At 37.5% G+C, this 117,246-nt stretch overlaps 3 protein-coding genes across 5 annotated transcripts; 2 read left to right on the top strand and 1 right to left on the bottom strand.

The window, feature by feature from the left end:
- The first annotated feature begins 377 nt into the window (after positions 1-377).
- cacnb2b (calcium channel, voltage-dependent, beta 2b) lies at positions 378-45,549 on the top strand. Its single transcript, XM_067362381.1, has 13 exons — positions 378-425; positions 26,483-26,560; positions 27,772-27,894; positions 30,321-30,460; positions 30,733-30,794; positions 31,033-31,055; positions 31,169-31,249; positions 31,586-31,644; positions 31,760-31,869; positions 35,131-35,282; positions 37,225-37,320; positions 37,804-37,977; positions 42,637-45,549. The coding sequence occupies exons 1-13, from the start codon at positions 378-380 to the stop codon at positions 43,354-43,356; spliced, it is 1,866 nt and encodes a 621-aa protein (XP_067218482.1). The 3' UTR covers positions 43,357-45,549.
- Positions 45,550-45,953: 404 nt separating this feature from the next.
- Positions 45,954-70,873, bottom strand: mrc1b (mannose receptor, C type 1b). 2 transcript variants are annotated; one of them, XM_067362143.1, is made up of 31 exons: positions 70,515-70,872; positions 69,967-70,350; positions 69,376-69,552; positions 69,053-69,205; positions 68,821-68,934; positions 68,477-68,614; positions 66,226-66,405; positions 65,951-66,108; positions 65,753-65,869; positions 65,530-65,645; positions 64,938-65,086; positions 64,632-64,831; positions 64,395-64,516; positions 63,604-63,676; positions 63,360-63,513; positions 63,239-63,274; positions 62,971-63,137; positions 62,751-62,812; positions 62,571-62,671; positions 62,315-62,457; positions 61,262-61,364; positions 60,910-61,052; positions 60,742-60,786; positions 60,564-60,660; positions 60,238-60,467; positions 56,634-56,799; positions 55,005-55,160; positions 54,798-54,911; positions 54,452-54,643; positions 47,400-47,432; positions 45,960-47,171 (listed from the first exon to the last, which is right to left on the bottom strand). In XM_067362143.1, the coding sequence occupies exons 1-31, from the start codon at positions 70,576-70,578 to the stop codon at positions 46,957-46,959; spliced, it is 4,302 nt and encodes a 1,433-aa protein (XP_067218244.1). In that variant the 5' UTR covers positions 70,579-70,872; the 3' UTR covers positions 45,960-46,956. The 2 variants fall into 2 exon arrangements, with proteins under 2 accessions (XP_067218245.1, XP_067218244.1); XM_067362144.1 differs by lacking the exon at positions 54,452-54,643 and having other exon boundaries at positions 45,954-47,171; positions 70,515-70,873.
- Positions 70,874-77,182: 6,309 nt separating this feature from the next.
- si:ch211-106h4.4 (MAM and LDL-receptor class A domain-containing protein 1) lies at positions 77,183-113,402 on the top strand. 2 transcript variants are annotated; one of them, XM_067363187.1, is made up of 51 exons: positions 77,183-77,283; positions 78,955-79,083; positions 79,218-79,352; positions 79,420-79,519; positions 79,700-79,862; positions 79,986-80,229; positions 81,650-81,772; positions 82,240-82,367; positions 82,441-82,666; positions 82,753-83,021; positions 83,665-83,755; positions 83,923-84,063; positions 84,443-84,568; positions 86,746-86,873; positions 86,954-87,128; positions 87,467-87,586; positions 87,672-87,829; positions 90,263-90,358; positions 90,454-90,544; positions 90,620-90,742; positions 92,040-92,142; positions 92,231-92,381; positions 95,052-95,277; positions 95,427-95,553; positions 95,652-95,781; positions 95,879-95,957; positions 96,079-96,243; positions 97,914-98,039; positions 98,118-98,333; positions 98,465-98,584; positions 100,066-100,218; positions 100,509-100,582; positions 100,667-100,837; positions 100,929-101,129; positions 101,334-101,442; positions 101,546-101,668; positions 101,753-101,849; positions 102,001-102,157; positions 102,299-102,386; positions 103,720-103,863; positions 103,948-104,135; positions 104,225-104,390; positions 105,058-105,279; positions 105,381-105,559; positions 105,781-106,009; positions 110,067-110,226; positions 110,302-110,416; positions 110,522-110,642; positions 112,742-112,832; positions 112,909-112,978; positions 113,067-113,402. In XM_067363187.1, exons 1-51 carry the CDS (start codon positions 77,256-77,258, stop codon positions 113,154-113,156), a joined length of 7,185 nt encoding a protein of 2,394 aa, XP_067219288.1. In that variant the 5' UTR covers positions 77,183-77,255; the 3' UTR covers positions 113,157-113,402. The 2 variants fall into 2 exon arrangements, with proteins under 2 accessions (XP_067219288.1, XP_067219289.1); XM_067363188.1 differs by having other exon boundaries at positions 110,067-110,181.
- Positions 113,403-117,246: the final 3,844 nt, after the last annotated feature.

A 117,246-nucleotide genomic window follows, 5' to 3' on the forward strand; every position in this document is an offset into this window, starting at 1 on the left:
AATAAATAAAGCGAGGAACTCAACGGGGGAAGAGCGGAACAAACAGATCGCACACACCTGGAGCCAGCAGACTGTGAGCCTGTTGGTCTCAAGCATCAGGAGGATGTGAATCACTCACTTTGACTGACTGCATCGCATTCATCACTGTTTGTGGAGGAATGTTCGCTTTTTATCCGCTCTGTAAACCTATGGGCTGGACCAGAGGCTGTGTGGAACGGAGACAGTTACCTGCTGCTGCTGCTGCTGTGTCTCTCATCAGACTGATGTGATGGCTGTCCCTTACAGAAAGGGAACCAGAGGCTGTGTGTCACAGAAAGAGTGATTTAGACTCTCTTCTTGGCTGCACCATCATCTGGACCCCCCTGGATGTTCTCTTGATGTATTGCTGTGGTCTGGGACACTGGCGGAGAGAACAGTCCACCTATGTGAGTAACTGCAGCATGCTCAATGTTATCTTCCTTTGTCAGGATGCTCTTGGTTGAAAACCAGGGCTGCACATGAAAATATAACCTGTAAATATACAATTTTGAGTAATTATCACAGAATGCACTTTATGTAGAACTTGAAAGTGTGAAATAAGGGTAGCCTATATTGTCATTCTAAGCCTCCTTAAAGTTTTCAATTAGTGTTTTTGTGTATATTACACTTTATAATGCTAAAAACAGGGGTGAAGTTCATGTCATTGTAATGTCCTGACTGTTTTTTGGCATTCTGGACTTTTAAGATTTCAAAATGGCAACCTGTTCCCTCAGTAGCATTGAATGAAGAGGTCAGAACTGAACCTTCCACCTACTACTACTACTACCAACACCACCGCCACAGTATCTCTCTGAGCTCGTCATCATCATTCATAACATTTGACGTACGCACGAGCACGTATTTTCAGCGGGAACTAGTAGGTCTAAAAATACCCTTGCTGTTATTTTAAGCCAAGTTTTTTTCTGTCACCTGAGCTGCCGCATGGGGAGAAAGTGAATGAGAGTGTGTGTAAAAGAACAGAATGGAGACGCGTGAGTCACTACTGTGTGTGTCATGATGAATCAATGCCTTACCTAAATCCCCCAGAGCAGGCGGAAGGGGATCACAGTCACACAGAAGCACACTGAGCTCCAAAGCTGTCAAAGCAAACAGGTAGTAAATAGGCTTATCGTGCCTCAGACCGTATGCAGTGTCAGGCGCAGAACTCAAAGTGCAAAAAAAAAAGGAATTATAAAAATGAAAGCGCCGTCTTTTACTGTAACCGCTGCGTCAGATGTTTCCAAATCCTTAAAAATGTGCCGTTCGTATTTTCGGCACAGGACTATCAATGTCCTATGCTACAGTTAAACTAACTGCTAGATATTAGTGTGATTTGTAAGTAAAATATATTCCAGCACTGCATGCGATATTAACACTGGTTTTCAAAGAAATTGCCTTCATAATTTCTCGAGTACCTTGTGTGGAGTCAACATGAAATTAACATCATAACCTTGTGCTGACGTCAGTTAGGCCGTTGGCTGTTGTATATTGTTAATAACATTATTATTTGTTACAGGTCATCTGTGTTTACAGGTGCTGGTCATATAATTAGAATATCATCAAAAAGTTGACTTATTTCACTAATTCCATTCAAAAAGTGAAACTTGTAGGCTATATTATATTCATTCATTAGTAATATATTTCAAATGTTTATTTCTTTTAATTTTGATTATAACTGACAACTAAGGAAAATCCCAAATTCAGTATCTCAGAAAATTTGAATATTACTTAAGACCAATTCAAAGAAAGGATTTTTAGAAATCTTGGCCAACTGAAAAGTATGAACATGAAAAGTATGAGCATGTACAGCACTCAATACTTCCTTTTGCCTGAATAACTGCAGCAATGCGGTGTGGCATGGAGTCGATCAGTCTGTGGCACTGCTCAGGTGTTATGAGAGCCCATATTGCTCTGATAGTGGCCTTCAGCTCTTCTGCATTGTTGGGTCTGGCATATCGCATCTTCCTCTTCACAATACCCCATAGATTTTCTATGGGGTTAAGGTCAGGCGAGTTTGCTGGCCAATTAAGAACAGGGATACCATGGTCCTTAAACCAGGTACTGGTAGCTTTGGCACTGTGTGCAAGTGCCAAGTCCTGTTGGAAAATGAAATCTGCATCTCCATAAAATTGGTCAGCAGCAGGAAGCATGAAGTGCTCTAAAACTTCCTGGTATACGGCTGCGTTGACCTTGGACCTCAGAAAACACAGTGGACCAACACCAGCAGACGACATGGCACCCCAAACCATCACTAACTGTGGAAACTTTACACTGGACCTCAAGCAATGTGGATTGTGTGCCTCTCCTCTCTTCCTCCAGACTCTGGGACCCTGATTTCCAAAGGAAATGCAAAATGTACTTTTATCAGAGAACATAACTTTGGACCACTCAGCAGCAGTCCAGTCCTTTTTGTCGAGACACTTCTGACGCTGTCTGTTGTTCAAGAGTGGCTTGACACAAGGAATGCAACAGCTGAAACCCATGTCTTGCATACGTCTGTGCGTAGTGGTTCTTGAAGCACTGACTCCAGCTGCAGTCCACTCTTTGTGAATCTCTCCCACATTTTTGAATGGGTTTTGTTTCACAATCCTCTCCGGGGTGTGGTTATCCCTATTGCTTGTACACTTTTTTCTACCACATCTTTTTCTTCCCTTCGCCTCTCTATTAATGTCCTTGGACACAGAGCTCTGTGAACAGCCAGCCTCTTTTGCAATGACCTTTTGTGTCAATGGTCGTCTTTTGGACAACTGTCAAGTCAGCAATCTCCCTCATGATTGTGTAGCCTACAGAACTAGACTGAGAGACCATTTAAAGGCCTATGCAGGTGTTTTGAGTTAATTAGCTGATTCGAGTGTGGCACCAGGTGTCTTCAATATTGAACCTTTTCACAATATTCTAATTTTCTAAGATACTAAATTTGGGATTTTCCTTAGTTGTCAGTTATAATCATCAAAATTAAAAGAAATAAACATTTGAAATATATCAGTATGTGTGTAATGAATGAATATAATATACAAGTTTCACTTTTTGAATGGAATTAGTGAAATAAATCAAATTTTTGATGATATTCTAATTATATGACCAGCACCTGTATGTCTCTTTTGGGTGGGTTTTAGTTGTGTTTCTTAGTTTCCAGTTTGTTTCTATGGTTTTATTTTCAGTGATTTGATTATCAGTTTTTGCATCTGTTGTTCATTTCGTTGATTAGTTTATTTTGGTATTTAAAGCTGCAGTCCATAACTTTTTTTGGTTAAAAATGATCAATTTTTGAGCTTGTACATCCCAGGTGAAAGAAAAAAGTACATTTCTATAATATACTTAAAGTGCTCTATTTCGTGCACTAATTTTGTACTTTATATTCTAAAAATTCTTCTTTAGTACTTCTTAAGATAATCTTAAGAACATCTAAGTGTACTCAACTGTGCTATTTTGAGACAGCATGAAATATGAACTAAAATGTGCTTTTAATATACTATCTCTGTATTTTAAAAATTTATTTAGATACCACTTATAATACATTTGAACCCATAGTGTACTACAAGTGGTATCTAAATACATTTTTTAAATACAGAGATAGTAATTTTATAGTACATTTAAGTTCATATTTAATGCTGTCTCAAAATAGCACAGTTGAGTACACTTCGATGTTCTTAAGTTTATCTTAAGAAGTACTAAAGAAGAATTTTTAGTATATTAAGTACAAAATTACCTTAGCCCAATTCACAACGCTAAGCTTGTAATAATGTTTTCTATTTCGGGTGGTTCTGGTAGGTTTCCAAGGGAAATTTGAGGATGTTCAGATAAAGAAGGAGTCCCAGCTAGTTGGCTATATCATGTGAGGATGCTGCAGGCAGTGGATCATTTATAGTTTTTTTTTCTCACAACAGCTGGAATAATTAAACTTATCATTTTGATTTGAACAAAGTATAACAATAATGATTTGCACGGTTTGATGTGATCCAAGCTAAGCGATCGTTAGATTTAATCAACATTGGTTGCATGATTTATTGTAATTCTTTTTATTCTCAGTTGGTCAGAACAAAAGTGGCAGATTTGTTACATACTTGTTCAGATGACATTTTCGGGTGAAAATTCTCATTTTGGTCATACTTCCAAGACTACAATCTGTGATTCTGAAGTACAGTATCCACACTGGTTTGGTGACTGACAGCAAACATTAGATTCATCCGCGCTGAGGAGCCGTGCCGATGCACAACCCTCGTAAAGATGATAATTCCAAAAATAACTGCAATTGCAGGTTTCAAACAGAGATGGCAACAAAGAGACAAAACTTACGGACTGCAGCTTTAAGCTCTGTGTTTCTTTTTAGTTCGTTGTCTGCTCTCATCAGGTTTATACAGTTCTATTCATTGTTTTCTAGTTCTGAGTATTTCTAGTTTTTGTTTCGAGTCAGTTTAATCAAATGATTACTGCTGCATTTAGATCAGTTTCTCATTTTTATTTGCAACAGCCACCGACTTAATAATAATAATAATAATAATAAAATTATAAAATATTATAAATAGTCAAATATTTAGGTTTCGTTTTAGCAAACTCAGGATATGTTCAGAATGTAATGCTAGTATGCAACTTACTGAATATTGTGCTGTATACATAGCCTACATACTGCAAACTTTAAACATTTCATAATAAACGATTCAAACATCTTCATTTTATCACGATTATTACTACATGACCTCATCAGCACGTGGAGTCAAGCTAGCAAAAAAGTAAATTTTTATTTTAAATCCAGTTTTGTGCAAAAAGTATCCTAAATTTGGAAAGTCTGATCATACTTAAAAGTGAAGTACATTGCATTATAGGATGAAGTAATATTACACAGTAACCTCTGTCGTATAATATTGTACTATGCATACAGAAAATTTGCACACTCTGTACTGTATACTGTAGCAATAAATGTATGGTAGTAGTATGCGATTACAAATCACTCTGACAGACATCACATTATATGGACAACAGGTTGCAAGTGCATTTTCATGTTTGCATTTTCATGAAATGATTTTAGATATTTTTATTAGAAAACAAGACTAAATGGATTATGAGGTGGTTTTTCTACCAAACTCTATTTTTGTCTTCAGTATAGAGCAGGACAGTGTAGGAGCTTTGTGTGATATACTGATGTGTTGAATAGATTGAACTTTCATGTTAAGCCTCTGAAGTGCACTTGGGAGGTGCTGCCTGTTCCAATTCCCTGCCGTGTGTTCTTGGTTTCTGTTGTGTATCTAATCCCCTAACATGGATTATATGGCAAGTATTTGTGTCTAAAAGACACAATTTAGATTTCATCCAGGCTTACATGCATCTCTTGCAGACACATTTACCACTTCTCTTGACAAAAAAACTCTCTGACTGATCAAAGGTTATGCCTTCTGGGAAGTGGTTTTAATTTATTTATTTTTTTATGTGCTTTTTTTATATGTGGTTCACGTAAGTGTGATATTGTGAGGAAGAAACTGACTTAATCGGTTATAGTTTCATGAAGAAATCATTAAATGCAAATGCTATCACTTGGCAGCTTAACTTGAGAAGGTGAAGTATTAAAGGATTAGTCCACCCAAAAATTTAATTTCTGTCATTAAGTACTCACCCTTATGTCATTCCAGACACATAAGACCTTCATTCATCTTGGGAACACAAATTAAGATATTTTTGATGAAATCTGAGCGCTCTTTGACCTAGACAGCAATTGAATTACCACTTTCAAGGCCCAGAAAGAAAAACATTGTTTAAATAGTCCATGTGATTATAGTGGTTCAACAGACTTCCAGGTTCTATGTAGGTCTTACGCTGTAGGTCTTACGGGTTTGGAACGACATGAGGGTGAGTAATTAATGACAGAATTTTCATTTTTGGGCGAACTAAACCTTTAAGACTTTAATAAGTGGAAGGGTTGGTAATACAGCCTGGTTCGGCTTTTACTTTAATGTTCTTTCAATACGATATTCAACTCTTTTCTTTGGCAGATACTGATCTTGAGTGAACTTGAATTATTTTAAGTGTTTATCTGGCTATTGGCAGTGGCTAATGGAAGAGAACCCATCTCTGTCATATTCTGCCAGAATACTGGAGACAGGATGGCAGCGGATGAAGGACATGCTTCTGTTAATGCCAATTTCTGGCATTCACATACACCACATTATTTAAATGAAAAGGTTGAGCAAACCCATTCTATTTTGATTGATAAGCCAGCTTTCCTCATTCTGAGAGTATTTTTTTTAACAGTTTGTACTGTAGAGTCGACGGACACCCCCCAAAATGTTTGATTAATGTACACATATGACACTTTAGCAATGGGCTCATGCATTTCATAACCCTTTGGAACGCTGAGTATTTTATTGTTTTATGTGAAGAATCATGTATCACATGAATTAAGGAAATTAATGTAGACACCAGTACAAAGTTTTAAGCTTCAGCAAGATCGTAGATTTCGTTTGAACATTAAGAGTTGAAGAGTAAACCATTTTAGTGGGGTGTCCTTGTTAGAATTATTGAGTTATTTGCAAAATGTTGGTTTGCATATCATCTACACATTCAAAGTTGGTTGATAACAACTATTGCAGTTGTTATCAACCAACTTTGTATGTGTAGATGATATGTAAAACAACATTTTGCAAATAAAAAAATAATTCTAACAAGGAGCAAGTAAGTGCATGCAATTAATTTTCTTACACTGAAAATGGTTATTTATTCATTTTATGGTCAAAATTGACCACAGTAACTATTACTACAATAAAACGTAATAAATTCTAGGGTGGTCAAAAAAAAAAAGAAAGCCTTCTAATTAATTTTGATGCAAGATGTTTTCTCTTTTTCTCTTCAGTCTTTTTAGATTATGCGACTGTTTGATGTTTCTATATAGCATTATAAAGTAGTAAATTCTCAATAGTAATCAGATAGCTTACATATTTGATCATAGGCATTGTGAAAGCGGCTTGTGCAAATGTTGTCACACTTTTGGAAACTCATGCAAAAGTAAATTACCAGGCCTCAGTTACGTTGATATTTGATCATAGTTGCCCATTTTGGATGGGAACTTAATAATTCTACATATTTTCGTTAACTGTGGTATAAATATTGGAGCTGTACTTTTTGGTTATTATATTTTACCTGTATATTATCTTAAAGGAACACTCCACTTTTTTTGAAAATAGGCTCATTGTCCAACTCCCCTAGAGTTAAACAGTTGAGTTTTACCGTTTTCGAATCCATTCAGCCGATCTCCGGTTCTGGCGGTACCACTTTTAGCATAGCTTAGCATAGTTCATTGAATCTAATTAGACCGTTAGCATCGCGCTTAAAAATGACCAAAGAGTTTTGATATTTTTCCTATTTAAAACTTGACTCTTCTGTAGTTAAATCGTGTACTAAGATCGACAGAAAATGAAAAGTTGTGATTTTCTAGGCTGATATGGCTAGGAACTATACTCTCATTCAGGCGTAATAATCAAGGAACTTTGCTGCCGTATCATGGCTGCAGCAGTGCAATGATATTACGCAGCGTCTCTCACAAACGTCTTCATGGTTGCAAGGCACGTTCCCTGTGCAAGCAGGGGCTCACGGGCGCTGCGTAATATCATTGCACTGCTGCAGCCATGATACGGCAGCAAGGTTCCTTGATTATTACGCCTGAATGAGAGTATAGTTCCTAGCCATATCAGCCTAGAAAATCACAACTTTTCATTTTCCGTTGGTCTTAGTACACGATTTAACTACAGAAGAGTCAAGTTTTAAATAGGAAAAATATCAAAACTCTTTGGTCATTTTTAAGCGCGATGCTAACGGTCTAATCAGATTCAATGAACTATGCTAAGTTATGCTAAAAGTGGTACCGCCAGAACCGGAGATCGGCTGAATGGATTTGAAAACGGTAAAACTCAACTGTTTAACTCTAGGGGAGTTGGAAAATGAGCCTATTTTCAAAAAAAGTGGAGTGTTCCTTTAAGGATTCTGCGATAAAAATAGTCCATTGCAATGCACAAAACAATTGGCCTAGCAAAACGAATACAGTGGCGAAGCCAGAGGGGTGCGCCACATTGTTCATGTATATTAACGTTGCGTATTAAAGGGTTAAGTTAACCCAAAAATGAAAATTCTGTCATTAATTACTCACCCTCGTGTCGTTCCAAACTCGTAAGACCTTTGTTCATTTTCGGAACACAAATTAAGATATTTTTGATCCCTTTGCTTCCGTGTTCTACGTCAGAACGCTAACTCATTATTGGCCGGCTCCTGCGTCAGCATCACATGTATGCGTCGGCCAATACTGAGCCAGCGTTCGGACATAAACACAGAAGCGCTGCACTGTGCTTACTACGTAACGGAAGAGAAAAGATTGTTAAATAAAGTCGGTATTTTTGTTTTGTTTTTGCAAAACTTTATACTCATCCATAGACAGCAATATAATCAACACTTTCAAGGTCCAGAAAGATACTAAAGACATCGTTACAGTAGTCCATGTGACTGCAGTAGTTCAACCTTAATGTTATGAAGCGACGAGAATACTTTTTGTGCAAAAGTATTCTCGTCGCTTCATAACATTAAGGTTGAACTACTGCAGTCACATGGACTATTGTAACGATGTCTTTAGTATCTTTCTGGACCTTGAAAGTGTTGATTATATTGCTATCTATGGATGAGTCATATACCTCTTGGATTTCATCAAAAAATATCTTAATTTGTGTTCCGAAGATGAATGAAGGTCTTACGGGTTTGGATCGACATGAAAGTGAGTAATTAATGACAGAATTTAATTAACATTAGTTGCAAGATACATAAAATTAAGCAAAAAGGATGTCGCACCCTGTAATAGAAGCACAGAGCTGTTCAAAAATCCTGGCGCGCCACAGAGCGCCATTCATACTTTTCAATTAAATTACATTATAGTATTTTCACAAAAAAAAAAAATGTTCAGTCTTGGCCAGATCTGTTTCCTCTGTTGTTACTATCAAAGTCATTATATACAGAATGGGTCTATCATAGTAACAGAGAGAAGGCTGGTGTTAGTTGATGGTTATGAAAAGCATACTATGCTGTTTTGCAGTACTCAATGCTTTGACCTAGGCAGGACAGAGAGTGTTTGAACAGTGCCGGAGGATTATATGCATTGCTCATCCTGTTTTAGAGAGACATACAATCTGTCTGACAACACTGGGCAGGACGTGCCCTGTGCTCCACCTTATTCTTTCTATCATTTTAAATCTCCTCTCCCAGCTGTTGGGTGGGCTGGATTGGCCGCTCATGAGTTCCTGCCTCCAGCATTATGGGGCGGAGCATCATCCAGATGTTACGTTGCATATTCATACAGTATTTTAATGCATTGCCAGTCAGAGGGGCTGAGGAGCGAGAAAATGATAGAGACAAGAAGACCAAACTTTGTGTTTTTCGTTATGTCCTGGTCATGTCAGTTGCTGTACACATCATGTAGGTGGTGGCCGATGGCCACAGTGTATCATATCAAAGCCTAAATTCAGTGGGATCAGACATCAGCGCAAATGGGCCACAGATCTCAGAGGTGAACTTGGAACTTGAGGGCATCAGTCGCCGGTTCTCCTTCTCCTCTTTGCAGAAATGCCTAGAACTCTTAAGAATAAAAACGTCTCCTGGGTGAGTAAACCCTGAGGTACATTTTATGTGTGTCTAGCTAAATTGACATTCAAGGCACATGGATTTCGTTGGGACATTTGGCTCTAGATGAACTCTTTATTGATATCTGTAGTGTGTGACTGCCAGTTTGTGGTTAGAATGATATGACTGTCAAATTTTGTTTTTAAAACAAGATCCTCATTAGCATATAAAGGGAGCAGCCCATCATAAGCCACAACATTAGCCTTTATGCTTAACATAATTTATCTTGACATTATTAGCACAATGATCTTGTGAAAGTGGTTTGAGGTTTGAAAATGCACAAAACATTGCTTTGTGAAACTAAAAATTGCTCCATGGTCCCTGAAGACCCTACAAGTTTGATTTATAATGCCATATTCAAACAGATGTGCAGGGAAAGATGCTTTCATGCCAGGACGCATTTCAAACAGGCATAATGAGTGACCTGAATGCTGTTAAGAACAAGGATTACTGAGGGGGAAAAAAAAAAAAATCCTCCCAGAAACACAAATTAAGCTCTTCTGGAGTATTGTAAGCAGACAATCAGACATTTTAGGTACAAAAAAAGAGGCTGATACTTTGATACTTATCATTAAAGTCAGCAATAACCAAACTGAATCCGTCAGAAGGTTCATATGAACCAACCATATGCTTTTTAAAGGGATAGTTCACCTAGTCCTGAATGACACAAAATGTTTTTTTTTTTTTTTTTAAAGAAGGAAGATATTCAAACAAGTTTGAGATGACATGAGGGTGAGTAAATGATGGCATAATTGTTATTTTTGGATGAACTGTCACTTGTCACCAAGAACTAGTGGGTTAGGGTTAGATTTGGGGTTAGGGGTTTGCAGTCTCCCATCAAAAGGCTGATAATTTCTGGTGTGATTGTAAGGTTAGACAGATGTTTGTCTTCCAGCTGGATGTGTTTGTGTGTGTGAGGCTGAATGGACCAGAGCAGTGAGGTGCTGAGGCTGGAACTCCAGCAGTGCGTGTCTGCCTAGCTGTGCCCTTCTGAGCAGTGTATTACTGAGCGTGGCTTTACACTGCACACACCCTCTTTAAGAGGCTTATACTCTAGATTCTCTCTCTCTCTCTCTTTCTCTGTGTGTGTATGAAAAGCGTAATCCAACTGCATGTGCCTTCACATGCATATCAATGTATGTTCATTCTCATTAATATATAATGTTTCTGTGTAATATTTATGTCTAAATGTGCAGGTCTATAGAATAATTTTATAAACAGGCAAAGAGCTGTGTTCCTATTTGGATTGTAGGCTAATGCAATCTATACTTAGACAATGTAGCAGACATTTTTATGGTCAACGTAGGCTCCACAGAAATCCTATTCAGTTAGTGTGGCTGACGTAAAGTGTCTCACGCTAAGATCTGTCACCTAGTAATTTAGTAAGTGCATCTGTGTACTCATGGAATGATCGTGACTGTGTGTGCGTGTGTGTATGTGTGTGGGTTGATGACATTTAAAAGTGAGAAATATATTTTAAAAATGATAGTTGTGCATACTTTTGGCTTTTAAAAAAATTCTGTAAGAATCTAAAGAAATGAAAAGAATTCTCATTTCCAGTTAGTGTAGTAGAATCAAGTGTTTGAATTAAAAATTGGTTAATTATTATTAATTATTCATGGGTTAGTTCGACCAAAAATGAAATTTTTGTCATTTAAGTACTCACCCTTATGTCATCCCAAACCCGTAAGACCTTTGTTCATTTTCAGAACACAAATTAAGATATTTTTTATTAAATCCGAAGGTTTCTGTTCCACACATAGGCAGCAATGTTACTGCACCTTTTGAGGTCCAGAAATGTAGTAAAGACATTGTTAAAATAGTGACTACAGTGGTCCAACCTTAATGTTATGAAGCGACAAGAATACTTTTTGTGTACCAAAACAAAACAAAAATAAAAACTTTATTTCACAATTTGAACTGTTGTCATACGCAGTTGATGTAGAGAACGCAGTGCAGGCTTCCGTGTTTACGTCCAAACATAGTTTGTATACACCATATTTTAAAGGTGCCATCGAACGTTTTTTTACAAGATGATATATATGTCTAAGGTGTCCCCTGAATGAGTCTGTGAAGTTGCAGCTCAAAATACCCCATAGATTTTTTTAAATAATTTTTTTAACTGCCTATTTTGAGGCATAATTAGAAATGCGCCGATTCAGGCTGCGGCCCCTTTAATTGCTTGCGCTCTCCGCCCCCTCCCGAGCTCTGGACTTTATCACTGCATAAACAAAGTTCACACAGCTAATATAACCCTCAAAATGGATCTTTACAAAGTGTTTGTCATGCAGCTTGTCTGATCGCGTAAGTATGATATTTATTTGGATGTTTACATTTGATTCTGAATGAGTTTGATAGTATGCTCCATGGCTAATGGCTAATGCTACACTGTTGGAGAGATTTATAAAGAATGAAGTTGTGTATATGCATTATACAGACTGCAAGTGTTTAAAAATGAAAATAGCAACTGCTCTTGTCTCTGTGAATACAGTAAGAAACGATGGTAACTTTAACCACATTTAACAGTACATTAGCAACATGCTAACGAAACATTTAGAAAGACAATTTACAAATATCACTAAAAATATCATGTTATCATGGATCATGTCAGTTATTATTGCTCCATCTGCCATTTTTCGCTGTTGTTCTTGCTTGGTTACCTAGTCTGATGATTCAGCTGTGCACATCCAGACGTTAATACTGGCTTGTCTAATGCCTTGAACATGGGCTGGCATATGCAAATATTGGGGGCGTACATATTAATGATCCCGGCTGTTACGTAACAGTTGGTGTAATGTTGAGATTCGCCTGTTCTTCGGAGGTGTTTTAAACAAATGAGATTTATATAAGAAGGAGGAAACAATGGAGTTTGAGACTCACTGTATGTCATTTCCACGTACTGAACTCTTGTTATTCAACTATGCCGAGGTAAATTCAATTTTCAATTCGATGGCACCTTTAATATTTTAAACTCAAAATGTATCATTTAAAAATCCACTAATTTAAATTCAAGCAAATTCTACTCTTATGTAATTTTGGTTCACTGGGCACCAAAAAACAAAGCTCTAATTTATGGGCCCTAATAGAAACACTCTTTTCATCTGTATGTACAGATAGTGGGTTCATGTAAACATGCTATTTATAGTTTTTCCTTACTTTTATCAAAACAAGTTTACAAGAAACATGCAAACACTGAAGAGAAATAGACATCCTAAAAGAGTCTCTCTCTCTCTCTCACACACACACACACACACACACACACACACACACACACACACACACACACAGGATCACCATCGCTCACTCAGAGTTGTACACCTTTAATACTCTGTCATCTGATTAGTGCCATATATAGGTCATCTAGAAAGATGTAGTGGTCTTTAGTGGGCTACAGTGTTAGTCTATAGTAATTATAATTTATTGTATATAAAAACAATAGTGTCTACAGCATTTCCAAATGCTGTGTGTCCAATCAGACTGCAGTATTTTGGTGAAAATACACCTGTCACTTGGTATAATAGCTAATGCTAATGTAATTTTTGGCCCAGTGTTTGCGCCATGTGTTAGGCTGGTGAATCATACTCCTGCTGTTGTTTATGCATTTAAAATGTCCAATTTTCTGTCATGTTATGTTGTGTGAATAATTTGGATGATATTGGGCCGCTAATTATGGTCATTTAAACAGTATCGATTTTAAGAACATTTTGATACTTTTGTACAATAAACATTACATACAACATACAATAAACGTCTTACACAGCTGTTAGATCCGATCAAATGGCCAAGAGGCATTCAAAAAAGTACTGATATTACAGTCCTTTTCACTGTTTACCATTGTTTCCAGACAGACTGGGAATTATTTTTATTTTTTTATTTATTTATTTATTTATTTTGGTGGATATAAAGAGCTACATGATTCTAGATAAATTGAGGATCACGATTTTTTGTTTCAAACAGAGATCATAATTATGAACAGACAACTAAACAAAATAACATGAATTTTACAAGAGCATCTGACAAAATATTAATCGCTGCAGCCGACTTAAAAATGTTTAGTTAATTTGAATGAATTGATTTTAAAAACGGTTATGAATTATACATAAATATTTAAATTGTTTCATTACTAGATAATCGTTTTTGAACAAATCTTTTGAATGAATGATTCAGTTACATACATTTTTAACAGTTACTTATTGCCACCTTGTGGTGTAACAGTGTAATCGATACTATTATTTGAAGCGTCAAGTTACTTTCAAAAAGGTGATTTTCTCTATTTTGATCACTAGATATCGGTGTTTATATCCAAACTATAAACTCATTCCGGTACTTCTGTGATCATTTGAATATTTGCATATAATACAGAAATAATGATACTGTGTGGCTCTACTACCCACTAATGAATGCAATTTTCATGCACAATTTCAGTGTTGTTAAGTTGTGGATATTTTCAGCAGTTTACTTCATACATTCTGGTTAACAGCACTAAAAAGGCAAATGTTATTATTCAACTGAAAGATGTATATGCATTTTAAATAAATTATGCTCTTCATCCATTCAAGAAAAGCATGTCCCTGAATGAGCGTGTTTTTTTTTTTTACAGCGCATTTAATTCAACAGCTCAGGTAAAGTTAATGGTATGACCCATTTCAGGGGTGGCCAAAATTACAATTTTAAATCAGTCAGAGCTAGAAATGTATTTTCATATTTATAGGTACAGCTTCATATTATGGGAAGAAATAGTCAAAGTAGTGTTCTAGTATTCCATTTCGAATGCAGCCTTATGTCTTCATAAATGAGTCATTGAATCATTTACTCAACCTGATTCGTTCAGGAACTCCTGTACCGCAGCGTCTGCAAAGCATTTAATGTCCTCGCTAATATAGTAAAACATGATGAAAACCAACTTGGGATGACATCAAATGCTATTTGAAAGACTCATAAATCTGATATATATGAAGATATTAGTTAATTGGACCAATTAACCCGAAGTCATCCTCTATTTTAAATCTACTGATATCAACAGGCCTGTGAGATATAAGTTTAGTTGTAAAGTTACAATTTGGGGTTGTCAAATATCATTATCTCCGTGTAAAAAAAAAAATAAATCCATTATGTCACGAGATGTCCTCACGAATACCTTACACAGAATATCAGTTTTACTAATCGCGGGGGTTTGCAGCTCGTGCTTGGAGCAACAGATGCCACGATGTGGAATAAAGCCCTTCAGAGCGGGGGAGGGTGGAGGAGTAGTGTGGCAAACTCCACTCACAGCGAGAGACGCTCACACTGCTTGTGTATCCACTCATGGAGAGACTTTCGGTCCTTATCGTTTGCGACAACTATCAGATAAACCCGAGGCTCGCGACGTTATGAATTTCACCGCGCGCAAAACATGCCGTAAAACCTGCTTAGGGTTCATCTGACAAAGTTGGCTGGCTGTCCTGGGACGGAACAGATTAAAGGGGATAGTACATGGATATTTCTCAGTCGTTGGTCAATCTCGGCTGAGAGCACAGAATTGACCACTACTTAAGCTGTTAATCGTGGAGAAACGAAAAGAAAAACGAGCAAGTGGGCATGCCACCCAAGAAAAAGGTAAAACATCTTCTGTGTTAGTGCATTCGTATGTGAGGGAGTGATGATGAGGTAGACATGAGAGTGCCATTCGAGGAGAGTGCCATCTGTTGCTTTCAGCTGTAATCCATGTGAGCTTGAGCTGCTCTGCATCATTGCTTTTATGTACTATGGAGAATATACTGCCTGTGCACCAGGACTGGGGTGAAGAGTGCTCTACCTATGCTGGGTGTTTTGCGTCAAAAGTAAAATAGTCCTGAAATGTAACCTCCACATGACAGGTTGCACAATCATTGCAATGCTGAAAGTGATGGAATTGTGCTGAGCAGTGTTATGAACATAATCCTTTTCCAATTGTCAGGATTACAAAACTCAGCTGTTTCTCAAATGATATCTAAATATAGAACAGGTGTGGTGTTTGTGTGTTTTTGTTTTTTGTAGTTTATATTTTTAGGGGGAAATACCTGGATAACTGCAAAGGGGCATTACACTAGTTCCCTTGATGGTTTCTAATGGATTTATATACATACAGTACTGTGCAAAAGTCATAGGCCACCATTATGTTGTTTTTAGCAATGGTATAATGACTATATATAATTATTTCTCAGACTGTTTATTAGAATATAAACAAAATACAGTAAATATTTATGCAGTATTAAAAAATAGAAAGAAAAAAACAGCTTTTATAGGCTAAAGCGACAAGTATTTATTGACCTCCCCTTACACTTGAGCAATAGCAGGAAGCTGGCTCTCTTAAACCCATATGGAACGGAAAAGGACTGGGAGGCCAAGAAAACTTTCAAAATCTGATGAGAAGTTTCTCAGAGTTTCTTTTTTTTTTTTTTTGAGAAAATGGAAGAAGTCCAAGAGGTCACACTTAATACTGATTTTTGCTTAAAGAAACATTTTTTTTTTTACATTTTGTGTACATATTTCCTGTATTTTCTGTTTGTATCGTAATAAAGAGACTGAAAAATAAATATGAATGGTCATTAAAACATTGCTAAAACAATAAAACTGGTGGTGGCCTAAGACTTTTGCACAGTACTGTATATATATATATATATATATGTGTGTGTGTGTTAGATTTCATGTTGAATTAAGTGTAATGTTCTTAATCCATTGGCAACAAATAAGGATATTTTTTTCTGAAACCAGTTCCTAAAGTCTAATTTAAATTTGCTTGTCATGTAATCTCATTTTATGCCTAGACATTTTTATAGAAAACAAGATCGATTAGAAAAATTGAAGATAAGTAACTTTTGTCTGGCAGAAAAATTAAAAATTTAGTTGCAGAGTCCATGTTTAGTAGCTGCAGGTCTGTGAGGACGTGTGAAACTGTCTCTGTCTGCAGTGTTGTCCGCTGGACAGGACGAGTTTGTATTTGTCTCTTTCTCTCCAAATCCTGGATTGACGCATGCCATCTTAATCTCCTTACAGAGAAGCAATCATGACCAGGAGCAACAGCCAGAAAGAGAGACGTCCTGTGCATGAGTGTAGCTTGGCCTAACATCTCCCCCATAGTTCTCTGTTGTGTTTTAGTAGGTCTAAAGAACAGGCCGTATCTGTACTTGCTTTACATTGCCCTAACTAGTGTTAAAATTATATAAAAATCATTAGAGTAAGAAATTATCCTGTCAAAAAAGCCCCTATTGAGTTCCTATTTAATTAAACATTTGGTATGTCTTTGAATACTTTGGGAAAATGCAGTGTTTTTTACAGAATTTTATAAGACATTCTTCTGCAGCGTACTATATTGTATGTTTATCTATCTATTTCTAGATGTTGGCATCACTTACTTACAAATTACAAGTATAAATTGTAAAAAATCTATATAGTCATTACTTTATAGTGTACAAACAGTAACATTTGGCATAGCCATGAATACAGAGCAGTTGAATACCTGGGCGACCTGCCAGAGCTCATTTAGCAACAGTCAGGAAATCTTAATCTTATAGTCTTAATTAGATTAGGAGGCAGTTTCGAATAAGAAAGTGTGCTGCTCCAACATCCACAGATTTGTCCCCTGTTTTGTCTACTCAGAGCTCAGGAAAACCTCACCCATACGTTCACCTGAGGCTGAACTAGCCTTGAATCTAGTTAATAAAACTCTCAACTTTCGAATTACACTGTACACTCTAAAAAATGCTGGGTTAAAAACAACCCAAGTTGGGTTGAAAATGGACAAACCCAGCAATTGGGTTGTTTTAACCCAGTGGTTGGGTTAAATGTTTGCCCAACGTGCTGGGTATTTTTATTTAACTCAACTGTTGTATAAAAATTACTGTATTGCTTAATTAAAATGAACCCAAAGTATTATTAAAGTATGCTGGAAATTAATAATATGTTTAATAAATGAGCATTTATTAATAAGATAATGAATAATAAACAATACAAATTTATTAAATTGCTTATTAATAAATGTACACCTTTTGATTATTATTGTTGCCTCTAGGAATTTTGTGTCTGATTTTTAATTTCTCACCTATTTTGGATTCATTTTAAGCCATTCATTTTAATTAATTTTTAATCAGTAGTTGGGATAAATAAAACTACCCAGCAGGTTGGGCAAACATTTAACCCAATTGCTGGGTTTGTCCATTTTCAACCCAACTTGGGTTGTTTTTAACCAAACATTTTTTAGAGTGTATAAAAGCATGTAGTGTTACTGTCTGAAGTCATTTTTCAGAGAGAATATTTTTCACTAAACTTCTGGCTCCCGCAGTACTCCCAGTGTGGAAGTGAAAGGTGCTGACTCACTAAATGGATCTGACCCAAATCTTATGACATGTTCTGTGGTGCGGTAGCAGGAGTCACACAGGTTGCAGTAGGTGGATGTTGGAGTTCAGCCCAGGACTCAAACTATTATAGCACTAGACTAAAAAACCCCACTAGTGTGATACTGTGGCGTACTTGTGTCTATTAATCACAGTCTTTTAACTATCCTAATTATTAAAAAACAGAACACAATAAGTTGTTGTTTTTATGAATGAAAAACCCCTTTCATTACTACTCATTTTAATGATTAATACAAAATATTGTATTTTAATGGAAAATCTAGATTTTTAAAAGTCATACAACTCATAAGAAATTTACTGCATAGCCAGCACATTTCCTTTTCTTGAGGTTTCCATAGCAACGTCTGTTCTTCTCTGTCCCTTACAGCTTTTAATGCAGACACACACACAGTTTTCTGTTGTATTGATAAAATATTCATAACATAACTTTTCCTCATTTGTATTTCATAGTATCATCAATCTGAATTGTTTATAGTAAATGTTTGTAATGTAATGTTTCATCTAATTGAATTATTTGTTGCTTTAACAAAAAAAAAAAGTTAATAATATTCATATAAAACCAGTGCTGGCAATAACTGGTAATCTCTCCTTTAATGTATATTTTCACAGCAGTGTGGTTGGACTCATTTTTTGCTGTGTTTGAGTATGTGGAATATCACTGAATTTACTTTAAGATATAATGCAATGACTGACTGGTTTAGAAAACCAATTATTTATTTGCAATACAGTAATGCAAACACGGCTGTCAAGTCTGTTCGATCAGTTCAATCAGTCCAGTATTATAAATGTAGGACTTTACATAAGACCACTTTTGTTATCTATCCACCCGATATCTGTTTTCTAATTAAAAAAGTGCAACATTTTGCAGCACATTTTAAAGACCATTTGGGAGCAGCAGACGTCACAGTTACGTCACTTGCAGCTGTGCGCGCATAATGGTGGCAGAAAAAGGAAAATGGGCAAAATCCACAAAATGTTTTGTTGTGCCTTTGGATGTCAGAATCAGAATGGAAAAATATAGTCTTCATTGTTATAGAAAAGCTTTGAAGCTAAACGCAGACGTTTATGTTGCAAGTCACATGAAACCTGCAATGATTAGTCTACTATTAAAGCATGAGCAATTCTACATAATATTGACATATGCAGTTCATAGGGGACATACATACACTGTGTACAGAATTATTGCCTATAGGCAAGTTGATTTTCTGATCATATTTTTTTTCCAAGCACATTTTAGCAATTCCAATCCACATCAATCTTAATAACTACTATTAATATTGTTTTTATAAGTGTGGGAGTTTACTTTTAGCCCATCTCTTATCCTGAAATGTCCGTCTTGCAGAGATGGACTAAAAATGATCTTCCAAAACTTCTTCAATTAGTGGTACAAGAGGATCCTTCAAGAGTCACTCTCAAGCTGTCTGTCTATAAGGCCTATAAAAACCCAGTCTTCATGTATTTTATAACACTTCAGCTTGTGATTCTTATTAAAAGCGGGTCATTTTTTAGGATTCTTTAGCTAACTTAAGTCTCTGAGATCCTGACACCTTGCACTTCTGGAGACTCCAGGTAGGTTGCAGTACTGGAAAATGGTGGCGCTGGAGACTAAAGGGTTCCTGATGGTTTCACACTTAATTCTTCACCTTAATTCTTAATTATTTTGCAGTTAACATGTGTCTTTTCTTTTCCACCTGTTTTTGTATGACCCCATCTAACCCAATGAGCATTTCACTGTCCAATGGTCATGCTTTAACTTTGCAATTTCTAGTATTGCATTAGCATTGCGTCCTTCTCATGAGCATTTAATAATTTTTGACTTTTCAGTCTGAGTTAAATCTCTTTTTTGGCTCATTTTGCCTGTAAAAGAAAACCTGCCTAATAATTCTGCACACCTGAATATAAGGCATTTTTCATTTCCAGCCTTCATGAACAATTATATATCACTTGTAAATTATTAAAAACAATATTAATAGTAGTTATTAAGATTGATGTGGATTGGAATTGGTAAAATGTGCTTGGAAAAAAAATATGATCAGAAAATCAACTTGCCTAATAATTCTGCACACAGTGTACATAGCCATGCAATTACAGCGTAAAATAATATTTAAACCTATAACATTTTACGTATTAACATTTAGATCTTTTTTTCTCATATAACATTTTAAGCCTTTTTTCTTGCATTTGTGTGTTTATATCTCCCAGTTCGTACTTTATAACTTTCAATCGTGAGTTTATATCACAGAGAAAAAAGTCAGAATTGCGGGATACTGTCATTTTCTGCCACCAGGTAGGCTCTGCCCACAAAAACACCGTCGCTGTTTGGTTTGCAACAGACATTTTATTGATGTTACCCCAAAACTACTGACATACTCTGTATTGCAATCTGTGAATATTTATTAAGAAATTATACATTTTCATTCTGGTCGGAACTTTTTTTAAAATACCTTTTCTTTATATTAGAGTGGTGTGGAAAAAGAAGTTCACTGATTTCGTTTTCAGTGTAGGTTTTTCCCCAAAGAATGGTTCAATAACATCAAACACAATTTTATATTAGACAATGGAAACCTGAGAAAATACAAATCAGAGTTTCTAAATTATTATTATAATTATTTTAATTACCCATATTGGCCCTGTGAAAACAAAGTATGGATTTTTTTGGAGAATGCAGGTCTTCCTGATGTAAAGTGAGTGCATCATTCCATTGTGTCAGTATCATATTGGTGGCAGATTGATTTGTTTTGCTGCATTAGGAAACTGGATAAGTTGCAACATGCCAGACACTTCTTAAAGAGATTGTCTAACCATCTGTGCATGAGCTGAAGCTAGTGCCTAATTTGGTGATGCAGCAGGACAATGATCCAAAACACAAAATCATCTAAACTGCTCAGAAGAATCAAAATGAATGCTTTGGAGTGGCCTAGTAGTCAAAGTTCTGACTTGCTGTTGAAGACTTTCCTAGTTAAAACAGTGTGGCTAAGATATTATATAAATAATGCATTACGATAAAACATTAAAATTGTAGCGTGTGTTCTCTTTCTGCAATATTACATTTTGTTTCATTCGTTTATTGGCAACCATTCGTTCGCCAAAGAGGAATATCATGGAATGATCAGGGAATTTCAAATTTGACTAGCTGTCGCTCACTTTGTTGTTTGTTAATTTGGGTTTGCACTAGTAAGTCAATCACAGGCCCATCTGTAATGTACCTATGAAGATAATGGAACACTGAAGTCTATAGAGTTTGGTGTCCAAAAAAGTTCTCACCACAAAACAAGAGCTACATTTAATTTCTCTGCAGTTGCCTTTTTTGAGGCCGTACCTTGAACAATGACTAGATAGGAAAGAGTGGGGAGAGATCTTCTGATCGCTGGCTCAGAAAAATCAGCTACTCCCTTTCAGTATTATAGAGAGGCATCACACTTCAATACATGTAAGAAGGAGAATATAAATTATCCGAATCCCCACTAAACTGGCATTGGTTAATAATTCAGCAGCGTTTTGTACTGCTCTCTCCGTGACATTGACTTGCAGGAGAGGCGGCACTGAGTGAACAGATGTCTATGGCAGACATGAGTAAACAAAAGCGAGCACCTCTACATGACTGTGCCTATGGGAACCCAATTATCCCAGTCTCCTCAATTCCTTATTTTATTCACTCCTTTTCTCAATCTCATTTCACCACCTTTTCTGTTAATTAGCCTCATTTCTTCCAGCACAAACTATGTTACGCTCATGTGTTTGCTGCATGCCCTTGAGTCAGTTTATCCAAGCCTGTTTGTTTTAAACACTCGTGAGCACAATATTCATTAATAATAACATTCAAGCTCACATTGATGTTCTTGACAGACGTTTTGAAACATTTACACCATTTGCAACTTTAATTAAAATTTGGCTTTGATGTGATAATTTAATGTGCAATCTAATTTTGTCCTCCTTTCCCAAAAGAAGACACCGATTTACAAAAGCATGAATTTCCATGCTGGTTTAGGCTGGTTTGGTGCTGGTCTATCTGGTGTAGGCATGCTGTTTATCAGCACTCCAGCATCCAAAACACAACATATGCTGGTGACCAGTAGTGCTGGTCTTGTCAGCAAGGTTATCAGCCTTATATTAAGGTCAATATGATGTTGTCAGACTGCGTAGCACCAGTGTCTCTCGAGGGGCTTGTCACTGTGCCATTACTGTCAGCATGTTAGTGTGCATGTGAGCACGTGTAGGTGTGCCTTTGGGAGAGTGTGCTAGAGTGAGGGTGACATTGCGAAACTGAAATTTGAAGTCTTGCACTAGATATGGACTGATTTTTAAGAATGAGAGTATCTAAAATGTAATTCAGACAGGACCGCTTTGGCAAGTTACTTTGAAGCACAAGTTATCTTTGGTGGTATAGTTCCTTATGGGGGTTCTTGCTCTGAAATTAATTGAACATGCAAGAGCTTTAACCTTAACCCCCCATTGAACCATCAGCTTGGAAATGAATACACTTTAGTAATGTCTTTAAAAGCGAACAGTGGTAATCGTGCAGATGTGGCAGTGGGACGTTTATACTGTAGCTTGGTTATGAGGATGAGTGTCTCAGCAGTGAGGTCTAGGACTTGAAAGCCTTAGTGATCTGAAACAAAAGAAGATGACAACCAAAAGGTGCACAGTTATATGCTCATGCTTAAAATGGGGAGGGAGGGAGGGTTGCGAGCAGTTTGAGCATACTTACCGAGCAGTAATGCCACGTATATATGTCCCCGGTGTAATAGGAGAATGGTAGTGATTGGAGCGATTTGACAGCTGACCGCATCAGCTGGTCGCAGCACTACGTTGCCTGACTGAACTAATGCTGTGCTCGATTTATCATAGCTAGTGACATAATATGCTTAAGTTAACCAGGTTAATTAGGCTAGAGGGTTGAATTTTTATATATAGTCATAATATTTTTTTGTAGTTAAATACTGAACATAAAGAATACAAGAAGTGGGACAGGAAAAATTAAAGTGCCCCTATTATGCTTTTTTGGATTTTTAGCTTTCATGTAGTGTGTATTGTAATATAGCTGGGTGATTCTGTAATTGCAGGTACATTTGGTGTCCAAATCATAATTTTTTCAGGGTTTTTTCAAATAGTTATTTTTAATCATTTTAATAATTTGATCATGGATCACAAGATGTTACAGGTCATAGCAATTTAATATTTTCTGTAGAAAGTGACTTATAGCAGAAAATTGTGATATCTTGTTGTCCTGGGGTGCGTTTCCCAAAAGCATCGTAAGCCAACTAACATCGCAAGTTCCGACGTTACTTACATAGTTCAACGATTTGGCGTTTCCTGAAATCATCGTTCAAACGAACATTCGCAAACTTGTGTGGTTGGAACAACAGCTCTCGACCTGTGGTTAGAAGCAGGTGCGTCCCAATTCGCGTACTTATGCACTATTCTATGATGTTTTTAAGTATAATTTAGTGCAAGTAGTGCGTTCACACTGAACATTTTTTTTTATAAGAAAAAGTGCACTTTAAATACCCGGATGATGCACTAAATTAACGGAAAAAACGAAGTGTAGAATAATGGACACTTCATGCACTCAACTGTCGCAGCTTTAATTACGTAGTGGAGGGGAAGGGGGTATCAGACTCCAATGTGTAATGACAAAATAACCTTATATAATTCACGCACTACATAGATGAGTGCATAGTGCACAAGTACATAGTGTATAAGTACATAGTGTGCCATTTGGATGCAACTATAGTTTCCTGTTTTTATGACATGTTAACTTGATAAATCATTATCTTGAGCAAAATAAGCAAGCTGACATCAAGTACAATGTATATCTTTTATTTCGATTATATACAAGTGTCATTTATATATTTTAGTTTGTCAAGAGATTTAAAGCGCCGTTTTTTTTTTGCAGAGTGCGCATGTGCGTACGTGCTCTAGTACGTAAGAACAAGCATTTGATTTAATCTGGAAATAAAGCAAAATAACTGAGGAAAATGAGAATTAGTTCAATTAGTGCCATGTCTGTAATTTATAGCAGAAATTCTAGCATTAATTCGATCTCAAACGGATTCATTTAAAGAAGTTATTACTCCACCATGTGCGTGACGTCATTCACCAACATGGTTGAATGACAGGTTTGCGACAATACGGCTTCGGGAAACAGTCGTGACTAGCTAGTGATGGGAAGTTCAGTTCTTTTCCGCGAACCGGTTCTTTCGTACAGTTCGATTCAACCGTGACCGTGACAGGCCGTGTATGTTCGTTCGTGCCCATCATCATCAGTTCTCTCTTCACAGCAGGTACTGTTGGAGTAACTGAATAATTTCGGAATGTTGGTTTATTTCGAGAGGTAGTGTCAGGCACATCAAAAAGTGAGTAACTTTAGTAATTTGTGGATTCGTGTTTGCTAACTGGAGAAGCGAACTGTTTGGAACGATTCAGACCGATTTGGTGAACTGGTTCAACCGGTTCACTGAAAAGAACCGGTTAAAAAGAACGATTCGTTCGCGAATCGGACATCACTACTAGCTAGTTGATTTGTTCAACGAAGCATCGTACTATGGAAGTTCAGCAGCGGGAAATGCACCCCTGATTAGTCAGTGTCAATTCCGTTACTCTCAAACTCTGTTACCAAGGTAGAGTATCAGTGTTGACAATATGTCACAGAATTGACAGTCATACACTGAGAAACACACTCTCTCTCTCTCTCTCTCTCTCTCTCTCTCTCTCTCTCTCTCTCTCTCTCTCTCTCTCTCTCTCTCTCTCTCTCTCTCTCTCTCTCTCTCTCTCTCTCTCTCACACACACACACACACACACACACACACACACACACACACACACACACACACACACACACACACACACACATACATAAGTGACTGTCAACACTGTTACTCTACCATAGTAACAGAGTTGACACTGACTAATCAGAAAAACAAGAAATCATGTTTTAAAGCTATATACAGCACTTTTTTACAGATAATATTAAATTGTTATGGCCTGTAACATCTTGTGATCCATAACAATGAGTATCAAAATTTTAAAATAATTATAAATATAACCATTTGAAAAAAAAACAGAAAATAAAATAATGACTTTTGGACACCAAATGTACCTGCAATTATATAATCACCCAGCTGTTTGTGAATGTAAAAAGTCTGCAAAGTTTCAAAGATCAAAATGCACAATAAATGGAGTTATAGTCTTCCAAATGAAAGAACCGATGCTGAACTGCCTGAAAGAGTTGTCATTAATTTGAGTTTTACTTCCTGTGCAAAACCTATGTAGGTTTGTAACAAAGTTGCATAATGCCAGCCTATGGTCTTTAATGGCTGCTCGTGAAAAATGTCTACTTTGACCTGCTCTTAGACACTGTAGTTGTAGCTGAGGTCTGGAAGAGTTTGGTTTGTTGTTTTCAACATTTTGAGAAGGCGATGTTTTCTGTACTGTGACTTGCAAAGTATAAGAACTCGGGAATTTATACATTAAAACCAGCACCAACATTACTGTTCGTATCACCAGTAGCGTGTTTACTCACCACTCAAAGTGATTTCTCCTGAGGGGGACCCATCAAACCTCCCTCCTGGGGCCGCCAATAATGTAAACGCTACAGAAGCTGTAAAATTGCTAAAATTTAGAAATGGGAATGGGCGTGTTCTTTACAGCACACGCTGTAAGCGGTTGACCAATCAAAACAGACTGGACTATCTGACCAATCTGAGAAGAGTAGACTCTCAGAAAGAAGGGGTTTAGAGAGACTGGATCCTTGATCGAACCATGCTATTAAATGTTTTTTGACCTCGGATGCATGTAAACCTACTGTAGCTGACCTCCAAAAAGGGAATCTTAAAAATAGCATATAGAATATAGAAATAGTATAGATTTTTTTTTTGCAATGTAATGAATTCACATTTCTACAGCTTTGTTTTTTTCATCAATAGGTTGTGAAGGTGCTATGCAATATATTATGGAATATCAAACCTTTCCATGTGGTCAGCAGGACTTATAAAATATTTAGTATCATAATTGCTTTTCTCATCACTGGGTTGAAAAAATTATGTTAAAGATTTAGCTCAATTTGACAGAGTTAATTGGTTTTACTTTGAATTCTTAATGCCTGACATTGACTTTGAACAGTGCCCTTTGTGAAGAGTTGCTAATAAAATTTGATGAAGGAGCCCTGAAGGAGAAAGATCCAAAGATCATTTGTGACTTTGATGTCACTGTCATAATATAGTGGAGTGATCTCTACTGAAAACAACACATCAGAGCATATGCCTCGTTTTATTATATTATTGTATTATCAAAGACAGCATAGTTTCAGCATAATTCTCCTGAGTGTTAAATTCAACACTAGGCAAGTGCTCGTTGCTCAGAATGAGACAAAATGGAGAGAAATGTCTTGTTAGTGAGTCTGTATGTAATATTAATGCTAGTTCTTACTCTTGTTTGGCTGTGGTAGGGTTCGGCGGACCGTCAGGACTCAGGGGCCACTGAGGAGAAGGAGAAGAATGCCCAAGTCCAGCTCGAGAAGGCCAAGGTAGATTGCAACTCCATAATTCTCTCGGCTGCCCATTTCCTGCTCCCAGTGACGTTGGCCACAAGGACCGAAATATATCACGGTTATAGATGTGCTCATAAATTTTGCACAGCTCTTTTTCCTCTGTCAAAGTAACAAGGTAGCTGTGTCGAAAAGCTAATTACCAAATGCCCTGGATGAAACAGCACAACAGTGTTAAATCCTGTACTCTACAAAATCAATGGTCTACATGTAACTGAACAATCACTTGTACCTTTTCTCCTGCTTCTTTACACAGTCCAAAAACTGATAAGAAGCACCGTAGCAAATTGTGAATGAGCAACGACAAACGCTTGGTGTTTTATCATCGGCTCTTTGCAGAGTCCAGTTTTGATTTGAATGAAACTCCCTGTCTGTGCGAGTGAGCTCCCTGAGGTCCTTTTTAATTAAGGTACTGAGCAGACAGCATCACGTCCTGCTTCAGGCCGCCATCTCCCACAGTGCATCGGCTTTTAAAACCAGGCTATAAACAGCCAGGCTGCCATTGTGCTGACATTTGACTTCCTTTTAAATTAAATACTATAAATTATAATATAATGAATTCATGTTTGAAATAATATTTTGATTTATTTATTAAAATTCTACAATTGTCCTTTTTCCTGTAACCGTAAAGGTATGTAAATATGGACCAATCAGATCTGATTGCAAGTTTCCATGTAGCTTACTCTTCTGCACTCCATGAAAAAATTATCCTTGCAAATTTTGCACTTGAAGGACAAGTTATACAGCTGTGTACACTGAATTACAATGATCTCATGTACGTTCAATCTCATCATATGTATTCAAACCCGCACTGTCCTCAAGCCTCATGTAGCTGCCATTAGACTGCATTACCCTTCACTGAGCTGATATGGAGCTCTTCAAGAATGAATTTGTGCATTGCAATTGGTTTGAAGGTAAATGAATGAAAGCTATTATTAGTAACTTGCTTGGGGCAATGCAGCACATGTGCCATTGCTCAGTTCCAGTACCCTCCTCAAAGTATCTGTCTGCTGCCATTCACACACTCACTCATACAGAGATTTATAAATATTCTCACCCATACATGGTACATGAGGTTTACACCAATTGTTACAGTAGTTCATGTGCTCACAAAGGATCATGATGCAAATTTGTTTTGTGTTATCAAAATGTAGAGGTTTCAGTCTTACCTTTTTGTTGCTGTTATTCAGTATAAGCCTGTTGCTTTCGCCGTTCGCACAAACTTCACCTACACTCCTGCAGATGATGACAACGTCCCCATACCGGGGCACGGGGTTTCCTTTGAAGCAAAAGACTTCCTACATATCAAAGAGGTCAGTGTGTTCCCAGATCACCTGCACAATCATTACATTTAATTCAATCAAATTAATGTCAATATACTCAATGACTATATTACACCGATCAGGCATAACATTATGACCACTGACAGGTGAAGTGAATAACACTGATTATCTCTTCATCACGGCACCTGTTAGTGGGATATATTAGGCAGCAAGTGAACATTTTGTCCTCAAAGTTGATGTGTTAGAAGTAGGAAAAATGGGCAAGCATAAGGATTTGAGCGAGTTTGACAAGGGCCAGATTGTGATGTCTAGACGACTGGGTCAGAGCATCTCCAAAACTGCAGCTCTTGTGGGGTGTTCCCGGTCTGCAGTGGTCAGTATCTATCAAAAGTGCTCCAAGGAAGGAACAGTGGTGAACCAGCGACAGGGTCATGGGCGGCCAAGGCTCATTGGGGAGCGAAGGCTGGCCCGTGTGGTCCGATCCAACAGACAAGCTACTGTACCTCAAATTGCTCAAGAAGTTAATGCTGGTTCTGATAGAAAGGTGTCAGAATACACATTGCATCACAGTTTGTTGCGTATGGGGCTGCATATCTGCAGACCAGTCAGGGTGCCCATGCTGACCCCGGTCCACCACCGAAGGAGCCAACAGCGAGCATCAGAACTGGAACACGGAGCAATGGAAGAAGTTGGCCGGGTCTGATGAATCATGTTTTACTTTACATCATGTGGATGGCCGCGTCGCTTACCTGGGGAACACATGGCACCAGGATGCACTATGGGAAGAAGGCAAGCCGACGAAGGCAATGTGATGCTTTGAGCAATGTTCTGCTGGGAAACCTTGGATCCTGCCATCCATGTGGATGCTTCTTTGACACGTACCACCTACCTAAGCATTGTTGCAGACCATGTACACTCTTTCATGGAAACGATATTCCCTGGTGGCTGTGGCCTCTTTCAGCAGGATAATGTGCACTGACACAAAGCAAAAATGGTTCAGGAATGGTTTGAGGAGCACAACAATGAGTTTGAGGTGTTGACTTGGCCTCCAAATTTCCCAGATCCCAGGTCTAGTAGAGTCCATGCCTCGACGGGTCAGGGCTGTTTTGGCAGCAAAAGGGGACCAACACAATATTAGGAAGATGGTCATAATGTGATGCATGATTGGTGTGTGTCTATATACACTACCGTTCAAAAGTTTGGGATCGGTAACATTTTTAATGTTTTTAAAAGAAGTTTCGTCTGCTCACCAAGGCTACATTTATTTAATTAAAAATACAGTAAAATCAGTAATATTGTGAAATATTATTACAATTTAAAATAACTGTTTTCTATTTGAATGTATTTCACAAAGTAATTTATTCCTGTGATGGCAAAGCTGAATTTTCAGCATCATTACTCCAGTCTTCAGTGTCACATGATCCTTCAGAAATCATTCTAATATGATGATTTTCGCGCCAAAAAACATTTATTGTGTACAATTGTATAAAATATTTGTGTACAATATTTTTTTCAGGATTCTTTCAATGAATAGAAAGTTCAAACGAACAGCATTTATTTGAAATATAATCTTTTGTAACATTATAAATCACTTTTGATTGATTTAATGCATTTCTTTAAATTCTTCTCAAAAAAATAAAAATAAAAATTCTTACTGACCCCAAACTTTTGAACGGTAGTGTATAATGTTACAAAAGCTTTGTATTTCAGATAAATGCTGTTCTTTTTATAAACTTTAAACTTTCTATTCATTAAGAATCCTGAAAAAAAGTATACAACTGTTTTCAACATTGATAATACTTATAATAAATGTCTCTTGAGCAGCAAATCATCATATTAAAATGATTTCTGAAGGATCATGTGACACTGAAGACTGGAGTAATGATGCTGAAAATTCAGCTTTTCCAACACAGAAATAAATTACATTTTATGTTATATTCCAATAGAAAACTTATTTTGTTATTGTAATAATATTTCACAATATTACTGTTTTTACTGTATTTTTAATTAAATAAATTCAATCTTGGTGAGCAGACAAAACTTCTTTTAAAAATATTAAAAATCTTACCGATCCCAAACTTTTAAACGGTAGTGTATATATAGATATACATGTGTGTGTAAATAGGTAACACTTTACAATAAGGTTTCATTAGTTAACATTAGTTAACTACTTTAGTTAACTAAGAATGAACAATACTTCTATCTACAGCATTTAATAATCTTAGTTAATTTCAACATTCATACATTAAAATCAAATGTTGTATTTGTTAGCTTAGTTAATGCACTGTGAACTAACATGAACAAATGATGAATGACTTTATTTTTATTAACTAATATTAACAAAAATGAATAAATACTGTAAAAAAATGTATTTCTCTATGTAGTTAACGGATGAGACCTTATTGTAAAATATATGTATATAAAACATGGTATTGTTTTGTTGTTATTGTTTACAGAAGTTTAATAATGACTGGTGGATTGGACGGCCTGTAAAGGAAGGGGGAGAGGTTGGTTTTATCCCCAGCCCAGTGAACCTGGAGACGATTCTGATCAGGAGAGAGGTGCAGGCCAGGAAGGCCGCCAAAGCACTGGCCAAGTAAACAAAACTCATTTATAACGCAGTGTGGGGTCTTCATTTTGTATATTTGTGTTCTTATTGCATGAATGAATCAGACATTTGGTTCGATTGCCTGGTCCGAACCAGAGTTTTGATTTCAAAGCATCAGCACATAAAATCCAAATGAACCAAACTCTGATGTCTATAGAACCCATATGTGCACTAAAGGTGCTAGTATGAAAGCACCCTTAAATGTACATAAATTGCTCCAACAATCATTATGAACAAAATGCTTTATTTTCTCATTACAGTAAAGCGGCTAGTTCTGCCAAAGATGATTTGAATGCAAAGAAAGCGGCTCCACCTCCGACAGGTGCACTGATTGTTTATTTATTTATGTATTTATTTATTTGCAGGTATGTGTATTATTATCCACAGTATTTATTTAAGATCATTCCTTTAATAAGACAAATGACTGAATTTAGAGTGTTTGTCATTACTAAATTGTTATCATCCACTAACTTGGAATTTCATGTATGTGGAACATAATGTTATCATTGTGTCTGTGTTAAATTAAATTTCTAATTTTTTTCAAAAATTTTTACCTTTAGTTCAGCAAGTGAAGAAGAAATCGGTGAGCAAATACATAATGCTATGCTTATGACCCCAACACACACACATTTATGTTAATATATTTATAGATTGCCTGCTTATTTAAGCATATTTTCACCGTGTATTTAAATGCAGGGAGAGCAACTGGCTGCATATGACGTTGTGCCTTCCATGCGTCCTGTGGTGCTCATGGGGCCTTCGCTCAAGGGCTATGAGGTGAGGGCCGTTTGCCACTGTCTCCATATGTGCAGTGTTCAGTCATTCACTGTCCAAAGTCTCAGAGGATTACAACATTACTGCTTTAAAGGACCCAGTGGCTCAGCTGACATGATATGCAGATATTTTACTCTTAAAATAAAAAATGAAAAGTATCATTCTCAATTTAAATTGTAATGTATCTTATAGCAGAACCTGAGGATCATGTTCTCTTTTGCCACACTTATTATGTAAAAATATGTACTGCCCTCTACTGTTTGTAACTGAAACTACACTTTAGTTTTTGAAGTGTTATTAATGAATTGCATATTTCCTCTCTTGTATTTGAATTCACAGGTTACGGACATGATGCAAAAAGCTCTCTTTGATTTTTTAAAACACAGATTTGAAGGAAGGTATGGTACACATGATTAAGGAATTAATGGACTCATTACAAATGAATATTTGCTATTGTAATAATTGTGTGTAGCCATATAGAGTGTTGTTTCTAATATGTAAATCCATCATTAGAATAACTATCACCCGGGTGACGGCAGATATTGCACTTGCCAAGCGGTCGATCCTCAACAACCCCAGCAAACACGCCATAATGGATCGCTCCAACACCCGCTCTAGTTTAGGTAATCACTACTTGCTCTCTTTTTTAATGTTTTATGTCATTCCATGCCAATCACATAATATATTCTGAATGTACTGACTTGAGATTTTAAATTAGTCTTGAGATATTGAAAGAATGTATTAGTCATTGAACCCAAACAAATGCATATACTTCAGCTCATGTATTGATAAAGCTGATTAATAATTACCAACTGGGATAATATGACCGGAGTTGATAGTTCAAAAAAAAAAAAAGAAAAAAAATCTTAAACAGTATATTTGTCTTAATTTTAAATAATAATTTCATATTTTAAAATAAGATACATCTTAAGTGACACTGCATATTAATAGATATTTTATATAGATAGATATTAATAGATATTTTAATAAATATTTTAGAGAATATACCTTGAATTAAGTTGGCAAGTTGTTTTGTCTTGTTTTAAGCATAAACTGTAATTTAATGTGGTAAAAGACTTAAAGGATTAATTCACTTTCAAATGAAAATTTCCTGATAATTTACTCACCCCCATGTCATCCAAGATATTCATGTCTTTCTTTCTTTCTTTCAGTTGAAAAGAAATTAAGGTTTTTGATGAAAACATTCCAGGATTTTTCTCCATATTTGTGGACTTCAATGGAGCCCAAACTGTTGAAGGTCAAAATTACAGTTTACAGCGATCCCAGATGAGAAATAAGGGTCTTATCTAGAGAAACAATCACTCATTTTCTGAATTTCGTTTTTTTTTTAAATTTTATACATTTTAACCATAAATGCTCATCTCGAACTAGCTCTCTTCTTCTTCTTCTTCTCTATTTGAATTCCAGCAGTGTAGACACTGCTAAGTGTATTACTGCCGTCCACAGGTTAAAGTTTGAACTAAATTGTCATATACAATATGCTAGTGCAAGTATAGAATTCAAATAGAGAAGAAGAGAGCTAGTTCAAGGTGAGCATTTTTTTTTTTTTTTTTTTAGAAAATGAGCAATGGTTTCTCTAGATAGGACCCTTATTCCTCGTCTGGGATCATGTAGAACGTTTTGAAGCGGCAATGAAACTGTAATTTTGACCTTCAACCGTTTGGAGGCCATTGAAGTCCACTAAATGGAGAAAAATCCTGGAATGTTTTCATCAAAAACCTTAATTTCTTTTCGACTGAAGAAAGAAAGACATGAACATCTTGGATCACATGGGGGTGAGTAAATTATCAGGACATTTTTATTTGAAAGTGAACTAATCCTTTAAAGGTGCAATATGTAAGTTTTCTGTCCACTAGAGGTCGCTAAAGGCCTATTCAGAACGGAGGCATAGCTTGATGATGGCGAGTTTGAGCACGGAATCTTGGGACATGTTGTCTTCACTTCAAAGGCGTTGCAAAAGAATAGGGATAGGACTCGGGAAGAAATCATGTTCATGGATGCGATTATTAACATTATTGTAGTGTGAAGCAGAGCAGGACCGATCTATACAGAAATGCAATATAATATACATAACTATGTTTTCAGTGGTGTATAAAGACCTTACATAATGAACTGGTATGTTTTTATGACCTAGAATGACCCGTTTATATCTACATACACCTCCATGTCAAGTCGTCATTTTGCACCAGCATGTTTCTACAGCAGCCCTAAACGGACAAACACTCTACAGAGCGCGTTTCATCACTGTGCTGTTCTTCTTCTAAACCGTTCGTGTTTTTAGAAGCAGCATGCATCATCAATACGTTGAATACATACGAAGAAGAAGTAGTAGTAGTAGTAGTAGTCGTGTGGTTTATTAGAAGCAGAGACCGTTCTTTGTTAGAAGTAAGAAGAAACCTCATTGCTTAATTAGCTAATGTACTCTCTGCTGTCTCAGACGGCAACATCTTTGACTTGTGTGGGCCAGACGGCCACCGTAGCTTCTCTATTTTGCTTCAAAAGGGAGGGTGAGCTGCCGTTGGTTGCAGTTCGCAACATCACTACTAGATGCTGCTAAAATTTACACACTGCACCTTTAATATCTTGCACATTTTTCTTATCAAGTATATGCATTTTTGGTTTGAAATATTTGGAAAAGAAGACAAAAATACTGATTGAATACACTATTTTTGCAGTGTGTTCAGAAAAAAAAAAGATCCCACTTACAGAGAGCCTTTAACTTCGTGCAGTTCTCAAACTCAAAAAAGTTGTATCTTGTCATTGTAATTATTAAGTAGCTGTTTAACATGAGTGGATGTGTTTTCTCGTCAAGTGTGGATCTGAGGTGTGTAGCTAGCTCTTTTAAGGGGATCTGATTGGTTCTCTCCACTCTGTCCCTCATATTGCTCTCTTACCTCAGATGCCGCGGGTATGTATTACAGCAGTAGCCTGTCTATGTTCCCCAACTCATTCCTGTTGGTGTCATCAGAACTGCTTTACCTCTTAGAGAACACTATAAGTGTCAAAGAACCCTGATACTTTTAGTGAAGGTCACTGCTCCTAAAAGCTTCGGCTTGCGTTAGACACCATAACTACAAAATCTTCATAATTTGTGCATAATTTTATTGGTCAAACAAATGCAAGCCAAAGTATTCAGTGTATGTGTAAGAGTAAGTTTTGCTGCTTAATAAGTAATTTTGTCTTGTTTTTCAGAAAAAATATCTAAACATCTTTAAAAACAAGATAAATCATGTAGGATAAGACTAAAGATAAGAAAATAGAAAACTATTACCCAATGGAGTAAGAAAAATCTTGTTTTAAGATGTTTTGATATTTTTACTGGAAAACAATGTAAAACTACTGATTAAGACAATTATTTTTGCAGTGTGTTGTGAAAGATAATGTTAAACATCATGTGAACTGATTTTGAACTCACGTGATGTTTTTTTTTATTTTTTATTATTATTAAAGTTTGCTCAATTTGGAGCAAAGAGCAAGTTTTAAACTTTCATTGTTCTGTTACTTCCTGTGGATGAGGAACTGTACTGTCAGCATATTCTGATCATCTCTATTTTCAAAGACATATTGCATGACCTGTGTATGGAATGTGTTTAGTTTTAAAGATGGGACTTTCACATATTTTTTCTTCAGTTCTAAAACTTCATGAAATGGTGCAAAAAGCTTTATTTCTTCTTTTCTTCCTACTACTTGTATTAGTGGAACTGGACATAAAAAAGCTTCCCATCCCATTACATTTTAAGTGCTTTTGGCTGCAATTCAGCAGATTTGTACTTTGATAGAATAATATTTTTTGAAGATCTCATTCTGTATCTGACGATATTTAGGTTGAATAGCCTCATTTATTTCTTTATCTGTCCCTACAGCCCAAATCCAAGGAGAGGTTGAGAGGATTTTTGAGTTAGCACGCAGCCTACAGCTTGTGGTTCTGGATGCCGACACCATTAACCACCCTATCCAACTAAGCAAGACCTCCTTGGCCCCAATCCTGGTGTATGTCAAGATTTCATCACCTAAGGTTAGAAATTATGTTCACTTGCAAACATTCTCACAATAATCATTTGCTTACTGATGAAATAGATATATACACTACCGTTCAGAAATGTGGGGTTGGTAAGATTTTTCAAACGTGTTTGAAATAATTCTCTTATATGAATGTATTTGATAATAATTTATAATAATAATAATAATAATAATAATAATTTATTCCTGTGATGGCAAAGCTGATTTTTTTCTCATTCCTCCAGTTGATTTGGTTCTCAAGAACATTTCTTATCATTATCAATGTTGAAAACAGTTGTGCTGCTTAATATTTTTTTGGATTCCATGATACTTTTTTTGCTGGATTATTTGGTTAATAAAAATTCACAAGAACAGCATTTATATAAAATAGAAATTATTTGTAACATTATAAATGTCTTTACTATCACTTTTTATCTGTTAGTAAGATCCAGGTGATTGAAAATATATATTTTTTTCCATTTTAAATGATGTTTTAAATATTAACCCTTGTGTGTCAATTAAAAAAAGTTACACATAGGTCCATAGTGGACAAAAATGTCCTTGTCATTTTCATTTTCAAAGAAGAGCCTTGGCTGAATCTTTTTTAAAATGTAAAAAAAAAAAAAAAGTTATAGAAGTTTAAGTTTATGAAAATGATTTATGAACATTATTTTATATAAAATATATATTTTATGAAACATGTTGAACTCTAAAACTGCTAGAAAATCAAAGCCATAAATCTAAACAAGTTGTGTTCCAAATTTGAGGTTGATATCTCAAAAAATGAGCTTTCAGTAAGAATTTGTTTGTGCGCAGTACCAGTATTTGCTTTATAGGCCAAACCTGAGAAAATGGCACCATCTGGTAAAAAATAGTAAAAATGTAAATTTTCAAGCCTTGCCATCAAAATGAAAGCCTATTAACAAAGATTGCAACATTTTATAGTTAAATAGCCCTGGGATTAAAAATGGCAGTTTTAATGGGTTTCAATGGGTAACTTTTTGTCCAAAAGGTCCTAAGAGGAACTATTTTGTGGACCTAGTGTTGAATAGATTTTTTAAAAGAAATGGGGGTGAAATAGTAAAATGCCAATAAAAATACACACCTGTGCCAAAATTTATGCAGCTGGCATTAACACAGGCAAAATGATCCAAAAAAACCCCAAACAAAACTGAAAATGTCCATAAGGTCGCACAAGGGTTAATACATATTTTTATGAATATGTATGAAAATGGTTGTATTGGTTGTATTGATGCTTAGTTATCATTGGCATGAACATTCACTACATTCTGCAGCAATGATCTGTAAAACAATTAATTTTAAGGTTTTGAAGAGTTTAATGCCAAAACAGGACCTATTCAGCGTGAAGAATTGTGTTCAGAACTTATTATAAAATAAATAATGTTCAATACATAGTCATCAGTTAAACACCTAGTCGTAGTTAGTCATCAGAAAGCACCTCATTCAGCTTTAATTCAGTATATTAACCAGTTCAAACTGGTCTCTGCCATTTCCCTAGTTTAGGAAAATGCCCGAAAATGCTGTATTTTCTGGAATAAAAATGAACATAAGCCAACAGGAGACAGAAACAAGATTATTCTGTCAGTACAGCGATATCTGATATGGCACTATATCAGTTTGTTTGATAAGCCTGTCATTTGATAACCACAAATGTCTTTTTATTTATGTCGTTTCAAAGTGCACTACATCGTTCAAAATGATATATGATCTATATGTCCATCACTAGGCGTAGTTTCATTCACTGTCCAGAGGCTTTTGAATGTATAGCTATTACATTCACATAGGAAAAGCTGATTTGATTCAAAACCAGTTGCACAAAAACACTAACCTTTCTCTTGTGACCCAGTGTGACCTAACATCCAGTGTTCTTTCACCCCCTGTGCCTCCCACTCATCCTTCCTGTCCCTTTTTCCTTCCTCTTTTCATCTGCTGTTCAGGTTCTCACAAGATTGATAAAGACCAGGGGAAAATCTCAGACTAAACATCTGAATGTCCAGATGGTGGCTGCAGACAAACTGGCCCAGTGTCCTAATGTGAGTGTGCCATCCATATACTTAAAATCATGCAAAATATGTTCAAATGTTTTCTATAGGAGTGCAGTTTGCTAAAATCCACCCCTCTTAACTTTACAGAATGTCCCATAGGAAGGATGTGGAAATCTTTATGATAAGCTCTAGTTTCATGTGGATTGGTCTGGATTATGCCCTTGATATATAACCTCCGATAAACTCAGAGTCATTTTTTTCTTTTTAGAAAATCAATATGAACACCCAAATTTTGAACCTCTTTGATGGCCTCCTTTTAACACCGTCCTTATTTTTAATCCAAGTCTAGCTGGAGGGCTTAATCACAAACGGATCTGATTATCAAGAGACTGTTATTTTTATGCTATATCAGGTTGCACAGTACCCAAGGCAGTCGTTGACACAGATTAGCCTCCCAGCATTATGCACCATTGGCTTCATTTTACTGTATACTTACCCTTGTTGTGACATCACCATTGGTCTCTTTCACAGGAGCTGTTCGATGTCATCTTGGATGAAAACCAGCTGTCGGATGCCTGTGAACATATCGCTGATTACCTGGAGGCCTACTGGAGAGCCACACACCCTCCTGAAATGGAACCTCCCAACCCCATGCTGGAGAAATTGGCAGAAAACACACTCCCCACCAGCCCCACACCTGCTAAGGTACTGGACACACTCTAAGAACAGGAAATGAAGTACTGAGGTTGAACATTTGCTGTACAGATAGAGCCTACGTCGAAAGCAATTCAAACCAACTTCAGAAATATTCTTTAGACATATATTTTCTGTTTGGTTGCTTAACAAAACATTTTTGGCCCTTTGGACATTTATAAAATTAACCCCTTTAAAACACCTTTCACACTCTCACCAGTTTAATTAATGGTATTTCTTTAAATGTTTTTGAAAGAAGTCCCTTATCACCAAGGCTGCATTTATTTGATCAAAAATACAGCAAAAATTGTGAAATATTATTACAATTTAAAATAACATTTCTTTTTTTAATGCACAATATATCGGCCACAATATCATATAGGCTTCATTAAATTATAATGTTAACATTATAATTGTGTGCTTGGGACATGGCTTTTAATGGTGAGACTTTTGTTTTTGTAATCAGGCTTTCAAAAATTATATAAAAATTTGGATTTAGATTTATCGGCCAATATATAGGTTATCGGCTTTGGCTTTAAAATATAAAGAATTATCAGTTAAATTTTGTATTAGCCAAAATTTTCATGTCGGTGCTTCCCTAATTTTAAGTAATGTATTCCTGTGACAGCAAAGCTGAATGTTCAGCATCATTACTCCAGTCTTCAGTGTCACATGATCCTTTAGAAATGTTCCTAATATGCTGATTTGGTGCTCAAGAAACATTTCTTATTATTATCAATGTTCAAACAGTTTTTGTGGAATTTTTGTATGAATAGAAAGTTCAAAAGAACAGCATTTATTTGAAATAGACATTTTTTGTAACATTACAAATGTCTACTGTCACTTTTGATCAATTTAATGCATCCTCGCTGAATAAAAGCATTCTTTTTTTAAAGATAGTGCTGACGACAAACTTTTTGAAAGGTAGTGTACATATGGTGTCATTTCCACCACATCTCCCATTATGTATTGTGAAGCATTCTGTAATAAAATCTCAGACTCCTTCGTCTTATCTCATTTAAAGGCTGATCTCATTGCTAGCATTTTATGTATCCTAAATACACACAATTAAATAAGATTTTCACATAATTGTAGTACTATTTTCAAATTAATGTCTCACGTCCTTCAGTTTTATCCACATTCTTGCAGATTTGATTAGATTTTGTTTATTCATTCGTTCTTCTATGCAAGTCCTAAATTATGACTGTTTGGAAACATCTGCAGGCTCCATAAAGTCTAAAATTTTGCTTTGTGGTGTGTCATTCTGTGACAATTTTCAATTTCCTCCCTACCTCTTACTAAACTCTCTTGGACATTTAAAGAAGACTTGAGCTTAAAGGACCTTCGGTGAGTGAGATGGTGAGGTAAAATGCCTTTAGTGTCAGTACCTACTAGTTTGTTCTACTTCTTCATATTAGTAATAGCTTATTAGGTGTTGTAAGTAAACTTTATAGTACAGCAGTATAGTGCCATTTTTGTAGTTCAGTGTCTTTGCATTTTTTATTAGGCCAATTATTTGGTTTTACACTAGGCTTTACTTAAGAATTTGTGAAACTACAACATATTTCAATAAATGAATAGTCGTGGTGATTTCTGAATAATTTGTTTTCTGGTAGGCGTAGGTCTGTATAATTAAGCCCTGGCTGGCAGGTTTTTTATGGTTAAAAAATGGTATGCACTTTGTAGGTAACACATTACTAGTTACTTGAAAAAGTAATCTGATTAAGTATTACTTTTAAATTTACAACAAAATGTCTGAGTTACTTTTCAAATAGGAAACATGAGTTACTTTGTTTTCCCATTTAATGACTGACAGCTCTCCTGTCCTCATGTTGAGAGAAATCATGACTGTGAGTAAGGTGCAGAGGCGTTGTGTGTGCTGTGTAAACTTTTGTTTTTTGCTATTAAAAAACAAACAAGTAACGTAACATTTCTTTCCATAAAAAGTAATGCAATTAGTTGCTTTTTTATTAAGTAACACAATATTGTAACACATTACTTTTAATAGTAACTTTCCCCAACACTGCTTGGTAGACACTTCTATCCTCAGTGACTTACATTGCATTAAAGGTTCACATTTACACAGTAACATCACATTTGATGTTCTTGCATTTCCTTGCTTCCTTGCAAACCCACGACTTTGGCATTGCTAGTTCCATGCTGTACTGTTTGAAAGTTCTTCTGTTCTTTTGTTTGTTGCTTCCTGTAAGAATATTTTAATTCTAGCGAGTATCTGATTGGAAAAAATCTGTGTAGTGAAGGATGATTCATTAAAGAGTTAGTTCACCCAAAAATGAAAATTATGTCATTAATGTCTCACCCTCATGTCGTTCCAAACCTGTAAGACTTTTGTTCATCTTCGGAACACAGTTTAAGATATTTTAGATTTAGTCCGAGAGCTTTCTGTCCCTCCATTGAAAGTGTTTGTACAGTATACTGTCCATGTCCAGAAAGGTAATAAAAACATATTCAAAGTAATCCATGTGACATCAGTGGGTGAGTTAGAAGATTTTGAAGCATCGAAAATACATTTTGGTCCAAAAATAACAAAAACTACGACTTTATTCAGCATTGTCTTCTCTTCTGGGTCTGTTGTCAATCCGGGTTCACGACTCCGCAGTGACGCTGCTGACGTAAGACGTATTCAAGCTATTCTACATTGCTTGTATTTTGGTATTGCTATATTTTTTAAAATGGTGTGTAAGTGTGCATGTCGCGGATGTCCTAATCACCAAAAACAACGACGTAAAAGTGCATTACCAACGCCGACAGATGAAAGGATTCAATGGAATCAATTCAATGGAATCAATTAAATGGAAAGGATTCCGAAAGAGAAGACAATGCTGAATAAAATCTGAGTTTTTGTTATTTTTGGACCAAAATGTATTTTCGAAGCTTCAAAAACTTCTAACTAACCCACTGATGTCACATGGACTACTTTGATGATGTTTTTATTACCTTTCTGGACATGGACAGTCTACCGTACAAACACTTTCAATGGAGGGACCGAAAAGCTCTCGGACTAAATCTAAAATATTTTAAACTCTGTTCTGAAGATGAACTAAGACCTTACGGGTTTGGAACGACATGAGAGTGAGTCATTAATAATGACATAATTTTCATTTTTGGGTGAACTATCCCTTTAACATAGAGTGCAGCAGTTAGTTAAAGAGATGTAAACCAAGAACCAAACCAACCAAATCAAACAAGGTTTAAGTTCAGGGAAGAAGGAGGCGTGAACCGGCGAATGTTCCAAAGTAACTTAAATCATAAATAATAATAATAATAAACAAACAACAAAACAAAAGTAAAGCAGCAGCCTCTCACGGATGATTGCCGCATAAAACATAATAAAACATTACATAAATAGTCCAGGCCTAGTCCTCTCTCATCCTTCACTTTCGTTACTCCTCCTTTTATCCTCCCGGAACTCCTCCGTGAGACTCGAGGCCTGTGTGGCGTGCAGGTGACGCTCATTGGGTGGAACCCATTTGGGCGGCTGCAGCTCCTGGGGGTAAGGACAGATGAGGTGAGAGAATAGGAGACTGAAGGATGAGGAGAGACAGAGATGAGAGAGGGAAAAAAAAAAAAAAATCTTGGTCCGGTTCCCGGACACACTGCACCTCGGTCCTCAACCAGTCGAGAGGCTCTCACTCACGGTGGCACTGGACACTCCTCGGTGGATGGTTCGATCCTCCTCCGCCTCCTGGCGGTGAGCTCCCCATTCCCTCGGTCTGCCTGCTCCTATCCATCATGGTGGACGGCAGCAGGTCTGGCCTCCGTTGAACAGCAGCAACTCGTCCATTCCCTTATGGATGGCAGCCACCACTCCTCGACCCAGGAGCACGGCAACAAGTACTCTGTCCCACCTGTTGGTCAATCGCTGCAGCACCACAGCCTTGGGCAGTCACTGCTCCTTCATGCTGCAGCTCTCTGACATTGTGTCCCTCAGCATCAATGCAACAGGGTTTAAGTTTAGGAAAGGGGGTGGCGGGAATTGGCGAACACAAAACATCATAAAATAATCATTATAAAAAGATTTTAAAAAAGTAAAGCGGCAGAACCTCACTGACGATGGCTGCATAAGAATATAATAAAACACAACATAAATAGTCCAGGCCTGATTCTCTCTGGTCCTTCACTATCGTCACTCCTCCTTTTATCCTCCCGGAGCTCCTCTTTGAGACTTGAGGCCGGTGTGGCGTGCAGGTGATGCTCATTATCAATCGCGCCACTAGCCTTGCTCCGTTCCCATGGCTCTCTGCCCCACCCTGCTTGCCACACAGACATTCTTTCATTCATATTCTTTTGGCATGATTTGCTAGCTTTGATTCTCTGATTAGTGGAGATTACGTCGTAGAATCAACAGTAAAGTTGTTTTTCACCAGGAATTACGCATTTCAGCACAGTTGTTTAAAAAATATTTAAATAATGAAGACTGGTGGCTTCAACAAAAGCTTATTCCATCGTTTAGCAACCTTGTACCTCATAGTAGGTCTGTCAGTATGTTTAAAAGTTATCTTTAAAAATCAATTCCCCTATGTAGAAAATGAATAGAACAATAACTTTTGAACTGTTTTGGTCTGTTTCAGTTATAAATGACCTCAAAGCTAACAGACATAAACATTAATTTGATGTATCTCATTTTCATTTGATGTATCCCATATACAGGACGAACAGAAAAGCAAGAAGACGGCTGCCACGAAAAGAAAAGGATCTCAAGAGCACCAGCAGGAGCATCTGCCCCAGGCTCAGGAGACGAGAGAGGAGGAGGAGGAGGAAGAGGAGGAGGAAGAGGATGTGCAGGAGAAGGCCGAGGAGGAGGAGAGGCTCCTTCGCAGCGAGCCAAAGAGACACAGCCATCACCATCACCACCATCATCATCACCACCGCTCCAGCACCAGCCGACCGACCGAGCCCCACAACAAACACCAGCACCACGTGCGCCACCAGCAGCACCCTGACATGGAGCAGCTTCCCACTAAAGACACTTCATACACGGAGCCCCGGAGCAGGCGCGCTCTCCCGGACGAGGGCGAGCTGGACCAAACCGAGGTCTACCACAACAGGACTACAACTCAAAGGGACCATAACCACCACCATCACAACCATCACCATAGACATCACCACCACCGCCGCGGCGGGACCACGGACATTCAGCCGGATTATTCCCACCACGGGCAGCAGGACTACGAGCTGGAGCACAACGAGCACAACAACAGGCAACAGAGACAGCCGATACAACTGCGCTCGCACCAACAATCACACCACTACGCTCACCCACACCACAACCAATATCACTACCAGGGACGGGAAAGGGACAGGGACAGGGAGAGGGACAGATGTGTGGAGACGGAGGAGTGGACTGAAGACATGTACATTCATCGCTGAGATGGACGTTGTTTTAATGCTGCTATGTGATATGCTGGCTACTGTGTACTCAGGATAACATGTTTTCTCTTTATTTATCCATTCTGCTGAGCTATTGCCTATACTGGCCGACATCTAACTTTCCTTGATTTTGAGTCTGTCATTCGTATAATTAGGTTTCCTTGGCTTTATATGCCTCTTGCTACAGTATCAGGCCTGTGATTACCATATTTTTAAATGATTTCAGCACGTTTGGTCCTTCCAACTCCATATATGGTTAAATCCTTGCTTGTTTTTAACAGTCATATACATACATACATATTTCATGAAACGCACATATGCAAACTGGTCATACCCATCTCTTAGCCATCTTTATTTGTCGCCCCTGAGAAAGATAACTCTTTAGTTTCTCTTTCTTTGTTTTAAATTGGTCTTTTGAAGGACATGTGTTGCAACACTAGTGGTAGGTATGAAAATATTAAGAAACTAATTAACAAGAAATATTAGCATTTACACACAAATAGGCTGTATGCAGGGACTGGGCAAAATTCACTCTGTGCTGTCATTGGCTGCATTAAAATTAGGCAAACTAAAGAACCCTTTTATGGTTGTCGTGGGCTTCTCACCTCATGGACTGAAAGGTCCGTTTTTAGCAACATCGAAACAAGGACAGTCTAGTAGTTTTTATTTATTTTATCCACCTTGTTTTCAACATTTTTGACTTGAATGTGCAAGACTTCCAATTTTTTTAGCTGTACGAAAACAATGTGTTATGGCGCTTGATATTGCAAAGTGGTATATGTTCTCATATTTTAATTGAATGTAATAATCACAGAGCAGATAATTTTACTGTTCACTATACTTTTTTTTTGTCAAGTTATTTACCTATAGAGGCTATTGAAGCAGACGTCTCGCACATTCAGAGGAAATAGCTTCTGTTTTGTATATTTTCAATGTTAAAGTACTTTCACCTATCCTTACTTAAAACAGAGAGGTAGGTTCATTTAACTGAAAAGTATAAACACTGTGGCACAACATTTGACCATTTCAACCAGCCTGACAGCAACCGGAGGTCAACCAATGACATTGGTTTGGGGGCAGGCCTATATATTTTTCTGACCAATGGCAGATTGTGTGGGGCGAGGTGTTCAAGAAGCTTGTTTGAAAAGTTATTATTTTTGTAATTCCATTTGCTGACACTAAGGGGCTGTTTACACGACACCATTTTCAAGTAAAAATGGAAAACTTTTTGTGTTTTTGCTGTTAATTTACACAAAGGCTTTTTGGAGCTTAAAAATGCAAGCTTTTGAAAACGGGTTTTAATGTTCAAGTTTTTAAAGACTATACTGTTATCGTGAATTTGTGAAAACGGTGACGTCATGCACATGCCTATTACCTGTTCAGTCAATAGGCACGTAGTGTATCTTTACAAAGTGACATCGCCAACTACTGGCCTGGTAGCATAATACAGCGTTTTAAGTCATTTTCACGAATCCGTGTGAACAGGATTGTTTTGACAAAGTTGTCATCTGTATAAACCGTATTTTTCCGTTTTTAGTACATTGTCGTGTAAATGTACCCTGAGAGCAACTACGAACTTTAAAGTCAATGTAAATTATCATTTGCAACCTATTTTATTTTCATAATCTGACAATTTCATGTTGGCTTTAATGTATACATTGTTCAGTGTTTAGTTGGGCCAGGTTTTGTAGATAGGTTTTGTCATGACAAAAATTAATTCAGTAAATTTTATGTTATTAAAGGATTGTTTGTGTCAATACAAAGAGCTTTAGCTGATAACATAGTCATGTTAAATCAACTCTCGAGCCATATTACTGTATGTGTTCTTTGCTCATGCAAAATTATTGCAAATGAACACTGTTGATGTTTATGAACAGTTTGTTTTTGTGATAATTTTAGCCAACCAGCTGCATGTATTTATAATTTTCAAAATGTTTAAGTATATACAGTATGTATATCAAATGGATATCATTTTTTTTTTCAAGTTTCATGTTCATAAAGTAAAAAGGCACACTCAAATGTCTTGAGCGAAAAAAGTACGATGATTGAGAAAATACCTGTTGTGCAACAGCATGGTAAAAGTTTTGTTTCCAGTTATGTTAAAAATGGAAAGAGAAAGATGGCAACGATATATAAGCACTCAAATATGTATATATTCTTAAGTCACCTGGAACCATGACTTTTATTTACATTTTATACCTTTATGTTTCCTGAGTACTCTATGCATTAGTTTGTGACAAAACTTTAGCTTGAAAATTGTTTCTATGCATTTGTATATAACTCATAAATGCCTTTGTAGATACTGGACTGATAAAACTGAGTACAGATACTGCTGCACTGTAATATAGATGTACATCTGTATTCAGTTGATCTGACTGTATATTGTCTTTATTGAAATGTTCTTCTGAACCAATAATGCACACGTCAAATTTACCATTTAATGTTTTTGTGTATTGTTTTCCCAAATGTGGCTCTCATTGTGTTTTCTCCATTGATTAGCCAGGGAATAAGGATATTATGAAGGACTATTTTGAAAACACATAAAGTATAAATATAAAATCTGTACAATTATGGGGGGGAAAGAAAAAATATATATACATATATATATATATATATATATACATATATATATATTCACTCAAAAACAGATATATACATTACAGTGTAAAAATTAAAGTTTATTTAGAGACAGTTCTTATTCAACTTGAAAAACATTTTAAAAACTTCTGAAAACTTGTACAAAAGCCTTGAAAGAGCATCACATGAAACTATACAGGACAATGGCAATGCCATATTAAATCAGCATTTTTCTTTCATGTTGGTTGACTCTTTGAAATATTTGATTCTGATTAGTCATTTGCAACATTCTGCAGTCAGATGTTTTTTTGCATAATGACTGCTAAACTATATAAATCAAGCATAGCGTCGGTTCTGGCAGGTCACGTCAGTCAAGCTTGCATCAGCTGAATCCCAGGTGACTCACGTCTTCCTATAGAAATACGACGCCAATCACAGCATCCATATATAAGCTCCTCAGTATTATCAGCAGCTATCGCACTTCTCAGTAGCTAATTACCCTCCTCCATCCCCAGCTCCTCTTGTCGTCCAGTCAGAATTTGGCCTTCTGATTCCCCTGAATCAGACTAATTCTTGGAATATGCATACATGTTACATTATTGAAATTAATGATATCTGCATATGTTGGTTCTGTTCTGTTTACCCTTTTTTTAGTATTGCTGCTCTCCCTGCTCTTATCCATGCTAGGCTGCATTGATTTGCAGGGAGTTCTTACCTAGAATGGAACCATACCGCCAATACAAACTCTATGCAATTATCAATCATATTTGACGATAGTGGTCCTGACAGAATTGACAACTGATTCCTACATAGCTGCGTTTATTCTGACATAAAAATTATTTCTACCAAAATCAATATTTATTTGCTGAGTAGCCATGTACAGTATGAAGCAGGATAAAGTACAGCCATTATCGCAAAATAAACCCGATGATCCCTGCCATTGTTTATTTTATGATTATGACCGGCTGATTGTACATTATCCCTTACATATATACAAGTACTGGGACAATATAAAACACAGGTCTATTCAGTTATCTCAATGTGGCCAAGCAATGTTTTGTTATCTTTACTATCTGAATTGGCACCCTCTGTGTTTTGATACATGGGATTTTCAAATGTAGGCAATAACAGTCTTTTTGAACTCCTGTAGTAAATGTACGCTAGAGCTCCCAATATGCAGACCACTGCAAAACTCAAAAACACAGCCAAACCGGTTTTGACCCTGTGAGGTTCAGGACCTGTGAAAACAGCAATAAAAAAAAAAAAAAAAAAATGATACAAGAAATTATCTAGTGTGTCTAACTATCTACAGTTTTACTACATATGCTGTTAAACATCTGAGAGTTTATACTTATTTAACTTACTTATATTTAAGTATATGACTTGACATACATAACTTGAGATTTTGAATATTTCTTGACAGAAAATGCACAAGAAAAGCTATTAGAAATAAGTCATCATATTACCTGTATATGGGGCCTCAGTGATTGAATTTATTACTGCAGGAAAAAAAGGATAAACAGATAATGTAATAAAATGTTTGATTTAATTTCACTTTTACTCTAAACAATCATAATAAGCATATCTGTTCATATGAATAATATAGGTGAGTTGTCAAGTTTTACTCCAGTGACTAAATTTTATTTATTTTTTGTCTATTGTGAACTTCTGAATATACACATTCCTAGGCTATTGAACATTTCCACACTTATTTTCCAGAGAAATATAGCAGTATAAAGTGACCTTTTGTGATTTTGGCAGGTCATACTGACACACTATACTGGGTAAACTGTCAATTTAAGAAAGTAGTTTTATGAAATATTAAAGGGTTAGTTCACCCAAAAATGAAAATTCTGTCATTTATTACTCACCCTCATGCCGTTCCACACCCGTAAGACCTTCATTCATCTTCGGAACACAAATTAATATTGTAGCATGTTCTAAATGTTATTGTGTTGCAGATGACAAGGAGTTTAATGCTTATGTTGCATTCTATTCATTTTTGTGTTGGGAACTGTTATTGTGAAATGCATTACCTGTTATTGGATGTTCAAGTTAAATATGTGAAGAGACTCCGCCCCTGGTGTGTGTGTTGAGGGAAAGCGGGTAGAAGGGGGGAGAAGGGTGCCTCGCTGTTTCAAGTGCGGTTCTCTGTTAAAGTCGGGGTGTGTACGGCGTGGGTTGTGGCCTACAACAGCCCGAATAAACACCCCTGTTCAATAGCACGTCTCATTATTGTCTGAGAACGCTACAACTGGTGTCAGAAGTAAAAACTATTGCAGACAGCTGGGGGAAAAGTCTGATTTGAGTCCTGACTGTGCGTGCATGAGCCAAGCAGCTGATCTTCCGCTGGTGAGAATGGATAATCCCGTTCGTATTAAGATGGAGGAAGATGACGATTATGCTGGGGCAGGAAATATGTTTGGTGTGCACACCGCGTCTGTACCCAGTCACTTTAAGGCGAGTTTTGTGAAGAAAGAGCCATGTGAAGCCGCCGCCGCCGCGGGCGGGAAAGCAAGCCGCCATTATCCGCCGCTGTCGAGCGCCATCAGCCGCCAGTACCCGCCCCTGCCGAACGTCATGACGTCAGACGCCGGCGCGTCGTTCTCGCGTGATGCGATGGGTCAAAAGGTAAACAATAATGGCGGCGCCCATGAGTCGAATATGCCGGTTGGAATGAAAACACCTAAATACTCTGGCAAATCGGATTGGGAGGCTTTTCATGCCCAATTTGAACTATTAGCTCATGCATATGCTTGGTCAGAGCAACAGAAAGCCCTTCAGCTCGCTCTTTGCTTAACGGATGATGCGCTCTCATGTTTGTTGCTGCTTGACACTAGTGAAAGAGCTGATTATGGTGCATTGGTTGGTGCATTAAGACGCCGCTTTGGACAGTGTTTCCGATCTGAGCTTCTCCGGTCTGAGTTGCACAACCGTCAAAGGATTCCAGGTGAACCGCTGCGAGCTCTGGCCAACGATATTGAATCTTTAGCAAGGCGAGCTTATGCACATATTCCACCATCAGTGCAGAGCGAGTTGGCTCGTGATCAGTTCATCAGAGCTCTCTCTCCAGCAGAGCTGCGCATACATACACAGCTGGCACGCCCACGTGATTTGGCTGAAGCCTTAGAGTTGGCGCTGGAGAGGGAAATGGCAGTTGAAGCAGCAATAAGGAAGTCAGCACTGGACCCCTCCCCCACCATCAGGGCAACAGGAGGAGGTGAAACGGCTTCACCAAGACCTGAATGGCTGGATGAGATTACAGAGATGATTCGTGGGCTGGCATTGCCTTCTCCCAGGCGGCAGACACAGACCCGACTTTGCTGGGGGTGTGGCCAGCCGGGGCACTTGGTTAGGGAATGCCCTGTGCTAGCTAAGAATTCGGAAAACAGGAAGGGGGCGCAGTAGGCGGGACGCTGCAGACCCCCAAGCCCATGTCCCGCTCAGTGCCAGTGAGAGCAGACAGGCCTACCATGAACAAAGGGACGAATGAACTTGGGGTGGTAGTAGTGGGAAGAACAGCCATATCAGATTTTTGTCATATTCCCATTGGTATTGAGGGAGTTGAGTGCACCGCCCTAGTAGACACAGGGTCTACAGTGACGGTGGTTCGTCCTGAGGTGGTGCCAGAGGGAACACAGCTAGAGGACACAGCAGTTCAGCTCCGCACAGTGACCGGGGAGCTGGCACCAATGAAAGGGAAGGGGCTGTTGACATTGACTGTGGGGGGCGTGAACGTGCAGCATCCAGTGTGGATTGCTAATGTGCAGGACAGTTGTATCTTGGGGTTGGACTTTTTGAGGGACCATGGCTGTCAGTTAGACCTGTCTAATGCCACGTTGAGTTTCGGCAATGGTCAGGTGGTTAAGATGAGGCCTCCAGGATCTTGTCACGCAGATGGGCGGGCGGTTGGTTCCTGGGCATGTCATTTAGATGTCGGGGACAACTCAAACTGCACAGCGCCACCCAGTGTGTCCCAGCAAGAGCCCCTGCTACTGTGCACACGGCCTGGATCTGCTCTGGGAAGGGAGGGGGAGACAATGGGGGCTCTGCGGGAGATCATGCAGAAGAGCTCCGGCAGCTTGGACATGCAGCAACAAGAACAGTTGTGGGAGCTGTTAATGGAGTTCCAGGATTGTTTTGCCTGTGATGAAGGGGACCTGGGTCAAACTTCCCTGGTACAACACCATATCGACACAGGGGATGCAGCGCCCATACGTCAGCGACCAAGACGCATGCCTTTAGGACGGCAGGAGGCTGCGGAGCAGGCGTTGGTGATGCAGCGCGCCGGTATAATAGAGCCTTCAGAAAGCCCCTGGGCATCCCCAGTAGTCATGGTCCCGAAGAAGGGAGGGGAGTGGCGCTTTTGCGTTGATTACAGGAGGCTCAATGCAGTGACAAGGAAAGACTCGTACCCTCTTCCACGTGTAGATGAATGCTTGGATCTTGTGGCTGGCTCTTGCTGGTTTTCATCATTGGACTTGAGAAGTGGGTATTGGCAAGTGCCACTGACTCCAGAAGCTCGACCCAATACGGCTTTCTGCACGGGTAGGGGTCTGTGGCAATTTAAAGTCCTCTCTTTTGGCCTTTGCAATGCCCCTGCCACATTCGAGCGCTTAATGGAGAGGGTACTAGAAGGCATTCCACAGCAGCAGTGTCTGGTGTTCTTAGATGACATACTGGCACATGGGAGCTCATTTAATTCAGCTGTCACAGCCTTGAGGGCAGTGCTGGAAAGAATCAGGGCAGCTGGTCTGAAGTTACATCCCAATAAGTGCCGGCTGTTGAGCAAGGAGGTGACCTTCTTGGGGCATCGTATAGGCAGTGAGGGAATTGGCACTGCTGAAGACAAGGTGACAGCCGTGCGGGAGTGGCCTGTTCCGGTGAGCCAAAGAGAGCTAAAAAGCTTCCTGGGTTTAGCATCGTATTACAGGAAGTTTGTACGGGGCTTTTCCTGTATCGCCGCTCCCTTGTACAAGCTCCTGCAGAAAGATCAGTGCTTTGCCTGGTCCGAGGGCTGTCAAAAAGCTTTCGATACTCTGAAACAGGCCCTGGTGTGCGCACCCATTCTAGCTCCTCCAGACCCCCACCTGCCTTTCGTCCTGGATACTGATGCGAGTGGGGATGGAATAGGGGCAGTCTTGTCCCAGGTGTACCCAGATGGGGAAAGAGTAGTGGCATATTTCAGCAAGGTGCTCAGCAAAGCTGAAAAGAGGTATTGTGTCACACGGCGAGAGCTGTTGGCCGCAGTCTCCGCCATCAGGCATTTCAAGTACTATCTGTGCGGTCGGCATTTCACCATACGCTCTGACCATGCCTCCTTACAGTGGCTGATGACGTTCAAGGAGCCAGAGGGCCAGGTGGCTCGTTGGCTTGAAGAATTGCAGAGTTATGAGTTCACTGTGACACATCGTGCAGGGGAACGACATGGCAATGCAGACGCCCTGTCGAGACGGCCATGTAGTATGCAGGAATGCAAGTATTGTGAGCGCAGAGAAGCCCGGGAGCTGGAACTTAGCCAGGAGGTGGACGGAAGTGATGGACCCGAACTGGTCTGCAGGGAGCTACAAGAGGTGGATGTCACTCAATGGGCGGAGAATCAGAGACAGGACCCAGACCTGCGGCCTGTGTTGTTGTGGGTAGAGGCACAGCAGCGGCCGCCATGGGAGCAGGTAGCAACCCTCTCCCCATTCACTAAGGGATTGTGGGCCAAGTTCAAATGTTTGCGGCTAATAGAGGGGGTTCTCCAGCGAGCATGGGTGGTGCCAGCAACAGGAGAGAGGAGATGGCAAATTGTGGTTCCTGGTTACATGCAAAATACAGTGTTGACAGCCATGCATGGCTCTGCTGGATCTGGCCATTTTGGGGTGACAAAAACGCTTCGACGTCTGCGTCAGGCCTTCTATTGGGGACGGCTGAGGCGTGATGTGGAGGACTTTTGCAGGCGCTGTGATCTTTGTACAGCACGCAAAGGGCCACAGGGTCAGTCTAGGGCCCAGCTACAGCTGTTTCCGGTGGGGGAGCCAATGCAGCGGGTGGGGGTGGACGTCATGGGGCCATTTCCTCGCACCACGCAGGGGAATCGCTTTGTTTTGACTGCAATGGATTATTTCACAAAATGGCCTGAGGCCTTTGCATTACCCGACCAGGAGGCTGTGACTGTCGCCAACGCCTTGGTGGAGGGCATGTTTAGCAGGTTTGGGGTCCCCCAGAGTATCCATAGTGACCAAGGTAGAAACTTCGAGTCCAAGGTATTCTCTTCCATGTGTGAGCGGTTGGGTATCAACAAGACCCGCACCACCCCACTCCACCCTCAAAGCGACGGGCTCGTGGAACGATTCAACAGGACACTAGCTGAGCAGTTGTCCATCTTAACATCCACTCATCAACACGATTGGGACACCCATCTGCCGCTGGTCTTGATGGCATGTCGCTCTGCTATTCAGGACTCTACCTCGTGCACTCCGGCCATGCTTATGTTGGGTAGGGAGATTAGGACCCCTGCAGAGTTGGCCTTTGGTCAGCCCCCGGATGCTCCACCTGTTTCTGCGGGACCCGAATATGCGAGACAGCTCCAGGACCGCTTGGACTCCGCCCATGCATATGCCAGGAGGCAGCTGGTGACTGCTGGGATGCGTCAAAAGAGAGCTTATGACCTGTATGCCCGGGGGCGTGACTTTGGGGTGGGAGAGCTAGTTTGGGTTTACAGCCCAGTGAGGAAGAGAGGGAGGTGCCCGAAACTGGACAGCCACTGGGTGGGACCATGCCCAATATTGGAAAAGCTGGGGGAGGTTGTATATCGGGTGCAGTTGCCTCCTCGGGGGCGCAAAGTGGTGCTGCATCGGGATAGGCTGGCTCCTTACAGGGGCAACGCAACACCGCGGCCCAGCCCAGTGCTTCCTTCACAAAATGCTGAGACTCCAAGGGGGTCAGAGGGGGTAACTGAATTAGTGGAAATGGCCAGCAGTGGCCAGCAAGTGACATTGTTACCCGACACCCCTCAGGGTGATCGTTCGCAGGGCTCAGAAGAATCAGTACCTGAAGGTCAAGCTCAAACGCTTCTCAGGGGGCGTCCAAAGAGAAGGAGGAGAACCCCAGTAAAATTTAGAGACTTTGTCCTCGGGGTCGAGGACTTCAGTAAGAGGGGGGTAGTGTAGCATGTTCTAAATGTTATTGTGTTGCAGATGACAAGGAGTTTAATGCTTATGTTGCATTCTATTCATTTTTGTGTTGGGAACTGTTATTGTGAAATGCATTACCTGTTATTGGATGTTCAAGTTAAATATGTGAAGAGACTCCGCCCCTGGTGTGTGTGTTGAGGGAAAGCGGGTAGAAGGGGGGAGAAGGGTGCCTCGCTGTTTCAAGTGCGGTTCTCTGTTAAAGTCGGGGTGTGTACGGCGTGGGTTGTGGCCTACAACAGCCCGAATAAACACCCCTGTTCAATAGCACGTCTCATTATTGTCTGAGAACGCTACAATATATTTTAGTTCAAATCCGATGGCTCCGTGAGGCCTTCATAGGGAGCAATGTCACTTCCTCTGTCAAGATCCATAAAGGTACTAAAAACACATCTAAATCAGTTCATGTGAGAATATTTTTGGTGCGCCAAAAAAAAAACAAAAAAAAACGACTTATTTAGTGATGACCGATTTCAAAACACTGCTTCAGGAAGCATCGTAGCGTTATGAATCAGCGTGTCGAATCATGAATCGGATCGCGGTTCAAATCCGCCAAACGGCTGAAATCACGTGACTTTGGTGCTCCGAACTGCAGATTCGATACACAGATTGACTGTGCTCCGATGCTTCCTGAAGCATTGTTTTGAAATCGGTCATCACTAAATAAGTCGTTATTTTATTTTATTTTTTTGGCGCACCAAAAATATTCTCGTCGCTTTATAATATTAATATTAAACGACTGTACGCACATGAACTGATTTAGATGTGTTTTTAGTACCTTTATGGATCTTGAGAGAGGAAGTGTCATTACTCCCTATGTAACTTAGGCCTCACGGAGCCATCGGATTTGAACTAAAATATCTTAATTTGTGTTCCGAAGATTACGGAAGGTCTTACGGGTGTGGAACGGCATGAGGGTGAGTAATAAATGACAGAATTTTCATTTTTGGGTGAACTAACCCTTTATCATCTAAAGTAAAAAGAGAAATGACATCTTCCACAACATACTTGTATTTGAAAGGTATTATAGGGTATTTAGTGGCTTTTCAGAAAGATTAAAGCAGTAAAGAAATTATGAAACACAAGAAATATCCAACCAGTGTTTAGGCTAACACAAATGATACAAATTAATAAAAAATTATAACAAATGAAACACCAAAGTAAAAAAATGCCTCTTTTATTTCTTATATCCTATAAGAACAGTTTATCATTTTATAATATACCTTGCAATCATGCCTTTGGACATTTGACTCAAAACGTTAGTTACTGAGATATAGTCCTGCGTTTCTCTACTACTCATGTGTACGAAATACGCTATTGTGAAATTTTACAATACATACCTTTGGGGGTTTTGCAAATAAACGGCAAGACTGTGTATTCACAATGTCGTATTTTCCATTTTTTAGATTTGGTAGAGATTAATGCACAGTCAGGATTCCAAGAGTGGCGTTCTTCATAGTCTTCTTCATAATCGGTTGTAGATGCCCAGTTAGTGTAATCTACCACGGTCTTGTCTGACCACAACCAGTGTCCTGCATAATTAGATAATCTAAGGTGAGTTCATATGTAACCAACCCTTTTAGTTCCGACGAGTTCATTGAATATTTGTGTGAAGGCACTTGGGCACTGGAAAGAAGTTGAACAGAAGAGATTCTTACATGCGAGTGCGTATATTTGGCACATTACCTTTCTGGGTCTGGAAAAGTCCAATCCAAAATTCTTTGTAACTTTCTAGGAGCATGAGGTTGGCCTCTATAAACTTCTCTTCCGCTTCATCCCTAATGCTGACAAGAGATGCTCCTAATGAGAAAGAAAATGAAGTGCAAACTTTGTTACTTTGCACCTGTCATGTAATTAGGTAAACAGCTTTTAAAAATCAATCTATAACCTTACCCCATGTCATACAGAGTCTAACCGCTCTGCTCCATGGTTTCATGTCCGTCACAAAAGCATAGCAACTGTCTTTGAAAGGTATCCACCTGAAAGGACTGTCATCGTTTTCTTTTGGGCAATGTCCAGGTAGCTGAGGTGGAGGAGATGGGGCAATGTCTGGAGAGAATGTCACATGGAAAAGTGTGCTTAAAAGAAAGTGATGGATTACTGAACAGCTGTTACAAGAAGCACTATCCATGTAGTGTGGAATGAGTGGATGAGTATCGTTCCAAGAGCACTGAAATATGGTGCTGTCAAGTCAAGTCAAGTCACCTTCATTTATATAGCGCTTTTTACAATGCAGATTGTGTCAAAGCAGCTTCATTGGTATATAATTTTTCCTTTTAAAGAATAGTGTCAATGCAGGCAGATCAAAAGCACTGTTGAATAAATGTCAAGGATACTGTTGAATATCAAATGTCAAGTCAAATTAAATTAAATTAGGGCTGCACCATTAATCGTATTTTATCACGATAACGATATCTGCTTCTCTCGATTGATTTTAAATAATCGTCACGATATTGGCCCGCTCTACGAAAATGAACATAATTTGGAAATATTGGAAGTAATATTAGGAATTTCGCTGTTTTATCTTTTGAAGTTCCTAAAGGTTTTACCAGTTTTCATAATGTTGATTAGCTAGAAATGATTTTTCTTTGCTTTACGAATTTGCCAGGCAATTTGAATCTGGTTTGTCTTATTGCAAACGGATTGTGTTGCTTTAAAATCTAATGTGAATACATATTACATAGCGCTCACCAAAACCATGTTTTGTATTGATTTACCATCTAACGAAGTTATCATAGTTGGTTAAATTTAAGTCTTTGTGCCACCTACAGGCCTTTTGGGTGAAGTGTAGGTTGGTAAAGATGTCACAGCTGGATGCAGCAAAGGAGAGTTGAGGCAGGATCTAATCGCAGAAGTCACTGTATTCACAATTTTATCAAAACAACAAACACGCAGGACAGGAGAAACGCAGGAAAAATACAACCAACTATACACTGCAGAGAACGGACAAAGAAACAACTGAAAATGGGGGCTATGTATATATATATATATATATATATATATATATATATATATATATAGACTAAATGAAGGGAGAAAACAAGGAACAGGTGGAGTTAATTAACAAATAAGTAAATATGGAAACAAAGGGAACGTACTATGACAACTAATGAACAGGGACAAAAGAAACAAGAACTAAAGCTGGGTGCACAAATTTGAAGAATCCTAAAAGATTCCTTTGATCGTTAGTTTGACATGTTTGCCAACAGCAGATTAATGACCACTGCGATCAAATTCTACCTCAGATGAAATTCTGGCAGTGTCAGAAGTTTTGTGGCCCAATAATGCAGTGTTACTTCAACAACAATCAAATCAAAAATGAATAAGAGCGCAAAACCTGATGTTGCCAACAACAACAACAAACCACCACTTGCTCCTCACACTTGTCTTCATATTTTCCCCAGTTTTCTTTTCAAGAAAAGCCATCCTCCAAATTAACGCTAGAGATTGTTTTTGTTTGCAAGCCTGGTAAACCCGTAACGTAGGGTTTACCAGGACCACACACACACACCTGGATCTCACCTGTTGTTTGCTCACAGATACCGTAGAAGGTTTGATTGCAGAGAGTCGTTCTCCATTCTCCTCTTATTCCCATGTATGCACAAGGGTGGTTGGGCCGTGGTTCAGAAGGTGCCCATTTCTCTATTTTCATGGCCCAGTTATTCACCCATTGAAAATATCCATTTGACTGTTAATGAATACAAATATTGGTTGGAGTCATCAATATATCACACATACAGAGAAGTAGGATATCTAGTTCACTTTTCATTTAAAAAGCCTAATTTAGAAAAACAGACATGCCATTTACACACACATAATGTTTAAAGTAAAATTACAATTACAATTACAATTGCGAGTTATAAAGTCAGAATTCTGAGATATAAAGTCACAATTGCGTGATATAAAGTCAGAATTCTGAGATATAAAGTCGCAATTGTGAGTTATAAAGTCAGAATTCTGAGATATAAAGTCGCAATTGCGAGTTATAAAGTCAGAATTCTGAGTAAGTCGTAATTACGAGTTATAAAGTCAGAATTCTGAGATATAAAGTCGTAATTACGAGTTATAAAGTCAGAATTCTGAGATATAAAGTCGCAGTTGCGAGTTATAAAGTCAGAATTCTGAGACATAAAGTCGCAATTGCGAATTATAAAGTCAGAATTCTGAGATATAAAGTCGTAATTACGAGTTATAAAGTCAGAATTCTGAGATATAAAGTCGCAGTTGCGAGTTATAAAGTCAGAATTCTGAGATATAAAGTCACAATTGCGAGTTATAAAGTCAGAATTTTGAGATATAAAGTCGCAATTGTGTGATAAAGTCAGAATTCTGAGATATAAAGTCGCAATTGTGAGTTATAAAGTCAGAATTCTGAGATATAAAGTCGCAATTACGAGTGATAAAGTCAGAATTCTGAGATATAAAGTCGCAATTGCGTGATATAATGTCAGAATTCTGAGATATAAAGTCGCAATTGCGTGATATAAAGTCAGAATTCTGAGATATAAAGTCGCAATTGCGAGTTATAAAGTCAGAATTCTGAGATATAAAGTCGCAATTGCGAGTTATAAAGTCAGAATTTTGAGATATAAAGTCGCAATTGCGTGATATAAAGTCAGAATTCTGAGATATAAAGTCGCAATTGCGAGTTATAAAGTCAGAATTCTGAGATATAAAGTCGCAATTACGAGTTATAAAGTCAGAATTCTGAGATATAAAGTCGCAATTGCGTGATATAATGTCAGAATTCTGAGATATAAAGTCGCAATTGCGTGATATAATGTCAGAATTCTGAGATATAAAGTCGCAATTGCGTGATATAAAGTCAGAATTCTGAGATATAAAGTCGCAATTACGAGTGATAAAGTCAGAATTCTGAGATATAAAGTCGCAATTGCGTGATATAATGTCAGAATTCTGAGATATAAAGTCGCAATTGCGTGATATAAAGTCAGAATTCTGAGATATAAAGTCGCAATTGCGAGTTATAAAGTCAGAATTCTGAGATATAAAGTCGCAATTGCGAGTTATAAAGTCAGAATTTTGAGATATAAAGTCGCAATTGCGTGATATAAAGTCAGAATTCTGAGATATAAAGTCGCAATTACGAGTTATAAAGTCAGAATTCTGAGATATAAAGTCGCAATTGCGTGATATAAAGTCAGAATTCTGAGATATAAAGTCGCAATTGCGAGTTATAAAGTCAGAATTCTGAGATATAAAGTCGCAATTACGAGTTATAAAGTCAGAATTCTGAGATATAAAGTCGCAATTGCGTGATATAATGTCAGAATTCTGAGATATAAAGTCGCAATTGCGTGATATAATGTCAGAATTCTGAGATATAAAGTCGCAATTGCGTGATATAAAGTCAGAATTCTGAGATATAAAGTCGCAATTGTGAGTTATAAAGTCAGAATTCTGAGATATAAAGTCGCAATTACGAGTTATAAAGTCAGAATTCGGAGATATAAAGTCGCAATTGCGTGATATAAAGTCAGAATTCGGAGATATAAAGTCGCAATTGCGTGATATAAAGTCAGAATTCTGAGATATAAAGTCGCAATTACAAGTTATAAAGTCAGAATTCTGAGATATAAAGTCGCAATTACGAGTTATAAAGTCAGAATTCTGAGATATAAAGTCGCAATTACGAGTTATAAAGTCAGAATTCTGAGACATAAAGTCACAATTGCGTGATATGTCAGAATTCTGAGATATAAAGTCGCAATTGGGTGATATAAAGTCAGAATTCTGAGACATAAAGTTGCAATTGCGTGATATAAAGTCAGAATTCTGAGATATAAAGTCGCAATTGCGAGTTATAAAGTCAGAATTCTGAGATATAAAGTCGCAATTGCGAGTTATAAAGTCAGAATTTTGAGATATAAAGTCGCAATTGCGTGATATAAAGTCAGAATTCTGAGATATAAAGTCGCAATTGTGAGTTATAAAGTCAGAATTCTGAGATATAAAGTCGCAATTGCGTGATATAAAGTCAGAATTCTGAGATATAAAGTCGCAATTGCGTGATATAAAGTCAGAATTCTGAGATATAAAGTCGCAATTACAAGTTATAAAGTCAGAATTCTGAGATATAAAGTCGCAATTACGAGTTATAAAGTCAGAATTCTGAGATATAAAGTCGCAATTACGAGTTATAAGGTCAGAATTCTGAGATATAAAGTCGCTATTACGAGTTATAAAGTCAAAATTCTGAGATATAAAGTCGCAATTGCGTGATATAAAGTCAGAATTCTGAGATTTAAAGTCGCAATAACGAGTTATAAAGTCAGAATTCTGAGATATAAAGTCGCAATTGCGTGATATAAAGTCAGAATTCTGATATAAAGTCGCAATTGCGTGATATAAAGTCAGAATTCTGAGATTTAAAGTCGCAATAACGAGTTATAAAGTCAGAATTCTGAGATATAAAGTCGCAATTGCGAGTTATAAAGTCAGAATTCTGAGATATAAAGACGCAATTACGAGTTATAAATTCAGAATTCTGAGATATAAAGTCGCAATAACGAGTTATAAAGTCAGAATTCTGAGATATAAAGTCGCTATTACGAGTTATAAAGTCAGAATTCTGAGATATAAAGTTGCAGTTGCGAGCTATAAAGTCAGAATTCTGAGATATAGTCGTATTTACGAATTATAAAGTCAGAATTCTGAGATATAAAGTCGTATTTACGAGTTATAAAGTCAGAATTCTGAGATATGAAGTCGCAGTTGCGAGTTATAAAGTCAGAATTCTGAGATATAAAGTCGTATTTACGAGTTATAAAGTCAGAATTCTGAGATATGAAGTCGCAGTTGCGTGATATAAAGTCAGAATTCTGAGATATAAAGTCGCAATTGCGTGATATAAAGTCAGAATTCTGAGATATAAAGTCGCAATTGCGTGATATAAAGTCAGAATTCTGAGATATAAAGTCGCAATTGCGTGATATAAAGTCAGAATTCTGAGATATAAAGTCGCAATTGTGAGTTATAAAGTCAGAATTCTGAGATTTTCTTTTTTTAGTGGCGTTTTTTTTTTTTTTTTGGCGGAAACGGGCTTCCATAGAATTCCTAGAAATTGTAAGGCTATGATTTTCCCTTTCTCACTCTGAAGCCATACCTTCACACTGTTGAGACCAATCCACATGGGCTGCTGGGCTCTGTAGACCTGCAACTCCAGGTAAGCTTGTGTTACCAAGTCCCGAATGCTGGCAAGATGAGCCCCCTCCTCCTCACAGCGACGGTTTGCCTCACTCCATGTTAAGTTTTCTTGAATCAATTTAAAAGATGAATTTCCGAGCTTGACAAAGGTTTTAGGAAGTTCAGTTGGCACTGTGGCAATACCAGGATCTGAACATGTGAAAAAAGAGACAATGAAAGCAAAATATTATGAATGATAAACGTTTGCAGAGGATCAGTCTCTCTACAGGGTTTGACTAAACTCACCAACATCACGACTGCAGATGAAACCGTGAGTATCATTACAGTCAGTTGCCACCCACTTGCCAAAAGTGCCTGAACCAATGCCCATAACAGTACATTCCTGTTTAAAACAGAACAGAGCTGCTGAAGCCTTTATCACTAAAAGAAATACTATTCCGTTTTAGTCAGTTTATCACAGTACCTGTTCCTCTGAATAGTGATATTTTGTCCAATAGTATGAATGCCACTGTAAAAGAAAAACAATAATAAGAGAAAAAAACCAACCCATAGTCCTGCCAAAACATCTTCAGGTTAAATTTGACATTCATTAAGCGGCCTAAATTCATAATTGACAAAAATATGCACATACTCTGTAGTTTTGAGGTTCCCCTTTGGCCCACTCTGTGAACGCAACTTGACTCCCATCTGTCCACTTGAACCTCCCGTTTGCCAAATTGCTGAATCCAATCCAGAAGTCTGTGGTTTTATCTCTAAGCATTGTGGTTAAAAAGGCTGCAGCAGATGGATGAATATGATGTAATACATTAAACATGCAATATATGATAATGATCAAGTCAATCATATTGCAACAAACCAAATCAACACGTAGCAGATCAATACTTCAGAATAATGTGACATTTTTAATCTATCCATACAAAGAATACAACAAGGTATTTACACATTCATAATTTTGAGCAGTGCTGAAATCTCTTCTAATTTACCTTGTTGTTTTCTATTAGTAATAGATGACAGATCTCCACCAAGCACTCTGCAGTATTCTCTTGCTTCTTTCCATGTTTTCATGTCTTCCTTCACGTTATAACACTGTAATGTTTTATATAAATGACCATTATTTATTTTCTTCTACCATTACTTGTCATAAATTTGAATCATGACAAGATATTTCACAAATATTGCACTGGAAAATCTATTACAGCAGTGCAATTTTTTAAAATAAAACTTTTTATAAGCAAGGCTTAAAGGGTTAGTTCACCCAAAAATTAAATTTCTGTCATTAATTACTCACCCTCATGTTGTTCTAAACCCGTAAGACCTTCGTTCATCTTCAGGACACAAATTAAGATATTTTGATGAAATCCAAGAGTTTTTTTTTTTTATTCTCCATTGAAAGCAACGAAATTACCACATTCATTGTCCACAAAAGTAGTAAAAACATTGTTAAAATAGTCAACATGGCTACAGTGGATAATAACAACTTTATTCAACAAATTCATCTTTCCCCTGTCATTCTGCTATGCTATTTTCATTGAAGCGCTTCCAGTTGCTATGTCCGAACGCAGGCTCAGTATTGGGCAACAGACTGACAAGGAAGAGGATAAAGTTATTTTTTGTTGTTTTTTTGCACACAAAAAGTATCCTTGTAGCTTCATAACATTAAGGCTGAACCACTGTAGTCACATTGACTCTTGTTTTTACTACTTTTCTGGACACTGAATCTGGTAATTTTGTTGCTTTCAACTGAGAATAAAAAATAAAAAAACTCAGATTTCATCAAAAATATCTTAATTTGCGCTCTGAAGATGAACGCAGCTCTTACGGGTTTGGAACGACATGGTGGTGAGTACTTAATGACAGAAATTACATTTTTGGGTGAACTAACTCTTTAATCGGTGTACTCTGATTTGGGCTGATGCAAAACCGTTTAACAACTACATTAACACTGAACAAAAATGTCTAAATGTAAAATCTGAAGGTTATAATTTACTTCTAATGTATAGCATTATAATATAATTCCAGAATATGTTTATAATTACTTTTCCATCAAAGCTTTTCCACTCAGGAGTACAGCCTCCTTTTGGCATTCGTGTAGGGGCCACCGTGGAATTAACTGGAGGAGACTCACTTCGCTTACAAACAAAATCATATTCATCACCACAGTTGACAGTTTCCCAGAGTCCTGCAACAGTCAAAACACTTCTTTATCAAATGTATCAACAGTGATTTAATCAGTGGTCAATAAAACATTCCACATATAGCTAAAGTCTTCATAGATCAGAAGATATGATGTACCTTGAGAGGTGGTCATCTTCACACATCTTTCCTCACTGTTTTTAAAGGCCGGCTGATTTGCTTCCCAAGCTTGAAATACTACAGGGGACCCATCCAGCCACCTTTAAAGAGCAAAAATGTATTTGTTTATTTGTTCTTTTGTAAGTGAATATAGGTGCTACTTACATTCTTTAAACTTACTGGTAAGACCCATCCAGATCAACTGTCAAACCGATGATAACATCATTGTGTGACCTCTTAGCCTACAACACACAGAAACAAGCACTTCAGTGAGACACAGTTCTGAGGATGTCAGTAAATTAAATGGAATATAAAGAATACTCAAAATATCACTCTGATACAAGTTTTGTGTGATATGCACCACAAATAAGCTGATGAAAGCATCACTCAGCCATCATACCTTCTGCCAGAGAAACAGCCGCTCTTCCTCATCATTGATAACCACAAGATCGGCATTTGCATTCTTACAGAATGCCCGTGAGTCATGCACAGACATTGATGAGTACACAGATATATAATACTGGTAACTTTTGAATATAATCCAGCCATCCTCTGTTTCATTATAAACTTAAATAAAGAAAAGAAGAAATGACTTAAATTCAAGTTTCTCTTCAGTGTGACCAAAAAAATGACGTTTGAGTCTGGACTTCTTGAAGTAAAAGATTTACCTGGACCTGTAATATTTACTTCCTTTGGGGTCTTTCCTAAAGAGAAGGCAAAGCTGTCAATTAAAAATGGAAAATATAATTTTCTTTCCAATCTAGTGATGGAAGAACTAGACTTTTGTACCTTTATGAATCTGACAGTACCAGTCCTTTGTGTCGTGACAGTTCACGTCATTCCACATTCCATCATTGTCCCACATTGAAATTCTCATTTCGACACAATTTTCAATGTTGTTCAAGTTGTTTGGTTCATCACTGGCCCAGCTTTGATAGGATGACTAAAAGACAGTAGATTTTGAAAAATCAATGACATCAAAAGCATTCTATCAAGAATTAACTGTCTCGTAACACATTCTTTGTGAACTCACCGAAGAACCATCACTCCAAACATAACCCACCGAGGGATCGTACATTCTGTAACCAATCCATGCTGGATACCCTCTACAAGAAAAAACATGTAGTTTCTTTACTTTTTTTAATCATAAATTTATGCATTCATCTGTTTCAGTCATGTGACTTGTCTGCACATCCACCGTATTTATGACCTTCAGTGGTGTACACCGCTGGCGATGAATATAAAAACACTTGAACAAAGATACAAGTTAACGGAGACCCTACCAAATCGAACATTTGTATATATATATATATATACATACAGTCAAACCAAAAATTATTCAGACATTTTTGATATTTTCAATATATTTTTACTAGTGGGTGCAGGACACTATAGTTCATTTACGTAAGTATGAATAGCAAAATAAAGTAAACTGTGACATATTATACCCAAAAAGTATTCATACAGTGGACTACCAGTAAAACTGATAAAAATTTGGGACCAAAAATTATTCAGACATTTTGACCTGACCATGTTTTATCTGACATAATTTAGATTATTTTTTTCTGACAGTTTAACTCTGAAATCTTGTCAGATTTTACCATTTTTTTTAAATCTATTTTTGAGTACATTTTGGTTTGATTGAATATATATATACACTGAATATATACATACTATGTATATATTCATATATATATATATATATATATATGTTATGAATAATATGTTATGAATAATATGGTACTGTCACACCAGTGGAACACATTTGTCCATTAGCTGGACATTTATCAGCTATCATTATGCAAAAGGAATGATAGTTATTACCCTCCTTGTTTCCAAGGAATATCTGATTCATGATGGATGCTCAGAAGATCCCCACCAAGCTCTCGGCAGAAGTCAAGAGCTTCATCCCAAGTCTTCATTTGAAATGAAGGTACATTAAAATACTGCCAAAAAGAAGGAAATAATGTCATGAAATGTTCTACAATCTGTCTATGATTATGTTTAGAAAACAAATTTCCTCAAAATTCAACATGAAAATAGCTAAAAAGTTAATTTTACCTTGACACAAAGGTCTCTAGACGCAAGTGCCATCCATTCTTCATGACAGCCGAGGGTAGGATGGGTTGTCGGGGCTGGAGTTGTAACTAGTCCTTCAGCTCTCTGCTTGCAGATGTATTTTTCCTTATTTGAGCAGCTGAGCACATCCCAAAGCCCAGCAATAATTCCAGTCGTCATGGCAACACAGCCTTGTTTTCTTCCTGACAGTTTTTTTTAAAAGGAAAATGTTTCTAAAATGTAGTACTATAATTATGAGAAATCAGAAACATTATCATTTCATTGACATTGTGTTTTTTGGCATAATACCTGGCATCCCAGTGTTGAAATGAGTAAATGGGACTTTCTTGGTGTTTGTCCATTCAAAAGTGTGCAGATCCTTCTGATTAGACAATCCAGTCCAGAAGTACTTTTCAGGACGTGCTCCTACTAGACTGACCAGAAATGCATTTTCTATTCTAATGGGGGGGAACGAACAGATTAAGGATTAATGGCTCTTGATAGCTGTCTTAAAGGGATAGTTCACCCAAAAATTTTGTCATCATTTACTCACCATAAAGTCATGTAAAAATGTCTTTGTTCTGCTGAACACAAAGGAAGATATTTGGAAGAATGTTTGTAATCAAGCAGATTTCGTCCCCCATTGACTACAATAGTAGGAAAAAAAACTATGGTAGTCAATGGGGGGCGAGATCTGCTTGGTTACAAACATTCTTTCAAATATCTTCCAAAAATGACACTAACATCTGTTCATGGTTTTTTAAATATTATTTAAAACAAAAAAACACATAATTATACATTATGTGATAGAAAAGTCATTTTATTTCAGAATTTGCTTAAAGGTTTAAGTCAATGTAGTACAAATTCAGACGTAGAAAGGACAGAAAGCATGTAATCTAACCTGGAGGAAATATCAACCAGTTGAGAATCAGCTTTTTCACACATCTGTTTTGCTTCATCAAAGGTCTTTGTCTCAGATCCTGCCATGTAGCAGTAGTACCCATACCTGGTCCAACCCTTTTCACAAAATAAGACAATTGTCAGTAGATACATTTCACCACCTGATGTCCAAGAACTTAATTCTACCATTTTAGGTCACTTTCTTATTATACAAATATACATACCGTTTTGCATCCTGGGCTTGTGACAACTGTGTCATTATTTGAGGCTTTAGAGCTGGCCTTCTTCTTGCAAATGAATCCATGCTTGTTCTCACAAATATCATCGGCCCACTTTCCCTCCTAAAGGAGAAACAGTCATTATGTAAATGTTTATTTTAGATGAGTTTTCAGTAAAGGCTTTTTCACATATGAAGTTCTTACCTCTCCTCTCATTAACACACAGTCCTCAGCATGAAGAGCACTGTGACTCGGCTCCCCCACCTCCCATGAGGCAAACGGGACACTAGACTGGTCACTCCACTCAAACAGCATCTGAGTTTTGCGGTCATTGAAACCAATCCACAGCTCGTCTGTCCTCACTGAGAATAGTGATGCAGATGATTGACTAGCAACCTCATATAGGCGTGACTTCTGGCTTTTCTACAACAACACTGTTAAAAGTGCATTCCAGTTAAAAGCCAATGATCAAAACTTACAGTATCCAAGCTGTGTTAGGGCAAAGCTCTGTTCTTCTGTGTTGAGGATACTCAGCAGGTCTCCTCCTTCCCGCAGACATACATTTCGCGCCTCCATCCATGTTCGCTTGTTGCGATGAAGCAGATAACAGTTGCCTGAATATGGAATCCAGGGGCTTTGGCAAAATCCAGTGTTTACCACTGTCCAAAAACCAAAGATAACATATTACCAACACCAGTAATGCTTCCATTATTCTATATGGTAACCCTGACAACAAAATAATGTCGGGCCAGATCCGGCCCACATCTGGTCCACGTGTAATCCACATGTACCAGATGTGGGCCGGATCTGGGCCACACTATGCTGCTGTCTGGGAATGTTCCCAAACTTTTTCTTGCATCTTGAGAGGTTTAATCAATCTCATGACATGCCAAAAACATTTTAAAGTGTAATACAGTATGAGATATAAATGCATTTGAAAACATTTTTATTTTCCTTATCAACGTATTATAGCCTATACTGAAGTAGCCTTAAGATACAGTACATTGACCTGCAGTTTAGTAAGTCAGCATCCCAATTCATCTAATTATACTACGTCTTAAAAGTATGTACTCTTTTTGTGAAGAAAAAGTACATACTTTTGAGTGTGTAGCAGGATAGTATTCATACTACTTCATCATAATTGAATATTTAATGGACTGCTCTGTCGTTTAGTTATGTATGTTACCGTTTAAACTGCCCTGTCAATCATCTTATCACAGTTAAAATCCTCCACATTCAATTTAGTTTCCTACCATATCTGAGAGAAATGTAGTAGCACGTTGATCAGCCAATCGTGGGTCTTTCATGAGGAGAACTCCTCATGTGTTTGCATAATGCCTCATTTAAATGTTAATGACCAAAATGACCAAATCTTTATAAAAGTTCACAATGCTGTTGCAGATGAAATATAATGTGGATCTTTTTGTCAGGTTAGATGATTATTAAAGTGTTAGTTCACCCAAAAAATGAAAATTCTGTCATTTATTACTTACCCTCATGCCATTCCACACCCGTAAGATCTTCCGTAATCTTCGGAACACATATTAAGATATTTTAGTTGAAATCCGATGGCTCCGTGAGGCCTCCATGATAGGGAGCAATGACATTTCCTCTCTCAAGATCCATAAAGGTACTAAAAACATATTTAAATCAGTTCATGTGAGTACAGTGGTTCAATATTAATATTATAAAGCGACAAGAATATTTTTGGAGTGGCAAAAAACCCCAAAATAACGACTTATTTAGTGATGGCCGATTTCAAAACACTGCTTCAGGAAGATTCGGAGCACAAATGAATCAGTGTATCGAATCATGATTCAGATCGCGTGTCAAACTGCCAACGGCTAAAATCACGTGACCTTGGCACTCCGAACAGCAGATTCGATTCAATGATTCATTGTGCCCCGAATCTTCCTGAAGCAGTGTTTTGAAATCGGCCATCACTAAATAAGTCGTTATTTTGTTTTTTTTGCCACTCCAAAAATATTCTCGTCGCTTTATAATATTAATATTGAACCACTGTACTCACATGAACCGATTTAAATATGTTTTTAGTACCTTTATGGATCTTGAGAGAGGAAATGTAATTGCTCCCTATAGAGGTCTCACTGAGCCATCGGATTTCAACAAAAATATCTTAATTTGTGTTCCGAAGATTAACGGAGGTCTTACGGGTGTGGAACGGCATGAGGGTAAGTAATAAATGACAGAATTTTCATTTTTGGGTGAACTAACAATTTAAACACTCAAACCCCTTTATCTAAACCTTAAAAAGTTTTTTAAAACACTTTTTATTCGTGTTTGTAACGTTAGTTCTAGTCGAATACTTGTTCAATGGGTTGTTGGGCAATATTAGACATTAATGAGTGCAAGGATCTGCACTTCGGATTCTAACTGGAAAAAGTACACCATCTGGGTACCTTTGGAATACTCATTTCAACATACTACAATTTGGGACACATTCATTCTAAATTTGAATACTAGTTAGGACAGATAATAACATATGCAAATTGGGAAGCAGCATATGAGAGCTACTCCTTTATGAATAAATCGCTAAAAAAAAAGAACTGACTCATAAGAATCATTTGTCAGTCGCACTACACAGATCATGCTATATGTTTGTTTTTGCATGCACAGCACCATTCTGACACATCTCGACTCACTAATGTCCACTCCCACAGTTTGAGAACCACTGCTATATGGAATAAAAAAAGTGGTTGGAAAGCCTACCTGGTGGAATGGTAGGAACAGAATGGCCTCTTTGGCAGATGTACCCATGTTTTTCCGAACAAGGTTCGTTTGACCATTCAGAACCAAAAGTATTTTTCAGGACACCACAACTGTAGCCTGGTTGCGTGGTTGGGAAACCTTCAACAAAGATCATTTCAGTCAATTAATATGCTCAGTTAACTAGTGAAAGCTGATTATTTTGATTTGTTCGTTCAGCTATTCAGGCCAAAAACATCTCGGATATGATGAATCAAGTTCCCTAGAAATCAAACTAGTGTGCTGCTCATCAATTGAGCGACAGGGATTCAACAAGACTGAATCCTATAACTGACAGACAGTCTTACCACTGAGCCATTTCAGATAACGTAAAGGCTGTCCATTGCTCCACTGCCATCCACTCGACACATCTAATTTGTTCAGTCCTGTCCATAGTGAGCCATACGTCTTCTGAACTAATCCTAGACAAATTGAGAACAAGCACTTTTTCTTAGCATTTTATTCTTTGGACATTTCTGCATATCATCATTAGTAATGATGAACAGTTCTAATCAGAGTGTCTCTTTAATGGGACTGTACCTGCTATAAAGGTGTGTTCATGAGATTCAGAGACACTCAGCAGCTCTGCACCTTGCTGCTGGCAGCTCTTTCTAGCCTGGTACCATGTCAGGGCTGACCTTCCATTCACTTGGTAATAGACATTTGTCAGAGGATGTTTGGACCAATATGTACCTGCAAAAAACATAACTACCCATCAATATATGCAAGCCAATGTTTTATTGTTAGAATATATATATATATATATAATATAATATATATATATATATTATTAGTTTACTTTTTGATGATGGACAGGTAACAACTTGTACAGGTAACATAAAATGGAGGGGAAGTAAACCTACTTTCAAGTGTTGGGCAGTAGCCCCAGAGCTGATTAACACCGTAGTCAGACTCAATGGCACACCATAGGCGTTTATCATGCTCATCATCTGTGGTACAATCTGCATACCATTTTTTCTCATAAAGAAAAGGAAACTGACATGGCCGCCCAAATGCATTTCCATCAATGGTGTACATCTCTGTTAAAAATAATGTAAGAGTTGATCAGTAGTTTAAACCATGTTTTATAGTGCTGGTGGATCCGCTATAAAAATGATTAATTAATTTAAGCAAAGATATTAGTTTAAATTATTCAGTTAAATATTAAATAGCACTGATAAAATAAGATTGGCAAAAAGGGAATTGAATTGATTTAAGGGAGAAGCAACTAGAGTCTTCACCTAGTTTGGATTGTTATTTGTTTAGAAGTGATGACATTAAATGTATCCAGCATAATATGTTACTAATGGGGACAAAAAAGGTTGGGAATTAATGTTCTATTTCACCAGCGTGTATTTTACTCCCTGACTGATTAACACACATTTGCATGGAAAGGTAAAAACAGCATTGTCACTTTATGACAATAAGTTCAATAGAGACATTAAGGCACATACCTTCATAAGGCTGAGAGCAAATGTTGTTCTGTGTTCCATGAATTGTCCATTTGCTCTTTACTCCAGTGTCTGCAGAGATCACTGGCACACCGTTACCGTTTACAGCAAGGTACAGAGACTCATTCTTTAGGCCAAGCAATGTATCACTGCGACATTCCCACTTCTGCAAAACATTGTCATCTGCACATTTCAGCCACTGCAGTGTTTTGCCCACTGCTTTACTTCCCACTCCAAGGCATTTCTTTGTGAAAATGTTCAAAATGCGATTTTTCGAAGTCCAACGGTACTGTTGTGAGTTACTGAATTGTTCACAGTTGACGAGTCGTTCCAGGGAGCTTGACATACATTTGTTATTATCCACATTATATATTAAAAAGTTTCCTCCTGCACAAAAACAGGATGAGATGATGCAGTGTTCAGCTATTCACATTCAGTTTAGCATAAATGAAAAAAACCCACAAAAAGACAAGTTGCTTTTTTCACAAAAAGTAATACTGTTTGCAACAACAAAATGTATGATTATTATTGTTCATTATTAAAATACATACCTGACTTTGCAAAGCAGTTTGATACTTCTAATACAAGCAAAATAACTACTGTAATTGTTTTCATCTTGATCCAAAATATGTCCTTTGCTGCTCATGAATTTATTCCAGTGTCATCCTCTCTTTGGCTGAGTCTCAATGCAGCTTCTGCTCATGCAGACCTGCCCTTTAAATGGGTCCGATTGTTCCAATCAGAATTACATCCTGTCACGTCTCTTTCTTCAGAACTGTTGAAACTCTAATGTCACAAGGCTTCTTTGGAAAAGGAGAAGGAATCTTCTCAATAATTGAAAATGGTCTTAGTCAGTTTGATTTTGATTTTTGGTCAGCTTTGGTTTGGGTATTTGAGGAACACAGATGTATACAATGATATAATTCCCCACAAAACATCTAGATGAAGTCAAACCTCTTAAATCAGTGAGACATTCCCTCTTCCCAGCAATGGTTCTGCCCTGTCAGCATACACAACAATAGCAGTACAAAAAAACTGAATTACACTTAAAATTTATGATCTGCATGCTCCCCTTTCCTGTTATGCCTTGTACTCATGTTCCTGCACATCCTGTGCAAAATCTTGTGGTGACAGCAATTTACCACATAAGAAAATTTTGTTTTGCTTGTAGTCATATACGTATGTTAAAAACCTATACTGCACTAATACTGAAGAACTGTCACTGTGACCCCACCTGTTACTTTATAAATAATACATCTATATAAAATAAATAATAAAATGAAATATATTTTTCACAAATTTGCCTCCCATCAACCATCATTTTGCAAACATTTATATTTACCCCTTGTTATGACGTCACTATCTCTCTGCCTCATGAGAACCAGCTGTCAGATGCCTATGAGAACATCGCTCCTGAAACGGTGCCTCCCAAATTCCATGCCGTCGGAAAACACACTCCCCACCAGCTCCACACCTGCTACAGAAAGATCTCAGACACCAATATTTTAATTTATAGAAGAAAACTACTCAGAACAGTGTTAGAAATCACTTAAGCTACTCTTAAAATGTATGCATTTTAGATTTTTTTTTTTTAAATCTACTTTAAAGAAATATGGCACAAACACAATGTCAAACATTTCACAAATAAATAAGTTTTGTATATTCAAAATTAAGACAATTTTTCCCATACATGTCTCCTGTCTGTCTTCATTAGTTCTAGTAGAGGAATTTATAGTACTGTTAAACCATGATGCTAAAGTACAAATCAATGTCCAGTCAGGGTCTTATTTGTGTGAGGTGGTCTCTTTAGAATTCTAGTGATTACAAAAACTTGTTATGTTTAATATCTTACCAAAACATGTTTGTTTGTTTAATTCTGAGATTAGAACAGAGTGCACAGCACTGTCAATATTGTAAATGATAGGCTATACAAGAATTGTTTAACAAGAACTGGCAGTAATCATGCAGTAATATTTTCCTGCCCTTCCCCACCTCTGATGTCCACCTCTTTCACATGCAGATCTAAAAATGATTTTAATTATTGTAAACCCCAATGTAAAAGAGTCAAGTTGATTCAGTAAGAGTACTGGGTACTGCCATTTACTTGTGTACACACTCTTATTTAATAAACCAAGGCATCAACTTCAATCTCAATCTCAAAGCTATCAATCTGAATAGGACTTCTCTAGAATCATAATGCTCTGTATATGCCCAGTCGTATAATTAAATACAGAAGACTCAAAAAATGTTTTTCCAAACCTGTATGACTTTCTTTCGTCTGTAGAATCTGTCAGAGCTCAGTGAAGGATTCAGATTTGGAGTCTTTTTGATTCAGGGCTATTTACCGATTCATTAAACGAACTGACTCATAAAAGTCATTTGGTCATGAACCAGATTACACTTGTCGTCATGTATATTTGTTTGTGCTGTTTATATATATATTTTTTATCTTAATATTTAGACTGCTACCTCGAATTAAAAATTCGGAACTGTTTTGTTTTCTTTTGCAAACGGACGTGGACATTTTGCCTCCAGCGAGGAGCGAGCTTTCAAAGTTTTTATGTTTTCTCTCGCTCCATGATGGCGTGGAGCAGGTCAAACCAGAGTTCTCTCTGAGGAGGACATCTGCAAAATAGTATTGTTGTTGCACAGAATATCAGCATGGTGGTGATTACATGGAGCCCCAATTGCAAGTTATTGCTTAAAAATATTTTAATCTCAGTCCGAATGTGGTTTGATAACTAATGAATTTCATTTCATTTCATATTAAAGAATATCATAATGGTCATTACCATAATTTTACCTTGACACAAACGTTGTTATATGCAAGTGGTGCTTGTAGATGTATTTTCTGAGAAGCTGCACATCCCAAAGCCCATCAACAATAAAACATTATCATTTTATTCATAACTCAGTCCTTCTTAGCACAATACCTGGCATCCCAGTGTTGATTGTTGATCCATTCAAAAGTGGCAGATCCTTCAGTTTAGGCAATCCAATACTGAAAAACCATCCTTCTTTCCTAAAAGGAATGCATTTTGTACTCAAATAGGGAAAAACTTACAGATTATGCTGTCTTATTTCTATGCATTCATGGTCTTTTGTACCTATTGTCATCAATAAATGTAGTTAAAGAATCTTATTTCAGGAAACGAATTTAAATTTACTCTTAAGTTTGAGTCATCATAGTAGGAACTGTCAAATGTAGAAAGCATGTAATGATCTGACCTGGATGTAATAACCAGTTAAAACAGACACATCTGTTTTGCTGCTTCGAAGGTCCTTCAAATTATGTAGAATACAGTGGGTACGGAAGGTATTCAGACCCCCTTAAATTTTTCACTCTTTGTTATATTGCAGCCATTTGCTAAAATCATTTAAGTTCATTTTTTTTCCTCATTAATGTACACACAGCACCCCATATTGACAGAAAAAAAAAAACACAGAATTGTTGACATTATTGTAGATTTATTAAAAAAGAAAACTGAAATATCACATGGTCCTAAGTATTCAGACCCTTTGCTGTGACACTCATATATTTAACTCAGGTGCTGTCCATTTCTTCTGATCATTCTTGAGATGGTTCTACACCTTCATTTGAGTCCAGCTGTGTTTGATTATACTGATTGGACTTGATTAGGAAAGCCACACACCTGTCTATATAAGACCTTACAGCTCACAGTGCATGTCAGAGCAAATGAGAATCATGAGGTCAAAGGAACTGCCTGAAGAGCTCAGAGACAGAATTGTGGTAAGGCACAGATCTGGCCAAGGTTACTTCTGCACTTAAGGTTCCTAAGAGCACAGTGGCCTCCATAATCTTTAAATGGAAGACGTTTTGGATGACCAGAACCCTTCTTAGAGCTGGCAGTTCGTCCAAACTGAGCTATCGGGGGAGAAGAGCCTTGGTGATAGAGGTAAAGAAGAACCCAAAGATCACTGTGGCTGAGCTCCAGAGATGCAGTCGGGAGATGGGAGAAAGTTGTAGAAAGTCAACCATCACTGCAGCCCTCCACCAGGTAGGGCTTTATGGCAGAGTGTCCCGATGGAAGCCTCTCCTCAGTGCAAGACACATGAAAGCCCGCATGGAGTTTGCTAAAAAACACCTGAAGGACTCCAAGATGGTGAGAAATAAGATTCTCTGGTCTGATAAGACCAAGATAGAACATTTTGGCCTTAATTCTAAGCGGTATGTGTGGTGAAAACCAGGCACTGCTCATCGCCTGTCCAATTCAGTCCCAACAGTGAAGCATGGTGGGGGCAGCATCATGCTGTGGGGGTGTTTTTCAGCTGCAGGGACAGGACGACTGGTTGCAATCGAGGGAAAGATGAATGCGGCCAAGTACATTCTGGACATATTCTGGATGAAAACCTTCTCCAGAGTGCTCAGGACCTCAGACTGGGCCGAAGGTTTACCTTCCAACAAGACAATGACCCTAAGCACACAGCTAAAATAACGAAGGAGTGGCTTCACAACAACTCTTTGACTGTTCTTGAATGGCCCAGCCAGAGCCCTGACTTAAACCCAATTGAGCATCTCTGGAGAAACCTAAAAATGGCTGTCCACTAACGTTTACCATCCAACCTGACAGAACTGGAGAGGATCTGCAAGAAGGAATGGCAGAGGATCCCCAAATCCAGGTGTGAAAAACTTGTTGCATCTTTCCCAAAAAGACTCATGGCTGTATTAGATCAAAAGGGTGCTTCTACTAAATACTGAGCAAAGGGTCTGAATACTTAGGACCATGTGATATTTCAGTTTTTCTTTTTTAATAAATCTGCAAAAATGTCAACAATTCTGTGTTTTTCTGTCTTAAATGATTTTAGCAAATGGCTGCAAAATAACAAAGAGTGAAAAATGTAAGGGGGTCTGAATACTTTCCGTACCCACTGTATGTGAAGAATATATATATATATTAGAAAGTGCTGTGCAATTTTGAAGTTCTTATGATAAATTTTCTTCTCTTTTCATTAACACAGATTAGAATAAACATGGTCTTTTTTATTTCACAAATTTATCTGCAAAAACACAGCAACCAGTGTGCACACAATGATCCATTGTCTTTTTTGCCATCTTTGCCATTTCTCCCAATCACCTCATATGTAAAAGTGATAGTCAGCCTTTGTGAATCCTTGTGTTTGGATTTGTGGAGTTGACTCATAAAGTGTAAGCAAGGTTGATGGAGGAAAGCAAGTTTCACTTCCTTTTTGCCTTTTGTTACATAATCATTCATTTCCCTTCTCTGGCTTTCCACAGTGATTCCAAATGCATGTGTTTTTATGTCTTCTGTGCTGAGTTTGCAGAGGGGGTACAGTCAGTGGACAGTGAGTAAGAAAAGAATTGGGAAATCTTCCTGACTGCTGGCATTGATGGTTTGTGTGAAGGGTTAGTATTGCACAATATCAGAAGGAGGTACGAGTAGTTACTGGCAAATTATTACATAAGGCACTTGAAAAGAAACATACTAACTCTGTTCTTGTCCATAATTTGCATTCCAAAATCTTTAAACTATTTTAAAGGCTTAGTTCACCTAAAAATGAAAATTCTGTCATTAATTACTCACCTTCATATCGTTCCACACCCGTAAGACCTTTTGGTTTATCTTTAGAACACAAATCATTGGAGCTCTCTGACTCTTCCACAGCAGTTTAATTACCACTGTTAAGGCCCAGAAAGGTACTAAAGACATTGTTAAAATAGTCCATGTGACTATAGTGGATCAACCTTAATGTTATGAAGTGACGAGAATACTTTTTGTGTGCAAAAATAACAAGTTTATTCAACAATCTCTTCTCTTTCATGTCAGTCTCCTATGCAGTTGATGTAGTGAACGCAGTGCATCCATTTTCTATGTGAGAACACCGGCTCATTATTGGCCGCGTGTACAGTATCAGCCAATACTGAGCCGGCATTCAGACGTAAACAGGGAAGCGCTGCACTGCGATATGAAAATAAAGAGATAAAGTTATATTTGTTTTGTTTTTGCACACAAAAAGTATTCTTGTCGCTTCATAAAATTAAAGTTGAACCACTGTAGTCACGTGGACTATTTTAACAATGTATTTAATACCTTTCTGGGCCTTGACAGTAGTAATTAAATTGCTGTCTATGGAGAAGTCAGAGAGCTCTCGGATTTCATCAAAAACATCTTAATTTGTGTTCTGAAGATAAACGAAGGACATATGGGTTTGGAACGACATGAGGGTGAGTAATTAATGAAAGAATTTTCATTTTTGGGTAAACTAACCCTTTAAATCAACTTCACTATTTCATTTTATACTGTCTTGGAAATTTTCCCAGCCACAACTTGTGGTCGTGAGTTTCCTCTTTTACCCTTTTGCTGTGTGTGGAGAAAGCTATCAAGAGTCTCTTAAATTGTGCCTTTTAATGTACAAACTATTGAGTCATTTCAAAGTTTGCAAGTAGTTGTTCAAAGATTCATTCAATATATTGCTCCTTGGAACTAGTGTCTGTTTCTGAGTTTCCCTGAAGACTTATTGCTTAAAGGAGGTGAGACTTCCAAGTATCCTCTATCCCATGCTGCTTGCTCAATACCTCAATAGTGTCTGTTGAAATCATGGTTGTGCATGGTTTTCACACCTGTTCTTATGGACCTGTTCTGAGCATTTTTAGTATATTCAACTGTATTTAGTGCTAGTACTTAATCTTGCATGACTTAGAGCCTTTTAACCTTTTAGCGCATGATTATGCACGATTATGCATAATGTATGATAGTACTAGAGAAGTTCACTCAGATCTTGCAGTTTAGCATAGGCAGTAGAGTAAACCATGATGTCATGGATTATGGCAGTATCCAAAGTTGCAAGTCTAAGTGAGACTCTTTTATCACCATTTAAAAAAACACACATGTACTGTATACTTTGCAGGATTTATCTTACTTTCTGAAATCTTAGGTATAACTTCTGTATGTAAGTACCACAAATGAAGGACATTCTCACCAAGTGAGCACTTGAAGGAAACAGTGAGGAGCAATTCCTTGACAACTGTTGGAATTCCAGTACTGACTGTACTTTTCTGCACAGTATGCTTTTTATCTGGCCTCAGGAAGTTATAAAAAAGCAGGCAGGTGAAAAGTAACATTTGAGGTTGTTGGGTCCACTGAACTTTAACATTCACTGATAAACATCCCTCATTACAAATGATCTACTTAAAGAATGATCTTTAATCTCTGTGACATTTCATTGGCTTCACATTCATGCAGTGTCAAGCAAGAGACATTGCAGGAACAGGCTAGATCACTGAGGAACTCTTCATCCATGTTCTCAGCAAAATGAGGGGACTGTTTCTACTGCTTCTTGGTGAGGCCAGGTTTTTTTCTTCTTGTATCAGTTCAAATACAATAGACAGGTTTACTCTGTGAATCTGAGGGTAAATTTAAATGTCAGCAAGGTCATCAGGACCAGCTACTTATGTTCTTTGATGATTGTTTTGTTTGCATAATGTATAGTTTTATAAAATAATTTTCTTAATATGACCAGGTACCAGTTGAAGCCTGCTTGAATTTGTTTCATTTATGTATCTTCACATGTTTATGCTTAAAAGTTAGAAATTTGTATGTGCATGTGTATTAATTTCTTTACAAAACAAAATTAAAAAGGTTTAGACTAAAGAGTGAAATAAGGGCAGTCAAAATTGCCCAGAATACATGGAATATAACAAGTGGCATAGCATTGAGATTGAGAAATGCCTGTGTGGAGCTGCTATCAGGACAAAGGTTGCTGCATAATTCCTCACACATAATGATTTTGATGGCTTCACTATTATTGTATCATGTGGAATATAGTAAAAATAAAGAATGATTAGGTGTGTCTGTCTATACTTTATACTGCTACATTTTAATAAAACAAATAGTGCATTCTTATTCTTTTGTAGATGTAAATTATATCCACCAATCAGGCATAACATTACAACCACATTTCTAATATTGTGTTGGCCCCTCTTTGACTGCCAAAACAGCCCTGACCCGTTGAGGCATGGACTCCACTAGCCCCCTGAAGGTGTGCGGTGGTATCTGCACCAAGATGTTAGCAGCATATTCTTTAAGTCCTGTAAGTTGCGAGGTGGGCCTCCATGGATCGAACTTGTTTGTTCAGCACATCCCACAGAAGCTCGATTGTATTGCGATCTGGGGAATTTGGAGGCCAAGTCAACACCTCAAACTCGTTGTTGTGCTCCTAAAACCATTCCTGAACCATTGTTGCTTTGTGGCAGAGCACATTATCCTGCTGAAAGAGGCCACAGCCACCAGGGATTACAGTTTTCATGAAAGAGTGCACATGGTCTGCAACAATGCTTAGGCATCCATGTGATGTAAAAGAAAACGTGATTCATCAGACCAGGCCACCTTCTTCCATTGCTTTGTGGTCCAGTTCTGATGCTCACATGCCCACTGTTGGTGCTTTCGGCAGTGGAAAGGGGTCAGCATGGGCACCCTGACTGGTCTGCAGCTTTGCAGCCCCATACGCAACAAACTGTGATGCAATGTGTATTCTGACACTTTTCTATCAGAACCAGCATTAACTTCTTGAGCAATATGAGCTACACCACACGGGCCAGCTTTCGCTCCCCACGTGCATCAATGAGCCTTGGCCGCCCATGACCCTGTTGCCAGGTCACCACTGTTCCTTCCTTGGACCACTTTTGATAGATACTGACCACTGCAGAACGGGAACACCCCACAAGAGCTGCAGTTTTGGAGATGCTCTGACCCAGTCGTCTAGCCATCGCAATCTGGCCCTTGTCAAACTCGCTCAAATCCTTATGCTTGCCCACTTTTCCTGCTTCTAACACATCAACTTTGAGGAAAAAATGTTTGCTTGCTGCCCAATATATCCCACCCACTAACAAGTGCCGTGATGAAGAGATAATCAGTGTTATTCACTTCACCTGTCAATGGTCATAATGTTATGCCTGATCGGTGTATAACCAATATTTTTCTCCACCACTATTTATTTTGCATTTATATGCAGTTTCGATGGGCTTGGCCTCCTGTCCTGATGGACAGTTCCAGTGTATTCACTCTCAGGAATGTCTTTCCATGGAACTGGTGTGTGATTTCCACCCCAACTGTACAGATGGATCAGATGAGGAGTTCTGTGGTAGTTATAACATTGTCATCTTAATAAAATGATGCTTTCCCTTACTGATGACACATCTTTGTCATCTAGTAATATTTAATGAACCTGAGTTGCATGCCAATAAAATTATATCTTTACAATATCGTTCGTCACAGGCCCTTGCAACTTTGATGAACATGCATGCGGATGGATTGACTCCAGTAATGATTTTGATGAATTTAAATGGCGTCGAGAGATGGCAAACATCAGTGATGTCCCTGGTGTTGACCATACCACAGGATCACCTTGGGGTAGGCCTTTGGATTTGATTTAAAATCCTGTGAACTTTTGATATTTAGACTTCTGTATTTTTTATAGGTGGAGTTATGCATGCAGAAGATGATTATGCAAGTATTTTCTCGAAAGCAATTTTGGAGCACACTCTTCCCAGGGCCACTGCAGTCGGATGCAAACTAAGGTGCAGAAGCAGCACATCAAACACTCAGTTTTAGGCCAAGGCTTTGCTTACTGTATGTGTAGCCTACTTCTAAATGCTGGATTTAAAAATGTTTTCTAATCACTAAGATTCTCATTCTTTTATTTATTTATTTATTTATTTTTAAAAATGTGAGCACAGTTTTGTAACATTATGTTTCAGCTTTTGGTATCATCTCCATGATCCTGTGAATATCGCTTCCGACTTCTCCCTGAGTTTGATTGGTGGCACATCACCTGTAAAGTTATGGTCGATTAAAAAGGGTCAGACTAATGGGTGGGAAAATGCTTGTTTGTTAATTGGTAATCGTCCACTGGGCTTGAAGGTAATGCACTGCATGCACAGTCATCTTGGGCACTGTAATTTCATAAGCTTTACTGACTTGTACTGACTGTACTGTCCTTGTCCTTTTGTGTTAATGCTTTCTTATTCCGTTTCAAAAACAAAGCTGGTATTTTCTGTGGATCCTATATCCATTGGAGATCAGGATATCATGCTGGATGACATTACAATGACAGACTGTGCAGAGGGAGACATCCCTGCAGCTTCAGATCATCTCAGCTGTGACTTTGAGAATGACACCTGTTCCTGGTACCATGACCAGTCAACTGAAATCACATGGAAAAGAGAAGATGGACAGAACCCTCCATTTGGTTATGAGGGACCTGCACATGATCACACCACCGGTTCTGGTAGGAATATATAACCATTTATACATGCATACATACATACATGTTACGGTTTCAAATTTTCAGGCCCCCTGTGCTTACCAAACCTGCATTAATTTGATCAAAAATACAGTAAAAATAGTTGTGTTGTGAAATATTTTTACAATTTAAAAATTTACAATTTTCTATTTTAATATATTTTAAAATGTAGAGTAGTTTATTCCTGTGATGCAAAGCTGAATTTTCAGTATCATTACTCCAGTCTTCAGTGTCACGTGATCCTTCAGAAATCATTCTAATATGCTGATTTGCTGCTCAAGTAATATTTCTTATTATCAATGTCGAAACAGTTGCACTTCCTAATATTTTTGTGGAAATCAGGACATTTTGTATTCAGGATTCTTTGATGAATAGAAAGTTCAATAGAACAGCATTATTATTATTTTTTTAGCTTTTGAAACTTTCTTTAGAGTCTTTTTTGATAAATTGAGTGCATTACCAGTAAAAAGAAATACTGACCCCAAACGTTTACCATTGTCTATGTAAAATTATTGTACTGTTTTGCACTGAATTACATCTCTTTGCCTGCAGAGCAACATATATATTATTCATTGTATGTTTTTATAACCTCATTTCATCTGTATAGTCCATGATTGGTAGACTTTACAAAGGATTTTGTAAAACAATGGGGGTTTTAAGAATAAAAAGTTCTAAATGTTTTTTTAAAGTAACATACTAAAGGGTTCACCCAAAAATGAAAGTATTGTCATTAATTACTCACCCTCATGTTGTTCCACACTAGTAAGACCTTTATTCATCTTCAGAACACAAATTAAGATATTTTTGATGAAATCCATTGGCTCAGTGAGGCCTCCATTGCCTGCAGGATAATCAACGCTTTCAGATGCCCAGAAAGGTACTAAAAACAAATTTAAAACAGTTCATGTGACTACAGTGGTATATTATGAAGTGACAAAAATCCCTTTTGTATGCCAAAAGAAGGACTTTTCAACAATATCTAGTAATGGCCGATTTCAAAACACTGCTTCGAAGCTTTACAAATCTTTTGTTTCGAATCAGTGGTTCAGATCGCATATCAAACTTTGGTGCTCCGAACCACTGATTTAAACCACAAGATTTGAAGCTGTGTTAAGGTTGAACCACTGTAGTCACATGAACTGTTTAAATGTTTTTAGTAGCTTCCTGGGCATTTAGTAGCCTCACTGAGCCATCGGATTTCATCAAAAATATCTTAGCTTGTGTTCCGAAGATGAACGAAGGACTTACTGGTGTGGAACGACATGAGGGTGAGTAATTAATGACAGAATTTTCAATTTTTGGTGAACTAACCCTTTAAGATCACTATTCATAAAAAGTTTAGTTAGTAAAATATAAACCTCAATTTAAAATAAACAAATATTTTTATTTTTTTATTTTTTTGCAGGCTATTTTATGTTCATAGCACCACAATGGTCATCTAAACCACCTCAGACAGCCAGACTGATTGGATTTCCACAGCAGGCCAAATGTGTCAGCTTCTGGTATATTATCTATGGGGGAAAAATTGGTGAGTTATGAACATGCTCTCATCATGCTCTGTGATAAAGAAAGTGTAGAGCTGTAATTGCTTTTTAATTAGGAACTGATTAGATTGTGAAAATGAAAAGTGGACATTTGGAATGAAAGATGGAATAACATGTACCAATAAATTCTGCATACTGAAGCTAAGAATAAGGTACATTTTGGTTTCATGTTCATGGTACTCATTAGTCTGTACATATTCATTGTGCAACGATGAACATTCTGACCTCAAATTCTACAAAATTTCCACATATCAGGGTCTACGTATCCTTTTTATTTACCTACCCCTAAACTTCACAAAAACATGTTGGTGATTTTTAAGTTGGTATGATAGATGACTCTTGTCTAAGCTCTTACAGTCAAAAATTAACCAAACACATTTGTTACAACATATGTTATTATTTATATGCACATATTTTACATGTAGTTCTTGGGTGTCTGTCCTTATTGAAGGCTCTCTCAGATTCATAACCAAGCATGCTAATGGAAATCAGACACTTATGTGGATGAGGACAGGGACTCAAGGCAACAAGTGGCGTTTTGTGGACCTTAGCTTCACAGACAGTGAAGAACCAGTTCAGGTACTGAATCATACACACTATACTTAAATGGATATATGCATACATATGTGTTCTCATGCATTGCATCCAATAGATGATATTTGAGGGCATCTTGGAAGGCACTAAAGGCTACATCGCCATAGATGACGTACAGGTGTCAAATGGGTCCTGTCCAGCTGAGCGGGAATGCACCTTCCAAGCCTCTCTATGCGGCCTGTTGTCAGACCCTACAGCTGATTTTACCTGGATCCGAACTAACGGAGAACTGGCCACTGGCACCCCCAGCCCTGCAACGGACCATACATTAGAGACTGATAAGGGTCTGAATACCACCTTAGCTACAGCATGCCAGACTCCATAGTAATACCAACAATGTGATAATAATTCATATTGTTTTTATCCATAGGCTTTTACCTGAGTGCACAGCTGTGGAAGAACCCCAGTGGCAGCAGAGGCAGCATGCTGATGAAGGTCAATCAACCATCCTCTGAGCACGGAGAGTGCTTGATGTTCTGGTACCACATGAGTGGAAGAGACGTGGGTTCTCTTAACATCTATGTCCAGGAGCTTCACAGTGCCAAATCTCAAATACTCGTATGGAGTGTGAGTGGAGATCAAGGAGAACAGTGGAGAGACGGCAGAGCAACAGTCATAAGTCCTCACAGCCCATATAAGGTGTGTGTTTTATATATGTTGCACTGTGCTGCTTGTCATCTGGGACTTAAAATGACTAATGGTGGCGTGAAAGCTTGCTGCCTAATATATCCCACCCACTAACATCACTAACAGGTGCTGAGATGAAGAGATAATCAGTGTTATTCACTTCACCTGTCAGTGGTTATAACGCCTGATCGGTGTAATTTTAAACATAGTTTTTGTAATTATTTTATTTATTTTGTAAAAATTGTCAGTACTTTTCTCTTAAGTAATTGCACATACTTTATGCTTGTACTGCGAGGTTTTGGCCCATTGTGGATGATGCAGCTTCTGATTATGTTCTTTGCTTGCTTTTAAGAGCATGTGCAATATGTGAAGAGTGTCACATACACTCATACAGCCATCTAATTAATTCTTTTTTTTTATAGTAGAGCCATAAACATGTTCAATGTCAGTACCTGTAAAATATTAACTGGGAACATTAAAGATAGTCAATATAATAATTTGGTAGGAAGTACCAATAATCTTTATTGCCCAATAAATCTGACTTGCATGTGCAGTGGTGTATTTATACCTTTTATTATGCAGGTGATATTAAAAATCACATTCATGTATACAATCTAGTTATGTTTAAGCCTCTGGTTTACTGCTTGGATAACAGGTCATATTTGAAGCAGTGGTTGGAAATGAGCAGAACCATGATATTGCCATTGATGACCTAACAATCATAAATGACCCTTGTCCACCTCATGGTAAGTCCTTGACCTTCATAATCACAAGATTATAATTATTTCATTGCTGTTGACCAATTCATTAACATGTATTCACCTCACAAAGCACTTAATATATTCAAAACAAATGTTTTAAATTAAAAACTGTTATGCCATCTGAATGAAGCTGTGCACATGATTCTCTTCAGGGTTTTGTGATTTTGAGATGGACATGTGTGGATGGGTGAATACTCATGTCAACAGCTCCAGTGTTGACTGGAGCTGGACCTCTGGAACCAGTGCTGGTTCATTTGGCCCCGAGGTCGACCACACCACAAACACTGCAATGGGTAAATATTAACACATTACTTAATGCTGTATGTACACCGGGTAATAGAGATTGCCCATGGGTTGTAATGTTTGGAGTGCCACAATCATAAACCAGCCACTCTTATCCCGGGACCCAACTGGGTTACAATGAAAACAGATTTACAACCCAGAGTACAGAGTCAGTCACTGTTCACATTCATTACATCTTTTTTAAATACAATGAAAGTGAATGGTGACTGTCATTCTGCCCATCTCCTTTTATATACATCTGAATTAATAAAGTCATACAGGTTTGGAACAACATGAATAAATAATGACATAATTGTCATTTTTAGGTGAACTATATCTAGTGACTGCTAAGTAAACTGTTCTGAAATCAACTCATTCTCTTCTATCCAGGACATTACATGGCATTTGACATGAGTAGCTCAACAGATCAGATTGCTCATCTTGAGAGTGAGATGATGGAGACTGAATCTCAAGGATGTTTGGACTTCTGGTTACACATGCATATGTGGAGCGTTGGTGAGCATCTTCGTAGAGAACCTAAAGTTGGTTTTAGAATGATCTAAAACAGTGGTTTTCTACCAGGGGACTGCGGCCCACTAGGGGACCTCAACAAACTTCCAAGGATGACTTATAGTCGGCATGAAACAGAAGTTTTTTCTTATCTATAATGACGTATATCCGAAACAACGTGAAACAGCTTCTTGAACAAGAAAAAAAATGTAGGACGGGACTTGTTTTTGGAGCATTTGGATCGTTGTGGTTTGCTATTGGTTAGCCTCATGTGAGTGACCGGTTGCCGCGCCCCCATACCAGTAAACACATCATCAGAGAAAAAAAGAGATAGGAAGTTATTTTGATTAAAGGAGGAAGTTATTTTGATTAAAGATTATGAGGACACATGAATTAAAAAATAAAAAATGATGTGCACAGATAAATCACTTATAGTAAATACTGCAATATTCACAAGTTCGTTTCCTCATAAAATCTTTAAAGCTAATAAGGTTAGGCGTATTTGGCTTGCTGTCCGCTGTGGAGGGGCTCGAGGAAGCAGCTTCAACTCGAGCTTGGATATACCCCCCAGGGACTACTAGTGCCTGGAAGAGGAGTACGATAGATGAGATGCCTAATTTATGTGGTGGAGTTGGGGAGGTGGAGGGATATCGAAACAACTGATGCCAGAGCAGGGTGAGTAGCTGCTTATATGCTCTGGATGTAATTGAAAGATTAGGGTTCCCTCCTCTTGAGATTATGTTTGAGTTTCACTAATTGAAAGATTAGATGGGTTCACTCCTCCCAAAATTACGTTGTGAACTTCACTAAGAAAAACAAGAATTGCCCATTTAGATTTTTGTGGTGAGTTTAAAAGTATTTAAATGAATACATAATTATTAGTATATTCAAATAATCAAAATGTAATCCTAATTTAAAATGCTAATAAACACTTATTTTCCCTCAATACTGTAACTATTGATTTTGTAGAACATACCGTTTTTGAAACTTCTGGAGTCACAAAATGAATTGCGATCAATTAAAGGTGCCCTAGAACTTTTTTTTAAAAGATGTAATATAAGTCTAAGGTGTCCCCTGAATGTGTCTGTGAAGTTTCAGCTCAAAATACCCCATAGATTTTTTTTAATTCATTTTTTTAACTGCCTATTTTGGGGCATAATTAGAAATGAACCGATTCAGGATGTGTGGCCCTTTAAATCTGGTGCTCGACGCCCCAAGAGCTCGCACTTGCCTTAAACAACATAAAAAGAAAAAGGTTCAAATAGCTAATATAACCCTCAAAATGGATCTGTTCGTCATGCAGCATGTTTAATCGTGTAAGTACAGTGTTTATTTTGATGTTTACATTGATTCTGAATGAGTTTGAAGGTGCTCCGTGGCTAACGGCTAATGCTACACTGTTGGAGAGATTTATAAAGAATGAAGTTGTGTTCATGAATTATCCAGACTGCAAGTGTTTAAAAATGAAAATAGCGACGGCTCTTGTCTCCATGAATACAGTAAGAAACGATGGTAACTTTAACCACATTTAACAGTACATTAGCAACATGCTAACGAAACATTTAGAAAGACAATTTACAAATATCACTAAAAATATCATGAATCATGACAGTTATTATTGCTCCATCTGCCATTTTTTGCTATTGTCCTTGCTTGCTTACCTAGTCTGTTGATTCAGCTCTGCACAGATCCAGACGTTCTGCCCTTGTCTAATGCCTTTCATAATGTTGGGAACATGGGCTGGCATATGCAAATATTGGGGGCGTACACCCCGACTGTTATGTAACAGTCGGTGTTATGTTGAGATTCGCCTGTTCTTCGGAGGTCTTTTAAACAAATGAGATTTATATAAGAAGGAGGAAACAATGGAGTTTGAGACTCAATGTATATCATTTCCATGTACTGAACTCTTGTTATTTAACTATGCCAAGATAAATTCAATTTTTGAATCTAAGGCACCTTTAATCGAATACATCAATACTACCAGTTTCTGTTAATAGATAAAAGTATGTCATAACTACAACATAAATACCAGAAATATCTTAGTTGCTGATCTAAAATTATTTATTAATTTATCATTCATTAGGATAGTAAGTGAGGTCTATTTCTATGACTAGTTGAGGCAGTATAAACACCATGATCTTTCTTCCATTTATATATTTTGTTTGTGTTTATTATTGTAGAGAAGCTCACATTGGCAATTTATGTAAATGAGTCCGGTTCTCTACGTTGTCTGTGGAATCAAACTGGCAATCATGAAAATGTGTGGCACCATATCACTGTAGACTACCAATCATCTGAACGACACAAGGTGAGAGGCTGATGAACAAAAACATGCCACACACTCAGATACTTGACAGTAGTTGACTTAAACTTCACTGTTCACTTCAGATTGTGTTTGAAGCCGTGCGCCCCTATCAACCCTTTGACTCAGCAGTCATTGCTTTGGATGACATCTACATCAGGAGGAACACACGCTGCTCTGACCTGATTCCGACAACACCGGCTCCCACAACCGAGCCCACCTCTCCACCTGCGTCCTCCATGGACTGCAACTTTCAGGAGGGTAAGAAATGAATGAGCAAACCATAGATGTATGTGTATATGTACAGTGGATATAAAAAGTGTACACACCCATGTTAAAACAGCTGGGTTTTATGATAAATCTATAATAAAATAAAATAAAATAATTAGAACTTTTGCACTTTTAATGTAAAAATTATAACCCGTGAAATGCCACTGAATACCAAAGTAACAGATTGCAGGGGAAAAGATAAGAATAAAAAAAATTGGAATAACTGCACAAGTGTACACATCCCTGAATACTAGTAAAAAAAATATCCCTGTACGGTATAAAAATCATTATGTCTATGGAAAGTTCCCATAAAACATGAAAACCTGCAGGACTATGTGACTGGATCCAGGAGACAGATGATGGATTTGATTGGATCCATCAAGTGGGTGGAAAGGTGAATGAGCCATGGCTAGGACCTTTATATGACCACACGTTAAAAAATGACAATGGTAAGATTCATTATTTTACCCTTTAGTGGGCAGAGCAGGTCAGTCTATAATATTTTGTCATACATCTTCATCTTTTTCCTTGCAGGGTTTTATCTCATTATAAATATGTCTGGAGAACATGAAACCAGTGAGACAGCAGTCATTTCAGCACCGATGATAATTCAGAGCAGTGATGTCTGTATTGGATTCTGGTACTACATGTTAGGACCATCTCTTGGAAACTTAGATCTGCTTATTGAGACGGTACATTCAACATGGCATTTATCATGTTTGTGAATCTTAGGCTTGTTTGAATGATGCATAGCAATTTTAATGAAGTTAAACTTCTTGGATAAATATAGCATGAAAATACTATAAAATATTCTGCCCACTGCCAATTTACCCTATAGTATTTCAACACACTGGGTTGCCAGTTGGCGGAAAACACAGTGTAATTGCAGCCATTGAAGCCAGCAAACAAACTGGGTCAGAGATTGCAGATTCTAACCAACCTAAAAAGCCTTGGCATCCATATAAAAATCTTTATGATCGGCAACATATTAAAACGCGGATAAATCAATCTGGCAACCTGTGTGAGGGTCGAGTTTGAGGTGGAGGGGGAAACAATTCTCTCCAATATTTAGGAAATGGACTGCAGTATCCATTTTAACCACTAGCTGTCAATATTACATACTGCACCTTAATGTAAATGTCTATCTTTTTTTTAAGCGGTCATCGTGACTTGATAAGTCAAATTTTTCCTTGAAGTCATTGCACTATAAAAAACAGCCTGTAGGTTTCAGAACTCAAAACTTCATTGTTAGTCAAATTATGACATAAAAGTACAACATAGTATCACCTCTGCAGAATAAAATCAACGTCTACTTCTACATCATTGCATCTTTGGCCCCGCCCCCTGGACCGTTATTGAGATGAGAAGGAAAGAAGAGAGATACAGTATCACTAGACTAAAAAAACATTACCTTCCAATGGATTCTAATGCTAGGAAAGTGGTTATCAACTATGTGAACTCCCATTATAATCAATGATGCTGACTACACGACACAATAAATCTATTATTTACATCGTGTTTGCACTGCAAGTTATGATTAAAGCATTTCTGAAAGTGCAGAAATCGAGTTTCAATGACGTAGCTCTAAATATAATGCTATAAACACTTTTCATAACTAGTTAATCTCAACAGCTGTAATGGTAAAACAATGGCAATGCTCATTTATTATGCAAAGATGTTAGCCAGTCACAGCAGCGGGCGTTTACATTGAAGTCTCGCAAAAGACACGCCCTTTTCAACAGAGCGTTCAAATCTGAAGGCTAAAATCAGGGTATAAAATGGCCTTTTAATTCTAAATTATGACAATGTTTGATGAAAAAGTCATACTAACATTATACAGTGAGTTAGGGTGACCAGACGTCCCGTTTTTCCCGGGACAGTCCCGTATTTCAGCTCTATTTTTAGTGTCCCGACTTATTAAGAAAAAAATAATGTTTTGTCCCGTATTTCATCTTTCAACTGGGTGATGGAGTTCTGTCACACAAGAACAGCCTAATCAATTCGTCATAGAACAAAGTTACCATTCAATCACAATTCGTTATCGATTAGTGAAGGCGGGATAGGCGGAATCACGCTGAATAACACAGACCAGAAGCATCTCTCTCACGCACTCTCTCTCTCTTTCGCGCGATCAGTTCTCCTCGCGCCTGAATGGTCAAATGCACACATAGTTTTTCAAAATGTCCATTGTGTGGAGTATCTCACGTAAATACAGTCGGTTAAGTGGACGTAAACAGGTGGGTAAAAACAGGAAATGTGTCAGTAGCCTATATTACATCCATGGATTTGGTCTTAAAGGGACAGTAGCCTAATCAAATATTTGTCAGTATATTCAAATGTGAAAAAACAAGTTTAATCTCTGTCATATTTGTTGTATTGTTTGTAACTTGTTTGTAAATTTCTTTTTATACAACAATATATAACAAATATTTATATCTACACTGCCCTCCAAAAGTTTAGAAATGCCCTAGAAAAGTGGGGTTTTGGACAATATTGGCATGAATCCTTTTTAATTTGTGATAATTTTGCACAGGTAAGGGACAACACAAATTATAAAAACACATTTTATTACATAAACACTTTATACATAGAAAAAAACTTTCAATTATTGAAGCTATTAAGGTGTGCTGACCCAAAAATCTTTTACAAACCTGGGCCAAGTTTAAACCAGTAACCAGGCATCACAGCTGGCAAAGGGGCATGTCTGACTTTGACATGTATATACTGCCATTATTATGTAATGAAATGAAATGAACACATGAAAATTATTATTGCTGGATAATGTCAAGTTACTGTAATGTATTTGCGCCAAAAAATTATAAGGATTTATGCTGATATCGTCCAAAACCAGACTTTTCCAGGGGTGTTTTCAAACTTTTGGAGGGCAGTGTATATATATATATATATATATATATATATAGTGAAATAAAATTTCTTATATCATGGTCATATTGCGCACTCGTCCCGTATTCCACCATGAGAAATCTGGTCACCCTACAGTGAGTGCACCTCAGGAAACATAAAATAATTAAAAATATGCAGTTCATGACCCCTTTAAAAGAAGTTCAGATCATTTTTTACTGTAAAACAAAACCATTTTTTTTGTCTTTTATTTTTGGTTTCAGAAAACAATGGAAACCATCACATGGACAAGAAGAGGCTCTCAGACGTCTGAGTGGCTGAACGCACAAGTCTCCATTAACACTGCAGACGTTGATCGAGTAAGGGCCCCTGACATGTTTTTTAAATCACAATTCACATGTATGCATATTTACCAACAAAACAACAGGTACAACATGACTATCACCTTATACAGGTAAAGTTCTTAGGGAGCAGAACAGCAGGAGGCAGCGGCTTCATAGCCATTGATGACTTCAGAGTGACTGCAGGAGCCTGTGTGGAACAGAGTGAGTCAAAGCGTTTAAAGCGTTTTCTCTAATTGCCAGACGTTCTAAGTTATTAAAGTGATCTCTTTACCAAAGACCCGTGTGGTTTTGAGTCTCCCTTGCTGTGTGGCTTTGAACCCGATGTGACTGACAGCAATATCTGGCTCCGTGAGGGTGGCAGCAGTGGCCATACTGACCATACGTACAGAACTGAACTTGGTGAGTGAACAACAGAGGTGGGAAGTCCAGGGTCCAGAGAGTAAAAGTCCTGCCATGTTTTTATTCCACCCACTGAAACATTAATGAGATAAATAAGTGTTTAATTGAGTGATGATTGACCATTACTGAAGACACCTGATGACAACAAGCAGAATCGCCAAAGGAGAAAATCACTGTTTTTAAGTTACCATCATCGAGGTCAGGGTTTGTTTTAGTTGAGCTCTTGACCCTTGACATTTTAACATTAGTTTTGGGCATTTTTGTTGTTGGTTATGTTTTCACATAATCATTGTTTCATCTGAACTCATTTAGAGCCCAATCTTAGATAGATTTATTGACTCAACTTTTACGATACAAAAATATATATATTTTTAAATTCTGATTTAAAAAAACAAAAAAAAGGTTTATTAAGACACACAGGCATCAAGAATCAGTCTGTGAATCTCAACAGTGGTGAGAGTAATAAAGCATGTTGCAGTGCATTCTGGGTGCAACCAATCAAAATTCATCCATGCCTCCCATCATGCATTGCTGCATGAATAAATTATGAGCTGAATTGTCTTAGTAATTGTCTTTATTCTCACTATTTATATTTTGCTGTTTTTCTGTGACTTTTTAGTAGCTTGTTTTCTAATGTTCAGAGTTGATCTGTTTATCAGAATATGTTGCTTGTCACCGTTGTTGAGATTCATACGCTGATTCTTGATGTCTGTGTGTGCCTAAAATAAATCTTTTTGTGTCCTATTGTGATAGGGACAACTTTCAAAAAAAATAAAATTGTATTGATAAAGTTGATCCTCTGCTGTAGAATCACAGTTCTGCTGTAATCAATAATGTAAATCTAACTAAGATTGGGCTCTAAATGAGTTCAGTGATTCTGTTCAAATAACGATTATGTGAAAACATAATCAACACCACCTGATCATCTTTTAACTTTGCTTGTCTGGTTGGTTTTAATGCAGTTAAAACTGCCCAAACAAAACCTAATATTAAAACGTCAAGGGTCAAGAGCTCAACTAAAACAAACCCTGACCTTGATGATGGTAACTTAAAAACAGTGATTTTCTCCTTTGGTGATTCTGCTTGTTGTCATCAGGTGTCTTCAATAATGGTCAATCATCACTCAATTAAACACTTATTTATCTCATTAATGCTTCAGTGGGTGGAATAAAAATATGGCAGGACTTTTACTCTCTGACCCCTGGACTTCCAACCTCTGGTGAAGAAGCGCTTTTGTTGTGAATGTTTTTTTTTGTGTGTGTGTGATGTAATGACCTATGTCATGTGTTTTTGACAGGCCATTCAATGGCTGTGCTTGGGTCCAATCTTCAGAAACCAGAGGTTTCAAATCTTCTGACACCAGAGTATAGCCCATCTACAGAGTCCTGTGTGCAGTTCTGGTATGCTTGTGACAATGGATCCAGTTTTTGTATTTAAGCTCTGTTCTAACTCAGTTTAGAGTAATGCTTTGAAAATCACTGTTTGTAGGTATAGGCTGTCTGCAGGCTCAGGTGATTCACTCTCAGTGCATGTTCTTCTGAATGGGGAGCTGGGTCCAGCTCTCTGGTCTCTGTCTGGAATGACTTCTGATAGTTGGGAGGTAGCAGAGGTCACTGTGTCATCTCCTTCCAAATTCAGAGTGAGTTTTTTTTTTTTATTATTTTCTTATATCTATTTCTTTGTAAAATGAAAACTGCCATAATTTACTGACCCCCATGTTGTTATCAAACTGTATGACTTTGTCTTCTGTAAAACACAAAAGGAGAAATTAAACCATAAGATAGCTTTGAGTGAGAGACAGGCCACAATTTAAGTTGTTTTTCAGTGATCATCTTGTCCACCAAGTAGGACTTTGTGAATGAATCATTCTTTTGAGTCAGAGCTTTTTGATGAATCAGTTGATTTGGTTTACAGAACTGGTCTGATGATTCATCACCGCTTTTAGTTGGCTGAACCGTTTCTTTAAAGTGTTAGTTCACCCCAAAAATGAAAATTATGTCATTAATTACTCACCCTCACACTAAAAAAAACTCTTTGAACGAACATAAAAAAATCATGGAAAGGATTTCAACATGATTAAGTTGCTTTATTTCAGCATTATGCAATTCTGTTATTCCAATTTAATGTACTTACGTTGGGTCAACTTAATTTATTAAGGCTGATTACACTTATTTACTATGGTTGGGCACAGCTTAATTTAATAGTGTCAGGTCAACTAATTTGCAATGTTTTGGAAAATAAATAAAAAGCAATAAATAAAAAATTAATTGTTTTCATATACATTGATTTTTTTACAATTAATTCTTCTTGTTTAATTTTGCGATTTATATAACATTTGTGATGATCTGTGTTAAAATTTTAGATGTGATACTGGATTCATCTTAATTGCCTTAACCAAAAACATTGTAAAGCTTAAATTGATCAATTTCATTGGTAGTAATGTTTTTACAATCAATATAGGCTTACAATGCTTTTGAGAAATGCAACTCAGAGCACTACCAGTGCAACAATTCACCACAATGGTAACCCTAAAACTATTAATTAACAGAAACTTTTAAATAATAGACAACATAATAGAACAGTAAACATTAAAAAGTCTTTCCATTTTCTCATCTTCCTAAAAACTGCTTAAAATAACACTTTATTTCAACATTTACACACACCTTTGCAAAGCATGATGGGAAGTGAAAATCCTGTTTGATTGAGTCCTGGTTGGGTTTACTTGATTGAAACATGTTTTTCCAATATGAAAACATCAAGTTAAGTCAAAGAGTAATCGTTTCAAGTCTATTTAACATGAATCAATTACATTTAAACCAGAAACCCGATACAATGGTGTTGAATCTAAATAAATTGTTTAAATAAACTGAACAGCATCAAAAAATCTTTTTTTTTTGAGTGCATGTCATTCCAAACCCGAAAGACCTTTTAAGACAAATTAAGATGTTTTTGATAAAATCCAATGGCTCAGTGAGGCCTGCATTGACAGCAAGGTAATTAACACTTTCAGTGCCCAGAAAGCTACTAAAGTCATATTTAAAACAGTTCATGTGACTACAGTGGTTCAGCTTAAATGTTATGAAGCGACAAGAATACTTTTTTTGTGCCAAAAAAACCCAAAAACAACTTTATTCAACAATATCTAGTGATGGCCGATTTCAAAACACTGCTTCATGAAGCTTCGAAGCTTTACAAATCTTTTGTTTCGAATCGGTGGTTCGGAATGTGTATCAAGCTGCCAAAAAAGTCATGTGACTTCAGTAAACGAGGCTTTGTTATGTCATAATTGTTTCGGAAAATGGCTCACCACTGGGGGGGGCGTGACTTTGGCAGTCACTTCATAGCATTAAAGGGGCTCTATGTAATAATGACACCCAGTGTTCAAAATAGGTACTGCAGTCCAAATATTGTTTGCCCCGCCCCCTCGCTCAAAGACGCGGGTTGCCAGCAACAATAGGGAGCGCAATTGACAATGAAAGCTGAGGAGACTTACACACTGTAAGCTGATGAGTTGATTCATCTGTTTTAATGTGCTATTGTTCATAGAGATATTTAGATGGATTCAGAGGCTTTTTAGGTCAGGTAGAATCTGCGATTCTCAGACCCAGCTTGTTTGCTGGTTTCCATGGTTGCAATACGCGCTGTTTTCCGCCAACTGGCAACCTGTGATGTCTTAATACTATTGCATAAACTGGCAGCACATGGTTTCGCACAGACCAAAACAAAGACAGACATTCCGACACGGAACGCACATGTCAAAGCAGAATATCTGGCTGCAGCATTGTTTTTCTGAGAAACAAGTAGGTGAACTTAGCATGTTTTCTAAATATCTGCAAACATATAGGGGTATTTTTTTATGCTTTATTAAAGTAAAAATCTTTAAGGTTGAATCAATGTAGTCACAAGACCTGTTTTAAATATGTCTTTAGTAGCTTTCTGGGCATTGAAAGTGTTAATTATCTTGCTGGCAAGCCATCAGATTTTATCAAAAATATCTTAACTTGTGTTCCAAAGATGAACGAAGGTCTTTCAAGTGTGGAACGACATGAGGGTGAGTAATAAATGCCAGAATTTTCATTTCTGGGTGAACTAACCCTTTAAGGGTCATAAAGTTTTTATTTGATTCTTTCTCTCCTTCCTTTGGTAACATTCACTTGCTTTTTAAAAATATTATTTTGAAAGAAAGAAACAAAATCGCATAATGCTTGCAGTTCCTGTGTTGTAGTATCCTCAAATATTAAAAAGAAGTATGCTGTATGTTATTTGGTTTGTTTGGCATTTAATCGTGTCATTTTGCATTCGCGCACAGGTGGCGTTCAGAGCAGAGCTCAGTCCAAACTCTGAGTCATTTGTTCTTCTGGATGATGTCTCAGTTAAAACTGGAGCTTGTTCTCCAGCAGGAAGTTGTGATTTTGAGTCAGGGAAGTGTACATGGGTTAATGTTGCTAATGGAGTCACAGATGAACATGACTGGATTCTTGCAGACGGTCACTACAGAGGTCCCCCTATCGATTACACTACTCACACTGCAGATGGTGAGGACCAGAGGAAAAATATCAGACTAACCTTCCCTGATCTCCTCTAATAGTTATGTTTGTGAATATTGCAAATATTTGACACAAATCAAATGAGATAGCAGGGCAGCAGATGAGACACATCACATGACAGTCCATGTTTTTTTCAGGCAAATTTCTTTTGAGCCAATCTCAGAGGAACAGGCAAGGCCAAAAAAGCAGTTCTGTGCTGACCTCTGAAAGGATCCGGCCAACCGGTGATTCCTGTTTTGAGTTCTGGTACCATATAAATGGAAGGTCTGTTCTTACTTGCTTTCTTCTTCTGTCCTCTCTTCCACTGTTTGACTGTCAGTTGTGATTAATGGAGTTTTTATGGTGCACTTTTCTATTGGCAGTGACCCTGGGATCCTTAGAGTGCTATTAGATTCAGAAGCAACAGAGCAAGAACTGCTGTTTGAAACACGGGTCACTGGGAACAACTGGGAAAATGTCTCCATTACTGTGTCTGAGACCAAACCCTTTCAGGTGTGAAATACCTATCTATTTGGTAAACTTTCACTGTTACATTGTATCCATTTGTGTGTAATTAAGTCATGTAACCTGTGTAAACCTGGTTTATCAGATTCACATAGAGGCTCAAACAGGCAGTGAAGGATACATCGCAGTGGATGACATTAGATTGACAAATGAGCCATGTAAAGGTAATATATCTTTCTAGTCAGTGAAAAAAAAAAAAGGTTTTGAATGATTGATGTAGCTGATGAGGCATTATTTGAGGGACGTTTGCTGTCAGTGTCTTTTTTTTTATTGACTTACTTTCAGACATCAGCGTGGAAAGTGGAGTGTTTGTTGGGTGTGACTTTGAGACAGACACTTGTGAATGGAAAGATATCAGTGTTGGGCAGTTTGTTTGGGAGCGGGACCAGAATGGTACAACCACCGCCAACACTGGCCCATCAGTGGACCACACTACTGGCACAGAGCTGGGTAAAATATTTTAGAGAACAACTAACCTGGAATAAAACTATGACTGGGTTATCTTTCCGTGTTCTATATATACACTACTGTTCAAAAGTTTGGGTTTGGTACAATTTTTTATTTTTTATTTTTTTTTGAAGAATGGTCATTGAGGCTGCATTTATTTGATTTAAATACAGTTAAAATTAATATTTTAGAATATTATGTAATATTTGAAAATATTTAAGAAAATTTTAAATAATTGTTTTCTGTTTTAATATATTGTAAAATATAATTTATTCTCGTAATGCAAAGTTGAATTTACAGCATCATAACTCCAGTCTTCAGTGTCACATGATCCTTCAGAAATCATTCTATTATGCTGATTTAGTGATCAATAAATGTTTCTTAGAAATATCAATGCTGAAAACAGTTTATTATTAGTTTTACAGTTAACAGTTGATATAAACTGCTTATTATTTTTGTATCTGAGTTTTGTGAGGTTACCATTGTGCTGGAGAGTAGATCCTGTGCTTCAGTCAGTGATGATTCAGAAACACTGAAGTTCTGCTGCATGTTGCTTTATTTAAAGATTGCAGTAACTGTGTAGTTGCTGATGCCGTGATACAGCAGTTACATTAGCTCATGCGTGTGCTGTTGTCAGGTAGTGACTTACTGCAAGAGAATTGCATTTTAAAGAAAAGGTTTCATAATAATAATCCAGGAAATGCATGTGAAGAGTTTTTTTTTTTTTTTTTTGTAAGACATTGAAGAAAAATTAGTTTTTGTTTGAACAACAGCCAGTTTTTTTAGTTTATGTATATTAAGAACATTTTAAATAATTGTTTTCTATTTTAATATTGTAAAATATAATTTATTCTCGTGATGCAAAGTTGAATTTTCAGCATCATAACTCCAGTCTTCAGTGTCACATGATCCTTCAGAAATCTTTCTATTATGCTGATTTAGTGATCAAGAAATGTTTTTATAAATATCAATGTTGAAAACAGTTTATTATTAGTTTTACAGTTAACAGCTGATATAAATTGCTTATTGTTTTTGTAGAAATGGTAATGCAGATTTTTTTCATCTGAAAGTTAAAAAGAACAGCATTTATTTGAAATAGAAACCTTTCATGACATTATAAATGTCTTTACTTTCACTTTTGATCAATTTAATGCAAACTTGCTGAATAAAAGTATTAATTTATTTCAAAAAATAAAAATAAAAATAAAATACTGACCCCAAACTTTATATTTTAATATTAGAATGAATCTGTTGATCTGGTTTTAATAAAAAGCTCTTAATAAAAAAAAAATGAGGTTTGAGGTGACATTGAATCATAACATGAATGGAGTTGAATCTGACTGCAGCAAAATGAACTGGAATAAATGAAATTATAATAAACACCCTTATAGTACAGCTCAAAAAAAGAACAAAAACTGTACGTACGTACATATGGCTATACTGAAGAATTTTAGACCATGTGACTTGCCACATGGGGATTTCAAGGACCACATGACGTAAAGAGTTGCTGAATACTATTTTTTTTTTTTTTTTTTTTTTTTACAGTTCTGGAAACAGACTATGAGTCTGAATTCACATAACTAATATATAAAGCAAAAACAAAATGCTATCTGTGTAATATATATATATATATATTATATTATATATAATATAAAAACATGTATTTGTCATAGGCTGGTACATGGCAGTAGAAGCCAGTCATGGTGACCAGAACAGCTATGCTGCTTTACAGAGTCCTGCCATGAAAGAGGCCAGCAATGAGTGTCTGCTTGAATTCTACTACCACATGTTTGGAGAGGGTAAGACTAGATCTCTTTTTTACTTCAGGTAATACAAAAAGATTTATACTGTAGTTCATACAATCTTGTCTTTGCCAGGCATTGGGGAACTAAAAGTGTTCCTTCAAGAAGGTCCAAGGAGGACGCCCTTGTGGTGGATGACTGGTAACCATGGAGATGAGTGGCATCGGGCAGAGTTGAATGTGGCTCGCACCCACCAGGTTTTCACTCTCCTCTTTGAAGCTACCAGAACCTTCAGCGAGCTCGGGGACATCGCTATAGATGACATCACCTTCTTCAACTGCACTCTCCCAGGCAGGTTACAAACACATTAGCTTATTTGTACTGATAAGTCCATTTTAAAGAACTCAGATCGCTTTGACCTTTAACACAGCATCGTGTAATGGGCCAAGTCATTAGTCCATCATCCATTATTTCTCCTTCAGAGCCTCATGAATCTTGTCAAGAGGGCATGTTCACATGTTCTAACCATGTGTGTGTGGAGCCGAACAGAGTATGTGACTATAGCGATGACTGCGGTGATGGCAGTGATGAAGAGCTCTGTGGTATGACTTTCTGTTTAAACAATCAAAACCGTGGTTCTGTCAGAGCCTCATAGTGCCAAAGTGTCAAAAGTTTTAAAGGGTTAGTTCACCCAAAAATGACATTTCTGTCATTTAATTACTCCTCTTCATGTCGTTCCACACTGTTAGACTTTTGTTCATCTTCATAATTAAGATATTTTGATGAAATCACATTTATTTATTCTTTTAAGCAATGAAATGACCATCATTCAAGGTCCAGAAAAGTAGTAAAAACATCATTAAAATAGTCAATGTGATTACAGTGGTTCAATCTTAATATTACGAAGCGACGAGAATCATTTTTGTGCGCAAAAACGAAACAAAAATAACGACTTTATTCAACAAATTCATCTCTTCCCTCTCTGGCCAATACTAAGCCCGCGTTCAGACGTAAACATGGATGCTCTGCAACGTAATATAGCGTAGCAGAATGAGATAGCGTAGCAGGTGAGAGATGAATTTGTTCAATAAAGTCATTGGGTCTCATTCATGAAACATTCGTGAATATACGAGTAAATATGTGAGTGATTTGCGCGTAAAGAGACCTTCCCGAAAACTGTTCTCCTGATTCACAAATACTTCGTAAACGTCAGAAGTGATAGTGAAATGTGTGTGTGTGTTAATGAATTCCAATCAGTCGTAAATGGGACGCGCGTGCACGCTCATTCTCAATCATCATAAATCCCGCCCATTAAATCCGACTGACAACTATATATGGGCATCATATTATGACACCAAACGAAGGATTTTGGCCATTTGGGGCCATTAGTTTGCCCAACCCTATTGAAATCAATTAATTATTTGATTAAAGTGCTCCGTTTGCAGATGCTATTACTGGCTCTCATAATAAAAGTAAAAAGAAAAAACACATGTAATTACTATATATAATAGTTTTTCAAAATGCTGTGTAATTTACCTTATTAAGGTGAATTAAAATGCAGCCTTATTAATGAGCAAAGCGTTCGGATTTTAAACGCACTATTTACGCATGCGTGGCTGGGAGCAGGTGTAGATTTCTTTCGTACCAACTAACATTTGGAAAATACGAACATTTTAATGAATCCGAAAATTTACGCCAGAACCACTTTACACACGATTTATACAAAAATTCGTTCTGCTCGTGTTTCATGAATGAGACCCAATATTTTTGTTTTTGCACACAAAATGTTCATAATATTAAGGTTGAACCACTGTAGTCACATTGACTATTTTAACAATGTTTTTACAACTTTTCTGGACCTTAAACAATGATAATTTTGTTGCTTTCAATTGAGGATAAAAAAAACCTCCCGGATTTCATCAAAACATCTTAATTTGTGTTCCGAAGATGAACGAAGGTCTTATGGGTGTGGAAGGACATGAGGGTGAGTAATTAATGACAGAAATTTTGTTTTTGGGTGACCCTTAAAGGACCGTTACATTGTATGAGGAACTATAAGAACTCTTGTCTTTTGTCGGTCTAGATGTAAAGGGCTATAAGCATCGCTGCAGTTTCGAGCAGGGCATGTGCTCATGGGAAAAGAGTGACTTGGAAGCTGGCTGGATTTTGCAGAAGGGAGAACAAGCCTGGCTTAAGCACGGACCACCAAGAGACCACACCCGTAATACTGCAGCAGGTCCTCCAAAACCTCCTCAAAATAAAGCACAAACACTAACATTTTTGTCACTTTGGTCAAGGATGCATTAAACTGATCAAAAGTGACAGTAAAGGCATTTACAATGCTATTTTATAAAATAAATGCTGTTCTTTTTAACTTTCTACTCATCAAAGAATCATTACAAAATGTATCATGGTTTCCACACAAATATTAAGCAGCAAAACTGTTTTCAAGATTGTAAACAATGTTTCTTGAGCACCAAATCAGCATATTAGAATGATTTCTGAAGGTCATGTGGCATGTTCCAGGTCATTACATTACTCCAGCACATGAGCTGACTGAGATCATCTCCAGAACCCTGCTGCCCAGCTCTGATTGCACCGTGAGTCATTGTGCAGTCATGTGTCTATCTAATTATGTAATGCAAAGTCTCTTTCATATGTGCTGATGCACCTTATTCTTGCAGGTAAGGTTCTACCACTATTCTCACGGTGACAGCACTAGTTCCAGGCTAGTCGTCGCACTGAGGATGCTTCGTAATGGAGATGATGACCAAATACTTTGGGACAAGACTGTGAAGCAGAGCTTCCTCTGGCACAGAGCAGAAGTTACCTTTTCTACCTTAGTTAAGAGCAAGGTCAGAGATTTTTTTTTACATTATACGTGTCATTTACACCATTTCAAGCTGTATTTACTATAGAAGTGATGCAAAATGCTTTATTTTTTAGATTGTTTTCCAGTATGTGGGAAACGGTGAGACTCAAGCATCGCAAACAGCGGTGGATGATATTTCCTTCTCTATGACATGCGTTCATGATCCTGACAACAGTGAGCTGCCAGTCACACCTGAGCCAACGATGACACCAGCTACAGCAACTACAACAAAGACTGATGCTCCTTCAGCTTCACCAACAGTCAACCCTTGTAAGGTCAGGATGTTTCAGCTGTAACTGTGTATATTGTATACACTGACTATACTATTGTATGTACAGAGATGAAAAGTGAATATTTGCCATTCTCTCATTTTTGCTGCTATTTTCACTTTTGAGAGAAATCACTGTGAAAGCTGTATTTTTTTTTTTTATTTTTTTTTTTTTTTTTGGTTATAAACTGACATGGTTTGTCAAACTCAGGAGAATGAATTTCACTGCTGGCGGTCAGATGGTGTAACATGCATTGCAGCTGGTGCTCAGTGTAATTATGTCCTAGACTGCCCTCTAGGGGAAGATGAAGAAACCTGTGGTGAGTCCTTTTCTTGCCATTTTCTTTCTTCAGAAAGAATAAATATAAAAAGTAAAATATAATTGTCAAAATTCTAAAAAAACATATCTATCTGTCTGTCTAGGTCCATGCAATTTTGAAAATGGACAGTGCCAATGGAGTGATATAAGTGTAGGTCCTAACAAGTGGCAAAGGGTAAAGGCCACAGACAACACAGACCTGCCTACTGACCACACCACTGGAACAGGTCATTCAATGCTAGATCAATCCATGACAATAAGATATCAAGGTAAATATAATTAATCTTTTTTTACCCTTTACCTCTCATCAGGGCACTACATGCAGACATTTATCATGGATCCATCTAAGAACGAGGCTGTGTTTCAGAGCCCATCCCTGCCTATCAGCTCTGCATACTGTCAGCTTCTGTGAGTTCACTCATATTTATGCTGTGAAAAACAGACCCACTTTAATGTGGAATAAGTTAAAGGGATTTTTTTGTGAAACAGACAAATACAATTACACAACACTAGCCATGTTCCTTGTACCCAACTATCTTTTCCATCTCTTGCGCACTAGGTTTCACTTCCACGTAGGTGCAGGAAGTTCAGGCAATCTTAGCGTGATCCTACAGAAGGGAGAGGACAGGAAGCTGCTCTGGACACGATCCAACAGCATTTCAACTGAGTGGGTCCCAGAACACTTACCACTGGGCAAACAAGACCAGTCTTATAGGGTATGTCACAGTGAATGTGTATGGGATGCAAAGCATCTGTTATGATCATTAATTCCCTAGGATTCATGGCTTAAATTATACACTTACTCAGGCAAGAGGTCTGGATGATTATGCACATATTTTCCTTGTTTCCCGTTTAAGATCATTTTTAGCAGCCAGACTTCATCTCAGACCACTGCCCTGGATGATGTCTCCTTCCACAACTGTGAGAAGGACTACCAACCTCCAGGTGGGGAAGCTGCTGAGAAGTTAGTTGAGATGGAAATGTGTATAGGACCAGAGGCAAATCTGAACTGCATAATGATCTCGTTTCTATATTATTCTATATAATGCAAGCTTATCCTATTTTACCTGGCCATAGCATTAGTCTAGAAATTATTAAAGTGAAATATTGTGACTATTTATGTACACTACCATTTAAAAGTTTACTCTGCATTTATGAAAAGTCAACTCTGCATTTATTTGATCAAAAATACAGTAAAAACACTAATATTGAAATATTACTTCAATTTAAAGTTGCCTTAGAATTAAAAATTGAATTTATATTGGCATAGTTGAATAACAAGAGTTCAGTACATGGAAATGACATACAGTGAGTCTCAAACTCCATTGTTTCCTCCTCCTTGTGTAAATCTCATTTGTTTAAAAGACCTCCGAAGAACAGGCGAATCTCAACATAACACCGACTGTTACGTAACAGTCGGGGTGTACGCCCCCAATATTTGCATATGCCAGCCCAATGAGCCCATGATCGAGGCATTAAACAAGGGCAGCCAGTATTAACGTCTAGATGTACACAGCCAAATCATCAGACTAGGTAAGCAAGCAAGGACAACAGCAAAAAATGGCAGATGGAGCAATAATAACTGACATGATCCATGATATCATGATATTTTTAGTGATATTTGTAAATTGTCTTTCTAAATGTTTCGTTAACATGTTGCTCATGTACTGTTAAATGTGGTTAAAGTTACCATTGTTTATTACTGTATTCAGAGACAAGAGCTGTCGCTATTTTCATTATTAAACACTTGCAGTCTGTATAATTCATAAACACAACTTCATTCTTTATAAATCTCTCCAACAGTGTGTAATGTTAGCTTTAGCCACGGAGCAAAACCTCAAACTCATTCAGAATCAAGTGTAAACATCCAAATAAATACAATACTCACATAATCCAATGCATACATGCAGTATGCATGACAAACACTTTGTAAAGATCCATTTTGAGGGTTATATTCGCTGTGTAAACTTTGTTTATGCTGGTTAAAGCAAGAGCGAGCTCCGTGGGCAGGGGAGCACGAGAATTAAAGGGGCCGCAACCTATATATCGGTGCATAGTTAATTATGCCCCAAAATAGGCAGTTAAAAAAATGAATAAAAAAATCTATGGGGTATTTTGAGCTGAAACTTCACAGACACATTCAGGGGACACCTTAGACTTATATTACATCTTGTAAAAAAACGTTCGATGGCAGCTTTAAAATAATTTTCTCAAAATCAAAACTTGAGTGACCTGAGCCCACATTATGAGATCATGTCTCACTTCTCCTGTACTCCAGACTTTTCCTTGGCCACATGCTCCTTTGAGAAGGACTTGTGTGGGTGGATCCAGGGAGCTGCAGAGGACCTAGACTGGGAGAGATGGAGCGGACCTACTGAGACCCCAAATACAGGTCCTTCAGGTGACCACACCAGTGGAAAGGGTGAGCTGACAACCATTTCCACCTTATTAGTGTCAGCTCAATCATTATATATGTCCTAATTGTGTGTCTTTTGTTATTTTACAGGTTATTATTTGTACATCAACAGCTCAAGTCATGGCAGAACTGGGGCAATGGCTCATTTGAAGTCTCCTCTGTCGCCCCCCACTGAACCTGATGGGTATTGCTTCACGTTCTGGTATCACATGTTTGGAGCAACAGTGGGATCATTAAGAATGTCTATATATGACATTTCATCCAACCACATCACATTAGTAAGACTCACAAGAATGATATTTTCATGGGATTTTAAGAAATGCTATTATACTTACTCCAGAAAATTTTTTTGTTTCTAAAACTGTAGATGTGGCAAAGGAAGGGGTCTCAGAGGAATGAATGGCAGTTGGCTCAGAGTCATGTGAAACTGACAGAAGTTCATCAGATATTAATTGAGGCTTCAGTTGGAGGACTGTCTGGGCACATTGCTATAGATGATTTAGCTGTCACTAAAGGTGCCTGTGCTCCCACAGGTAATTAATAACGTAGCTTAGTATTTGGTCTGTTGTTTTTCACATTGCCCTGCTGAAATGTCCTCCATGCTTACTAGAGAACCACAAGCATTTGGCACAGCTGTAACATAATGTTGTATTCGTCCATCTAGATGCTGTCTTCAGTATGAAACTTATCTGTCAGCTTGGTGACAAATTTTATGCATTTGATTTATGTCAAAGGCAATTTTATTAAATATACCATACAAAAATGTGAGCATGGAGAAAGGTGATTTGATTTAGGGGACCTTGGCCATAACTTTATTGTATAATATTTGCATGAAAATTCTTTATATAATGAGGTTTGATGAGTAGTGATTTAAAACTCATATTTTTAACATCTACACTTAATGATGCATGACATATTAGTTCCATTTTCATCATCGGCAGATATTAGAGATTTTTAAAATTTATCGGTAACAGCCAAAATTTTAATATTTAATCAAGAAATCTAATTTCTCCCATTTTTACATTTATATTGCCTTTGTCTATAGTGTTTTTGTTTAGTTTTTTTAGACAAAAAATGTAATATAATCTAAAAAAAAATGCTTTGGACAGAAGTTTAATATCAGCTCATCATTACATTTTTATAAATGAAATATTTTATAAATGAATGTTTATGAATATCTCCTGCCCATACTTGTTGCAGAGGGTTTTTGTGACTTTGAAGAGGGGGATTGTGGCTGGATACAACAGGCCGACGATGACCTGGACTGGATCCGAGTGTCAGGAAATAATGTAAAATCTAAATCTAGACCTGGTTTCGACCATACAACCAACACAGCGAGTGGATCCTACTTTTATATGGAAAGCGCTCCAACCCATGTGCAAGGACATCGTGCTATAATGACATCTCCTCTGCTTCAAACAGGTGAGAGACACTTGTGTATCTTTCTGTTAACTGTGATATATATGTAAACTATTAACTTCAGGGTAGAAAACTCTCATGAGAAGACATGATCTTCATTCCAGGTGATGCCAAGTGTCTCCAGCTATGGTATTACATGGAGGGACAGGGCACTGGGACCCTAAATGTGTATCAGCAGTTCTCAGACAAAGATCAGCCCCTGCTGGAGACCAAGTCTGGAGAGCAGGGAGGACTGTGGAGGTTTGCCCAGACCCCTCTAACTCTCTCAGGGTCAAACTACAAAGTGAGTCCCTGAGTCTGCATTGAATTTGGTGAATTACAATCACTTAGCAAATAATGGCCTTAAAACCCTGCCACAAGTTATACACAGTGGCTGTCACTGGTTGGTACAGTGATCACAGATCATAAGCTGTACAGATCTGTTCATTAAACTACACTCTGTACCCTAGAGTTTAATGATGTGGAACTGCAGGAGGGCCCTCATTAATACAGCTGTCTTTTCAGATTGTGGTGGAGGGGATTGCAGGTCAGACTGAACAGGGAGTCATAGCGCTTGATGATGTTCAGGTTTCAAACTATCCCTGCACTCCTTCAGGACAATGTGACTTTGAGGCAAACTTCTGCAGCTGGATGAATCTGATGGAGGTGGATGATGCAGACTGGCTCAGAGCCCAGGCAGGCACTGGAAATCACACTCGACCCAGTGTGGACCACACCACCAACACTTCCACAGGTGAGCTGAAAGAAGTTCGCTGAGCTGCATTAAAATGTTACAGAGAATAAGTTTATGATGGGAGTATATAGATAGATGATATGTGCCCGAAGTTGAATACCATGTTTGGAAAGGAAATGACGCATTCTACAGAGAACCAAAAGGGATATGGTGATGAGGAAAAATATATTTAAGGTCATTCCAACTATATACTTGAGAGAGAAAGCACTTAAATATATTTTTTCCTCATTGTATAAAATTTGCTAACCCCGCAGGACATTTTACGTTCCCAGAACATTCTCAGAATGTCCCCACTGGTGTTAAGGACGTTGCCTAGTAACGTTCCCAGAACGTTCAGAGACGGTCATGATGTGGAGTTCTCTTAAGGTTTGGGGAACGTTATTTGGTGGACCTTCAGGGAACATTCAGGATGTTCTCTGAACGTTTAGTGAACCATATTTTATTTGGAAATGTTCTCAGAACATCCCTGCTGACATAGTCAAAAAATTTAATTGAAAATTGGAGCTAAATTGACTAACAAAAGTGTCTTACAAAAAAGCAAAACTCTTGCAGTAAGTCATTAGCTGATGCACATGCTTGAGCTAATGTAACTGTTGTATTACTGCATCAGTAACTACACAATTACTGCAGTCTTTAAATAAAGCAACAGCAGAACATCAGTGTTTCTGGATCATCAATGACTGAAGCACAGGATCTACTCTCCAGCACAGTGGTAACCTCACAAAACTCAGATAACAGAAACAACATTAAACACTTACAGAGCTCTCTAGATCTCTGCATCTTCACTTATTACAAACCACTCTGACTTTGTTTCTTTCATACAAATCTTCTTACTGAGGCGTTGATGTTTTATCAAAATTTATAAATGTCACCGTTATGGAGGTAAGCGCTTGCTTTAGTTGGGCTCCTGACCCTTAATTTTTGTCCAGCTGTTGTAACTGTGTTTCTAAAGCACATTTGTTACAAAAAAAATGTGAGAAAAAAATCTGTTCAAATGAATGTGGTTAATCATTGTTGATTATGTCATCATACAGTGGTTTTACTCTCTGAATGTTGCATTTCTTTCATGTTGTTGTAGTTCTATAATAATGCATAAAATCCTGCCCTGTTTTGATATTTTGAATGTTTTTACCATTAGACAGAAATTATTCAGGCCGCATCATGTAGATTCACACAGACATCAAGATTCTGCATATGATCCTCAACAATGGTGACAACATTTTCAGACAAAACAAGCTACTAAAGTCAAAAAGATTTGTTTATTGTGACCATTGTTGAGGATCATACGCTGAATCATGATGTCTGTTTGAGTCTAAAAATCACTGATCAAAACTCTGTCAGTATAATGAATTAAAAAAAAAACTTGAAAAATTAAGTTAACACTTTCAGAGTTTGGTTTTTTTGTATTGTTTTTGGTATAAAAAACATGTTTAAATGTTAAGAATCAAGAGTCCATCTAAAGCAAACGCTCACCTCTATAACGGTGACTTCAAACTTTATTCTTTTCTATAAAACACCCACACAGAAGGCGATGTTCTCGTGACCTCGCGCAACTTTGCCTAAACGTTCTCTAAAGGTGATCAATTTTGAACCTTTACAGAACATTTGACAAAAACGTCCTCTTTTTGTAATGAAACTGCTGCAGTTCAAGGTTCCTTATATGATTTTAGGGGGACCCTTAAAAGAACTCCACATCGTGACCATCTCTGAACGTTCTGGGAACGTTATTAGGCAACGTCCTTAATACCAGTGGACGTTCTGAGGATGTTCTGGGAACGTAAAATATCTAGCGGGGTAATCTGTCACCTAGTAACGTTCCCAGAACGTTCAGAGATGGTCACGATGTGGAGTTCTTTTAAGGTTTGGGGAACGTTATTTGGTAGACCTTCAGGGAACATTCAGGATGTTCTGGGAATGTTTAGGGGACTATTACTATAGGACGTTCTGTTAACTTCCCAAATGTCCTCTTTGTAACATTCTCGCGCGACCATAAAATAACCAAAATAGAACGTACCCCTAAACTCATATCGGGAACGTTATTAAATGACCAACAGAGGACCGCGTGGGAACGTTAATGTCCCAAATATCCTCATTGTAATGTTCTTTTTGACCATAAAATAACCAAAATGGAACGTCCTCCTAAAGTCATATAAGGAACCTTGAACTGCAGCGTACTATCGTTACCAAAAGAGGACGTTTTAGGAACGTTCCGAATGTTCCTTTAAAGGTTCGTATTTTCGTCACCTTTTGAGAACTTTTAGGGAACGTTGCGCAAGGTCACGAGAATGTCACCTTCCACGTGGGAAGCTGCTATCAATATGTGGGGTATTAAAATCGATTTTGAATGCATGCTTGCTTTTTATTTCCGCTTCCAATTCGCAATTTTGCGTACTCTTTGTATAGGGCGTGCGTTACTGACCATGCATTTTACACAATAAGTTAATTCTCAATTATGCTCACGATCTGTTGCGCACCAAATCCTCCAACATCTTCTTGTCAGCAGAGGTGGGAAGTCCAGGGGCCAGAGAGTAAAAGTCCTGCCATATTTTTATTCCACCCACTGAAGCATTAATGAGATAAATAAGTGTTTAATTGAGTGATGATTGACCATTACTGAAGACACCTGATGGTAACAAGCAGAATCACCAAAGGAGAAAATCACTATTTTTAAGTTACCATCATCGAGGTCAGGGTTTGTTTTAGTTGAGCTCTTAACCCTTGACGATTTAATGTTAGTTTTAGCTTGGGCAGTTTTAACTGCATTAAAACCAACCGGACAAGCAAAGTTAAAAGATGATCAGGTGGTGTTGGTTATGTTTTCACATAATCATTATTTTATCTGAATTCATTTAGAGCCCAATCTCTGTGATTTACATTATTGATTACAGCAGCACTGTGATTCTACAGCAGAAAATCAACTTTTCCAATACAAAAAGATATATTTTTTATAGTTCTGATTAAAAAAAATAAAAATGTTTAGTTTAAACACACAGACATCAAGAATCAGTCTGTGAATCTCAACAGTGGTGAGAGTAATAAAGCATGTTGCAGTGCATTCTGGGAGCCACCAATCAAAATTCATCCATGCCTCCCATCATGCATTGCTGCATGAATAAATTATGAGCTGAATTGTCTTAGTAATTTTCTTTATTCTCACTATTTAAATTTTGCTGTTTTTCTGTGACTTTTTAGTAGCTTGTTTTCTAATGTTCAGAGTTGATCTGTTTATCAGAATATGTTGCTTGTCACCGTCGTTGAGATTCATACGCTGATTCTTCATGTCTGTGTGTGCCTAAAATAAATCTTTTTGTGTCCTATTGTGATAGGGACAACTTTAAAAAAAAATGTATTGATAAAGCTGATCTTCTGCTGTAGAATCACAGTGCTGCTGTAATCAATAATGCAAATCTAACTAAGAGATTGGGCTCTAAATGAGTTCAGTGATTCAGATCAATTAATGATTATGTGAAAACATAATCAACACCACCTGATCATCTTTTAACTTTGTCAGGTTGGTTTTAATGCAGTTAAAACTGCCCAAACAAAAACTAATGTTAAAATGTCAAGGGTCAAGAGCTCAACTAAAACAAACCCTGACCTCGATGATGGTAACTTAAAAATGGTGATTTTCTCCTTTGGCGATTCTGCTTGTTGTCATCAGGTGTCTTCAATAATGGTCAATCATCACTCAATTAAACACTTATTTATCTCATTAATGCTTCAGTGGGTGGAATAAAAATATGGCAGGACTTTTACTCTCTGACCCCTGGACTTCCAACCTCTGCTTGTCAGTCATCTCTCCATACTCTCTTCACATGAAATCTGATGTGATGTAATGTAACTGACTACCACAGCAAGCATAGAATGCATTATTCATTTTCTGTGCCTTTCCGAATTCGGAATAAGGCTTCGGGCACATCCTAAACTGTGACTATTTACTCGTTGTACTAAGAATAAGATAATGATGAAATCAGACCCTTTATTTAAAAAAAAATATCACAAGTGGTCACATTTTCATTTAAGTTGTAAACTGAGTCTGTGATGCTCTTGTGTGTAGGTTATTACCTTTATATGGACAGTTCTGTGGGGTTCTGGGGAGAGACTGCCATGATCCTGAGTGAGATATTCACACCTGACAGCAGGGGGCACTGCTTCACATTCTGGTATCATATGTATGGACACAATGTTGGGACGCTCAAATTATACATCAATAACGGGTACAGAACCAATGACCATGACCTTTTATGAGTATCTACATGCATCACCATTAATGAGGACTCTTTCTTTCCCAGGACCATCCATAACAGCGGGAATAAGTTTGGCCAGATAGTATGGGTGGAGTCAGGAGATCAGGGCGATGTCTGGAGGAGAGGAAACATCTATGTGTCATACCAAGAGCCTTTCTGGGTATCAAACGCTATCATGCAGAATTCACAGGATTAATGTGAATCATTTTAAGCAAAACAAAAGCAAAAAATGTTTGTACATCATTGTACCCTTCTCTCTCCACAGTTTATATTTGAATTCCTGAAGGGAGCAGGTCCCAAAGGAAGTATAGCTATTGATGATATTCACATTATTCCTGGACCTTGTGACTCAGATTCCACCTCACCATCTCCACACTCTCTTGACAGTAAGAGATATATTAATGCCTGCCAATCTTACCCCACGTAGAAGGCAACGTTCACGTGACCTTGCGCAGCTTTGCCTAAAAGTTCTCTAAAAGTGACAAATTCTGAAATTTTACAGAACATAAAACGTCCTCTTTTGGTAAAGTGCTGCAGTTCAAGGTTCCTTATATGACATGGGGAACGTTCCAATTTGGTTATTTTATGGTCAAAGAAGAATATTAGATAGGGGGATGCTCTATTTTGGTTATTTTATGGTCATGTGAGAATGTTACAAAGAGGACATTTGTGAAGTTATCAGAACATCCTATAGTAATAGTCCCCTAAACATTCCCAGAACATTATTAAATGACCAACAGAGGACCATGTGGCAACGTTCAATTAATGTCCCAAATATCCTCATTGTGTTCTTATGTGACCATAAAATTAACCAAATTGGAATGTTCTGCAGATGTTCTTGGAATTTTCTAAAATCATATAAGGAACCTTGAACTGCAGCACTTTCATTACCAAAAGAGGACATTTTATGTCCCAAATTTTCTGTAAAATTTCAGAATTTTTGTCACTTTTAGAGAACTTTTAGGCAAAGTTGCGCGAGGTAACGAGTATGTCGCCTTCTGTGTGGGTGTTTTATAGAAAATAATAAAGTTTGAAGTCACCGTTATAGAGGTGAGCGTTTGCTTTAGGTGGGCTCTTGATTCTTGACGTTTTAACATCAACTTAACTGTGCTTGTAAGACATGTTTGTTATAGCCTAACACAAAATGCAAGAGTAGTTCTGATTAGATGAATGGAGTTGTTTACTGCTGGTGATTTATTCATCATGGAGTGTCCTAATCATCACCAGAGTCTAAACTATGAGTGTATTATGTGTTAAATGTGTGTTAATTAATGGTTAAGTTATGTTTTTTTTACAATTTAAAAAAAAAAAATCATTATAGAGATAAAGTTTTGAGCAGTGTGTAACAGTTTCAAACAGACATCCTGAATCAGCGTATGATCCTCAACAATGGTGACACTAAACAAAATTTTTTTTTGTTGTTGTGACTTTAGTAGCTTGTTTTGTGATGCTCAGAGTTAATCTGTTTATCTGAAAATGTTGTCACCATTGTTGAGGATCATACGCAGAATTATGCTGTCTGAATAACTTCTGCTTAATGATAACTTTCAAAATATCAAAGCAGGGCAGAATTTTGTGCATTGTTATAGGACTGCAACATTCAGAAATCAGTGAATAAGTCGTAAGGTATAATCATCAACAATAACCAATCAAACTGAACTAGTGTCTATCACCTTTTTGCACTTGTGTCAATGCATTTCTTATTTGCGTCAATGGCTTAAGCAATTCACACATTTTTTTTTACTATACACTTTTATCAGATTTCCACCTTGTTAGACATTTACACACAACAATGCTTCTATCCCCCAGAACCCATGTTCACCTACACATATAATGCAACATTTGTCATCTTTACAGGATGTGGTATACACTTCACTCAAGCATATTTCATATGTTTTTGTATGTCTCATCTATGAAAACTTCATAGACCCCAGAGATTCTCCAAGTTCAGCAATCTTCTGCTTTTTATTATATCTTTTAAAATCTTTATCAAATTGTTTGGAAGAGAACACTCCATTTCTCTTGACACCAGAAATACTGTTCTTGTTGATTGTGATGTAAACCATGTACACTACCGTTCAAACGTTTGAGCTTGGTAAGATTTTTAAAAAATGATCCTTCAGAAATCATTCTAATATGCTGATTTGATGCTCAAGAAACAGTTCTTATTTTTTGAAAAGAATATTTTGTAACATCATGTACAGTATAGTCTTTACTGTCACTTTTTAAAAATGTAACGTGTCCTTGAAAAAATCTTTCTGACCACAAACTTTTGAACGGTAGTATTTTGTTGCAGTTCCTAATTACGTTACTGACCAACTTTTGACCAAAGTCAATTTTTACTTGGATTTGGCTCTTGGCAAGTGCTCATTTTGAACCCTGCTCATACATATTTGTGAAAATGAATTAGAGTGAATTATAAAGTGTGACTTAAATCCTGTAGCATTGTATTTCCATATGCAAAAACATTTGTCGGTTTGTTCAGCTGTAGGTATTGGTGTTGGAGTGGGAGTGACACTTTTGGTGATATTTACTGTTGGTGCTGTCCTTTTTGTGCTGAATAAAAAAAGAAAAAGGTATGTACTGCTCATTACTTGGAGAATTTTATGACAAAAAAGGAATAGAGGACAAATATGTTTTGTATCTTTACAGGGAATCTATAATTGAAGATGACGTGCTTGATAGAAACTTTTCTTATAGCCCCTTTGACTGCAACATGAGTGTGAGTACGAACTACAGACATAGACTAATACATGCATATAATGTTGTAAGAATTTGTCTTAAAGGTTTTCTACTGCTGTTTTTGACAGGGTTTAACATTCACAGCAGAGAACGGCAACTCCAGTGACTTAAGGGAAATTTCACTTTCAGCAGATGAAAATGACGCATCTTTCACATAAAATGAGCAATCACAAACTCAGAAACAAATCTTCTGTATCACATGTCATCTTTATGCCATCTATATTCCTATTATCCTTATAATTGACAACCAACCAAAAATACCTGACTGACTGAATCATTGCCAAACACAGCAGCTGAGTTGAGCTGACACCATGTACTGTACTAGAAATAAAAAAGAAAAGGCTCATTGGCGATATATATATGAGTTGTTTACAATCTCATGTACTATATACACTCTAAAAAATGCTGGGTTAAAAACAACCCAAGTTGGGTTGAAAATGGACAAACCTAGCGATTGGGTTGTTTTAACCCAACTGTTGGGTTAAATGTTTGCCCAACCTGCTGGGTAGTTTTATTTAACCCAACTATTTTTTGAAAATGACTATATGGCTGACTTATGCTGCGTTCACACCGAACGCGTCTGGGGCGTCAAATTCGCGCCAGACGCGTCTAGTTGGACGCTTGAACATTTTGAAGTCAGACGCTTCAGACGCGCGTAAAATTCGCTCAATTCGCGCGTCTAAAAGTGTGTTCAGATGCGAATTTGCGTCATGGGAGGGGCTTTCATCTCTTTCTGCACAGATCCTCTGAATAAACACATAATCTCATCAATTGGAAACCTGTAGCGGCAATTTAACTCGGTTATGCCGGCCGACTTTTGCTAGCTAGAAGGTGGGCTAGTATCAACGGCTAAAATCATGCAAAAAGTTTTACAACTAACCAGATTGTCCGATTTCTTCGCTTATTCTCTTCCTTTTTATTCCTGTCTCGATAAAAATATAATGACACATCATAGAGCCACACACAGCGACATCTTTGTTCTGGTCTCCGGCATCACTGATCACATCATAAACACGTTACTACCAAAGCAGAGTCCCTGATTGGTTGACGCGCCGCGAATTTACGCCAAAGTTCAGATTTTTCAACTCGGGCGTTTGGGCGTCAGACGCTCAATTCGCGCGTCAGCCGCGTGAACGCTCAATTCGCGCCGCGCCATTCGCGCGTCAACGGCCGATTCGCGCCGCGCTAGACGCTTGATTCGCGCCGCAGGACCTCTAGACGCGCGTTTGCATTGACTTAACATGTAAATCAGACGCCCCAGACGCGTTCGGTGTGAACGCAGCATAAAAATGAATCTAAAATTTAAATTAAAATGTTCATTTATTAAACATATTAATAAATGTTAATTTTCAATATATTTTGGGTTCATTTTAAGTAAGCAATACTGTAATTTTTAAACAATAGTTGAGTTAAGTAAAACTACCCAGCAGGTTGGGCAAACATTTAACCCAACTGCTGGGTTAAAACAATCCAATCGCTGGGTTTGTCCATTTTCAACCCAACTTGGGTTGTTTTTAACCCAGCATTTTTTAGAGTGTAATAGTTTTTTAAAACATTTATATACTACTAGATTATATAATTTATACTTATTGTCTGCCATGTAAATCATGTGCATGCCACAGTGCCATTTTAAAGGTGTTTTCATTTATTTTTATTTTTTATTTACATTTTCACCTACTACTTGGATAACAACATTGCACTGAAATATGCTGAAGAGATGTATTACTTATGTTCAGTTAACATTATTTAGAGTATTGGGAACCCAACCTTTGCTCTTTTTTAATTCACTTTATAAGGTGAAAATATTATCAATTATCACTAATGTGATGTTAAGGGCTTTTCTATACTGCTTTTTATCATACGACACCACATTGTATGACGGCTCTTTTAATTTAGTTTAGGCAAATTACAAGAACTTTCTGACGTAATGGAAATGGGTTTTGACCAACAGTTTTGCTGACAATTTAGACTTTACCTCAGACATATTTTCTTTCTTTACTTCCAAAAAATAAATCTTAGCAAGCAGAGGCTTGGATGGAACATGTCTGATATTTCACTTTATTTAAACCCCTAAATCTTGAGTTGACCTAACATCATTCAGGAGAGGGCTGTCTGACTTTTCTGAACCTAAGGGTTGGAGAAACCTCTCAGCTCTATGAGACATGTCACACTCGCCTAATCTACTCATTTCTCACAGGAACCAGTTTCCTCACAGTCAGCCAATGCTCCCTCTTACTGCCTTTCAAACAAGCACACACGCTCTCACATAACCACATTCATCCATACACTTACAAGCAAGGATGAAATATGTCAGTTTTTAGTGCCTTGATGAATCAAAATGAAAGGTTGAATTTGATTTTTATGTCAGTAATGTCAGTTCTCTGTTGCTAAACCACTGTTTATTATGGCTGAGATTATGCTGACACAAAGTCTGCCGTTCACATTACATGGTTGACTCCGGAGTGATATGCTCAATATAGTTAAATACCTTATATTTAAAGGTGTTTTTACAAAGAAAAAATATTGCAATTTAGATTTCTGTGCAAAAAAAGTCTCCATATTTATGGTATGTCAGGGTTTAATGTATGTTCCCTTCACATGATCTAGATTGAAGAGTAGGCTATACTAAAAGATGACAAACTTTAACTAAATGTAGTAGAGTCTAAGAGCCTTTTCTAGCATATCCTTTAGCTTACAATTTTACCAGTTATTAGTGCTGTTCTTTTTAGGAAGCTTGTATAATATTTTTTATTGATAGTGGTCACTAAACTATTTATTTAAATAACTCCTCATACCCAGATAGCAACTTTTTGCCAGCACAGATCCGGCCTACATCTGCCACATGTGGTATGATGATCTGGGCCACATGTGGCGTGAAAGGATGGCACTTGGGCGGACTGCTCCTGTTCTGAGCAGATCTGAGCCATAAGCAGGCCATAGCAATGCCATATGTCATCCAAAAGCAAAGAAATAAAACAGAACTGGACCTTATCTGAGCCACAAAATCTTTATATATTATTTAGAAAAACATCTCAGCATTAACAAGCCTGTTAACAAGCAGAATCACTGAAGGTAAGAACAGAAAAAAAAAGAGACAAACAGAAACACAAGAGCTACAACTGAATTCAGCCACAGCCTTAGATGAAATTAACTGAAGATAAAAAAGACATGAAATCTCTCCAGGTCTCAGCAGAGGAAAAAACAATTCCACAAACATCACATATTACTAACCAGATTGACTTTATTTCTGTCTTTTATCAAAGTTCTTATTGAGAATATTGTTTCATTTGAAGTCACCATAATGGTGATTGGTGTTTCCATTAATTGGACTCTTAACTCTTTTAATATGTTTGTTTTCTTTGGCTATTGTGACAATGTGTTTAAGCACATTTGCAGTAACAAAGCTGAAATGAGATCAAGTTATGATTTTTAGTTATTGTTGGTTTTGTAATAGCTTGAATCATTGATGTCATTTGAATGTAGTAAAATGTCTGTTTCGTTCTTTTATGAAACAGGTTTTGAGTTGTTATGAGATTTCAATGATGGTCTGTTTTGTTCAGTTACGAGATTTCAAAGAAGGTTGGTTTTGTTCCTTTGTTCTTTTACGGAACTTCAAAGACAGTTGGTTTTGAATCGTTACAAGATTTCAATGATGGACGGTTTTGTTTTTCGTTACAAGATTTCAATGACAGTTGGTTTTATTCAGTTATAAGATTTCAATAAAGGTCTGTTTTGTTTGGTTACGAGATTTCAATGATGGTCAGTTTTGTTCCTTTGTTCTTTTAAAAAACTTCAAAGACAGTCGGCTTTATGAGATTTTTGTTTTGTCTTTTAGTAGCTTTATGCAATGTCCAGATTTGATCTGATTGTCTGAATGTATTAATAATAATAATAATAGGTTTTATTTATATAGCGCCTTTCCAGAGCTCAAGAACGCTTTACAGTGAACAATTAACAGGGAAGAGATAATACAAGTAGACAATGATGAGAAACTATAAATGGAAGTACACAGAAAAATAGAGTCATGTACAAAATTTCAAAACAGGACTTAAGAGACATAACATTAAGAGAAATAATAGTAATAATGCAGAGTAATCCATTAATCAAATCAGGGGTATAACATTCAGAAAATAGGTGAGTTTTGAGTAATGATTTAAAATCAGAGATATTATTGACACAACAGAGTAAGCGTGGGAGAGAATTCCAGAGTTTGGGTGCAATAACACTGAATGATCTGCCCCCCATTGA

The sequence above is a fragment of the Chanodichthys erythropterus genome, chromosome 16 (assembly GCF_024489055.1).
Source record: "Chanodichthys erythropterus isolate Z2021 chromosome 16, ASM2448905v1, whole genome shotgun sequence".
In the NCBI taxonomy this organism is placed as follows: domain Eukaryota; kingdom Metazoa; phylum Chordata; class Actinopteri; order Cypriniformes; family Xenocyprididae; genus Chanodichthys; species Chanodichthys erythropterus.

What these genes read in the sequence shown, in the direction of transcription:
- cacnb2b (XM_067362381.1), top strand. Translation starts at nt 378, where the DNA reads ATGTATTGCTGTGGTCTGGGACACTGGCGGAGAGAACAGTCCACCTAT. An exon ending in CTTCGCTCAAGGGCTATGAG is followed by an intron (nt 31,250 to 31,585) that starts GTGAGGGCCGTT and finishes TTGAATTCACAG; the next exon opens with GTTACGGACATGATGCAAAA. An exon ending in AACTGGCCCAGTGTCCTAAT is followed by an intron (nt 37,321 to 37,803) that starts GTGAGTGTGCCA and finishes TCTCTTTCACAG; the next exon opens with GAGCTGTTCGATGTCATCTT.
- mrc1b (XM_067362143.1), bottom strand. Translation starts at nt 70,578, where the DNA reads ATGAAAACAATTACAGTAGTTATTTTGCTTGTATTAGAAGTATCAAAC. An exon ending in TTTGGAGTGATGGTTCTTCG is followed by an intron (nt 63,514 to 63,603) that starts GTGAGTTCACAA and finishes ACTGTCTTTTAG; the next exon opens with TCATCCTATCAAAGCTGGGC. An exon ending in CATCTGCAGTCGTGATGTTG is followed by an intron (nt 60,468 to 60,563) that starts GTGAGTTTAGTC and finishes TCACATGTTCAG; the next exon opens with ATCCTGGTATTGCCACAGTG.
- si:ch211-106h4.4 (XM_067363187.1), top strand. Translation starts at nt 77,256, where the DNA reads ATGAGGGGACTGTTTCTACTGCTTCTTG. An exon ending in AACAAGACCAGTCTTATAGG is followed by an intron (nt 102,158 to 102,298) that starts GTATGTCACAGT and finishes TTCCCGTTTAAG; the next exon opens with ATCATTTTTAGCAGCCAGAC. An exon ending in CTGAATAAAAAAAGAAAAAG is followed by an intron (nt 112,833 to 112,908) that starts GTATGTACTGCT and finishes GTATCTTTACAG; the next exon opens with GGAATCTATAATTGAAGATG.